The sequence below is a fragment of the Physella acuta genome, unplaced genomic scaffold, assembly GCF_028476545.2.
Source record: "Physella acuta isolate Inbredline_101_S28 unplaced genomic scaffold, ASM2847654v3 ptg000718l, whole genome shotgun sequence".
Lineage (NCBI taxonomy): Eukaryota > Metazoa > Mollusca > Gastropoda > Physidae > Physella > Physella acuta.
In genome coordinates, this window is record NW_026732236.1 from 1 (window position 1) to 114,869 (window position 114,869).

Below are 114,869 nucleotides of genomic sequence, written 5' to 3' on the forward strand. Positions count from 1 at the left end.
GTTGTTTTATTTCCTATTTTTCAGTAATTCGTAATTTGTGAATTCGACACTGCCAATGCTGCGACTGAAAATAGTTTGCTTTAAAATCTCTATCAGTAGCTCATGTAGGACGATTATCCTCACCCTCTCTTTCCAATTTTCTCCGTCCATGAAGAGAATTATATATATATATATATATATATATATATATATATATATATATATATATATATATATATATATATATATATATATATATATATATTTGTTCTATCTTACCCTTTATAAATATAATTATTTGTATTTAGTTTTTATTCCGTGCTTACAAAACCAACGTAGTAATCAACTTGTAGCTCATGTAGGACGATTATCCTCACCCTCTCTTTCCAATTTTCTCCGTCCATGAAGAGAATATATATATATATATATATATATATATATGTATATATATATATATATATATATATATATATATATATATATATATATATATATATATATATATATATATATATATATATATATATATATATTTGTTCTATCTTACCCTTTATAAATATAATTTTTGTATTTAGTTTTTATTCCGTGCTTACAAAACCAACGTAGTAATCAACTTGTTGGAAGGTTTGTTTTTTTATTTGTATTACTATGTTTCAGTTCACTTTAACATTAAGGTTTTCACATTTCAAAATTAAAAACACATTTTTCAAGAAAGTTCAATTACATATCACCCACCTATTTAATCTTAAAATTAATTTTTCTAAGAAAATTATATACATCTTGAGTGATAGATGATGTATTTACAGGAACTGAGTTTAAGTAACCAGCCCAGGTGAGAATGTTTATCCCAAGACCTATATGACAGGTATAGTAGAGTGTACATGTACTGACGACACAATCCACTAATAGATGGATTGAGAATATATCCACGTAAAATATGCCCCCCCCCCCCCCCCCCCCCCCCCGCCATCCTCAACCCACACCCTCCAGATTCACACTAACCCTACGCCAGAAATACTGAACTGCTATCTGTATTTACAACCAATACTAAACTACCACATTTAAAAATGAACTCTTAATATCGCATCATTTAATTAAGTTTCACTAAACTGATCATCCAATACACTTACCCGCTAGTGAATTACTAAGTGGCTCCGCCCCTGTAAGAAAGTCCACATGTAACAATGTCTGGTAACCCGTTTTTATATGGATCAAAAGACTGGTGCCTGAAATATCGGACACTGGAACATCAAACTAGTTCCATGAAACACCAGAAATTTTATCTGGAACATCAAACAAGTTCCCTCAAACACCAGAAATTCTATCTGGAACATCAAACAAGTTCCCTGTAACACCAGTAATTCTATCTGGAAAATCAAACAACCTCTATGAAACACACAAGAAATTTTATCTGGAACATCAAACAAGTTCCCTCAAACACCAGAAATTCTATCTGGAACATCAAACAAGTTCCCTGTAACACCAGTAATTCTATCTGGAAAATCAAACAACCTCTATGAAACACACAAGAAATTCTATCTGGAACATCAAACAAGTTCCCTGAAACACCAGACTGTTGGCTCCTGAGGCTGTTTTCTGGAACATCAGGCTTTGTCCCTGCTAGATCAGATTGATTCATTGCAACATCAGATTGACCAAATGGAATATCAGTTTTGTGCCCTAAGGAACTTCAAAATGGTTCCTAGATACATCAAACATTTTTCCTGGAACATCAAACAAGTTCTCAGATATATCAAACATTTTTTCTGGAACATCAGCGAGCCTTTTCCCCTTTGTTGATTCATCATTTTTCTTCTCTGCGATGCCTTAGGGCATGTTTTTTTTTAAATTATTTCAGAGCAGCTATGAGTACCAAGCCCTAATCCTCACATGAGTTTCTGTTACTATTATTTAACGGCGCCCATTCTAACACCAATGTGATTCACTACACCAATGTGTTCTCTAAATTTTCAACTCCATCTTTACAAACTGTGAAGTATTTCAATATTTTGTTTGTAAATTAAACTTCCTAAAACTTATCTGCTCTAATCCTTTTCATCACAGTCACGTGAGAGATTAAGACATTTTTTTTTTAACTCGGAAATTCAGCCGGAACTGCGACTATAGTGAAGTGGCAGTGGTAACAATGAACGCAGTAATTAAGAAAAAAATGCAGACAGTGCAGTGTTTTTTAATTAGCCTCAGCACTACTTAAAGTGAGATCCGGGAAAATTTAGATGAAGGGAAATCCCCCAACTTTCCGAAAAAACAGTTACAACATCGAGTGGTGGCAAGATCAAGGCTGGTTGATTGATGTGACGTTAATTTAATAAACATAAATCTAACACTAACAAACAAGGTGGTTGACATTTTATATTATTATGTATGCTTAAAACTGAAAGTGAGCTAAATAAGGTTTTGATATGAAGAATTGTAGATCAGTATGGATTCTGATTATTACTAGCTCTGTTGCTTTATATTCCTAAGTTATTGTTCCAGGAAAATTAATTAGATTTTAGTCATAAATGTTCTAAACCTACACAGTAATATAATTAACCCCCTCAACATCCCCACCCCGTTACATATACACGCCATACTTGAAAATATAAATTAAAAAAAAAACATTCACATATAACAGTATATTATTTATTTAGGCATTTTATTTTTGTGATATAATTTATAGCTCTTTCTTTAATTACTTCACACACCCTGCAATCAAGTACAGGGGTGTTTAATTAGATCGGAAACCAAACGCACGTGATTATGTCTTATCCACTTATCAAAAACATATAATGAAAGATATAAAACCGCGACTACACCTAATAATCACACAACAGGATCCGGGTACAAAGGGCGAGAACTTAATTTTCTTGAAAATGACAAGGGAGATAATAATAAAAGGATAGAAACTTGTTTTAAAATAACAAACTACTTGTATATGTGTACTAAATATTACATTCCGATGCACAATTTTATAACATGCCAAGATAAAGTGCTAGTGTGGATGTGAAAAGGAAGCAATTATTTCACAATATCCACATGCGTTTATTTTATTCTATCTGAAACTTTAGAGCTAAAACCATGAACACCATCAAATTTTCTCATAAAGTCTTCCCAGTTAACTGATTGTATTTAGTGTTGATTCAGCCGATCCTACACTATTCTCAACGACAGTGTCGTTGAGTTGCTATTCGACAGTGTCGGTATATAAAAAGCCTATAGATTTTTTCTCATTTGATTCTGTCGTTGAGACTCTAATTATAGTTATAGACTGTAAAAACTAGCTAACGGAATAAAACCATTTCGATTAATTAAACGCTTAAAATATTTAATATGAGAAAAATTAAACAACCATTCATTTTACAGAGCTAATAAATTATTAATAATCATTAATATTAAAAAAATGTATCTTCTGTCTTTAAAATTGAAAATTAAATTATTTTAGCAATATAAATTAATACAGTGGATTGCTGAGTTTAATTGTGATCATAGTTATGATTACTTTAGAGATTGTATGATTAATGTATACAGAATTTAGAAACAGAATATTGATTATTCAGTATAGAAAACATTAGGGCAGAGATTACTAAACGATAAAATATAGGATTGCGGAATATAGATTAAATAAGTATATTATTATAGAATCTAGGCTCTACAGCAAGTAATACATGATATGATTGCAAAATAAAATAAAAAATACATAATATAAAAGCCCATTTTTTAATCGAATTTAAGAATCATTGTGTTTACAATATGTTATTACAAACATAAAATTGCAGAATACGTAATAACTACCTTTATGGAATTTATGCATAGAATGTGCTATATAATCTTAGAACATGAATATGTAGTGGCGTAGGTACAAGGTGTGCCAAGGGGCTATACCCCCCCTTTACTCAAGTAGTATCCCTAAACAGAGGCGTCACAAGGTGGGGGCGGGGCTGCGGACAGTGTTTCTTCCAGACTTTTTTCTCCGGGGGGGGGGGGGGGCACTTGAAATTTTCGGGGGGGGGGCGGTAGACTTTCTTCGGGGGGGGGGGGGGCGGACACTGTTAAAAGTATATATTTTCTATACAAATTATATAAATTTCATTTCGTTCGGGGGGGGGGGGGGGGGCGGTAAGATGCCTGGAAGAAACTCTGGCTGCGGACTGCGCAAGGTGGCAAAATTTCGGGGTGACACCATGGCGAAAAATTGCAAAATATAAAGAAGAAGTATGCATTTTGCCAGTTCAATAAATGACTAATGAGGGTTAACTCAACTAATAACTGACTGCAGATAAAAATATACAATTAACTGTGCACGTTTAAAAACTATCACCCAAGGGTGGGGGGGGGGGGGGGGGAGGGGGGGGGAGGGTGAGGGGAAATGACACAAACTGCAAAATGTACAGATGAATACATGCTTGTTGAGTTTTAGGATAACAGATTTGCTAAGCGACGACCGGAAAGGGGCTGATACCAAAATCTAATAATTTACGATCAAAACAATGCTTTTTTCACATGAATTAATAGGTGGATTATGTGCAAAAATTGACGCCATTGGGCAAAATGGGAAGTCACCAAATGTAGCTATATATATATATATATATATATATATATATATATATATATATATATATATATATATATATATATATATATGCATATGTAGAATTATGTATATTTCTCTCTATGTGTATATATATATATATATATATATATATATATATATATATATATATATATATATATATATATATATATATATATATATATATAATATATATATATATATTATATATATATATATATATATATATATATATATATATATATATATATATATATATATGAAATTTTGCTTGTTTGTTTCTGGGTTTGTTTATGTCCTCTATGGACGGTGCCCCAGAAGGGCGCGATTCGATTCTTCTCTATATAGGGTATATACAAGTAAAAGTAGATTGCGGTTTAATCCCGTTCATCCGCTCGCCATAAAACTTTAGGGGAGGTTACAGTAAGAATTTTATTTTTTATTTTACAAGGGCGGCGCTCCTGGAGGGTGCAATTTTTCTCTACATAATTTGTAAAAAACAAAACGGAAGCTGTTTTACATCGTTCATCTGAGTGCCGATAAACTTTCGAGAGTTAATGAAAAAACTCACGAGAAGGTTTCTGCGAAAACAAAAATTATAATTTATTATGGGCGTTTCCCTGGAGGGTGCGATTTTTGTTAATACAAGGCTTGGCGCCCAAAATTCCAGCGCGGCGATATTAAAACTTGAGCGTTCTGCATGGCGGCTAAGGGGCCTTACCATTGTCAGCGGTAAAAAAGCAGCAGTAGGCGCACCCGTCGGCGCCCCGGATATTACGTAACCCGAAGCGCCCCATGCTACCATGTGAACACTATGACGCCTACGTTCGTGTTTTGTTTTTAAATTTATACACTAAAGACAGGATGGGCAACAATAATCGTTGACTATATGGAATCAGGCGCGTCTGCCGGCGCCCCGGCAGGATGCGATTTGGCGCCCTGGGATATCCTAAGGTTGTGTTAAAGAGCACTCTACAATATTGACTCCGTGGCACACGACATTCGATGACAATTCGTTTGACCCGGTGCGCCCCTGGCTTCCAGAGGAACACTATGAGTTTTAAAGAGCGCCCTACAGTAGGGAAACTTTTGTCTACTGTATTTAATGACAAAATGAAAAAAAGTGTCGTCGTTAGTCGCCCGGGAACAGAATACGATTGGGCATCCTGCACAGGGGTGAAACAACACCACTGGCGTGTGGTCCAGCGCCCCTGTGTGGGTCCCTCATAAACACTATTGCGCCTACGTTCATTTTAAAGAGTGCGATACATTATGGATACAATGGGCTACTGTGTGCGGTAGAATTTGCGCCGCAACGACTATGATGAAAGCAATATAACACCGGCTTTGATTACATTTAAATTTAAATTAGAAATCAAGGTCAAGCGTAAAAAAAATACGTGATTGCTAATGTATTTATGGAATCCTCTTAAAATATTGTGTCAGTCTGTCTTCTGAGACCGCAGCAACGCGCGGGACGGGTACGCTGGTTTAATATATTTCTTATATATATATATATATATATATATATATATATATATATATATATATATATATATATATATATATATATGTATATATATATATATATATATATATATATATATATATATATATATATATATATATATATATATATATATATATATATATATATATATATATATATATATATATATATATATATAAAATTCTCTTCATGGATACCATAGAAAACACCAAGCTGTAAGCGCGCCTAGCAGCTCCCTTTCTTCCTCTCTAGGCATATCCCTACCACCCCCATCCCCACATGGTCTGGTGAGCTGTGGTTTACGCTAAATGTTTACAATCGTAGAGCCGGGTTTAGTGGCGGCTATTAGGGGCAGATAATTTAGTTTGAAACGATTTTAAACTTAGTGGAGGTAACTAAGAGGAGGCTGCTTTCTCGTGGGGGGGGGGTAAGTGTTTGTGGGAAAGGAGGGTGGGGAGGGGTGTTATCGTCCTTAACGAGCTACTGATAGTGTTATAAAGCAAATATTTTCAGTGGCAGCATTGTTACTGTCGAATTCACAAATTATGAATTACTGAAAAGTAGAAAATAAAACAACTAAATAGCGGCGTATGACAAGCCGCGGGTCGGCTCGTAAAATATAAAACACATTGTAAATACCTTATTTATACCTAAGGAAAATAATAATATGTAACATGGATTCCTGAAATTTTGCGCTGTTTTAATTTTTAACGTTGGGATCCTCCATCAACGTCCATACTCTCCTTTAGTATTGAAGGGGGTTCAGACTTTTTTTTTCATTTATGGGAAGGGGTGATCAGAAAGTGTGTGGACACATTTTTGCTTTCATCCGTTATTTCTAGCTTTAAAAGATTGCTTTTGGTATTAATTCATTGATTATTTCAATGTTTATCGAGGTCAGTACATATTTTAGAAAAGAATCTATAAAAACAAAAAATGCAGTTTCAGTGGAATGGCGGAGGAGGTTATGTGTTGAGATGTGATGTTTTTAAAGAGAGTGGAGGGGTGCGAAGATCTGGCTTTTTTGTGAAAATGTGTTACAATTAGAGAAGGGGGGGGGGGGGGGTTGGGTGCAAAATCGTCTGAAGAGTGAGTCGTCGTTAATGGGTGATCACTTTATGATTGTAAATTGACGTCACCATCATTTTGGGCGGTGGCTTTATGTGACGATATGTAACGAGGGGAAAGGGGGTTGAGTTAATGGCGTAGCATTTATTTTGCATTTTTTTAAGGATAGAAATAATAAAACATTGCTTATTTTGTTTTACATGTGTGACTACATTGTGTTAACCAAATGTACTAAATAGTAGAACTTACAGTTTAATAGTTCCCCCCCCCCCTCCCGGAGCAATTACCCCCTGTCATTTACCCCCCGCCAAGGAGGACATCCTCACCCCTCACCCCTACACACACACGGACACAGCTCTTAAGGTACAGCTGGGGTTAGGGTTATGGTTAGGGTTAGGGTTAGCGTTAGAGTTTGGGCTAGGGCTAGCGTTCGGGCTAAGGTTAGGGTTATGGTTACGGTTTGGGTTAGGGTTAGAGTTAGGGTTAGAATTAGGGTTAGCGTTATGGCTAAGGTTAGGGTTAGATTCAGAATTAGAGTTAGTGTTATGGTCAGGGTTAGGATTAGGGCTAGGATTAGGGTTAGTGTTATGGTCAAGGTTAGGCTGAAACCTAAGCCCAAAGTTGGTTTTGGTTATGTGTTAAGTTTTAGGCTGAGGTGAATGCTTAGGGTTTGGTCATTTTTTATCGGTTAGCATTAAGGAAATACATAGGTATAGAGTTTGAGTTAGGATCATAACTTGAGGCCGAGGGGTGGGGGTGGGATTCTCCAAGGGGGTTATTGACAAGGGTAATTGCTCCGGGAGGGTAAATACGAGAGGGGGGGTAATGTCCTGTAGCCAGGTCCACTATAAGAAAGCCAAGATTCCAAACTTTGTAGCCTTATGTAGGTAATCTAAGCTCATGCAAGTTCTTGAAAGCAACATCAAAGACAAGAGAAATAAGAAGAACCATCGTTGCCGGCTTATTTTACAGGGAGGATAGAGCTTTTACCAACTTCTTGGAAGTCTTAGTCTAAATCAATCCACGATAATGTCTTTAAGACAATAAACCTTAACTTTGCTTGAGATAATAATATCGTTGTTCTTCATTCAGTCAAACTCAACATTATGGCTTCACTGAACTTTGTCATTGAAGTGCATGTGTAGTTTGAACTGTGTGTCTGTTAAAATTGTACAGTTGGTACCTAATATATCCAGCCTTTTTCTTCTTCGTTCAGCTGCTTTTCTTTCTGGATTTCTTTTCTTATCCTTTGTCAATCCAAGAACAAGTGATGTATCCCCAAGATGGGTTGCTATCCCCAACTATAGAGCCTCATCTACACGGGAGATTGAATTCAGGACTTCTCGGTTTAGCAACCACGAAATTTACAAGTTCTTGATTGGCGTGTCAGTTTTCTTCTTTATTTAGTCGATATCTAAAGTTAAACAAAACAGTTGCCTACCTCAGCAAAAGTCGATGTAGGCCAATTATGGCCAGTGTAGCAATTAGCAACATCAAAGTTGATTTGAATTCCATGCAACACTCATTCCATACTTCTCTAGTGTGGAGGTCTTGCTTATTAATATTATCCTGTTTGTTTGATACTTTTCTTTAACTTAATATTAACCATAGGCACTTTTTGCCTGGAGTACAAACTGGGTCACAGTATTCTCTGGTAAACAATTAAGTTCTTTTCCAAATATGTGCTCAGCTAATAGAAACAGCATTCCTAGATTATTTTTTTTTTTTTTTAAAGGGCTTCAGCTGTTTTAATGTCAACTTGTGCTGGGAATACTATAAATACACACAACCCTTTTCAGCTTTCAATCACTTGCATCTTATGTACAAAGTAAAAAACCAAATACATCAAATTTTGAGAAATAATTTATTTATGAAACCTGACAATTGCATATAATTATAAAGCCAAACATTAATATATCAAGATTATTGCAATTATCATCATTTGCAGATTCTTGTTTAACTATGGAAGATGGAAGTATTAGTTGCCTTTTACATCACTTTTCACTTCCTGAAACAAAACAAAATGATTTTCTTAATCATCCATCTGAAATAATAAAATTAGCACAAAAAAAAAATCTTTAGTTTAAATTAGTTTAATACATCAAAACAAAACAAGAAAAAAGTGATTGAATGAGATGAATCATGGCATAGATATCTATAAAATTTTGCTTTAGTGATAAAGGGGGAAAAATTTAAGTTATTTTAAGTGAAACATAAGCTAGAGAAATAAACTATTAGGCCTAATTTCAATAATTTAATTCCTTTCTCCCAACACACTACATGTATCCTTAAAAAAAAGAAAACTTAAAATTTATCAATATTTACCTTGTGTAAAAATTCTTCTGTACATCTACTGTATCAGCTTGATGCTCATTAGGTATGCCTAGTTCCTGTTGGGCAGTTAAGACAGATTAAGTAAATAATTCAAATTTGTAAGACAAACCACTAAATGATAATGTTATATATATATATATATATATATATATATATATATATATATATATATATATCCTGCAAATCAGCATATTTTGCAAAACAAATATTTAAAAAAATACATATTGTATCAATCATCACCACTGACTTGGTTTTACTAGGTAAAATATTTTTTAAATACAATATTTATACAAATAAAAATCTATCTCAATCAACATGTGCAAAATAAACCTAAGTAAACTTGTGATAACTTACCTGATTAATGTTTGAGAGGATTCACCCAGTTCTGGCCACTGAAGCAGATTAGATGCTTGTGTTATAACACTTGTGATATACTGATTGCAATTTTTTGCACTTTTAGTCCTGGAGATCTATGTTGTAGGCATAGACTGTTAAACCTGGATAGTAATATTATAGAAAGAAAATTATATCTAGTATAATATAAATATTTTAAAATATAAATGACACTAAACTATATTTATCATCATTGGAAATAAAAATGGTACAATTAAGTTATAAAAAAAACAAATTATAAAATTTAAAGCAGCTTATTAATAATTGTCCTACCTTTTCCTGCTTTTATGTCAAATGTAAGAGGTAATAGAGAAAGAACATCTTGTGTCATTTAGTATGCTGTAGTCTTATTACTGGTAAAAATCAGATCTTCCCTTTTTTTTGGGTGAACCTGTAAAAGAGAAATTACAACATGGATAAACACAATGAATTTCATATCTAATCCTCAACTAGTTATCACCCCAATCCTAACCTCATTTTTTAAAACCAATTTCTAAATATGTTTTCAGAACAAATTTATGTTAAGTCTACCTATTTTAATGTTCAGAATACTAATATTTATCAAAACTACCTCCAGTTGAAATTCAAGATACCTTTATAAAAAGTTATTATGACTTTAACTTTGTGTAGTTGTTATTTAGGCTATTTGTTTATATTATTTAAATTAATATTTCATGCCTTGTTTTAAAAAGATCTACAAGTCTACTTTTGATTTTATGGTATAATCTGATAAAAAATTAGGCTGCTACATCTGAAAACTAAGGTCAATGCAAAGACTCCCAAATTAATGATAAGTAGGCTTGTGGTGTATAGATATTGTATATAATTACTAGCCCAATAGTATTACTCTACGACCAATGTATAGGACTTAATGTATCTAATTATTAAATAATTAATAGATCTAACAGTAGGATAATTACAATTATGGGCCTTAGCTGACATAGAGAGCTGAATACTTAACTAAACATTTTTAAAAATTATGGTAAGCTAAGTGAGTTGAATTATTTTATTTAGATAGGCCTAGGCTATAATATACTCTATAGTAGTCTATAGTGATAGCCGCAGAGTAGGGTATATCATAATAATTTCAAATTAAATCTATAAGCAACATTAAGCCTCTGCCTTGTTGCCTAATTAAAAACTAAAGCCTATTAAGCCTTTTCCTAATAAGCCTTTGGCCTAATTTAATAAACAGCCTATATAATATATAAATAGGCTAAACTACTTGTAAGACCTAATAGACTAATGAATAAGAGAGTGCTAGGCCCCTTTCCGATATTATATAATAAATGCTTGATCGATATCATAATATCTAACACTGATTACATTAATTTACATAAGGCTATACCATCTTAACTCTAATGGCTAATACTTTTTCTACTAATAAAATAGGCTAGGTCTAGTTTAAACTTAGGCCTATTAGTAATTATAATTAAGTAGGCCATTTTATGACATTTATAAAAATTTTAATAGATGGCGGAGCCTTAAATTTAAATACTAAAATAGATTTAGCATACTTATTCTATGCCTATTGTTGGTCTAATTAATAATTTATTTTTCATTTAGAATTTTAGATCTCCAAAACATAGGCCGAGGTCCTAAATAAATTATTTTTATTTTATTGAGCCCGCCTTAATGTATAAGATGTGATCTGTTTTTTTTTAATAAAAATAACCCTACACAATACTAGTGATTTATCTAATATCTAGTACTACTTTAGGCCTATTTAATTATTTATTAGTAGGCTGAATAAAATCTAAAGCTATACTTTATTACTATATTGGCCTATTATTCTATAATTAATTTATGTTTTCTTTCAATACATAGTAGATCCTGTGGTACCTCAACATTCTAGTGCCTCGACATACCAGATTTTTTAAATACGAGCAGTTGAGCGAGTAATATTTCGCTTCGAGTTACGCGCAAAATTTGAGATACCATATTTCACAGTTCATGGAAAAGAAATACCCCCAAAAAGATGCAAATGATTATTTATCGCAGCTATTTAATTATAATAATAAGCGTCTTACTCATATTTGCAGCATTATGAAAGGGAGAAAGAAATAAACTTCCTAAACAAGTTTTATTTTAAGCTACCAGCACATGAAAGTGACTTAAATTAAGCATGGCAAAAAAGAAGAGAAAAGCTGTCACGAAAATTAAGCTAACGTAATAATTTTATTTAGTATTTAGGCCTTACGTTTAAGTCTTAAGTGCAACAATGCTCAGTGAATTTTAGCCATTAATGGCATTAAGTTTAGAAATAATGCGTAGCTTTAGTATATTTTTAGACCTAAGCCTAAGCTTGTAGATATAGATCTACAAACAATTTGAAATAGAAGAGATTTAAAATTGAATAGATCCTAAAGGACAGCTATGCCACGGAAATAATTAATTATCTTTCTATCTAGAATCTAGACTAGTGCTACTAAAAAATTACTAGACAATACTAGATCTAGATCTAGATTCTATCATTTACTTTCGACGCACTAGGCATACTTTTAACTTTTTCTCTCTAGTCAATAATGTAGATTTCTAGATCTAAATGTAAATCTAGATCTTGTAGATTTACGTAGGTTTTACATCAGTGTAAATCGTTGATCAAGTAGATCTAGTCTAGATCTGGACTAGCTCTCGTCAAAACAAAATGGCTGGAATATTAGCTTCAAAACACCTACAGTTTATGCTTTCCTAATTGTGGAGAGCATGTTTAATTATTGTTTTATTTTCAACGACAGTGTTGACTGAGAAACCACCAAAGGATTTTATTCTCAGCGACACAGTCGGAGAGAGGCTCAACGATTCTGTCGTTGAGATGATCCGCATAGGGTGGTTGATTTATCTTCAGTGAATCCAGTATGTTAAACAAATACAGTTATTTTTTTATTTTATTTTTATTTTTTTATTTTTTATTTTTTTTTTTTAAAATAAATTTAAAAAAAACAAAAAAATACAGTTATTTTCTCTACTCTTCAATGTACGCTTTGTATTAGATCTATGTAAAAGTAAACCATCTTAAGTGAAAGAAAGTAGGCTACATGTTATGATTAAGTATTACTATTGTAAATCTGTATCAGTCCTAAAAGATGGAGATGAAAACTGTGATACTAAAGCGAACATGGCAAAGCAAACTGACGCTGTAAATTACACGTCTTAGGGTGAATTTCTTTTTAAAATTAGGTCTTCAAATACTTATTTATTATTTAATCGCTTAAGTTATATCTACAAACAATCACTATCAAATCTATTCTTTTGTCAATCATCATATCACTATTGGGTATTTAGACAATCATCACATCTCAATAGGGCTTGTAAGTCTCGGCCTCTCTCGCTTACAATTCGAAATCTCGTTAGCCAGGGAGAGATGTTTTTGAACTAAATTAATTTTTGTGAACTTGATTTGATAACAAAAACATGGCGGCTTTTTTGTTTTCGTTTCTATACCTCGCTTCAAGATTTTAAAATACTAAGAGTCCTCAAAATACAACAATTATATATTTTTACTACTAATATTATTATTAATATTTTAACTGCATTTAGTACAACTTGTTAAAGATTCTCATAAATAATAACAAACTTTACACTTCTTTAAAAACAAAAATAACAAATCAACGTAGGCTATATTGTTCTTTAAGCAAGCCCTCATCGTGCAGTATATTGATGTATATCATAATCATTGTTTACGGTTTTAAATAACAATAGCGGAAGCTACATTTCTATTTATTTATTTTTTTACCGACTTAATAAAAAAAATTACATTTGGTTTCAAAGTTTTAGCTGGCAAGTACGAAAACGAGAAGCTGGTGACCTACTTACAAGCCCTATTGAGTTTAGGTTTAAGATCTCACTGTTAAAGCAATGGCGATGCTGATGTTACTATTTTTAGACCAACCCTCCAGATTTTCCCTGAAAATTTGATAACGTTAACAATCGAGCGACGGTGTGCCGTATGCGACAGCGTGTATGTACACAGGTGTGTTCCCATGCGCGTGATTTGTGTCATATGTCAGCAAGGATTGTGCCGTGTGTCATCGTGTTTGTCATATGTCAGCAAGGTTTGTGCTATGTGTCAAAATGTTTGTCATATGTCAGCAAGGTTTGTGCTATGTGTCAAAATGTTTGTCATATGTCAGCAATGTTTGTGCCATATGTCAACGTGTTTGTATGTGTTTGTCATATGTGCATCACGGTCAGTGTTTCAGGCACCTTTCCTGGGGGGTGTGGGGGGGGGGGGCACGTCTACTACCCCATAACCCCGAACGAAATAGAATTTATATAGAAAATATATACTTTGACCAGTAACACCCCTCCCCCACCCCCAGTACCGCCCCCTCCCCAACCCCTCAGAAAATTTAGTTGCTAAACCGAAAAGTCTCGAGTTCGAGCCCTCTGACAGATGAAGCCCTTTAGCCGGGGACAGCCACTCTTCTAGGAGAGACAACTCAATAATCAAACAACTGCTGCCTTGTAGTTTGTTCTTGGTTTGACAAATGCTAAAAAAAAAGAAAAACAGGCTGAAATCGCAGTCAACGGCCTATATGGCGCATAATAAGTTGATATTCTTGTGTTGTTTGAAATCTCTTCCAGCACTAAAAGTAAGAATGCAGAAGAAGAAGAACGAGCTAAACCTTACAACGATTATGTTATATTTATATTTTTGTTGTATTTAATTAGGTTAATTAATGTTAATACTTCATGTCAACTCAAATGAAAATCCTCAAGGGTCACCTACTTTTACGAAATAGGTCATTTTTTATTTGTAGATCATAAGGTTATCAAGTCTCTCCCTATTCAATATTGAACACAAACTTTATTGAACGGTGTGGTGGATAGGAGAGAGAGAGAGAGGGGGGGGGGGGAGCGCCATCATCTTATTGTAACTAAGCCGCTTAGCTATTGTATAAAAACGACAGGTAAATCCACAGATGATGTCATGTCGGCCTGTGTGTTCGATCAGTGAGTAACACTGATCACACACAAGTCCAGGTGCAACCTTATTATACTGTCTTACCAAAGGTTCGAACACTACTATCGATCTATTGGACTCAGATCATGACCTTCGATCTGTTTGATCGCGATCGACTTGTGACAATTTTTGTATCAGGTTGTCATGACCCAGGGTTGTGATAAAATCGATCAGGATTTGAACTGTAGATCGATATTTGCATGCTGAAGACCTATGTTTGCGTAGTACTCACACACCCCTAGTGTCATAATCACGTGATTATATCTCAATATGTAATATTCTTCTAATTAGGTTAGTGGTGGGTAGTACGATAGCCGAGAGGGAACGTGGCGGTGTTGAAGGTCAGCATAGTGTCCAGAGCAGTGGCGTAGCGAGGTCGGGTGTCACCCGGTGCGGCACTTAATGGTGTCCCCCCCCCCCAGAGGCGTAGCGACCCTTCCCGGGGACAAACTTTCAATTTTCGATTTGCACCCTTACCCCCCCCCCCCCCCCCTCAAACTTTCAATTTGCACCCCCCTCTCAAACTTTCGATTTGCACCCCCTCAAATTTTTCTCTATATATTTTGCTATTTTTGCCTTGGTGTCACCCCCCTAAATGGTGTCACCCGGTGCGTTCCGCACCCCCCCCCCCTCTCTACGCCTCTGGTTCAGAGTGTTCCTTTCAGGCATCTCTTCGTCTACCACCCCTGTCCCCCATCCCCCATCCCCCACCCTCCGAAACGAAATAGCATTTTATAATTAAAAATATATACTTTTAGTAGTTCCCCCCCCAGAACTTCCCCTCCCCCAGAACTCCCCCCCCCCCCACCCCCTAAGGAGAAAAAGTTCTGAAAAACTTAAAGTGCCACACCCTAAAAGGACCCGGTGTCTCATGGTAAAGAGGAGGGAGATGTTAACAAGGTGGTTGAACTTAAAGCACACGAGTCCTATCGCGAAGAAGGCCTTGAGCTCGATTCCCTAACATCCCCGGGCTGATGAGACTCGTTAACTGGGGGGGGGGGGGGGGGGGGCAGAGAACATTTCATGCTTGTTTATAAAGTTTTCAATCTTCCTAATTGAAAAATGACAAGTGCACTTTAATATTGATAGCGATTTTTTTCTAATGAAAAGCAATTATTTCATTAATTGATTTCTTTTAAATGCTAAATTTATTGTATACTATTTTTTTTTTTACTTATTATTCATGATTACTAACAATCTTTACTTATTTTCATGCAGTTTTTTTTTTTCATCTTCGCATCAGCACTTTAGCGCTAAAAAAACAAGGACCTACGATTTTTAATTTATTTTTTCGAAAGCTTAACGATTGTTGACATTTCATTTTTTTTTTCCTTGCTAAATCTCTCTCACTCACTGTAGTTAACATTTTTTTCCCCAGCGGTAGAAAAGTTAACAAAACTGTTAACTTTTAGTGCTAATGGTTAGTTAAGTGACTGTTGTGATCGCACAAAGATTTTAGACCTGGTTAGAATTTTTTTTTTTAACAACATAAAAAAATTTCAATCATGTTGTTTAAAAAAAAAGTAGAGAGTGAATTCAACTGTGACCTAGTTCATGTCTACCACTAGGTCGGTCTTTGCCTCGCTTGGTGTGACCCACGACGCATGCGCACATCCGCCTCCTACACAAAAAAGGTAAACAGTATTGACGCTATGTTTTAAGCTGTTAAAATCTAGAGGATGGGGTCACCCTATAGGGGGAGAGGGGACATCCGGTTTTTAGAGAGAGAGTAGCTATAGCCTTTAGCCATAGAACGAAATGGGAAAATCGGGCTTAACTATTTTTTGGAAAAACCCTGAAGTCTAGTTGAGGCTATTTATAGATGGCGGATTGTTTTGACCGACCCCGCAATTGAAATGAAGTATAAATTGGGCGGCTAAGCTAATGTAAAGCCAATCGAGCAGCTTAAGCAAGTTGAATCAACATCTCTAGAGCAGAAAACTTATCTAAGTTACAACTTAAAACTATATTTTAACTGGAACTTTTCAAGCGCCGTAAGACTTTAATCTACTCAGAAGTTTTTTTATTAGATTCGACGTGAATTGCTTTTAATCTTCAAAGCCTGAAGAATTAAAAAAAAAAATAAACCAAAGCTTAAATCAAACATTTAAGAAAACACCTCGTTAAAGAATACTTTGACACTATCCAAGACACCAGGCCGTGAAGTATAACTTAGACAACAGCCTGTCAAAGATAACTTAGACAGCATCTTGTCAACAGTACCCAAGACACAAGTAACGATAACTCTAGACACACAGCCTGTGGAAGAGAACTTAGACAGCAGCCATTGGTAAGGGAGATCACCATGTCCAAGCTAGTGAAACTCAACACCTTAGGCTCCCGTCAGTCAGCCGGCTCTGCAATCAGACAATTCCAGACAGTCACTAATGTGAGTATCAAATATAACATGGCTAGTTTTAGAGGGGTTTTTTTTGTGTGTAAAAAAATACAATATGTCTAGTTCTAGCGGGTTTTTTTTCTGTGTAAAATCTCCAAACGCTCGCTAATGTAAGTATCGAATATAACATGGCTAGTTTTAACTTCCTTTTTCTGAGTTTAATTCCAGACGCTCGCTAAAGTAAGTACCGAATACACCATGGCTAGTTTTAACTTCCTTTTCTGTCGAATTCCCCGAGTTCGCTAAAGTAAGTACCGAATACACCATGGCTAGCTTTAACTTGTTTTCTGTGTAAAATTCTAGACGCTCGCTAATGTATTAGTGTCTAATACAACTTGGCTAGCTTTTACTTATGTTGTCTGTGTGTTTAATTCTCCCTTGGGGCGATACTTTTAAAAGAGGGGATTTTAAAGTGTAGAGGGACGTGTCTGACAACCCATATCGTGAATTCTTTTACTTGAAGGCTATGTTGCCATGTGTCGCCATGTGAAACAATTTGCTTAGCAACGGTTGATAAGTACAACAACAGTTGGCACAGGCCCATCCCCCCCCCCCCCCCAATGTTAACAAATGTTAAACAGGGGAGATAAATAAGTGTACTTAATAATCTTTTTTTTTTAATTTTTTTTTTTAAACTTCAAATGTATTTATTGGTGGACCGATCCATGGTTTATCATTCATTAACTATTTCGACAACTAAAAATGCATTAAAAAAAAAGTATTTCTCCACACTAATGTTTTAAATAATGTATCATCTTATTGAGATAGTTTCTTAGAGTTTGTTACATAACTTACTAAGTGTTGTTATTTTTTTACGGTAAGGGTGGGGTTGGGGGGGGGGGGGGGGGGGGGAAGAATGGTAGTTGTTTAGGTTGTAAAAAAAAAGCCTGAAACACAAAGTCAAACAACTTGAACCACATCACGTGATCAGGCCATTCACATGTAAACACAGTTCAACAGAAGCGGCCAGTCGGACAAACGAACACTCGCACGAATACGTACTTGTTTCGCTTTAACAGTACTGTCTTCTCTCCCTTTGACCCAGCGCTGTGAATCTCGTGCTTACCTCCCTTGTCACGAGCCATTGTTTTCGCTCAACAAAATCATGTCCAATGATTCGTTTCTTCTTCTTTCTCATTCATTGTGATGGTAGACCTTACACAGCCGAGTTCGCCGGGTACAATTCAAAGTTTCCCCTTAACAATTAAGTAAAAAAAAAATATCATTATTTTAATAAAGGAACGATTTCATTGATACAATACGACAAAAAATTTAGATTTTACATTTTTTAAAATTGTTTTACTATTTAGAAAAAAAATATTATATTGTAGATGGAAAATAAAACCCGTTAAAACCGGAACAGAAATTTTTCTCACACTTGAAAATTTTTACGCCGCAACGCATTAGACCAAAGTTGGTCCACGACTCGAAGAGTTAGACCAGAGTTGGCCCACGACTTAAAACTTTACACTTGAGTTGGCCCACGACGCAAAGAGTTAGTCTAGAGCTGGCCCACGACTCAAAGAGTTAGTTTAGAGTTGGCCCACGACTTAAAACGCTACACTTGAGTTGGCCCACGACGCCAAGAGTTAGACCAGAGTTGGCCCACGACTCAAAACTTTACACTCAAGTTGGCCCACCGGACAGTTCGATGGCCAACTTCTGCCCCAAGTTGGGTCAGTGCTTCGGCGAGGTAAGGATCACGGTGCTGAACAGCGGCGTCAATGTCTCCTCTTACCTCTCACAGAGATCCCAGAGCCACAAGGAGGAGAGGACGACCCTGGTGGGGTACGAGGACTTCTCCCAGGCCGGGAGGAAGGACTACTCATCCAGTACTGAGGACAGACCCCTGAGCGCTTCGGAGAGAAGATTCGCTCACACGGCCTCTGCACGTGAGTTCAATGTTAAATTAAACCAACTGTTCTTACTAATACGTATTTTATTTTTAGAAAATGTAAAAATTATTTTAAAAATTATGTGTTCTAATTTTAATAAAAGAAAATAGAATTTAGTTTACAAATATGCGCTGTGATGTAATATATAAAACAGATTAGTTTTCATTTTTTACAATTTTTTTTACAAATATGTGCTGTTATATATAAAATAAGTTTATGGTTAGTAAAATAAACCAATAAGAACGATCTAGATTCCTTTATAGGTTTTGTATTAGTCAGGCACTTGATAAGCTCAACTACACTTGGCCTAGTAGACATTTAGTGTTACTTTTGCCAATGCTTACATTCCCCAAAGTCTTAAGTTATCTGAGTTCATTAGAGAAAATCATTTATTCCCGCCTCAGACATGTAATTGACAGCGTCAGTTTGCCTAGCATGTTCGCTTTAGTATTACAGTTTTCATCATCGGCTTGTGAGGACTGATACAGAGTTACAATATAAATACTACTTTCTTAAATGTAGCCTACTTTCATTCATTTAAGATGGTTTACTTATACATAGATCAAATACACAGCGTCTAATTAATTATTTTTTTAAACCTGAAAATGCAAATGTGTAATTAAATGATGATTCAAGGAATTTTTTTTTCCATCGGCGTGGTGAGCTGATTGTGTTTTGGGATATTAAATAGAGCTGAAAATATTAGGGATTACAGTAACATAAATTATACACATTTTATTGGCAACCAGAATTTTATGTTGAGTACAATTAGATTAGACACATATTAATATTTTTATTTTTTTTCTTATTAAAATAATTAAGGCTCAAGCAGGTAGGATTATATTGACTTTGAAAATAGAAATGCGCGTTATTAATTGTCTGTGAGATAAGAATTAAGTACGGTTTAATAAAATTGTTTACAATAAATTTAAAAATATATGAAAGTACTAGTAAGCTAATTTTTACAAAATATTTGCTACACTTATATTCAGCAATTTTTATGCTGTATTACACTTCTATTATTACGACCACTGTAAAACAAATTTAACATATGTATGTCTAAAAGTTCTTGTTTTTTCCTTTGTTTGAGTTTCTCTCCCTTAGTCTGGGCGATACTTCCCCCTTAATACATATTCAATATTTCTTTATAAAAACAATGCTACCTAGTACGAACTTCCGTGTTTCAACTTTGATTGATAGGAGCACCAACAACTACTCGAACTACTTCAACTTGAAAACCTCATTCATATGAACATAATACTTGAAAACCTCATTCATATGAACATAATACTTGAACTAATAATTAACTCGAGCACCAACAACAACTTGAACATAAAGCTTGAACATTATATGAACTTAATACTGAAAGTAAAGTTAAACTTGAGCTTGACAATCACATAATTTTTCTTCTGTTTTTTTTTAACAGCTCTGCCAATGAACCTGCCCGCGACCTCTGTGACGTCATGGATGTCCGACCTAGTGGCCAACACCAGCCTGAAGCAGCTGTCCGAGAAAACCATCCACCGCAGCAAGAGGATGCTGCTGGACACGCTGGGGGTCGGGATCCTGGGATTCCAGACGGACATCGCCCAGACGATCGCCAAGACGTGCGTGGGGCTGGAGCACTCGGTGGTGACGTCAGGGAGGAACAGTCTGTCGGGGTCGGTGCTGTGGGGGTCAAAGAACACGAGGGCGTCACCTGCTACAGGTACGTTTCGTGTAACATTATATTTTTAATTAATTATCTTTTAATTAGTTTTCTTAATTTTTTTTTGGAGTTTTCTGTAAAATTAAGTGACTTTTACTTCTCTCCACCAGCTGCCTACGTCAATGGCGTCAGCATACACTCCATGGACTTTGACGACACCTGGCATCCTGCCACCCACCCAAGTGGACCCACCCTCCCCGCCATCATCGCATTGGCCGAGTCCATGACGGGTGACATGCGTCCGTCTTTAGAACAGGTCCTAGTCGCCTACAACGTAGGGATCCAAGTTCAAGGTCTTCTGCTGAGGTCATCGTCCTCGGCGAAAAGTATTCCATGCAGGTATAGCAGCAAAGTATTTTTAACACAGTTCAACAACTCTAAAACTAACTTCACATCGTATTACATATAAGTTCATCCGCTTCTCCTATACAAGTAGGTAGCCTATATTTCTATTTTATATTCTAATCTTCGTTGTCTGCAGGTTCCACCCCCCTGCCGTTGTTGGCGTCATGGGTAGCGCCGCCGCCTGTTCAAACCTTCTTGGGTTCGGTCCTGAGAAAAGCAGAAACGCCCTGGGCATCGCGGCGTCGTTTGCTGGTGCCCCGATGGCCAATGCCGGAACAACAACAAAACCGTTGCATGCTGGGAAAGCTGCCAGGTAAAATTCGTTGTTTAAAAATAGAGTATCGTTAGTTAGGTAGAAAACTGGTTATCTCAGTTATGGATAATGATGAAACGAACATTGAGAAATGATTTGTATAAAAAAGTGGATGCTTATATTTATTTCGTATGTTTTAGGTTTGGTCTGGAAGCGGCACTTCTGGCTGACCAAGGTATTGAAGGCAACAGCAACATCCTAGACATGCCCTCAGGGTTTGGGGCTTTCTACGACGACTTTGATCCGGAGAATTTACTCGCAGGTAACACTTTACTTATACTTATCACAAAACAAATACTGCGTGCAACATAAACACGTCTGTGATTGTGTGCATCTAGCAATTGTGCAACTTGTGTCGTTCTTGTTTTCTCTGAACACAACAGTATCAGTTATTCTCTAACTCTAATGTCTGTGTTCTATAAATAACTCTTATGTTTATGTTCTATAAATAACTCTAATGTCTGTGTTCTACGAATAACTCTAGTGTCCTTGTTCTATAAATAACTCTAATGTCTGTGTTCTATAAATAACTCTAATGTCTGTATTCTATAAATAACTCTAATGTCTGTGTTTTATAAATAACTCTGTGTTCTATAAATAACTGTAATGTATGTGTTCTATAAATAACTCTTATGTCCGTGTTCTATAAATAACCCTAATGTCTGTGTTCTATAAATAACTCTAATGTCTGTGTTTGACAGAGAACTACGGCAACCCCGAGTTCCTGCTCCACACACAAGACATCGCGCTCAAGAGATTCCCCGCCCACCTCGGCATGCACTGGACAATTGATGCCGCCTTGGCCGTCCGCGCCAACATCACGGATCAGCTCGAGTCGTTCAGTGCTCAGAACATCAAGAGTGTTCTCATCAGGGCTCCACAGTAAGTAAAAGTAGGGCTCCTTAAGAAGTTTTAATAGGACTCTCAATAAGTTTTAGTAGGGCTCTTCAGTAAGTTTTAGTAGGGTTCCTCCTTACGTAGGTTCAGTAGGGCTCCACAGTAAGTCTTAGTAGGGATCCTTATGTAGGTTTTAGTAGGGTTCTCAGTTAGGTTTAGTAGGGCTCCTTAAGTAGGTTTTAGTAGGACTCTCAATAAGTTTTAGTAGGGCCCTTCAATAAGTTTTAATAGGGCTCCTTGCGTAGGTTTAGTAGGGCTCCACTGTAAGTCTTAGGGCTCTTCAGTTTTTTTAGTAGGGCTCCAAAGTTTTAGTAAGGTTTCTCAGTACGTTTAAGCAGGGCTCCAAAGTACGTTTTAGTAGGACTCTACAGTAAGTTTTAGTTGGGCCCTTCAGTACGTTTTACTTGGGCTCTTCTGTAGTAGGGTTCATTAGTCATTAGAGGGCTAATTTGTCTTAGAAGTGCTTTTCGGTCAGATTTAGCAAGGCTCTTCTGTTTATTCATATATAAATTTACATAATTGCACGTCGAAGAAGATTTATATCACATGTTACCCGGCATAAGTTAAGCATCTTTAAGGCTCCCTAATTAGATTTATATCTTATGGGGGATTTGTATCCAATTACGTGATATATTAATTACAACCATGTGGTAAGTTTGATATCAGAAGGCTGCCTACCATGCACACTAAGGTTTTCCAAGTATTTTTTTCAGAGAATGAATAATTATTAAATTAAATTATTGTTATCTTTAGATTACTTTTAGAAAAATAACATATTTTACTTAATATTTAACAGCCCCAAATACATCAAAATTATTGAATTAAAGAGTTGCTAATTACCTTTGGAAATGCAACATTTTTTTGTTTACTATTTAACAGCTCCAAATACATCAACCGCCCGCTCCCCTCCACCATGCACGAGGCCCGCCACTCGTTCCAATTTAACGCCTGCACGGCCCTGCTGGACGGTCACGTGACCCCACAGTCCTACCACAACAGCAACAGGTCACGTGAGCTGCTCGCGGAGCTGCTGAGGAAGACGCAGGTGGAGAGTCCTGAGGACAACAAGCCATCTTTCAACGAGATGTATGTCGAGGTGCAGGTCAAGCTCCTGGTGAGTTACTTCCCCTTTCAGCAATAGAGGTGGTGGATTACTTCCCCTTTTTAATTCAACACGTTCTTTATGTAAAAAAAAAAACACTTTGTTTAGTGTTCTGCACCGAACCGCTTCAGTTAAAGCAAACACGACCTTCTTTTAAAATGAATGTGTTTAGACCTAACACGGACTACTAAAGCTGACACATCTTATATTTGAAGTAAACGGTACCTACAAAAAAAAAACTTAACAAATAACGTTTGTTTTTTACTAAACCACAGGACGGGTCTGAGATCACAGGTCGCTGTGACACGCCTTACGGCCACTGGCGAAACCCGTTAAGCGACGCTGACGTCATCAACAAATTCAACGCCAACACCAGCACGATGACGCACGGCAACAAGGAGCAGATCATCCGCACGGTCAGACACATGGCGCCAACAGAGAAGGCTTCAGACTTGGCCAAGCTGCTCTACTCTTATTAATTCCTCCACGGGTTGTCGGGTTGTACATAGGGTTGATGCCGGGGTGTAAATATGATTTGAACGGGTTGTACATTAAATAATATACATGTTTTATCACAAATTTGTGTACATAAGATTTTCGCTTTATACTCACATTTGGTTTATTTTTTAATTTCGTTTTCTGTCGTTAAATTGCGTGCTCGGTGCTTGCTTTAAATGTGGCATAAGACTACAGATATATATTTCATTATGTAATGTAGTCTATAACTACAACTTGCGCTAAATTACAGACATATACTTCATTATATAAGTAGGTTCTGTTAAACACATAAGCTTTTGTTTGAAACAATTTGTTCTGATCTCAAGAAACTTTTCATGGAGTAGCCTGTACATTATTTTATTTTAAAAGCATTTTTTATGATAATTGTGTGATAGATAGATACATCAGCGAGGAGTGAGTTTGTGGGGAGATACATAAGTGTGGTAGCATACCATTGTGATGTATCTCCTATTAGTTCATGCGATGCTCAGATTCACATTTTGTATTAATTTGTCCCCATTATCAACAAATCATTTTGTTTTAAATTTTGCGTGTGACCAAACACATTTTCTATTTTTATAATCTTTTTCAGTTGTAATAATATGTGCGTGATTGCTGATATAAAAATGTATTTTTATGTGAATAAAACCAAATCTAAAATTTATTAACCCAAAGATTAATTGTGTACTCGATTAAAATGAATTAATTTATATGAATTGATTTCATTTGACGAGTCTCAGTGTGATTAAAGCATTATTGTACTATTTGTGTAATTACATGATTGTTTATTTGTGAAATTGTGACATATATTTCAATATTTCTTGATACGTTATAAATAAACAATTATTATTTTTAAAAATAACTTGGCTTTTAGTTGTCTCTTCTTGTTTGGTTGTAAGCATTTAATACAGCTATTTATAAAGGATGGGATATATATATATATATATATATATATATATATATATATATATATATATATATATATATATATATATATATATATATATATATATAATATGATGGAGGAAATTCTCTCGGCTTTTACAATTAAGAATAAAGAATAAGATAGAAATCCTCCCATTGCAATTATTTTATAAACCAGTCTTTATAACCTGCATGCATTAATTACATACAAGAATTAATACACAACTGTTAAGTATGAATTTACTCCTAATTGTTTAATTAAGTTTCAGCATTTGATTATATTAATACAGATTTTTATGAAAATAATTGCTTTAAAAAAAGGCTGAGCTGTGATTTTTTTTGCAATGAAAGCAAAAATGGTTATGTGACATAGTTTGGATTCTAAAAACTAAAATATATACTATGCTTTTTTTTCGTTTTTTTTTATATAATGAATTCAGACAAATTATCACAGGCAAAATATCTCAAGAGCATAATCTACAATCAGGTATTATGTCTTTGATATTTTATCAGACATGTTTTTTTTTCCATTATATAATTTTTCCTGATATATTTTTTCCAGATATATTTTGTTCGAGAGATCATTTGTCCCGTTATATTTTGTCTTGGATATTTTGCCTGGGATATTATATCTGGGATATTATTTGGATATAATTTGTCCTGTGATCATTGGTCTTAGATCCCTATGGCGATACAATACGATACAATACGATACGATAAGATAAGATAAGATAAGATAAGATAAGATAAGATAAGATAAGATAAGATAAGATAAGATACGATAAGATACGATAAGATACGATACGATACGATACGATACGATACGATACGATACGATACGATACGATACGATACGATACGATACGATACGATACGATACGGTACGATACGGTACGGTACGGTACGATACGATACGATACGATACGATACGATACGATACGATACGATACGATACGATACGATACGATACGATACGATACGATACGATACCACTACACACCACACCGTACCGTATCATACGAAACGACATAATACAATACTATACGATACGATACCATACCATACGATACCATTTGACACAATACAATACTACTGACCTTATTACACTGAACACGATCGCTAAAAATCTTAATACAAGGAACGGAATAATTCTAACGCGACATTAATAACGCTATTTATCCAGCTAGACGTAGATTTAATACATAAGCTATTTTTTATGACAATCTAGCCATGCATCTACATAGCAACACAGCTATACAACAGCGATAAATCTGCCTATCTTTACAGCTTCATATATCTACATTGCTCTACAGCATTATATCTATCTGCTCCTACAACCGTACATCTATGATTGCCATACATCTATAAAAGCTATACATTTATAACAGCCATACTATTATGATAACCATCTATAAAAGCCATACATCTATAAAAGCCATAAATCTATAAAAGCCATATAGCTACGATAGTCAAACATCTATAATAGCCATACGACAGTCCTTTATCTCTGACAACCATTATACTATACACTCTTACAGCCATACACCTACGACAGCCAAATATCCAATTAGTTATAAATAAATCCAGTCACCAAAGCCTGCCACAGGCCTCAGTATCACATAACAAAACCAAATATACCCATTAGCATTTGGACTTAACAAATATCATTCTTAGTCCACCATCCCCTCTAAACCCCGATAACTCAGCTAGTATATTCCTTTATTAACCCCCAACCTCCCACCCCCAATAACTCAGCTAGTATATTCCTTTCTTAACCCCACCCTCCCATCCCCAATAACTCAGCTCATATCTTCCTTTCTAACCCCCAAACAACCACAATCCCCCCTACCCACAACCCCCCCCCCCCACCCACAACCCCCCACCCACATCCACCTCCACCCCAATAACCCAGCTCGTTCCTTTCTTTCTTATTCCCCTACCCCTTCCCACCAACCTTAACCCCCACCCCCGATAACCCCCCAGCCTTCTGTAACCCATCTTTCAGCAGTTGTTACCTGCCTTCATCAGTTCAGCCAATAGAATCTCTCGACTCTCAAACTTACGCTAATTAGTGGAGCTCTTCAAGTAGTATATTAGGTCACTTTTGGGTCGCATGGGTGAGCAGGAGCAGGAGCAGGAGCAGGAACAAAGGCTATATAGGAAAATACTCCCCCAGCCTGGGACAATGACATATAGCAAAATACTCACCCACCTGGGTGAGCAGGATGGTGAGCCTGGGACAACGAGATATAGTAAAATACTCCCTGGGTGAGCAGGAGGTACACCGACATATAGCAAAATACTCACCCACCTGGGTGAGGGTGGGTGAGCAGGTGGCGCAGCCTGGGACAATGACATATAGGAAAATACTCACCCACCTGGGTGAAGGTGGGTGAGGGTGGGTGAGCAGCCTGGGACAATGAGATATAGTAAAATACTCACCCACCCTAGGGTGGGTGAGCAGGTGGGGGAGTAGGTCAGTAGGTCACCACCGGTGACCTTGTGACGTAATTAGTAACATTATGACGTAATCATTGACCTAGTTACGTAATTTTAATGCGTTTTTTAATTAGTTTTAATGAGTTTTTTAAATTTTAATTAATTTTTGACCTAGTTACGTAATTTTATTGTTTTTTAATTAATTTGATTTTAATTACTTTGTTTGTGTTTTGTTTGTTTATTTTTAATAAGTTTAATTAATTCGATTTTTTATTTATTTTGTATTTGTTTGATTTTAACTTTTTAATTATTTTTATTTTGTTTATTTTTAATTTAATTATTTTTATTTTTAATAAGTTTAATTAATTTGATTTTTATTTATTTTGTATCTAGTTACGTAATTTTAATTTTATTTTATAATTAGTTTGAATTTTTATTGACTAGTTATGTAATTTAATTACTTTGATTGTTTAATTAGTTTGTTTACTTGTTGTTTAATTTAATTACTTTGTTTATATTGTGTAATTTTTATTAACGAGTTACGTAATTTGCTTATTTGTTTGAAATTCATTTTATTTCTTTGATTTCAATTACTTTGTTTAATTTAATTACTTTGATATATTTCTTTTCTTTGTTGTTTAATTTGTTGGTTTGTTTGAATGTATGTATGTTTTAAATAAAAGACTAACACTAGCCGTGTACTTTGTGAATAACATCCATTAAAGATAACGATCAGCCACAGCTGTTACGTATCGACCCGCCCGCGAAGTTTTCTCACCGCTGCCCGTTTTAATGGGAATGTATTGATCGCAGCCGCTGGCCCATCACAGCATGATGTCCCACCTAATTAAATTTTTTTGTTATGCTTCACCGAGTTACCCCCGCTCGGTTGACGGGTTATGGTAATTAACGACATACATTAAGTAGCGTTCCGCGAAGCACTTAGGTCATTATGCAACAGCTGTTGTGCGACAGCTGGTGCTGTAATTAGGCCGTTCAACCGGATAAATGACCGCGAAAATTGTGTTCTAATCACTTCAACTTCGGACTTCAAATCAAGCGTCACCGCGACTTATCCAGCCTGCGACCTCTGTTGACTCCTGAGACTAAACCCACGCCAGCTTTACCAACCATCACATCCACCTAACCCTATACGGACCACATCTTTTGTGCGTGTTTATTCTATTAAAGGTAAGGTTAATATTACTTTTTGTTTTAAGGGAGCTAACCCCATTAAAATACCCTTTAAATAAATAAGTATCTAAATAAGTATTCATATGTATTCCTTTTAGTGTACAACCGACCCTACGAGACAGACTAACCATCGACCGAACCTATTGAGCTACCTACCCATCCCCGAGGCACCCACTGAACCAAACGTTTCAGCTACATCCAACTACACCATTTCGGATCTCCACACACAGCTAACTTCACGTTCAGCTTACGCGTTCAAACCCATAGGTACGTTCATTTTTAATTTTGTTTTAAGTATGATTTTTGTTTCATGCATTTTATTTTATGTATTTATTTTTATTCTACAGCCAGTGACCTACCCAGTCATCCAACTACTAGACACTTCGTCAATAATGCAAACCGCCCAGTCTACCACCCATCCAGCCATGAGCCGTAACAAGTGTGACATATGCAACCGTGTGTTCACCCGCAAAGACGGTTTGACAAGACATCACGACTCTGTTCACCGCCGACAAGGACATCTCTGTACAACATGCGGGAATCTATTTACACGACTTGACAATTTAACAAGACATTGTAAAACAACACACACCAACCAAACATCACCGACCGACACCCCATCAGCAACCGATAGACAAACTCCACAACCACTATACGTGACCGACAGACAAACCATGCAACCCCTAGCAGCGATCCAAACAACTCGTACCATGACCAACACTATTCCATTAAAGCGACATACGATGTATGACGACATAGCAAACAACAAACGCGTAAAGACTAACAACGACAGTAACGTTAATTCACACACCACTATTTTTCCTGTAGACGACCTACCCATGATACGTTATACATGTGACATATGTGAGCATGCATTCACCTGCAAACATGGTTTGAAACGACATCACGATACGGCACACAGACGACGAAGACATACATGTAGAGAATGTTTGCAAGAATTTACAAGAAAATATAATTTAACGAACCACTATAAAATACCACACACCATCAAAACATCACCAGACGACACATCAGCGACCGACACGAATATCCCATAGGATGACTTCTCACAGACATCTCCTTACACCCAACACAGAAACTCACTTTCTTACTTTTATATTAAAAGACAAGTAGACACAATGTGACATCTCCCCTAGACTGTAGACCGATGGGGTTGTTTTTATTCAATAAAAATTTATTATATATGGTCTTTTGTGATTTTTTAATGTGTTATTGTTTTGTTACTTGTCCCTGAAAGTTATGTAACTCGGTATCCTGTATAAGAGGTATGACTGGAATCAAAATCACGGGAGAGAACGTGACGTACATCGCGATATTTGAAAACAGGGCGATGTTTAACCTCAACCAAAAAAGACAATGAACCTAGAAGGAAGACGAATATATATCTTAGTCTTGCAGCAGATTACCTTCCCATGTTCACTTTAGTATTACAGTTTTCATCAAACTTCTTTTTGACTTGAACTTCGTTAATTTTTAAGAAAGTTTACTTATACATAATACATTACGTCTAATGACAATTTTTTATTTTTACCACTCAATGTATTTTCTTTTTCTATATCTTACATTGTCATCTTAATTTTTGATCACCTTAGTAAAAATTTGCTTAAGATTATAAACTTCAAGTTTTAAAAAACAACAACGTTATAGTACGTCGTGTCAAATGACACACCGTTTAAAATGTCTACATTTAAAGTTCACCAAAATAATGACGTAAAATCTAAATATGATATGACGTTAGCATACATATCATTCAACCTAATCACTCTAAAGTACAAATCAATAATTTTTATTGATTAAGGGGCTGGGTGAGTTATTTTTATTCGGGTGCCCAGGGAAGGTTTGGAGTTGGTTGGGACAGATTTTATACACGAGTCGGTGACGTTTTCACCGAGGCAGGGTTCGAATCTAGACCATGCATGTTTTGGAATTGTTAGGGAGAGTTAAACTAAGGTTGGTGAAGTTTTCACCGAGGTTGGTTTTGAACTCGGAACATTCATGTTTTGGAATCGGTAGGTGTAGAGTCCATACTAGGGTCGGGGAGTTTTGCTAACACTGAGGCAGGTTGCAAAGTTGGCACATGCATGTTTAGGAATTGATGGTAGTCGAGTTCATACTAGTGTCGGTGAAGGTTGGTTTTGATCTCGGAACATGTATGTTTTGAAATTGTTGGTAACCGAGTTCATACTAGGGTCAGAGGAGTTTTTGTTAACACCGAGGCAGGTTGCAAAGTTGGTACATGCATGTTTAGGAATTGTTGGTAGCCGAGTTCATACTAGTGTCGGTGAAGGTTGGTTTTGAACTCGGAGCATGCATGTTTTGAAATTGTTGGTAACCGAGTTCAGACTAGGGACGGGGGTGTTTTCACCGAGGCAGGTTCGTATATGCATCATTGGAATTGTTAGGTAGAGTTAAACTAAGGTCGGTGAAGTTTTCACCGATGTAGGTTACAAAGTTGGTACATGGATGTTTAGGAATTGATGGCAGTCGAGTTCATACTAGGGTCGGGGAATTTTGTTAGCACTGAGGCAGGTTGGAAAGTTGTTACATGCATGTTTGGGAATTGTTGGTAGCCGAGTTCATACTAGTGTCGGTGAAGGTTGGTTTTGAACTCGGAACATGCATGTTTGGGAATTGTTGGTAGCCGAGTTCATACTAGTGTCGGTGAAGGTTGGTTTTGAACTCGGAACATGCATGTTTTGGAATTGTTGGTAGCCGAGTTCATACTAGTGTCGGTGAAGGTTGGTTTTGAACTCGGAACATGCATGTTTTGGAATCGGTAGGTGTAGAGTCCATACTAAGGTCGGTGAAGTTTTCACCGATGGTGGTTTCAAAGTTAGTACAGGCATGTTTTGGAAGTGTTAGGGGCCGAGTTCATAGTAGTGTCGGTGAAGGTTGGTTTTGAACTCGGAACATGCATGTTTTGAAATTGTTGGTAACCGAGTTCATACTAGGGACGGGGGCGAGGGCGGCGGACAAAGTTGTCGATGTAGGTAGGGTGCAAGAGATATTCAACGAGGAGTGGTGTCTACAAGTTATGTATCCCAGTCTGTTGGAGTGGTTTCTAGGGGGTTGTGATATTAGTTGAATAAATATTTGTCTGTAGGATTGTCATACAGCCTTTGTCTCTTAAATGGAATAGGTATAGTGCGGGTAGTAGTAGTAGTACGGTCTGTTTATCTAACGGTTGGTATTGAGGTTAGTGTGATGACGCAAGGTTGGATGGGAGAAGGGGAACGGGGTTGCGGACAAAGGGAAGGGGAAGGGCGAATAGTGATAAAAATAACTCACCCAGCCCCTTAATCAATAAAAATTATTGATTTGTACTTTAGAGTGATTAGGTTGAATGATATGTATGCTAACGTCATATCATATTTAGATTTTACGTCATTATTTTGGTGAACTTTAAATGTAGACATTTTAAACGGTGTGTCATTTGACACGACGTACTATAACGTTGTTGTTTTTTAAAACTTGAAGTTTATAATCTTAAGCAAATTTTTACTAAGGTGATCAAAAATTAAGATGACAATGTAAGATATAGAAAAAGAAAATACATTGAGTGGTAAAAATAAAAAATTGTCATTAGACGTAATGTATTATGTATAAGTAAACTTTCTTAAAAATTAACGAAGTTCAAGTCAAAAAGAAGTTTGATGAAAACTGTAATACTAAAGTGAACATGGGAAGGTAATCTGCTGCAAGACTAAGATATATATTCGTCTTCCTTCTAGGTTCATTGTCTTTTTTGGTTGAGTTTAAACATCGCCCTGTTTTCAAATATCGCGATGTACGTCACGTTCTCTCCCGTGATTTTGATTCCAGTCATACCTCTTATACAGGATACCGAGTTACATAACTTTCAGGGACAAGTAACAAAACAATAACACATTAAAAAATCACAAAAGACCATATATAATAAATTTTTATTGAATAAAAACAACCCCATCGGTCTACAGTCTAGGGGAGATGTCACATTGTGTCTACTTGTCTTTTAATATAAAAGTAAGAAAGTGAGTTTCTGTGTTGGGTGTAAGGAGATGTCTGTGAGAAGTCATCCTATGGGATATTCGTGTCGGTCGCTGATGTGTCGTCTGGTGATGTTTTGATGGTGTGTGGTATTTTATAGTGGTTCGTTAAATTATATTTTCTTGTAAATTCTTGCAAACATTCTCTACATGTATGTCTTCGTCGTCTGTGTGCCGTATCGTGATGTCGTTTCAAACCATGTTTGCAGGTGAATGCATGCTCACATATGTCACATGTATAACGTATCATGGGTAGGTCGTCTACAGGAAAAATAGTGGTGTGTGAATTAACGTTACTGTCGTTGTTAGTCTTTACGCGTTTGTTGTTTGCTATGTCGTCATACATCGTATGTCGCTTTAATGGAATAGTGTTGGTCATGGTACGAGTTGTTTGGATCGCTGCTAGGGGTTGCATGGTTTGTCTGTCGGTCACGTATAGTGGTTGTGGAGTTTGTCTATCGGTTGCTGATGGGGTGTCGGTCGGTGATGTTTGGTTGGTGTGTGTTGTTTTACAATGTCTTGTTAAATTGTCAAGTCGTGTAAATAGATTCCCGCATGTTGTACAGAGATGTCCTTGTCGGCGGTGAACAGAGTCGTGATGTCTTGTCAAACCGTCTTTGCGGGTGAACACACGGTTGCATATGTCACACTTGTTACGGCTCATGGCTGGATGGGTGGTAGACTGGGCGGTTTGCATTATTGACGAAGTGTCTAGTAGTTGGATGACTGGGTAGGTCACTGGCTGTAGAATAAAAATAAATACATAAAATAAAATGCATGAAACAAAAATCATACTTAAAACAAAATTAAAAATGAACGTACCTATGGGTTTGAACGCGTAAGCTGAACGTGAAGTTAGCTGTGTGTGGAGATCCGAAATGGTGTAGTTGGATGTAGCTGAAACGTTTGGTTCAGTGGGTGCCTCGGGGATGGGTAGGTAGCTCAATAGGTTCGGTCGATGGTTAGTCTGTCTCGTAGGGTCGGTTGTACACTAAAAGGAATACATATGAATACTTATTTAGATACTTATTTATTTAAAGGGTATTTTAATGGGGTTAGCTCCCTTAAAACAAAAAGTAATATTAACCTTACCTTTAATAGAATAAACACGCACAAAAGATGTGGTCCGTATAGGGTTAGGTGGATGTGATGGTTGGTAAAGCTGGCGTGGGTTTAGTCTCAGGAGTCAACAGAGGTCGCAGGCTGGATAAGTCGCGGTGACGCTTGATTTGAAGTCCGAAGTTGAAGTGATTAGAACACAATTTTCGCGGTCATTTATCCGGTTGAACGGCCTAATTACAGCACCAGCTGTCGCACAACAGCTGTTGCATAATGACCTAAGTGCTTCGCGGAAAGCTACTTAATGTATGTCGTTAATTACCATAACCCGTCAACCGAGCGGGGGTAACTCGGTGAAGCATAACAAAAAAATTTAATTAGGTGGGACATCATGCTGTGATGGGCCAGCGGCTGCGATCAATACATTCCCATTAAAACGGGCAGCGGTGAGAAAACTTCGCGGGCGGGTCGATACGTAACAGCTGTGGCTGATCGTTATCTTTAATGGATGTTATTCACAAAGTACACGGCTAGTGTTAGTCTTTTATTTAAAACATACATACATTCAAACAAACCAACAAATTAAACAACAAAGAAAAGAAATATATCAAAGTAATTAAATTAAACAAAGTAATTGAAATCAAAGAAATAAAATGAATTTCAAACAAATAAGCAAATTACGTAACTCGTTAATAAAAATTACACAATATAAACAAAGTAATTAAATTAAACAACAAGTAAACAAACTAATTAAACAATCAAAGTAATTAAATTACATAACTAGTCAATAAAAATTCAAACTAATTATAAAATAAAATTAAAATTACGTAACTAGATACAAAATAAATAAAAATCAAATTAATTAAACTTATTAAAAATAAAAATAATTAAATTAAAAATAAACAAAATAAAAATAATTAAAAAGTTAAAATCAAACAAATACAAAATAAATAAAAAATCGAATTAATTAAACTTATTAAAAATAAACAAACAAAACACAAACAAAGTAATTAAAATCAAATTAATTAAAAAACAATAAAATTACGTAACTAGGTCAAAAATTAATTAAAATTTAAAAAACTCATTAAAACTAATTAAAAAACGCATTAAAATTACGTAACTAGGTCAATGATTACGTCATAATGTTACTAATTACGTCACAAGGTCACCGGTGGTGACCTACTGACCTACTCCCCCACCTGCTCACCCACCCTAGGGTGGGTGAGTATTTTACTATATCTCATTGTCCCAGGCTGCTCACCCACCCTCACCCACCTTCACCCAGGTGGGTGAGTATTTTCCTATATGTCATTGTCCCAGGCTGCGCCACCTGCTCACCCACCCTCACCCAGGTGGGTGAGTATTTTGCTATATGTCGGTGTACCTCCTGCTCACCCAGGGAGTATTTTACTATATCTCGTTGTCCCAGGCTCACCATCCTGCTCACCCAGGTGGGTGAGTATTTTGCTATATGTCATTGTCCCAGGCTGGGGGAGTATTTTCCTATATAGCCTTTGTTCCTGCTCCTGCTCCTGCTCCTGCTCACCCATGCGACCCAAAAGTGACCTAATATACTACTTCTTCATACTTTGCGAAAAATACATCAAAGTTCTCAACAAGAACAAGCTGCTCATTTTATTTTAAATTATGGATATATTGGAGGAGATAAACATGGGTTGGGGGAGGGTTAGTGGGGCGGGGTATTTGATACGTTAATGTGGTGTAAACAATATAATAATTGATCATTGGGATATCGAGATCGGGTCATATTGTGTCATGTCATTATCGTATATTTTAGCCGTTAATTAATAACACTTCTACGTTGTTGATACTCCAGCCATTCATATGCATATTAAAGGAATATTTTAACCTTACGCAATACATACACATATAATTATAATCAAATTTACGTGTACACTCGTATACACTTATAAATATAAGTATACATACATAGATGTACAAGTATCATATAAACAAATATACACGTATATACAAAGTATATAAGTACAAATAATCATTCACATACAGAAAAGCTTATAAAATAATACACATGTACATACATGTCTACATATACAATTATACACATTGAAATATATGAACATATTAATATTAGCGCCTAAAAATATACACATATATAAATTATAATATATATATATACAGATGCACATACATATAATAATATATTTATAAATGCATACAATACACACACACACACACACATATATATATACTAGGCATACTGCCTAGCTTCGCTTAGGTTTTTAAATAACATTTGAGAATTTGAATACTTAATTATTTAGCGATGGATTTGGTGTTGAGTGCTTTAATTTAAACAGTAATGCTAACTTTAGAAAAAAAAATGTTTTAGTTTGTCATTTAAATACCGTTCGCAGAGAAATATCGGAAAGTACGCAATGTATAAGTAAAATGGAATTAGAACTACACAGCTTCCATGAACAGTACATCTCATAGTTTTTACTACATTGCCTTTTGAAATTTATTTATTTATTTAATTGGGATACGTAACTAAATTAACAACTTAATTTTGTACTAAAACAAATGCTATACTTCGTCATTTTCTGTTTCTGTTTAAAATAGTATACAATTATTTGAAAAATAATAATTTAAAAAACGTTACCTCCCTTGAAAACTGAACGTATGACGTATGTCTTTGTTTTTTTTTTACAAACAGTTGCTATGCTTATATAAGAAATTACGGTATATGAACATATTTAACAACTATAATGGCTGTTTCCGACGGGAATAAAGTTTTTTTGTTAGCCTCCAGGGTCGGTCTACGACGTCACATAATATTAGGGGATCGTTCGTCAATTTATTTATATATATATATCTCATATAAGGAGAATTTCACTCAAGATCATCTTTTAGCCCTCGTCGAGGGCTTTGAGTCTGACCAACAGTTTTTCCATACGGCCTAGTCATCTATAGTAGTGTATGCAAAAAATTAGCCAGATATACTGAGCTTAAGTACCCTAAAGTCTGCGTTGAAATGACCCTCTGTTTTTCCCATAAAATACAAAGATTATATAGGGAAATACAACTGGTCAGTTTTGACCGCTTTACAAAGTTTTCCCAGATATGCCGAGTTTTTTGTGACACCCCTAGGTGTTCTTCTACCACCTCACAAAATATCAAGGGGGGTCGTCGGAGGAAAAATTTTTTCGTAATAGAGCTCATATAAAGAGAATTTCACTCGCGGTCACTTTTTAGCCCTCGTCGAGGGCTTTGAGTGTAACCGACAGTTTTCCCTAAAGGTCAAGCCATTGTCCTAGGAGCATGCAAAAAATTAGCCAGATATACTGAGTTTAAGTACCCTAAAGTCTGCGTTGAAATGACCCTCTGTTTTTCCCATAAAATACAAAGATTATATAGGGAAATACGACTGGTCAGTTTTGACCCATTTCCCGATTTTTCCCGGACATGGCGAGTTTTTTGTGACACCCCAAGGCGTTCTCCTACCACCTCACAAAATATCAAGGGGGGTCGTCGGAGGAATTTTTTTTTCGTAATAGAGCTCATATAAAGAGAATTTCACTCGCGGTCACTTTTTAGCCCTCGTCGAGGGCTTTGAGTGTAACCGACAGATTTCCCCAAAGGTCAAGCCATTTACCTATAAGCATGCCAAAACTTAGCCAGATGGAAAGAAGGTAAGTGCCCTAAAATCCGTTTTGAAATGACCCTCTGTTTTCCCCATAAAATACAAAGATTATATAGGGAAATACGACTGGTCAGTTTTGACCCCTTTACGAAGTTTTCCCAGATATGCCGAGTTTTTTGTGACACCCCCAGGCGTTCTCCTACCACCTCACAAAATATCAAGGGGGGTCGTCGGAGGAAATTTTTTTCCGTAATAGAGCTCATATAAAGAGAATTTCACTCGCGGTCACTTTTTAGCCCTCGTCGAGGGCTTTGAGTGAAACGGACATGTCTGCCCTACGGCCAAGCCATTTACCTATAAGCATGCCAAAACTTAGCCAGATGGAAAGAAGGTAAGTGCCCTAAAATCCGTTTTGAAATGACCCTCTGTTTTCCCCATAAAATACAAAGATTATATAGGGAAATACGACTGGTCAGTTTTGACCCCTTTACGAAGTTTTCCCAGATATGCCGAGTTTTTTGTGACACCCCCAGGCGTTCTCCTACCACCTCACAAAATATCAAGGGGGGTCGTCGGAGGAAATTTTTTTCCGTAATAGAGCTCATATAAAGAGAATTTCACTCGCGGTCACTTTTTAGCCCTCGTCGAGGGCTTTGAGTGAAACGGACATGTCTGCCCTACGGCCAAGCCATTTACCTATAAGCATGCCAAAACTTAGCCAGATGGAAAGAGGGTAAGTGCCCTAAAATCCGTTTTGAAATGACCCTCTGTTTTCCCCATAAAATACGAAGATTATATAGGGAAATACGACTGGTCAGTTTTGACCCCTTTACGAAGTTTTCCCAGATATGCCGAGTTTTTTGTGACACCCCAAGGGGTTCTCCTACCACCTCACAAAATTTCAAGGGGGGTCGTCGGAGGAATTTTTTTTTCTTAATATAGCCCATATAAGGCGCCGGTCAGTCGAGGTCAGTTTTGACCCCCTCTCCGTAGACTTTTCGGCCAACCGTCACCGGCCCTCGTGTTCTATCGCCCCAAGGCACCATCGTGCCAAATTTGACGCGCCTGCGGCGCCGGGAAGTGCCCTATCGGGCACCCGACCACTTTGCTTTATATATATATATATATATATATATATATATATATATATATATATATATATATATATATATGTATGTATGTATGTATATATATATACATGTGTGATTTTGTGTATAAGTACGTATGAGTGTACATAGATTGTGTGAGTGTGTCTATAAATGTGCATGAGTGTGTACAAGTGCGTGTTTGTATCAGTTTGTCTGAGTGCATGTTTGAGTGTATATGTGAATGAGTGGTTGTAAAAGTGGTTGCGTGTGTGTATGTGTATAAATGTGTTTATGAGTGTGTGAGTGAGTGATTGTGTGTGTGAGTGAGTGTGTGTGAGGGCGTGAGTGTGTAAATGTGTGTTTGCATGAATGTGTGTATAGAAAGTGTGTATTAGTAAGTGAGTTAGTGAGTGAGCGAATGAGTTTGTGTGTGTGTGTGTATGTGTGACACGGATGGAAAAATAGCTGTAGAGAAAGTATAAAAATATTTTTAAAAATAAAATAAAAATACCAAAGTACAAATAAATGCGAAAGTACAAAAAAAATGAAAGTACAAAATTATAAGAATTACAAAAAATACGAAAGTACAAAAGTATAAAAAAAATACAAAAAATACGATAGTATAAAAATATACAAAACTACGACAAAAAATACGAAAGTACAGAAATATCACCAAGGATCAATGTCATGATGACATACGGATATCTTAAATCTGCTCTTATCTATGACTGCCATGCTTCTAAGGGCAGCCATACATCTATAAAAGCCATATATATATATATATATATATATATATATATATATATATATATATATATATATATATATGTATATGTATATATAAATATATATATATATATATATATATATATATATATATATATATATATATATATATATATCCTGACAGTTTGCAGATAGAGTTTTATCAAGGGAAATAACTTTGTCTAGGCTGAATAATTGTATAAAACGGATATCAGCCTAATGTAAACCAACCCTAGATGAAAGAATTTATTCTAATCCTGCCACGGCCTGCATATTGTTGCACATGTCTGTTGTCTGCTTCCTACATGAACAACATCTGCTGACCACAGCAGATTGCAGTAGAGCAGGTCGCAATGATCCACCGAGCGCCGTTGCTGAATTCATTAAGAATTAATGGAGAGTTCAGCCGTTCTAAGATGTCACGTGATCACCGTATAATAATAAAACCCCACGCAGACGTGATGGTGCAGACGATTGAACTTTTGCGCTGGTCAAATAATTTTTGTTCATATCTGGACATCTGGCAAGCATGGTGATATTATTTACCGCAAAAAAACTGTCAAAAACTCAAATATGTGGGACGAATCCAATTAAGGTGACGTATTATTCATTAACTCTCACTGTCTCACATTTTAGAAGTATGTGCCAAGTGACTATAATATTAGAGTTAGTTTCTTGCTAAAGTAAAATTATTAGATTTTAAATAACTTAGAGTGATGTCACTGAGCCCACCCAGCTCTGATGGGTACCTAACTCATATTGGGGAAAGCAAAGCCAGCTGAGCATAGTGTTCACCACATTATCTCTTCATATAACGAGGTCTCTAAAACAGATGAACTCTACTTCAGCTGCCCAGTGTGTCTTGGGCACGAACGGGAAAAGATGATGATGAAGTTATTCAATAAACTTAATTAAACAGATGAATAAAAAAATGACCAATTTAAAGATTGCCATCAATATAATTCGTCATGTCTGACCCATCGTTATGAATTACTCTAATTTTTTATGATGTGATTCAGACTATTCACCTTATGCAAGGGACACAAACCCTCCTTGTTTCGAACGTATATCGAGTCAATTTAAAAGCTCAAGGGACGTAACTATCAAATAAAACATAATTGTTTCAATATTTATTTTAAATTTCAGTTTTTGTCCAGTTATAACACACAGAAGGATCTCGCCTTGATGACGTCACAGCAAGATACACAAGACAGGTGTAACAGATCAAGTAAGTAATACATTAATTACACCATCATTGGGCAGTGTGGTCAGATGGTAATACATTAATTACACCATCATTAGGCAGTGTGGTCAGATGGTAATACATTAATTACACCATCATTGGGCAGTGTGATCAGATGGTAGAATCTACAACCCTATGATCGTATGCCTCGAGTTAAGATCATCTGTTATGGTCACACTATTTTCTTTATTCGTATATGAGTAGGTAAAATCTACAAAGAACATTCTTTTCAGTGTTTTCAGAGATGATGTTTAAGTTTTTTTGTAAATGCCCAAATACATTCGCTGCATCAAACCATATTTTATAACAGAAATGTAAAAGCATCATTGTCATATTTATTAATCAATATAGAATTTATTACATCGTTGTTCAACAAAGAAACAATATAATGCTGAATGAATATTTAGAACTTTTTTTTATTACCTCTCATGATGAAAAAAAGGGAAACAACTAACAAGTATTATCATCAGAAGTCGTTACAAATTGCTAGAAATTCAGTAGTATAATTCAGTAGTATAAAAATAAGTAAAATTTAAATTATTAAACTGAAATATTTTATGCTTTTTAACTTTGTTGTGTTAGTTAATATATTACATAGCATTATTTATTATTTGACTTTTATTTAATTTAAAAACTATTAAATATATTAAACTCTAAATGTAATAAGATTTGAAATAGCTAATTAAAGGCGCTACCTCATTCTTAATGTACCTCTTCCAAAGCTTAAAAACATTTTTAAAAAAATAATAATTAACCAGTACTTTCTTTCATCCACAAATTACATTTTACTCAACAAATTGAACATATTGTAAGCAAATGATTCGAGCAAATTATTTTTAAAAAATTACCTAACTTACTTAGCTTGCTTTCTGTAACTTTGTAATTTCCTCACATATAATACATATTTTTTATTATTGTAAACAAATGTCACAAAGAGCACATTGACTTATATTTGGTTACAATTGTAAGCCCCTTCGCTTTTTCCCCACTTTAATCCTTGTAATTATCGAAATATTTTTGATGTTATTATAAGTTGTTTCATCATTGAAAACAAAAGTATTTTTAAAAAAAGTTAAAAGATATTACAACTATTATAAAGCTTCACTGCCCCATAGTCTCTGCCCAACCATCCCCCTCCCCTTCAACAACTTCATTCCAATCCTCACCAGAATTCCAACCCTTTTATTTTTCCTTTACCCCTTTACTGTTTAAACTTGTATATGTTGCACATATCAAACCTAGTATAACCACATATATACCATGGCATTATGTAGAATTGTAAAATCCTTCAGTTTTATTTGATGTTTGATGTTTGAAATTGTGTAAATGATGCTGATGTACTTGTTTTAAATTAAAAATAAAAGTATTTACAAAAAAATATAAATAAATAAATAAATTTTAAAAATTAAAAAAAAAAATAAGTATTAATATTAATTAAGACAGTCTCAAGCCAAACATCACTCGATCAGCCCTCTAGCAAATTAACGGTAGAACAGTCCATAAAGCACAATCTGAATGGTAGAAAGAGATACACACCTCTCAACCCCCTCCAACTCACCCCCCCCCCCACTCAACCGGACTGGCGGATAAATCAAGGGCAGCTAACGCTTATAGCCAGGGGTCAATTTTGTGTCTTGGAAAATTTTGGAATGATTGATCAGTGTAAGTACTACAGAGACCCTTTTCCCATGGTCGTTTTTGTTTCTGGCCATGGGTAGCTGAGGATGGAGCACAGTAAACTAAGCAGTCAAAAGAAACCGAGTTGCACACCCTATTTTAGTCTAGTTCTTATGCCATGTTCTTATTGATGTTTATGTCTTTGAAACTGTGTAAAACTAGCAAATAAACTACTATTTTAAATGTTTAAAAATATATTTAAAAAAAAATAAATGCTATAGATATATATATCTAAAATGGAAGAATGTTTGATTTGATGTGTCTCATTGTATTCAACATAACATTCCGTTTGCTTAATTTTATAATTTTATTTTTTCTTTAATCCCAAATTTATTTCAGCTCTACTTAAAAGCCCAAACCCCCTCAGCCCACCACGCCGATGGAAAAAATAAATCCATTGAATCATCATTTAATTACACATTTTTATTTTTAGTTTTCTTATTTGTTTTAATAAAATTGTAATTATATGTTTTGTATTAGATCTATGTATAAGTAAACCATCTTAAATGAATGAAAGTAGGCTACATCTAAGAAAGAATTATTACTCTTAAAAATCTATATCAGTCCTCACAAGCCGATGATAAAAACTGTAATACTAAAGCGAACATGCAAGGCGAACGCTGTAAATAACAAGCTTAAGGTGGGGGAAAAAATAGCCTTTGTCCAACTACAAGGCAGCATTTGTTTGATTTTGTAGTTGTCTCTCCTAGACCTAGAAGATTGGCTGTCCTCAAATGACCAGAACAGCGTGACCACGGTCTACTATTCATGTACAGTCATTGTACAGCCTCACATCTTCAGTAGAAAAACTTTTTAGTCTGCCAAAACATTTCGCTTTTCTATTTCACTGGGCCTACACATCTTCTAAAATCTTTCTTCATTTGTGTAATATGGGCGCGATCAGATCAGACTGAAGATAAGCTAGGACCCTTATGGTGAATACTTTGGAGGCAAAGTGCTTATAATGGGCGGGGAATGGTTTATAAATGGTGGTGAATGGTTTTCTCGGCCTAAACTAAACAAAATTAGTTTTAAAAACAACATAACTACCATTGAACCGCCGGGTTTTTAACGAAATCATTTAAGACTCTTAATGTTATGTCTCTGAATCAGCGTTTGCATTTAATCTGGTGTTGTGTTGACTAATAATGTATATGATTTGATTTTAATTTTTCTAATAAATATTGGTAGTCTATGTTATTTTAAATGTGTCGGATTTTTAGCTATTTAGTTATTTCTTTGCTTTGTCCCTAATATCGTTCAACGTGTAGTAAAGCACATTGCGTTTTCACCAATAACTATTTTATCAAATATTTTTCTCAAGCAAGTATATCATTAAACTATATAGGCCGATAATTCACGTGTAACGGGTACCGACGGCTAGTGTTGTATAACCCTCGTACCTCGGTTTAAGCAAAAGATTTTGCCGACTTATATCAGAGTGTACACTTTGTTCTTAACAGCTCTGCCAATGAACCTGCCCGCGACCTCTTGTGAGGACTGATACAGAGTTACAATATAAATACTACTTTCTTAAATGTAGCCTACTTTCATTCATTTAAGTGGCTTACTTATACATAGATCAAATACAAAGTGTCTAATTAATTTTTTTTTAAACCTGAAAGTGCAAATGTGTAATTAAATGATGATTCAATGAATTTTTTTCCGTCGGCGTGGTGAGCTGATTGGGTTTGGGATATTAAATAGAGCTGAAAAGCATTAGGGATTACAGTAACATAAAATTATACACATTTTATTGGCAACCAGGATGATACACATTTTATTGACAACCAGAATGTTATGTTGAGACACATTAATATTTCTATTTTTTTTTTCTTATTAGAAAAATCAAAGCTTAGTTAGGAATGACAATCGAGCACTTCTAAATTGGAAATGCGCGTTATTTATTGTCTGTGAGATATGAATTAAGTATGGTTTAATAAAATTGTTTACAATAAATTTAAAAATATATGAAAGTATTAGTAAGCTAATTTTTACAAAATATTTGCTACACTTATATTCAACAATTTATATGCTGTATTATACTTCTATTATTACGACCACTGTAAAACAAATTTAACACAAGAATGTCTAAAAGTTCTTGTTTTGTCTTTTTTTTTGTGTTTCTCTCCCTTAGTCTGGGCGATACTGCCCCCTTAAGGGAGATAATGTTACATATTCAATATTTCTTTATAAAAATAATGCTATCTAATACGAACTTCCGTGTTTCAACTTTGTTTGATAGGAGCACCAACAACTACTTGAACTACTTAAACTTGAAAACCTCTTTCATATAAACATAATACTTGAAAACCTCATTCATATGAACATAATACTTGATCTAATGATTAACTCGAGCACCAACAACAACTTGAACATAAAGCTTGAACATTATATGAACTTAATACTGAAAGTAAGGTTAAACTTGAGCTTGACAACCACATAACTTTTCTTCTGTTTTCCTTTCATCAGCTCTGCCAATGAACCTGCCCGCGACCTCCGTGACGTCATGGATGTCCGACCTAGTGGCCAACACCAGCCTGAAGCAGCTGTCCGAGAAAACCATCCACCGCAGCAAGAGGATGCTGCTGGACACGCTGGGGGTCGGGATCCTGGGATTCCAGACGGACATCGCCCAGACGATCGCCAAGACGTGCGTGGGTCTGGAGCACTCGGTGGTGACGTCAGGGAGGAACAGTCTGTCGGGTTCGGTGCTGTGGGGGTCAAAGAACATGAGGGCGTCACCTGCTACAGGTACGTTTCGTGTAACATTATGTTTTTAATTAATTATCTTTTAATTAGTTTTCTTTAAAAATTTTGGAGTTTTCTGGAAATTTAACTGACTCATTCTTCTCTTCATCAGCTGCCTACGTCAATGGCGTCAGCATACACTCCATGGACTTTGACGACACCTGGCATCCTGCCACCCACCCAAGTGGACCCACCCTCCCCGCCATCATCGCATTGGCCGAGTCCATGACGGGTGACATGCGTCCGTCTTTAGAACAGGTCCTGGTCGCCTACAACGTAGGGATCCAAGTTCAAGGTCTTCTGCTGAGGTCATCGTCCTCGGCGAAAAGTATTCCATGCAGGTATAGCAGCAAAGTATTTTTAACACAGTTCAACAACTCTAAAACTAACTTCACATCGTATTACATATAAGTTCATCCGCTTGTCCTATACAAGTAGATAGCCTATATATCTATTTTATATTCTAATTTTTCGTTGTCTGCAGGTTCCACCCACATGCCGTTGTTGGCGTGATGGGTAGCGCCGCCGCCTGTTCAAACCTTCTTGGGTTCGGTCCTGAGAAAAGCAGAAACGCCCTGGGCATCGCGGCGTCGTTTGCTGGTGCCCCGATGGCCAATGCCGGAACAACAACAAAACCGCTGCATGCTGGGAAAGCTGCCAGGTAAAATTTGTTATTTGAAAATAGAGTAACATCAGTTAGGTAGAAAACTAGTTATCTCAATTATGGAATATGATGAAACGAACATTGAAAAATGATTTGTATAAACAAGTAGATGGTTATATTTATTTCGTATGATTTAGGTTTGGTCTGGAAGCGGCACTTCTGGCTGACCAAGGTATTGAAGGCAACAGCAACATCCTAGACATGCCCTCAGGGTTTGGGGCTTTCTACGACGACTTCGATCCGGAGAATTTACTCGCAGGTAACACTTTACTTATACTTATCACACAACAAACACTGCGTACAACATAGACACGTCTGTGATTGTGTGCATCTAGCATTTGGGCAACTTTTGTTTTCTCTGGACAAAACATTATCAGTAACTCTAATGTCTGTGTTCTACAAATAACTCTAATGCCTGTGTTATGTATATAATTCTGATGTCTGTGTTCTTTAAATAGCTCTTATGTCTGTGTTCTATAAATAACTATAATGTCTGTGTTCTATAAATAGCTCTAATGTCTGTGTTCTATAAATAGCTCTAATTTCTGTGTTTTATAAATACCTCTAATGTCTGTGTTCTATAAATGAGTCAATGTCTGTAATCTGTAAATAACTCTGTGTGTGTTCTATAAATAGCTCTAATGTCCATGTTCTATAAATAACTCAAATGTCTGTGTTCTGTAAGTAACTCTAATGTCTGTGTTCTATAAATAACTCTAATGTCTGTGTTCTATAAATAACTCTAGTGTCTGTGTTCTATAAATAGCTCTAATGTCTGTGTTCTATAAATAACTCTAATGTCTGTGTTCTATAAATAACTCTCATGTTTATGTTCTATAAATAGCTTTAATGTCTGTGTTCTATAAATAACTCTCATGTTTATGTTCTATAAATAACTCTAATGTCTGTGTTCTATAAATAACTCTAATGTCTGTGTTCTATAAATAACTCTAATGTCTGTGTTCTATAAATAACTCTAATGTCTGTGTTCTATAAATAACTCTAATGTCTGTGTTCTATAAATAGCTCTAATGTCTGTGTTCTATAAATAACTCTAATGTCTGTGTTCTATAAATAACTCTAATGTTTCTATAAATAACTCTAATGTCTGTGTTCTATAACTAACTCTAATGTCTGTGTTCTATAAATAGCTCTAATGTCTGTGTTCTATAAATAACTCTAATGTCTGTGTCTCACAGAGAACTACGGCAACCCCGAGTTTCTGCTCCACACACAAGACATCGCCCTCAAGAGATTCCCCGCCCACCTCGGCATGCACTGGACAATTGATGCCGCCTTGGCAGTCCGCGCCAACATCACGGATCAGCTCGAGTCGTTCAGTGCTCAGAACATCAAGAGTGTTCTCATCAGGGCTCCACAGTAAGTCTAATTAGGGCTCCACAGTAAGTCTTAGTTGGGCCCCAGAGTTAGTAAAAGTAGGCTCCACAGTAAGTCTCATCAGGGCTCCACAGTAAGTTGTAGTAGGGCTTAGTATGGTATGTAGGGCTCCACAGTAAGTAAAAGTAGGGCTCCTTAGGTAAGTTTTAGTAAGGTTCTCAGTAAGTTTTAGTAGGGCTCCTTAGGTAGGTTTTAATAGTCTTTGGGCTCTTCAGTACGTATTAGTAGGGCTCCAAAGTAAGTTTTAGTAAGGCTCCTCAGTACGTTTAAGTAGGGCTCCAAAGTAAGTTTTAGTAGGGTTCTACAGTAAGTTTTAGTTGGGCCCTTCAGTACGTTTTAGTTGGGCTCTTCTGTAGTAGGGCTCATTAGGCATTAGAGGGCTACTTTGTCTTAGAAGTGCTTTTCGGTCAGATTTAGCAAGGCTCTTCTGTTTATTTATATACAAATTTACATAATTGCACGTCGAAGAAGATTCATATCACATGTTACCCGGCCTAAGTTAAGCATCTTTAAGGCTCCCTAACTAGCTTTGCATATTATGAGGGATTTGTATTCAATTACGTGATATAATAATTACAACCATGTGGTAAGTTTGATATCGGAAGGCTGCCTACAAGAACACGAAGGTTTTTCAAAGTATTCTTTTCATGGAAAGAATAATTATTAAATTAAATCATTGTTATCTTTAGGTTACTTTTAGAAAAATAAAAATTTTTGCATAATATTTAAAAGCCCTAAATACATCAACATTATTAAATTAAGTAATTGCCAATTACTTTTGGAAATGTAATTGCCAATTACTTTTGGAAATGCAACATTTTTTTGTTTACAATCTAACAGCTCCAAATACATCAACCGCCCACTCCCCTCCACCATGCACGAGGCCCGCCACTCGTTCCAATTTAACGCCTGCACGGCCCTGCTGGACGGTCACGTGACCCCACAGTCCTACCACAACAGCAACAGGTCACGTGAGCTGCTCGCGGAGCTGCTGAGGAAGACGCAGGTGGAGAGTCCCGAGGACAACAAGCCATCTTTCAACGAGATGTATGTCGAGGTGCAGGTCAAGCTCCTGGTGAGTTACTTCCCCTTTCAGCATTAGAGGTGGTGAATTACTTCCCCTTTTTAATTCACCTCGTTCCTTATGTTAAAAAAAAACACTTTGTTTAATGTTCTTAACCGAACCGCTTCAGTTAAAACAAACACGACCTTCTTTTAAAATAAATTTGTTTAGACCTAACACGGACTACTAACAGCTGACACAGCTTATGTTTGAAGTGAACTGTACCTACAAAAAAATTAACAAATAACGTTTGTTTTTACCAAACCACAGGACGGGTCTGAGATCACAGGTCGCTGTGACACGCCTTACGGCCACTGGCGAAACCCGTTAAGCGACGCTGACGTCATCAACAAATTCAACGCCAACACCAGCACGATGACGCACGGCAACAAGGAGCAGATCATCCGCACGGTCAGACACATGGCGCCAACAGAGAAGGCTTCAGACTTGGCCAAGCTGCTCTACTCTTATTAATTCCTCCACGGGTTGTCGGGTTGTACATAGGGTTGATGCCGGGGTGTATATATGATTTGAACGGGTTGTACATTAAATAATATACATGTTATATCGCGATTTTTGTACATAAGATTTTCGCTTTATACTCACATTGGGTTTATTTTTTTATTTCGTTTTCTTTCGTTAAATCGCGTGCTGGGTGCTTGCTTTAAATGTGGCATAAGACTACAGATATATATTTCATTATGTAATGTAGCCTATAACTACAACTTGCGCTAAATTACAGACATATACTTCATTATATTATAAGTAGGTTCTGTTAAACACATAAGCTCTTGTTCGAAACATTTTGTTCTGATCTCAAGAAATTTTTCATGGCGTAGCCTGTACATTATTTTATCAGATGCATTTTTATCTTATAATTGTGTGTGAGAGATATATCACCGAAGAGTGAGTTTGTGGAGTTTATATAAGTGTGGTAGCATACCATTGTGATGTATCTCCTATTAATTCATGCGATGCTAAGATTAACATTTTGTATTGATTTGTCCCCATTAACAACAAATTATTTTGTTTTAAATTTTGCGTGTGACCAAACATATTTTCTATTTGTTTATAATATTTCACAGTTGTAAAAATATGTGCGTGATTGTTGATGTAAAAATGTATTTTTATGTGAATAATACCAAATCTAAAATGTATTAGCCCAAAGATTAATTGTGTACTCTATTAAAGTGAATTAATTTAAATGAATTGATTTCATTTGATTTTCGATGTGATTAAAGAATTATTGTACTACATGATTGTTTGTGCTGCTATCAGATAGATTAATTGTGTAATTACATGATTGATTATTTGTGAAATTGTGACATATATTTAAATATTTCTTGAAACGTTGTAAATAAACAAATATTATTTTTAAAAATAACTTGGCTCGAAATTTTTATTTTAGTTGTCTCTTCTTGTTTGGTTGTAAGCATTTAATATAGCTATTTATAGAGGATGGGATGGCGTGGTCAAACGGTAGAGAGCTCATAGCTAGACTGAGAAAAACTAGGGAAAACTTGAGGCGGCCAAACTGACGCTTGACCGTTTCATTCCGAGCAATTCAAAGGGAGGCAACTGCCTAAAATGATCACTTCTTTTTAGTGTTTTATTCGATAGTGCGTCCAAAAAAAATGCTTCTTATTTGTTTTGAAAAATAATCATTTTTGTGATGCCTTTTGAACTAAACACTTGTTATAAACTTAAGAAATTAATTAAAATAATTTAATCCAAATGAATTTTTAACTACCGTATCGACACATTACGGGATTATGTTAGTTTTTTATTTTTTAATTTTTTTTTTCAGTTTCGCGTCTTTGGTCGGCGCGTATGTTGCTAATTTCTCTGTTTCATAAAAAATATATAAATTTAAAATATGGAACTAAACTTATCTAGTGCAATCATACCGTCCTGTTCAGGGTGGTGACAAAAACCAATTTTTATTTAAGTGTCTGACATTTGAATAGGCCAACATTCAATATTTCCTAATTCTGTTTAAATCTGTTTAGGTGAGCGATACATTAGAAAAGTAGGCCTATTTACAAGATCTTGATCAATCAAAGTTGTCATCAAATCTTTTTAAGATGAATGCATAAAGTAAAACAAAGTTCAGACCTATTGTTTCAGGTGTATAACAGGGGACATAAATAAGCATAAAAAATATTTTTTTTAATTACATGTTTATTTCACATTGAGAAATTTAAAATACAAACATTATTTTAACATTTATTTTTAAATCAGTTAACTTAAATAATTTTACCTTAACAAACAGAAACTGTGAATTTTATTGACTGAAATATAAATTGAAGATTAAAAGCTTGCTGTTTTAATTAACAGTAGGGTAAATGCTACAAGTTATAGATTATATACAACGTTTTTCAAAATAACCATTGCAGCTTGAACTCGCGCGGATTATGTCTATGTAAGAAAAAGCAACTATCAAATCAGTCCATTCAGACACATCCAGCCCCTCCCCCTCTGTCCACCTCAACCTCACACATGATAACCCCACATCCCCTTCAACTGTTCCAACGACCCCACCACTCACCCCAACATCAATTTCGAATATCTATTCATTTACTTATTTAAAGTTCTAAATCTTGCTTCTTTCCGCTCATCTTTCACACAGCAACCTTTTGAAAACTCAATATATAAACACTCTTTCAACTGGTCAACATATTTTGTTTCCCTACATAGAAAATGCTTCACTGTCTCATTGACCCCCCCCCCCCAACCCTCTCCCCCCCCCCCCCTTTCCTCGTTCCTCGTTGAACAATTTCCTTTCCACTCCCCACCCGGAGTCTTGACACTTTCATTTGACCTTCACTCCTTTTACTGTTATCCCTTTCAATTTTTTATAATCACATTATGTAAATATTTATTATGTACATTGGCAAAACCTTTCGCTTTCATTTGATGTTCGAAATTATGTAAAGAATTTGATGATGATATACTTGTTTTAATTACAAATAAAAGTATTATAAAAAAAAATTAAAAAATCAAATCAGTTTTCACAAGCCGATGATGAAACTGTAATACTAAAGCTAACATGCTAGACAAACTGATGCTGTAAATTGCATGTCTGAGGTGGGTAGGGGGGGAGCAACAATCAAAGGACCAAATGGCGCGTAACATGTTCACACGTTATATATAATAAAATATATAATAAAATATACAATTATATATATATATATATATATATATATATATATATATATATATATATATATATATATATATATATATATATATATATATATATGTTGGAGGAAATCCTCTCTGTTTTTCCAATTAAGAACGAAGAATAACAAAGAGGACCTCCCATAGCAATTATTTTTATAAACCAGTCTCTATAACCTGAATGCATTAATTACATACAATAATTTATTCACCTCTTAAGTATGAATTTGCTCCTAATTGTTTTATTAAGTTTCAGCATATGATTATATTAATACAGATTTTTATGAATTGCTTTAAAAAAAGGCTGAGGTGTGATTTTTCTTGCAATGAAAGCAAAAATGGTTATGTGATATAGTTTGGATTCTAAAAAATAAAAAATATTATTATACTATGCATTTTTTTTTTCGCTTCTTGTTTTTTTAAAATTTAATCTCAAGGGGATAATCTACAATCAGGGATTATGTAATTTATATTTTGTCAGACATGTTTTTTCCATTTTATAATTTTTCCTGATATATTTTTTCCTGATATATTTTGTTCGAGAGATTATTTGTCTCGATATATTTTGTCTGGGATATTTTTCCTGGGATATTTTATCTGGGATATTATTTGGACTGAGATAATTTGTCCTGTGATCATTTGTCTTAGATCCCTATGGCGATACGATACGATACGATACGATACGATACGATACGATACGGTACTATACGATACGATACGATACGATACGATACGATACGATACGATACGATACGATACGATACGATACGATACGATACGATACGATACGATACGATACGATACGATACGATACGATACGATACGATACGATACGATACGATACGATACGATACGATACGATACGATACGATACGATACGATACGATACGATACGATACGATACGATACGATACGATACGATACGATACGATACGATACGATACGATACGATGCGATGCGATACGATACGATGCGATACCTCGACACACCACACAGTACCGTACCGTACGACACGATGCAATACAAAACTATACGATACGATACCATACCATACGATACCATTCGATACCATACGATACTACTGACCTTATTACACTGAACAAGATCGCTAAAAATCTGAATGAGAGGAACAGAACATTTTTAAAGCGACAACAAATACGCTAGTTACCCAGCTAGACAGATTTAATACATAAGCTATTTTTATGACAATCTAGCCATGCATCTACATAGCAACACAGCTATACATCTTCGACAGGGGTTCCCAACCTTTTTTTACTCTAGAGCACATTCTAAAATATCGGTAGGGTGGCGGGCACCACCTATTTTAAATCGACAAACTCCTTCCAGAGGCGTAGCGACCCTTCCCGTCACCCGGGGACAAAATTTTCGATTTGCACCCCCCCCCCCCACCTCAAACTTTCGATTTGCACCCCCCACCCCCCCCCCCCCCCCCCCAAACTTTCGATTTCCATCCCCTTCAACCTTTCAATAATGTTTATGAAAAAAATTCTGATCTACGACAGCCATACATCTTAGTTATAAATAAATCCAGTCACCTAGGCCTGCCACAGGCATCAGTATCACATAACAAAACCAAATATACTCATTAGCAGATGGACCCAATTTTCAACTCAGTAACTTTCTTTCGCACATATCCACTCCCTCTCACCCACCCACCCTCCAGCTCATATCTTCCTTTCATACCCACTTCCCATTCTGTAACCCCCTTTCCGATAACCCCCCACCCCTCCCCCTTCTGTAACCCATATTGCAGCAGCTGTTAACTGCCCTCATCAGCCAATAGAATCTCTCGCTTCTTCTATTCCAACTTAATTAATAAAGCTAATTAGTGCAGCTCTTCATACTTTGCGAAAAATACATCAAAGTTTTGAAGAAGAACAGGCTTCTAATTTTATTTTAATATATGGATACATTGGAGAAGATAGACATGGGTTGGGAGAGGGTTAGAGGGGAGGGTATTTGATACGTTAATGTGGGGTAAACAATTTATATATCGAGTCATATTGTGTCATGTCATTATCGTATATTTGAGCCATTAATTAATAACACTTCGACGTTGTTGATTCTCCAGCCATGCATATGCATATTAAAGGAATATTTTAATCTTACGCAATACATACATATATAACTATAAACAAATTTACATGCACAGTCGTATACACTTACAGTGGCGTAGCGAGGTCGGGTGTGACCCGGTGCGGCACTTAATGGTGTCACCCCCAGTAGCATTGCGAGGGGAGGGAGGGGGCGGGGGGACATATGTCCCCGGGCGCCGACCTTAGGGGGCGCAAAAATGGGTTGGAAAAATAAATTGAAAGGTTGAGGGGGGTTCAAATCGAAATCTCGACGGGGGGTGCAAATAGAAAAGTTTGTCTCCGGGCGCGGGGAAGGGTCGCTACGCCTATGGTCACCCACCAGAGGCTTAGCGACCCTTCCCGGGGACAAATTTTCGATTAACACACCCCCCTCCCTCAAATTTTTCTCTATATATTTTGCTATTTTTTGCCTTGGTGTCACCCCCCTAAATGGTGTCACCCAGGTGCAGTCTGCACCCCCCTCCCCCCCCTCGCTACGCCTCTGTACACATATGTATACATACATAGATGTACAAGTATCATGTATACATTTATACACGTATAATCAAAGTGTATACAGCATAAATACTCAAATTCACAAACAAATAAGCTTAAAAAATCATACACATGTATATACATGTCTACATATACAATTATACACATTGGCATATATGCACATATTAATATTAGCGCCTAAAAATACACATATATAAATTATAATAAATACATACACATGCACATACATATTATATATTTATAAATGCGCACAACACACACACGCATATATATATATATATATATATATATATATATATATATATATATATATATATATATATATATATATATATATATATATATATATATATATATATATATATATATATATATATATATATGTGTGTGTGTGTGTGTAAATGTGTGTATGCATGTTTGCATGAGTGTGTGTATAGAATGTATGTATTAGTAAGTGTTTGTGTGTTTGTGTATTTGTGTGTGTATTTGTGTGTGTATGTGTATGTGTGTGTGTGTGTGTGACACAGATGGGAAAAGAGCTGTAGAGAAAGTACAAAAATATAAAAAATACAAAAAAAAATTACGAAAGTACAAAAATATTAAAAAATCCAAAAAATACGAAAGTATAAAAATACACAAAAGTACAAAAAATGCGAAAGTACAGAAATATCATCAAGGATCAATGTCATGATGACATACGGATATCCTAAATCTGCTCTTGATCCTGTAGTGGCCGACTTCGGGCTTTGACCATAACACACACACACACACACACACACACGCACATACATACATATATATATATATATATATATATATATATATATATATATATATATATATATATATATATATATATATATATATATATATATATATATATATATATATATATATATATATATATATATATATATTTATATATATATATATATATATATATATCCTGACAGAAACCTTTTTTAGTGCAGAAGTTAGCAGATGGAGTTTTATCAAGGGAAGTAACTTTTCCATGCTGAATAATAGCATGTAGCTTATATCAGCCTAATGTAAACCACCCCTTGATGAAAGAATATATTCTAATCCTGCCACGGCCTGCATTGTGTTGCCCATGTCTGTCTGTTACTTCCTACATGAACAACATCTGCTGAGCACTGCAGTAGAGCAGGTCGCAATGATCCACCGAGCGCTATTGCTGAATTCATTAAGACTTAATGGAAAGTTTAGCCGTTCTAAGATGTCACGTGATCACCGTATAATAATAAAACCCCACGCAGACGTGATGGTGCAGACGATCGAACTGTTGCGCTGGTCAAATAAATTTTGTTCCTGTCTAGACATCTGGCAAACATGGTGATTTTATTTACCGCAAAAAAACTGTCAACAACTCAAATATGTGGGACGAATCCAACTAAGGTGACGTATTACTCGTGAACTCACATTGACTCACATTTTTAGAAGTATGTGCTAAGTGACTATAATATTAGAATTAGTTTTTGGCTAAAGTAAAATTATTAGATTTTGAATAACTTAGAATGATGTCCCTGAGACCACCCAGCTCTTATGGGTACCTAACTCATATTGGGGAAAGCAAAGCCGGCTGAGCATAGTGTTCACCACTTTATTCTCTTCATATAACGAGGTCTCTATAACAGATGAACTCTACTTCAGCTGCCCCATTTGTCTTGGGCACGAACGGGAAAACGGATGAAATTATTCAAAAAACGTAATTAAACAGATGAATAAAAAAAATGACCAATTTCAAGATTGCCATCAATATAATTCGTCATGTCTGATCCATCGTTATGAATTACTCTGATGTTTTATGATGTGATTCAGACTATTCACCGTATGCAAGGGAAACTAAACTTCCTTTTTTCGAACGAATAACGAATATATTTAAAAGCTCAAGGGATGTAACCGTCAAATAAAAAATAATTGTTTCAATATTTTTTTAAATTTCAGTTTTTATCCAGTTATAACACACAGAAGGATCTCGCCTTAATGACGGCACAGCAAGATACACAAGACAAGTGTAACGGATCAAGTAAGTAATACATTAATTACACCATCATTGGGCAGTGTGGTAAGATGGTAATACATCAATTACACCATCATTGGACAGTGCGGTAAGATGGTAATACATTAATTACACCATCATTGGACAGTGTGGTAAGATGGTAATACATTAATTACACCATCATTGGGCAGTGTGGTAAGATGGTAATATATTAATTACACCATCATTGGACAGTGCGGTAAGATGGTAATACATTAATTACACCATCATTGGACAGTGTGGTAAGATGGTAATACATTAATTACACCATCATTGGGCAGTGTGGTAAGATGGTAATACATTAATTACACCATCATTGGACAGTGTGGTAAGATGGTAATACATTAATTACACCATCATTGGGCAGTGTGGTAAGATGGTAATACATTAATTACACCATCATTGGGCAGTGTGGTAAGATGGTAATACATCAATTACACCATCATTGGGCAGTGTGGTAAGATGGTAATATATTAATTACACCATCATTGGAAAGTGCGGTAAGATGGTAATACATCAATTACACCATCATTGGGCAGTGAGGTAAGATGGTAATACATCAATTACACCATCATTGGGCAGTGTGGTAAGATGGTAATACATTAATTACACCATCATTGGGCAGTGTGGTCAGATGGTAATACATTAATTACACCATCATTGGGCAGTGTGGTCAGATGGTAGAGTCTACAACCCTATGATCGTAAGCCTCGAGTTAAGATCATCTGTTATGGTCACACTATTTTCTTTATTCGTATATGAGTAGGTAAAATCTTCAAAGAACATTCTTTTCAGTGTTTTCAGAGATGATGTTTAAGTTTTTTTGTAAATGCCCAAATACATTCGATGCATCTAACCTTAACAGAAATGTAAAAGCATCATTGTCATATTTAATAATCAATATAGAATTTATTACATCGTTGTTCAACATAGAAACAATATAATGCTGAATGAATATGAAAATAAGGGAAACAACTAACAAGTATTATCATCAGAAGTCGTTACAAATTGCTAGAAATTCAGTAGTATAAAAATAAGTAATTAAAATTTGAATTATTACATTGAAATATTTTATGCTTTTTAACTTTGTTGTGTTAGTTAATATATTACAGAGCATTATTTATTATTTGACTTTTATTTAATTTAAAAACTATTAAATATATTAAACTCTAAATGTAATAAGATTTGAAATAGCTAATTATAAGCAATATCTCGTTTTTAATGTACCTCTTCCAACGCTTAAAAACATTTTTTTTAAAAAATAATAATTAACCAGCACTTTCTTTCATCCACATTGTACATTTTACTCAACAAATTGAACATATTGTAAGCAAATGATTCAAGCAAATTATTAAAAAAAAATTACCTAACTTACTTAGCTTGCTTTCTGTAACTTTGTAATTTCCTCACATATAATGCATATTTTTTATTATTGTAAACAAATATCACAAAGGGCACATTGACTCATATTTGGTTACAATTGTAAACCCCTTCGCTTTTTTCCCCACTTTAATCCTTGTAATTATCGAAATATTTTTGATGTTATTATAATTTGTTTCATCATTGAAAACAAAAGTATTTAGAAAAAAGTTAAAAGATAGCACAACTATTACAACGCTTCACTGCCCTATAGTCTCTGCCCGACCATCCCCCTCTCCTTCAACAACTTCTTTCCCACTCCCCCACCAGGATTCCAACCCTTTTATTTTTCCTTTACCCCTTTTACTGTTTAAACTTGTATATTTTTTACATATCAAACCTAGTATAACCACATTTATACCATGGCATTATTATGTAGAGTTGTAAAATCCTTCAGTTTTGTTCGATGTTTGAAATTATGTAAATGATGCTGATGTACTTGTTTTAAATTAAAAATAAAAGTATTTACAAAAAAATATAAATAAATAAATAAATTTTAAAAATTAAAAAAAAATTAAGTATTAATATTAATTAAGACAGTCTCAAGCCAAACATCACTCGATCAGCCTTCTAGCAAATTAACGGTAGAACAGTCCATAAAGCACAATCTGAATTGTAGAAAGAGATACACACCTCTCAACCCCCTCCAACTCCCCCCCCCCCCCATTCCCCCCCCCCCCCCCCCACTCAACCGGACTGGCGGATAAATCAAGGGCAGCGTACGCTTATCGCCAGGGGTCAATTTTGTGTCTTGGAAAATTTTGGAATGATAGATCAGTGTAAGTATTACAGAGACCCTCATTGTAATCAACATAACATTCCGTTTGCTTAATTGTATAATTTTATTTTTTCTTTAATCCCAAATTTATTGCAGCTCTACTTAAAAGCCCAAACCCCATCAGCCCATCATTATTTAATTACACATTTGCATTTTCAGTTTTTTTATTTGTTTTAAAAGATTGTAATTAGATATTTTGTATCAGATCTATGTATAAGTTAACCATCTTAAATGAATGAAAGTAGGCGACTCTAAGAAAGAAGTAAATCTGTATCAGTCCTCACAAGTCGATGATCAAAACTGTAATACTAAACCGAACACACAAGGCAAACTGACGATGTAAATAACAAGCCTGAGTCGGGGGAAGAAAATAGCCTTTGTCCACCCAAGAACAAACTACAAGACGGCAGTTGTTTGATTTTGTAGTTGTCTCTCCTAGACCTAGAAGAGTGGCTGTCCTCAAATGACCAGAACAGCGTGACCACGGTCTACTATTCATGTACAGCCTCACATCTTCAGTAGAAAAACTGTTTAGTCTGCCAAAACATTTCACTTTTCTATTTCACTGGGCCTACACATCTTCTAAAATCTCCCTTCGTTTATGTAATATGGGCTCGATCAGATCAGACTGAAGATAAGCTAGGACCCTTAGGGTGAATACTTGGGAGGCAAAGTGCTTATAATGGGCGGTGAATGGTTTATAATGGGTGGTGAATGGTTTTCTCGGCCTAAACTAGCAAAAAATTACTTTTAAAAACAACATAACTACCATTGAACCGCCGGGTTTTTAACGAAATCATTTAAGACTCTTAATGTCAAGTCTCTGAATTAGCGTATGCATTTACTCTGGTGTTCTTTTAACTAATAATTTATATGATTTGGTTTTTATTTTTCTAATAGGTATTGGTAGTCTATGTTATTTTAAATGTGTCGGATTTTTAGCTATTTGGTTATTTCTTTGCTTTGTCCCTAATATCGTTCAACGTGTAGTAAAGCACATTGCGTTTTGACCAATAACTATTTTATCAAATATCTTTCTCAAGCAAGTATATCATTAAAATATATAGGCTGATAATTCACGTCTAATGGGTACCGACGGCTAGTGTTGTATAACCCTCGTACCTCGGTTTAAGCAAAAGATTTTGCCGACTTATATCAGAGTGTACACTTTGTTCTGAACAGCTCTGCCAATGAACCTGCCCGCGACCTCTTGTGAAGACTGATACAGAGTTACAATATAAATACTACTTTCTTAAATGTAGCCTACTTTCATTCTTTTAAGATGGCTTACTTATACATAGATCAAATACAAAGCGTCTAATTAATTTTTTTTAGACTGAAAATGCAAATGTGTAATTAAATGATGATTCAAGGAATTTTTTTCCATCGGCGTGGTGAACTGATTTGGTTTGGGATATTAAATAGAGCTGAAAAGCATTAGGGATTACAGTAACATAAAATTATACACATTTTATTGGCAACCAGAATGTTATGTTGAATACAATTAGACATATATTATTATTTTAATTTTTTTTTTTCCGTTGGCGTTTAATATTGATCCTCTCTTGCTGCTTTCCCTTCCCAAGGGTTGGCAGCAAGAGTAGGTTTGCATAAAATAATAATCATTAAAAAAGTTTTAAAAAACCCACGTTTTCTGATTGAACTAAAAAGTAGAAAATAAATGCTATAGGCCCTACATCACAATAATGCAAGCGATCACTCTACTATAAGCGAGCAAAAACGTGGGGCGCCGTGATTTTCTTACAGTTTCTAATACTGTTGACTCTCTACAAGCTCCCTAATAAAAGTCAATAGTATTATCTAATCAATAGTAATATAACTTTTACTTCGGCGCCCCACGTTTTTGCTCGCTTATAGTAGAGTGATCGCTTGCATTATTGTGATGTAGGGCCTATAGCATTTATTTTCTACTTTTTAGTTCAATCAGAAAACGTGGGTTTTTTAAAACTTTTTTAATGATTATTATTTTCTACTTTTTAGTCTTTGTCTGTTTGTTTGCATTAAAATCTTGCTATCGATTTTATCTTTTCACTTTTTTTGGGTAAACGAAGACAACTCGTAAAAAGACAACTCGTAAAAAGACAACTCGTAAAAAGACAACTCGTAAAAAGACAACTCGTAAAAAACACGTTGTTTGAATACGTTACTGACTAGAACACATAGATTTGAACCCGTGTCGAGTGGGATAGCAATCGTGTGCCCAACCACTCGACCATATCGTCTCCCCCAAACTGGCCTACCTCCTGTAAGTTTAAACTCGGTTCAAGCTAAATTCTCTGCCCCTAAGCCTGTGGCGACATGTGATCGTTCGCTTCACTGCGCGCGAGGTACGCGTCGCTGGTTTTTTTTCTAATGGCTAGCAGAGGAGAATTATATATATAGATTATATAGCGGTCTAAAATGCTCAATAAAATGTTTCCATTGATCAATTTAGTAATAATAACAATTGAAAATTCAATGGTCATCCAAAAGAAAGCTTCCCTGAAAATTTCAGCGCGCTAGCTAACTGGGAAGTGCCAGAAATTTCGATCGCAAGATTTGATTGGAAAGACAAACAAATAAACACACAGAGAAAGCAAGTTAAAGAAAACGTGGGAAAATATATACATATAATACAAGTTGCAACATGTGTAATACAAAACGTCTATAAAGTTAACAGAGTTCTATGTTAAAAGAGCCTACTCTAAAAAATGTGAAACGTTTCTTATATCATCTTTCTGCTCCTGGGTCAAGAGATCAGAATGGTGTGCTTCCATATGCTGAAGAAAACTTCATTCTTGCAGGAGTACATCACAAAAGCAACAACTTGTTAAAATTTCATTATGTTTTACCTGACAGTGTTTTGCTATGTTATTGTGCACAATTGTATCCTTACATGTGTTGCACTGTTTCAATTTAACGTGTTCTGCATTTTCATGCTCTCTAGCTTCCTTGATTGTTTGGTATGACTTAGGGCAGAAAAGGCAGGTTCGACGATTATATTTTTGTTTCGTGAATTCTTGAGGGCTTGTTACTTCCCCTTGTACCAACTTTTCGGTTTTTTTACTCTTCGATTTTAGCTCTGCCTCTGTAGTTTTTAGAATTTTAACTGTTTTTGTGTATGGGGGGCTATCTTCCTTTTTCCTTTTTGATTGTGTGCTGTCACTCATTTCTACACTTAGGCTAGGGTCGTTAGTTTTATAGGTTGGCGTCGCCGTAAACGTAAAAGTGTTCGGGCTCAGTGCGAGTGGTGAAGCAAAATTTGGTATGGGTACTTTTGATGCAGTTGAAATGATGGTTGAAGATTCCGTTGTGCTTGTACTTGAGGTTGTTGGTTCATTAGCTGTATTTGCTTGTACTTGAGGTTGTTGGTTCATTAGCTGTATTTGCTTGTACTTGAGGTTGTTGGTTCATTAGCTGTATTTGCTTGTACTTGAGGTTGTTGGTTCATTAGCTGTATTTGCTTGTTGGCTGCTTGGTGTTGTTGCTGGCTGGGCGGGTGGCGCTGGGTTTTGTGCTGGAGGCTGTTGTTTGGGCGGTGTTTTTGGGTTCGATTCTGCATCTTTGATTGAGGGGTATTGGTGGTTGCTTGGCATAGAGGCTTGTGGAGCGGGTGCAGCTGCATTATTTGCTGGTGTTTGATCACTGGCCATTGATTCTGGGTTGATAGCTTGACAGCGGTTGGTCCAGTGTGAAGTTGACGAGCAGGTTTGGCAGGCTTGCTTTCTATCGTTGATGGCTATTAGCATGTTGAGTGATTTGTTTTTGTAGTTTATTTGAATGTAGTGGGGGATGGTAGCTGGGTTGTCAGTGTATATGGAGAAGCTACGGTTGGTGGTGTGAGGGATGGTGGTTATGGAAGGTTCTTTGTTGCTGTAGGGTTGTAGTGCTTGTATGAGTGTGCGATCGTTGAGTGTGGGTGGGACCCATCTAAGGGTTCCGTTTATTCTGTCCTTTTCGTGTAAAGTGAAGTGTAGCGTATATGGGCCGTATGTTTTTTGTGTATTGTGTAGAGTGGTGACGTCGAAGGCAGTTGATGAAAAGAACCAAGTGTCTGCACGACCGTAGTTGAGGAGGAAGATCTGTTGATTGCTTATTAGTTGGCGGAGGATATGACCTCTCAGATTGGGTTGACCTCTTGAGTCGATTGTGACCTGGATAATGGGTGAGTCAGCAGGGAAAGGTTCCGGACAGTCTTCTTCAGGTAGATCCAATATGGCGGTTGTGGCTGAAAAGGGTTGGACCCTGGATTTCATTAAACCCCCCGGACCGTAGTCCGGGTGGCTCCTCCCCAAGTGTCTCGACCCAAGGGGAACATCCAAGGGCGCAACCCCTTTGCTGGCGTAGACTATATTTGCATATGTCGTCGAGCTAGGCTGTGACATTGTTGGATGAGTATAGGTTATCACTTGATCTTGCCAAAAGGCCGAGAAGCGATTAATTTTTTATGCTTCAAATCTAATATATAAAAAAAATTTCTTAGTAGAAAATAAAAGCTCAAGTAGGGAGAATAATTGAACATAAATAAATAGAAATGCACGTTATTAATTGTCTGTGAGATATAAATTAAGCATGGTTTAATAAAATTGTTTACAATAAATTTAGAAATATATGAAAGTATTAGTAAGCTAATTTTTACAAAATATTTGCTACACTTATATTCAACAATTAACATGCTGTATTACACTTCTATTATTACGACTATTGTAAAACAAATTTAACATATGTATGTCTAAAAGTTCTTGTTTTGTATTTTTTTTTGTTTCTCTCCCTTAGTCTGGGCGATACAGCCCCCTTAAGGGAGATAATGTTACATATTCAATGTTTTTCTTTATAAAAATGCTACCTAATACAAACTTCCGTATTTCAACTTTGTTTGATAGGAGCACCAACAACTACTTGAACTACTTAAACTTGAAAACCTCATTCATATGAACATAATACTTGAAAACCTCATTCACATGAACATAATACTTGAACTAATGATTAACTCGAGCACCAACAACAACTTGAACATAAAGCTTAACTACTTAAACTTGAAAACCTCATTCATATGAACATAATACTTGAACTAATGATTAACTCAAGCACCAACAACAAATAGAACATAAAAATTGAACATTATATGAACTTAATACTGAAAGTAAAGTTAAACTTGAGCTTGTCAATCACATAACTTTTCTTCTGTTTTTTTTTTTTTTATCAGCTCTACCTATGAACCTGCCCGCGACCTCCGTGACGTCATGGATGTCCGACCTAGTGGCCAACACCAGCCTGAAGCAGCTGTCCGAGAAAACCATCCACCGCAGCAAGAAGATGCTGCTGGACACGCTGGGGGTCGGGATCCTGGGATTCCAGACGGACATCGCCCAGACGATCGCCAAGACGTGCGTGGGGCTGGAGCACTCGGTGGTGACGTCAGGGAGGAACAGTCTGTCGGGGTCGGTGCTGTGGGGGTCAAAGAACATGAGGGCGTCACCTGCTACAGGTACGTTTCGTGTGACATTATATTTTTAATTAATTATCTTTTAATTAATTTTCTTAAAATTTTTGTGGAGTTTTCTGAAAATTTAAATAACTCCGTCTTCTCTTTATCAGCTGCCTACGTCAATGGCGTCAGCATACACTCCATGGACTTTGACGACACCTGGCATCCTGCCACCCACCCAAGTGGACCCACCCTCCCCGCCATCATCGCATTGGCCGAGTCCATGACGGGTGACATGCGTCCGTCTTTAGAACAGGTCCTGGTCGCCTACAATGTAGGAATCCAAGTTCAAGGTCTTCTGCTGAGGTCATCGTCCTCGGCGAAAAGTATCCCCTACAGGTTAGGGAGATAGTGGGGAATTTTTTAACTGTCAGATCAATACGCAGTTCAACAGCATTAATTATGCTAATTATTTAACGAGATTAAGGATTTATCGGTTGTGTTTTATTAACGCCGGGTTGTTTTGTTTTTCTAATTTTTTTAAAATGTAACCTACCTACTCTTTAATATTTTTCTCCTTACATTCGGGGATGGGAGCGGGCGAGGTTGCAATAGGACTTGGGATTTGGATATGGACTAGAGTTAAGGTTAAGGTTTTGGTTAGAATTTATTTTTTTAGGTTTTTTATGCTTTTGGTTAGGGCTTCTTTTTGCGACATATTATTATTTTCTAAAATAAGTTCTTGGTGTAGTTGTCAGTTGTTGATTTTTTTTTTTTTTGGATTGGCTGTTATTACAATAAATTATCCATTATTTTATACTTTACTTATATTTCAAAACGTCATATTAAAGGTATTTTAAAAATCAATTTAGAACGTACGCTAAACACTCAATAAGTAAGTAAACTCTACAATTGCAGTGTTCTAAACCTACATTAAAAATCATTCACTTAATAATATAATTGACATCCGTATTTATATACTACTTAGACTAATAAAAAGCAATTAAATGTGTTTGAATCAATCCAAAACTCAATAGTACAAAAGCTTTTAAAATTAGTCTAATTTGTTTTTTTTAAATTAAGAAAAGAAAACAAAGTTAAATTTTTGGTCATAACTTTTTTGCAAATATATATAACGTTGTAACATACGATGGTCAGTTGTGGTTTTTTTTTTCATGAAAGGTTTCACCCCCCTGCCGTTGTTGGCGTGATGGGTAGCGCCGCCGCCTGTTCAAACCTTCTTGGGTTCGGTCCTGAGAAAAGCAGAAACGCCCTGGGCATCGCGGCGTCGTTTGCTGGTGCCCCGATGGCCAATGCCGGAACAACAACAAAACCGCTGCATGCCGGGAAAGCTGCCAGGTAAAGTAGAATCTATCACGTGTTACAAAATTAAATTTTTAAAAATTACTGGGACGTTTAAAAGTAAGTTATTTTAATAGGGCAGTGGCGTAGCGAGGTCGGGTGTCACCCGGTGCGGCACTTAATGGTGTCACCCCCCCCCCAGAGGCATAGAGACCCTTACCAGGGACAAACTTTCAAACTTTCGATTTGCACCCCCCCCCCCTCAAACTTTCGCTTTGCACCCCCCCCCCCCCCTCGAGTTTTCGATTTGCAACCCCCCCCCCTCAAACTTTCGATTTGCACCCCCCCTCGAGTTTTTCTCTATATATTTTGCTATTTTTTGCCTTGGTGTCACCCCCCTAAATGGTGTCACCCGGTGCGGTCCGCACCCCCCGCCCCCCCTCCCCCCTCGCTACGCCCCTGTAATAGGGTAATCTTTATTCGAGGACGAAAATCTAATTTATTTAGTAACTCTACATTTTTAATGACTATGGGACTTCCCTGAGTCCACTCAGCTCTGATGGATACTTCACATACGTTGGAGAAAGTAAAAGCGACTGAGCATAGTGCTGACCCTTCATATGCCAAGTTCAAGAAACCTATGAACTCTACTTCATCTGCCCAACAAATCGATATTTCTAATAAGGAATCGTTACTTGTTTATATTTAATATATGTGTTATTTTCTTAAAACCTTTCCCCCATTTTGTCTCCATTACCTCAAGGTTTGGCCTGGAAGCGGCACTTCTGGCTGACCAAGGTATTGAAGGCAACAGCAACATCCTAGACATGCCCTCAGGGTTTGGGGCTTTCTACGACGACTTCGATCCTGAGGCGTTGCTTGAGGGTGAAGAATTTATCCATTTTAACCCAAAATTACCTCAAAACAAACCTTTTAAAAAAAATATAAATTTTTTTTTTTTTAAAACTCACTTCAGACAATAAGTTATAATTATAATATGTGTATCTGACAGAGAACTATTGCAACATCGAGTTCCATAAATAACTCTGTGTTCTATAAATAACTCTAATGTCTTAGTTCTATAAATAGCTCTAATGTCTGTGTTCTATAAATAACTCTAATGTCTGTGTTCTATAAATAACTCTAATGTTTGTGTTCGATAAATAAACCTAATGTCTGTGTTCGATAAATAACTCTAATGTATGTATGCTATAAATAGCTCTAATGTCTGTGTTCTATAAATAAACCTAATGTCTGTGTTCGATAAATAACTCTAATGTCTGTGACTCCAAAATCAAACAACTGCTGTCTTGTAGTTTGTTCTTGGTTGGACAATGGCTATGGAAGCAAATCCAAAAAGAAAAGCAGGCTGAAATCGGAGTCAATGGCCTTAATGGCGCATAACTAGTTGACACGTATCCTTAATTGTGATGGAGGCATGGTCAAGTCGGCAAACCTCATGGTTGTTAAATTCGAAAAAGTCTCGAGTTCAAACCCTCTGACAGATAAGACTTAATCCCTTCCAACACTAAAAAATTAAGAACGAAGAAGAAGAAGAAGAATGTCTGTGTTCTATAAATAACTAATGTTTCTATAAATAACTCTAATGTCTGTGTTTTATAAATAACTCTAATGTCTGTGTTCTATAAATACCTCTAATGTCTGTGTTCTATAAATAACTCTAATGTCTGTGTTCTATAAATAACTCTAATGTCTGTGTTCTATAAATAACCCTAATGTCTGTGTTCTATAAATAACTCTAATGGCTGTGTCCAAGAACACTGTGTTCTATAAATAACTCTAATGTCTGTGTTCTATAAATAACTCTCATGTTTATGTTCTATAAATAGCTCTAATGTCTGTGTTCTATAAATAACCCTAATGTCTGTGTTCTATAAATAACCCTAATGTCTGTGTCTGACAGAGAACTACGGCAACCCCGAGTTCCTGCTCCACACACAAGACATCGCCCTCAAGAGATTCCCCGCCCACCTCGGCATGCACTGGACAATTGATGCCGCCTTGGCAGTCCGCGCCAACATCACGGATCAGCTCGAGTCGTTCAGTGCTCAGAACATCAAGAGTGTTCTCATCAGGGCTCCACAGTAAGTCTAATTAGGGCTACACAGAAAGTCTTAGTAGGGCTCCACAGTAAGTAAAGTAGGGCTCCTTAAGTAAGTTTTAGTAGGGCTCCACAGTAAGTCTCATCAGGGCTTCACTCTAAGTCTTAGAAAGGATCCACAGTAAGTTTTAGTAGGACTCTCAATAAGTTTTAGTAGGGCTCCTTAAGTAAGTTTTAGTAGGGCTCCACATTAAGCTTTAGTAGGGCCCCACTGTAAGTTTTAGTAGGGCCCCACAGTAAGTCTCATCAGGGCTCCACTATAAGTATTAGAAAGGATCCACAGTAAGTTTTAGTAGGACTCTCAATAAGTTTTAGTAGGGCTCCTTAAGTAAGTTTTAGTAGGGCTCCACAGTAAGTTTTAGTAGGGCTCCTAAGTAAGTCTTATTAGTACTCATCAATAAGTTTTAGTATGGTTCCTTAAGTAAGTTTTACAAGGGCTCCTTGGTAAAGCTCATTAGGGCTCCACAGTAAATCTTAGTAGGGCTCCTCAATAGATTTCGTTGGGCTACACAGTAGGTATTAGTAGGGCTCCACAGAAATACATTTAAATTTGAAAACCATTTATCTTCGGTGAAATTAACAATAGCAGTAAGTATCTCAAGAGTCAATATTAAAAGAAAATTGATTTTTTTTAAACGACAGCTCCAAATACATCAACCGCCCGCTCCCCTCCACCATGCACGAGGCCCGCCACTCGTTCCAATTTAACGCCTGCACGGCCCTGCTGGACGGTCACGTGACCCCACAGTCCTACCACAACAGCAACAGGTCACGTGAGCTGCTCGCGGAGCTGCTGAGGAAGACGCAGGTGGAGAGTCCCGAGGACAACAAGCCATCTTTCAACGAGATGTACGTCGAGGTGCAGGTCAAGCTCTTGGTGAGTTACTTCCCCTTTCAGCAATAGAGGTGGTAGATTACTTCCCCTTTCAGCAATAGAGGCGCCCGCATCTGACGAGTTGGGTTTCAACCATTATTGTTGTTGACATGGATAAATTTTTTAAATGTGTTGTTGCATTTTATATTTAGCCATCAAAATGGCAGTTAAAAAAAATTAAGCTTGAAAATAATTCAGAAATTTAATTTTTTTTTTTTTTAAATTAATGAAAAAACAAGCTGCAAAGCCAGAGAACTTTAGAATAAGTTTTTGAGTTTAATATATATTTTCATCACGCCTAAGTTATAACCCGAAGTTTCACTTTCATAAATTAAAAAAAAAGACTGGCTGTAAAGAACGCTGTGATAGGTATTCTAAAACGCTACTTCATAGAAAACATTCCGTAATTTGTTCTCAAAACTTTGCCGATGCAATTTTAAAAAACAATTCAGCCATGAATATTGTCATTTTGAGGATAAAATATGTAAACAACTGTAGACCAGTGTTTTAAGGCTATTTTTTTCTTATGTGGTCATTTGAAACCACCAGGGTGTGGGGGGGGGGGGCGACTAAATTTTACAGAGGATAGAGATCATACTGTTGATGTATATATTTGTTATAAAAGTTGTATTTCTTTCGGAGGGGGGGGGGCGGTAGACGTGCTTCGGGTTGGGATCACTGACCCCCCAACCCCCACCCAAAAAGATGCCTGAAAGAAACCCTGCTGTGGACTTCATTCAAGCGCTTACACAGAATCTTTTTGGTTTTTATTCCATTTTTAGAATAAAACCAAAAACATTCCTGTTTCTGAACAATGGTTTATCAAAATCACTATTGCGAACAAAATCTCTATACTCTATACAGATAGAATATAGTTTGAAATTTTTTTTTTTTTATAACTTTACAACTTTGCAAATTTTATATTGATTGATTGATTTTAAACCCCAGGACGGGTCAGAGATCACAGGTCGCTGTGACACGCCTTACGGCCACTGGCGAAACCCGTTAAGCGACGCTGACGTCATCAACAAATTCAACGCCAACACCAGCACGATGACGCACGGCAACAAGGAGCAGATCATCCGCACGGTCAGACACATGGCGCCAACAGAGAAGGCTTCAGACTTGGCCAAGCTGCTCTACTCTTATTAATTCCTCTACGGGTTGTCGGGTTGTACATAGGGTTGATGCCGGGGTGTATATATTATTTGAACGGGTTGTACATTAGGTATTCTATATTTATGATATTTCGAATTTATGTAAAGAAGATTTTCGCTATGTTGATTTACATATATTTTTATTGGGTATACATTTTTGTTTTTATTTTGTTTTATTTCGTTAAATCTCGTGCTCAATGCTATCTTTACATGTAGCCTGTGACTACAAATATATATACTTCATTATGTAATGTAGCCTATGACTGGCACCATACTACATACTTACAATTCATTTTTTGACGATTTTTACTTCCCCCCCCCTTCCATCCGTCACACATCGTCACAAAAAGCCTGAACCCCCCCCCCCCCTAAAATGACGCCACACCCCAGCCCACACCCCCCCCCCCCCCTTGAAAATAGTTGAATTTAATTTTTTTTCTTTTTCTCTCTTTTTACTTTCTCGTATATACGAAGTATAGAGAAAGTATTGTAATCGTGCAAAAAAAAAATCGAGATTTTTACAGATCTCGACGTTTTACACCTCACTGATACGAAAAAACATAATTTTGCAATCTTGTCCGTATGTCTGTGTGTGTGTCTGTGTGTCTGTGTGTCTGTGTGTCCGTGTGTAAACACGATAATTTGAGTACCGTTACAGCTAGGTTGATGAAATTTCATATATAAGTATTTTATCAAAATCGTAGATCCATATCAACTTTTGAGCGATTTCCGATAACCGGAAGTGGTACTTTTCCTACTTTGAATTTTTCAAAAGCCTATAACTTGAGTACTATTTCAGATAGATAAATGAAATTTCACATGTAAGTAAAAGATCTAATTCTCTACCTTCTGTAAAATTTTGAGTAATTTCCGTTGACTGGAAGTAGTAATTCACGCTACTTCTGATTTCTCAAAAAAACTAATGTAAATTTTAAAAGTACTAATAATATTGCGCACTATTTTTAAAACTTAAGTATTTAAAATGGATTAAAAATCATGTCTATAGCCCGAGTTCCCATCCCCTGTTATTTTATATAAGAATATTCGAGAAAGTTTAGGGGAGATCACTCCCGGTTTATTTTTTTTTGTCTCAGACATGTAATTTATGTAATTTACAGCGTCAGTTGTGTGTGTTCGCTTTAGTATTACAGTTGTCAACGTCGTCTTGTGAGGACTGATACAGATTTACAATAGTAATATTTCTTTCTTACTTGTAGCCTACTTTCATTCATTTAAGATGGTTTACTTATACATAGATCTAATTTCTGATACAAACGTCTAAATATAAAAAAAAATCAAAAATTTAAAAAAAACCAACCTGAAAATGCAAATGTGTAATTAAATGATGATTCGAGGGATTTTTTTTTCCCTCGGCGTGGTGGGTGATTTAAGTATTTTTTTTTTTTTTGCCGTCTGGCGTTTAATAGATTTCCTTACTCACTGTCTATCCTTTTCGCGCAGGGAGGCAGTAAGAGAAGGTTGCATGATTATATACATGAAATATTAAAATAGTTCAATACATGGCATTGCATTCAATTATACATAAGCGTTTACAAAACGTCTATTTTTTTCTATGGTGTACACTTGTATGTGCCCTCATGCTCTCTAGTGGGAGGGATAAGTTACAATCTCGACAGTCATACATCGTTTCTTCCCGATTATTTTCTGCATAGTGTGTACGTATATCTGTGTAGTGCCCTTTGTCTGCACAAAGATGACACTGTAAGAGTCCGTAGTGGGTACCTCGTTCGTGCTTTTCCCTTTCCCTGGTTGTTCTATATTGTTCTAAGCAGAACCTGCAGTGTTTGAAGTCATGAAATAATTTTTTACTTTTTGTTATTTTCTTTTCTTCTGTGGGGCTATCTTCCTTCTTCCTTTTGAAGGTTGTAGTAATGTCCATATCTGAGAACGAGAGCAGAGTGTTCGTTTTTAGGGTTGAAGATGCAGATGGTTTGTCTGATTCCGACCTTGCTGCGCCTGTTTGTTTGCTAGGTGTTGTTGGTATACTTGGCGGCTTGGATGGGTTGATCGGTATCTTGAGCGATGTTTATTGGTTGCTTGTTGTTGGAGGTGGCTTGGCGATTGGTGCTGTTTGTTGGCTGCTTGGTGCTGGTGCTGGCTGGGCGGGTGACGTTGGTTTTTGTGCTGGTGGCTGTTTTTTGGGCGGTGTTTTGGGGTTTGATGGTATGTCCTTGATGGGAGAATTTTGGTGACTGCCTGGCATGGGAGGTTGTGGAGTAGGTGGTGCCGCTGTTTGTGTTGATGGTTGATTCCTGGGCATTGTCTCTGGGTTGAGGATATGGCATTGATTGGTCCAGTGCGAGGTAGATGCGCAGGTTTGGCAGGCTTGCTTTCTGTCTTTGATGGCTATTAGAATGTTGAGTGATTTGTTTTTGTAGTTTATTTGTATGTAGTGGTGGATGGTTGCTGGACTGTCAGTGTATATGGAAAAACTGCGGTTATTAGTGTGAGGAATTGTGTTTATGACTGGTTGTTTGTTGCTGTAAGGCTGTAGTGCTTGTATGAGTGTGAGATCGTTGAGTGTGGGGGGTACCCATCTAAGGGTACCGTTTATTTTGTCTTTTTCGTGTAGAGAGAAATTTAGTGTGTAGGGGCCGTGTATTTTTTGGGTGTTGTGAAGCGTGGTGACATCAAAGGTGGTTGAAGAGAAATACCACGTATCTGCTCTTCCATAATTGAGGAGCAGTATTTGTTGGTCGCTGATGAGATGTCGTAGGATATGTCCTCTCGGGGGATTGGGGTGTCCTTTTGAGTGGATAGTTACTTGGATGGTGGGCGAGTCAGCAGGGTAGAGTTCCGGGCATTCTTGTTCAGGCAGATTCAGGATCGCAGTTGTGGCTGAAAAGGGTTGGGCCCTGGATTTCATTAAGCCACCCGAACCGTAGTCCGGGTGGCTCCTCCCCAAGTCTCTCGACCCAGGGGGAACATCCGAGGGCGCAACCCCTTTGGTGATGTTGACTATATTTGCATAGGTCAGTTCTCTAGGAGATGACATGATTGGATGCGTTTAGGTCAGGGGTCGGCAACCTTTTGAAGCGGAAGAGCCAAAAGTTACAATTTTCAAAATTTCCCTGGTTTTAAAGAGCCACTAACATTTTTTTTATATCAAATATATTTTTTTTTTATTAAGATTATTAGTATTTGTGCAAGGAGCTGGAGAGCCGCATCTTGACATCAAAAGAGCCGCATGCGGCTCGCGAGCCGCAGTTTGCCGACCCCTGGTTTAGGTTTATCGCTTTGATCGTGCCAAAAGGCAAAAGATGATTCAAGTATTTTTTTTTTTTTTTTTTTTTTTTTTTTTTTTTTTTTTTTTTTTTTAAATACTTTTATTTTCAATTAAAACAAGTACATCAACATCAAATTTTTAAATATAATTTTGAACACCAAATGAAAACGAAAGGTTTTGCAAATGTACATAATGAATATTTACATAATGTCATGTATTTGATTATAAAAATAAATTGCAAAGGATGACAGTAAAAGGGGTGAAGGTCAAATGAAAGTGTCAGAAGTCTGGGTGGGGAGAGGAAAGGAAATTTTTCAGAGAGGGTCAATGGGACAGTGAAACATTTTCTATGTAGGGAAACAACTTAAGTTGACTAGTTGAAAGGGTGTTGTACTGGTCGCATTTAGTTTTCAAAAGGTTAAAATATATGATCTGAACTAAAAGACGGAAATTAGTTAAATGTAGGCTTTTATTCCGAATGTTTTAAGATGATTCAAGTATAACAAGTGATTTGAGTAGACCGAGGAGTGGGAAAAAATTACATTATATGTAATTTAGTTTAAATGAATAACATTTCATTTTACGAGTCTCAATGTGATCAAACCGCTGAATCGTTAACATACTATATTTTTTTCTTTGCGCTTCTTTCCTAATGAGACAACCAAACAACATAATAATATTTTTTATTATTATTGTGACATACATAACCCGCAAATATTGTAATAAACAATTAATATTTAACAATAACTATTGACTCGATATATTTTTTGAGTGATCTCCCCTTATTTATGGTTTACCATTCACTTTCTCTGGGATCTGCGAACTTTCAGTTCTCACAATTAGTTAACATGGAAAATTATCGGCCTGCTTCTGCGAGCTCAATGGTGGACTGACCGTTGGTGAGTGACGCGTTATATAACTTGGTCAAGTTATCAAATGCACTTCCGGAAATAAATAGTAGTCGGTACGGAATTTTTTTTTTAAAGGAATTCAAAAGTGAATAAAGGCTGTATTTTCCTGAAAAACGGATAGAAAATATACATAAGTTGTTAATGATACACAGACTTTGCACATACAAAGATAGTTAAATCACACCTCAAGGGATAATATAGATCACCTTTATGGATTTGATTAGGTGTTGAAAACTGACCTGAACGCGGGTCACCACATATTTTTGTTAACAATGCATTTTTTAATAAAAGGCTTGGGGGGTGTCCATAAATGACGTTACACTCGTAGGGGAGAGGGGGGTCCGTAATTTTGTCACGGTGTGTGATGAGGAGGAGGGAGGGGGGGGGGTTCAGATGATGTGACGAAACACTTTTCCGTTATAAAAAAGCAATGTTAGAAAACGATTTTTAGCCGTTATTTCGCGTTTTAGAAAAAAATTCTAGTAAATTGTAATAGGAATTTATTGAAATATTCCATGTTGACAGAGTTCAGACAAGATTTGGAAAAATATCGATGTTTTAAGAAAATTTCAACAGCAATTTTTAGGGGTGGGGATTGTATGCTGGGGTGTGACGTCATTTTAGGAGGGGGGTCTGGCTTTTTGTGACGATGTGTGACGGATGGGAGGGGGAGGTAAGAATAGTAAAAAAAAAGCGTGACGTTATTTATGGATGACCCCTAGCCACAACACCACATGTAAAAAAAAAGAGCACTGAAAATAAAACAAACTTGCTTTCTTTAATAAAAATAATTAGTCGCTCATGTTTTTGTCACTTGTTGTAAAAGAAAAATATTTGCGTTAAAATCCTATCAGTAGCTTGCTGTCTCTAAAAGACAGTTATCTGCTCCTTCTTAGGCACGAAATCAGCCAATCGTGAAAAACAGTTCACAATAGGGCTGGTAAGTAGGTCACCAACCAGTTCTACGGTTCAATAAAACCTGCATGAGCCATAGAACTGGTTAATGACCTACTTACCAGCCCTATTTTAAACAGGCTGATAAAGTTATCGCTTGAGATTCGTAACAAAATTTGAACATTTAATGTAATTAGCCCCTAATGACTAATTATCTAATTAGAATAAAAACTAGACATTCTTGCATTGTCATCGAGGAAGAATGCATCTCTAATTAAAGCTTGAAAGAAATTTAATGGGCCTTTGGCTTATTTTTGAGGCTATTCTCGGTTGTGTCAATTAAGTTGGAAGAAATATTTTTACTGATATTACATTCAATCAGAAAGAAGAAGGAAGATCTCATACACTAATTTTCTCCCCTTGGTTTAATTAGGTTACAGCGTATATTTTTAAATAATTCGTACTTTAATGGCGCTAATTTTTTTTAAAGTAACGCTGATGTAACATTTTTTGTTTCAGTGGTATGGGTTAATAGGTAAAGTGATAGTTTGGATAAAAATGTAAGAAAAAGGCTTACATGTTGGCTTCCTTTTATTACCATATGTAAGGTATAGACAAACTATAACGGTACGGTGAGGTACGGTAAGGTACGGTTTTGTAAAGACTGTCATGCTGAGACTTTCAATTAGCCCGACAACGATACCGCTGTTTAGCTAGTCTAACAACTACACAAGTCTGTCAGCTATACATGTATGACAACCATACATCTACCTAGCTCTACAGCTATACAAGTATGCCAGCCTTACATATATCTAGCTCTTAAGCCATACAAGTATGTCAGCCATACATGTATGTCAGTCATACATCTACCTAGTTCTACAGCCATACAATATGTCAGCCATACATGTATGTCAGCCATACATCTACCTAGCTCTACAGCCATACAATATGTCAGCCATACATGTATGTCAGCCATACATCTATCTAGCTCTACAGCCATACAATATGTCAGCCATACATTTATGTCAGTCATACATCTACCTAGCTCTACAGCCATACAATATGTCAGCCATACATGTATGTCAGCCATACATATATCTAGCTCTAAAGCCATTCAAGTATGTCAGCCATGCATTTACCATATCCTACAGTCATACAGCAATCCCACCACCAAAGTAACCACGTCATTGTTGCATAACATAATCACGTCTATAGGTCAACAGCTAAATCAATAAAACCACATCAGTACCTATACCACCCCCACACTCCCCCATTCACCTCCCCCCTCCCCTTTATCTAAGATAACCCATCTTGCAGGTTTAAGCTTTCCTCAACAGATAATTTCAAGCTTACCTTCTCTACACTGCTAGATCTAGATGACGCTGTTCATTGTAGCTTTTACCGGTTATAAGAAAAAGGGTGAAAAACTACCTAATTAAACAATGCTAATTTCCTAATGAGTTATGGTTCTTTTAGAGGGGATTAGTGGACGGGGTCAATTGTGAGGTGTATGCGAACTTAGTTGGGTCGTATCATTTTACACATTGGTATAGTTGGTGGATAATTGCATTCCTCAATATTGTCTAATGACTTAGTCATTCGTGAATATCTGAATAAACTCAGAAACTTCTAATATTAATTTTAATAATCCAAATGTTAAAGCGACGCTACATTTATCCTTAGGTTTGCATATGCATATACATATATATATATATATATATATATATATATATATATATGTGACCTAGGCTACTCGCAGCGCCAAATGTGACCCTGCTCGCAGCGCCAATTGTGACGAGCGAACATTTATCCTGCCGACAACGCCAATTGTAACGAGCCAACAGTTACCATGCTCGCAACGCCACATGTAATGAGACCTAATTGCCTGTAGTGCCACGTGTTAACGAGTTTAACCACTCATTCTAGACAACATTGACCACAGTATAGATACTCAAGATGCAGGTTCGCTATTGATCCTTTATTACATGAATCAAGAAATGCTTCATAATAACACAATAAATCAACAGGAATGCTTCTCAATAATAGTCTGAATCAACTGACCCCTAACAGTCCTTCACTAGGCTTTATATAACTGAATCCACATGTCTATAATCCTTCTTAACACAATACGGCTAACCCGTTCTATAACCGACTTGACAGAGTCACACAGACTGACTGATCTAAGCGAGCGATGAAGATGGAAGAGAGCTCGCTGAAACGGGAAGAGAGAGAACGAGTCCTGCCGTGCCCTCCTATTTATGCCTTGTATCCGTACTCGTCCCCGTACTTGTATTCCTCCGTAATCGATACTTGTACTCGATCTCCGACCACCAGTTGCGTAGTTCAAACGTACAGACCGTAAAATAACATCTGCGTCCTATCCATCAAAGTTGACAGGCCGTCTGAATACCGTTTCCCAAAATAGCACGCGTTGGCTTTGAGGTTGTTATCAGCCCGACCCAATAAGCCACCTGTTATCGGTTGCATCAGACCAACACTGTGTCTCGGCTTCTCGTTCGTTATCATTTGTAACTGGTAGTTAGGCCTACCCCAGTTACATCCACCCCTGCTTTTTTTGTGTGTTTTCAACCACAAACAACGCCTGGCAGGTGCACTCCTCCAAAGTCAATCGCACAGTCGTAAAAAAAAAATCTATTGTTCCACTCACTGTCCACGACGTTCCATTCGTATACGATTGACAGTTCTACCTATTTCACATATCAACTGTGTCTACATCATCTTTCTGAGACACAAAACAGTTCTAGAATTCACATCCACCCTTTCCATTTGGTGCCTTCACCAGTTCACTTCTATAGCTCTTTGAACAGTCTGTTTTCATACCAGCGCGACCATGAAAGAATTGATGGTTGCTGACAAAAAATTTCGTATTCCTTCTGTTCCTTAAACTTCTCCGCGGACCACTTATCTGATGGTCTACTGTCTCTCTGCTTCTGGAGGGACCGGGATCCTCATTGTTGCCGGTATCCTCCCCTTGCGTATCGCTGTTGTTCTGTTGATGGTGATATGGTTCCGGAATGGGTATGTGAATTTCCGTTATAACTTCCGGTTCCCTAATTGTCTTGGGTTTCTCTGTGTGTAACAGCTCTTCTTGCCTATTCCAATATTTCTTTAATTGAGCAATATTCGCCCACCGATCCGGTTTGGCGTGATCGATGGGTCTTATCTTAAAGGGGCCACCTGCTACTTTAGGCATCTCCACGACTTGCCATATCTCCTGTCCCCAGAGATCGTGGATTTTGTTTCTGCCTAACGGGTGGCTACGCAGTAATACCCTGTCATTCAGTTTGAGTGGCGGGTCCTTCGTCTGTATCGGCGGTTCCCTTCGCCGAGATTCATGTTCTAGTCTTTCCTGTACTACCCTGTACATTTCTCTAATTCTTCTCATATGTTCATTCACATATTCCAGTGCGGTGTATGAGCCAGTCATACTCTCCCTTTTTCCTAGGAACAAATCAAGAGGGAGTCGAGCCTCTCGTCCGAACAGCAACATGTATGGCGAAAAGCCGGTTGTGGCATGTGGTGTGCAGTTGTATAGATATACCAACTCTGGGAGAAAATCAGGCCAACGTTTTTTCTGTTCAGGTTCTAGCGTACGCAGCAAATCATGCATGCTGCGGTTGAACCGTTCACACTGTCCGTTTCCTTTCGGATTAAATGTGGTTGTTCTAGATTTGTTGATCCCGTAGTGGTTGCACAGTTGGTTAATTACTTCTGACTCAAAGGCCCTTCCTTGGTCAGAGTGTAATTGTCTTGGTATGCCATATTTGATGAACCAATGTTGTAATAAGACCTTTGCCACTGTTTTGGCAGTCTGATCTCGTGTGGGCACCGCCACAGTCCATTTGGTGAATACATCAGTCATTACCAACACATGTTCCGTCCCATCCGATGATTGCTCCAACGACGTAAAGTCCATAGCCACAATCTCTAGTGGTTTTGTCGCTAGTAGGTGTCCTGATGGCTGTCTCATTTTGACAACTGGCATTTTCGCATGCTGACACCTCACACAAGCCTCACAATGGCGTTTGACCTCCATTTCCATATTGGGCCAGTAACACCTCCGTCGTAATATTTTGTGGGTTCTGTCCTGACCCTGGTGTCCTGCCCTGTCATGTGCCAACCTTAGCACTTCTCCTCGTAATTGTCCCGGCACCACCACCTGGTGTATTGTGCCATCAATTTGGTCATGAATTCTCCGCATGAGAACACCATCCTTTATACTGAGACGGTTCCACTGACTCAGTATTTTCTTTGTTTCTCGACCAAATTGTTCTCTTTCCCTTCTTCCTGGGAATTTTTGTTCCTGGACGTATTTCAATAGCGGTTGTAAGCCACTATCCGTTCTCTGGGCATTTCTTATCTCTTTGTGATTAAGGCAACTAAAATCACCAATGTCCATAAGTCCGGGCTCTGTGGATATGTGCTCCACCCCGGTCTGCCCGTTTTGCATCACTTGTACCCCATGAGGGATATCTGTTGACGCTCTGACCTCACATATTCCTGTCAGTGTTTCTTCCTCATCACCCGGTCTCTCGTAAGGATTCCTTGATAAGGCGTCCGCATTGACCTTGGACCGCCCTGGGCGATGTTTTCTCTCTAGGTCAACGAGTGCCAATTCTGCTGCCCATCGCTGTTCGATGGATCCCAGCCTTGCTGTACTTTGAAGTTCTTTTTCAATATCGGATAATTTCTCTTCAAGTCTTGTTTGAGACTCTTTCATTTCTTCTAGTTTGCCAACACTGTTCTGTTGTCTACTATTTTTATTTACTTCTTCCGATAACAGACACTTTAAAGATGAACATTTCTCCTGTGCTTTTAATTTGCATGAACTTTCCCTATCCAGTTTCCTGGTTAGACTTTGAATTCCTTTATTAAGTCTACCAATTTTCTTCTTATCATCATTTTTCTCTACCAACAAATTGTTCACTTGAAACTGTTCAACATTCAAGTTCATTTCACAGTTCATTTTTTTCATTAGTTGTGTTTTGCCTTTCTTTTTCTCCTTACTGTGTTTCTTTGTCATTTTGTTTACTAAGTCATTACCTCGCCGCTCTGTAGCCTTGACCTGCCGTACAGAGGGCGATCGTTTCACCGGACAGTACCGTGCCATATGTCCGGGTTGTGAACAAGACAAACAAATTGGTCGACCGTCTGCCGTCCATTGGAGTGATGGCTTGGCAGGACGCGGCCGTCCAACCCGTCCCTGTTTTGTACCGTTCTTTTCCTGATTCTCAGCTGTTGACCTGCTTTCCAACCACTTCAAGCGTTGGTCAACCTTCTCTAGGTGGGCCAACAGTTGAGCCATCATGGTCTCCATCGTGTCGGCCCCTGTGGGTGGGGATTGTCTCTGTTCAGGCACAGAGACTTTGTCCACCGAACAGTTCGATTGGTCCTCATCCTCGGACCTGCGGATCGCTGAGTTCCTGACCTGAAGGAAGGTCAACTGCTGGTCTCTGTGGACCTCCTCTTTCAACTCTCTCCTTAAGATCGGGGTTGCTAGCCCCTCGATGAAATGGTCCCTCAGTAGGCGTACATCAATGTCCGGTGATTTGCCCTTTACCAAATCAAAGGCCCTGTTCATCCTGTGTGAGTACTCCATCACACTCTCCGCCATTCTCTGCTTTAAGCCCACGAATCCCGATAGCAGTTGCACTCCCGACCGTCTCTCCCCAAAGGTCTCCATAATCAGATCCAGCACCTTATCTGGATCTGATTGGACGGTCCTATCGTGGCACTTAACCTCTGCCCTAACCGTTTCACCTATACTGCCCATCAGCAGTCTTAATCTTTCCTCTGGTGACATATGTCTCGAGGCCCAGGCCGCTTTGACCTCTTCACTGAACCTGTTGGTTAAAGTTGGGTCTCCGTCCCCGTAAAATTTGTTAATATGGGACTCTCTGGGTAGGACCACTATATGGGTCTGCTTTTCGTCCAGAGTAGACATTTTGTTCCTTAAGTACTAAAAAAAAAGAGTTCTTTCTTACCGTGTGTGTATGAAAAATTTTTTCCTCGTTCCTCAATTTTCACAGTTCCTGAATGTCCGAATTCACACACACACTAAACACAGTTATGCACAAGGTTGACTATAGGTGCCTTAAACGGCAAGTCTAGTTGAATTCATCCTGTCCGACGACGCCAAATGTGACCTAGGCTACTCGCAGCGCCAAATGTGACCCTGCTCGCAGCGCCAATTGTGACGAGCGAACATTTATCCTGCCGACAACGCCAATTGTAACGAGCCAACAGTTACCATGCTCGCAACGCCACATGTAATGAGACCTAATTGCCTGTAGTGCCACGTGTTAACGAGTTTAACCACTCATTCTAGACAACATTGACCACAGTATAGATACTCAAGATGCAGGTTCGCTATTGATCCTTTATTACATGAATCAAGAAATGCTTCATAATAACACAATAAATCAACAGGAATGCTTCTCAATAATAGTCTGAATCAACTGACCCCTAACAGTCCTTCACTAGGCTTTATATAACTGAATCCACATGTCTATAATCCTTCTTAACACAATACGGCTAACCCGTTCTATAACCGACTTGACAGAGTCACACAGACTGACTGATCTAAGCGAGCGATGAAGATGGAAGAGAGCTCGCTGAAACGGGAAGAGAGAGAACGAGTCCTGCCGTGCCCTCCTATTTATGCCTTGTATCCGTACTCGTCCCCGTACTTGTATTCCTCCGTAATCGATACTTGTACTCGATCTCCGACCACCAGTTGCGTAGTTCAAACGTACAGACCGTAAAATAACATCTGCGTCCTATCCATCAAAGTTGACAGGCCGTCTGAATACCGTTTCCCAAAATAGCACGCGTTGGCTTTGAGGTTGTTATCAGCCCGACCCAATAAGCCACCTGTTATCGGTTGCATCAGACCAACACTGTGTCTCGGCTTCTCGTTCGTTATCATTTGTAACTGGTAGTTAGGCCTACCCCAGTTACATATATATATATATATATATATATATATATGTATATATATTTATATATGTATATGTATATATATATGTGTATATATAAATATATATATATATATATATATATATATATATATATATATATATATATATATATATATATATATATAAAAATAAATATATATATATATATACATATATACATATATATAATTATATATACACACATTTATATATATATATACATTTATGTATTTTGATTATATATATATATATATATATATATATATATATATATATATATATATATATATATATATATATATATATATATATATATATATATATATATATATATATAAATATATATATACATATATACATATATATAATTATATATACACACATTTATATATATATATACATTTATGTATTTTGATTATATATATATATATATATATATATATATATATATATATATATATATATATAATATAGCGTAATATAAACATGCTACCTTAAACACATTTTGAGAACAATAGTCCTTAGAATAATTATCGAAGGGTCCCTGGTCCAAATAATTAATTACATGTAATTGATATCAAGCAGATAAGGCACCACCCGGTGATGGAATTTATTCACATCTAACCTCGACCTGCATTAAATTGCTAAATGATATGCAGGTCGCTTCCTGCTAGAGACATACCTGTGCACCACTGATTTTAACAGTGGCAGGTCATGATGACTAGACGATATTGCTGAGGTAAAGGTACAGGTCAGCCGGCGTGAGAGTGTCACGTGATTGCCGTATTGCAATAAAAACCCTCGGAGATATACCGGAGAAGATTGTTAGACCGCAGCATTTGGTACAATACATTTTCGCGACGACTCCAGTCAAGCATGCTAACATTATTAACGGCAAAGAAAATGGCGAAAGTTTTATTTTGCAGGCCAAAGCCCCAGCTGACCAGGGTGAAGTATTAATTAATTTACTCACATACGGGTGTCTTAAGATATCCAAAGTCTTAGAAAAAAAATTGTTGGATTTATTTTAAAATATACAGTACAAATTGATTACACATTAAAAGATATGAAAAAGGGGGGTGGGTTAAAAGCTGTGTTTGTAGAAGATATTATTTACCACATTTTTCTTGTACTAAAATAACTTTCGAGGGTTTTTTGTGTAATGAAAATTAGAGCAGGTACTACAAAAAAGAAAACCAATTAGTTTAGTATGGTGGTGGTTGTGGAGGGGGGGGGGGTGGGGATTATTACATACCTTCCAATGTAAATGCCAGCCAAACTGTTTGTACTTTTTGTACTTTTTTGTTAGTTTATGATCAATTTCGATTTTTTAAAATTATTTTGCTACTTTTAAATTTAGCTCTTGTCTAGTTACAAGACACACAAGAACCTCAACCTAATGACGTCAACAGTAGGCACCAACACAGTTGTGAATGATAAAGTATGTATGATATAACGATATAAAGTTTTAATTTTATAATGTGTTTTTTTTTGTTGTTGTTGTTGTTGTTCTAGATAAATGAGCGTTAGATGCTTAACACACGATTAATTTAATTAATTAATTTTTTAAAAAGATTAAACACTATTCGTATTACTATAAATTATCTCTAATGATTGGGCGTCAAAATTAGAAAATCGCTCTAGTGTTTACGTCAGCTGTCGTCGCTTCCTGTCTAGACCGTGTTTTATTTAAAGCGAACACTCCCAAAATGAAAACCCCCTTTCAATGTTTACACATGTACACTTTTCCGAAAAATGATAATGAATTATCCCGCTTACATAAAAAAAACACCCACTCTTTTGTGTTTTCAATCTATAACAATTAAAAACGAATTGTAAAGCACAATTATGAGCGAGAAATATTTTTACTTTTTTAATCAGCTCTCTATTAATAGAATAGAAAATACCCTTGTAAGTTAACTATAAGAACGTCTTTTTCTCATATGCCCTCATTACCGGCTCAAGTACTGCTCATTAGCTAGGCTAATTGGACAGGATTTTAAAACAAAACAGTGACCTCTCACCTTTGTTGTTCGACAAGTGATTTTCGATGAGAGGAGCGGGGTCGGCGTGGTCGAGTCGGTAAAGCTCATGGTTGCTAAAAACAAAAAGTCTCGAGTTCGAACCCTCGGGCAGATGAGGCTCGTTAGCTGGGGTCAGACACTCTTCTAGGAGAGACAACTCCAAAATCAAACAACTGCTGTCTTGTAGTTTGTTCTTGGTTGGACAAAGGCTATGGAAGCAAATCCAAAAAGAAAAGCAGGCTGAAATTGGAGTCAATGGCCTCAATGGCGCATAACCAGTTGACACGTAACTTAATTGTGTCGGAGGCGTGGTCGAGTCAGCAATAGCTCATGGTTGATAAATTCGAAAAAGTCTCGAATTCAAACCCTCTGGCAGATAAGGCTCTATTCCTCCCAATACTAAAAATTAAGAACGAAGAAGAAGAAGATGATGAGAGGCGCAGTTCGTTAAGTCCACGTAAAAAAATACTTAACCAACTTAAAAATGATCGCAACTTTTTTTGTCTGAAAATAATATAAGGCTGAAATGGTTATTTAGTTATTGTTTATTAACTCTAACGACACAGCAAGCCACATGAAGATGAACTGGGGGGGGGGGGGGGGGCTCTCACCATCAAAGAGCATGTGATAGGGAATTAACCAATACAACCTATGATATATTGTAAACATTAGTGATCAGTTTCTCAACATTTTAGCATTAGTATTCACCTTTATTTTTAATTATATTTTGCAAGTATTAATGCCATTAAATACAATACATGTATGCGAATATATTCTTTCTTGTTATAGTTTCGAATGAAACATTTATACTACCTAGAAAATAGTTGCGATAAGTGGGTTTTTTTTTTTCACTGACACTGCAAAAAAAAAAAAAAACAAGCCCACTACACTAAAGCATATTTTAAAATATTCCCTTTCAAACATGACGGACCATGGGGCAAATGAAGTAGAGTTCATCTGTTTCTGTGGCCTCTATTTTCCCGAAATTGAGTCAGGTACCCATTAGAGCTGGGTGGGCTGAGGGACTTTCAACGGACCTGAACCCGGATTACAACTCGAGACTTTCGGGTAAGCAATTGAATACACTACCATTCGACCACGCCGTTCCATTTTACAATGTGAATGTACATTTATGATTTTTTTTTAAATTAATTAATCATTATAGAATTTATAACGTTTGTGTTTTATATTGTTAAAATCATTGTCATGTTAAACAAGGTTTAGAATTGGTTATTATAGAATATCGATTAGTGGTAGTGACGTCCCATGTAAAAATTTGATAATACTAAGGGAAACAACCATAAATAATCTTCCTAAAAATTAAGAATATCGGCAAATTTAATAGTAATAAAAAAACATAATTGTTAACTATGTCATTTTACATAACTATTTAACAAATATGTATAAATATTGTCTTTATTTTATATTTTTTATATTTTTAAATTATAAATAGACTCCTGCCTAAATAGAAAACGATTAGCTCCTTTAAATGCACTATTATTACAAGGATGAATTTTCTCTAAAGTCTTATTTTGTCTTACCAAGTAACGTTTGGTTATCAAAATATTTTTTTAAAGATCTGGTAAATAAAATTTCAGCACTGAAATCCCAAAAACCAGCAAGGAAATAAAAATTGTGATGAGTATATTATAGAGGTTGTAATTGGTAGATATAAACAGAAGGTAAATCGGAGGGCATACTGTATAGTTAGGGTGAGACTATATAGTGAGACTGTAATTAAGGGGCAAAATGAGAGTTATATATATATATATATATATATATATATATATATATATATATATATATATATATATATATATATATATATATATATATATATATATATATATATATATATATATATATATATGTGTGTGTGTGTGTGTGTGTGGATAGATATATTAATATTAATCCTCATGATTATCAAATTATAATTGTAGATATACCGTACAATAGTATGTTAGCCTACGACTACAAAGACAAAGGAAACGTCATCATTTTAGACGAAGTTGCAGTCTTAGCTCACTGTGTGATTACATTATCACACCTATAACCTTTAAGTTCTGATTAGTAACACACTTAAGACCAACATAGGTGTACCTCTTAACACTACCTAAACTGCAAACACGATGTTGACGGTATAGGATACATTAACCTCCCCTTAACACCACACCCCCACCCATGTCCCTGCCACACTAGCATCGGTGTACGTAGTCAATTCAACCCATAAATTATCCAGGACAATGACCCTTATCCAACGCCCACACTTTCGCTGACATCGTTTGTACATCGTCACCTGGCGAACGACAAGTTAATTAAATTAATTTCCTTAGATCTAGCTGTCAGGTACTAAAATATTAATTTACTACTAACGCTATAACTGTGGAAAATTTAAAAAAAATAATAACAAGCTGTTTTTGTCAGATTAAGTCCATAACTAATAACTATAAACCTGATAGGCCTAAAACGTGTCTATAAATAGATTCAGTCATAAAATAGGGCTCTAAAGTAGGTCACCAACTTCTTGTTTTCGTACTTGCAAGCGAGCAATTTTCAAACCAAGTGTAAATATTGTTATTAAATCGGTTAAAAAAATAGAAACGTTACTTCGACTATTGTTATTTAAAATGGTAAACAACGACAGAGTATAAGATGTAGGCTAGCTTAAAAAAATATAGTCTACGTTAAATTGTGACTTTTTTAAGAAGAGTACAGTTTTTTTTTAAATTATAATTCGAATCAATACCACGTTGTTTTAAACGTAGTTACGCTATTAATATAATATTGTTAATAACCTACGGTGCTTATTTTAACTCTCTTGGTATTTTACAATCTTGAAGAGACGTTTAGAAACAAATAGTTTTTCTAGTGATTTTTTTTTTGTTGTTTGTTTTAAATGAGAATCATGTTCACAACAAATAATTTAATTCGAAGATGTATATCTTTCCTGGCTAACGAGATTTCAAAGTTTTAAGTGAGAGAGAACGAGGCTTACAAGCCATACTCTAATCGAAATGTGAAGCCGCTATGTGGAGATAAACTTAGCCGTGCAAATAGCTTTTGTCTCTTCTAATCCCCAACTTGACCTACTTTCGTGATGAAAATTCATTATTCAAATTAAACCAGTTGGTAACTTGTGGTAAATGATAATATTGTCGATCATACACTTTGTGTTCGCGTGATTAGCAGCACATACTAATGACGAGATGTACCTTATATAAGTGGTCAGTAGACTAGCGATGCCGCTAACAGTAGCAGCGACCTAATACAAGAGAAAATGAGCATTTCTACTACAGCAAGGCCTATAGTCCAGGTTCCAGGCAGGCTGCTTGGCAGTAATTTTGTCAGGACTGTCTATACACAGGACAATGTAAATCAGTGTTGTTGATAATTGATTGTTTAGATAATTGTATCAGTCTAATAAGGGTAGCAGAATTGTGTATAGGAAACTGGCGTGTGTTGCAAATAATGATGTTCTGGGCATAAAGATGATGTGGACTTCAAACTGGACAACCAGAAGGTCTGGAATTAAGATGTTCTGGACATTAAAAGGATCCGGACATCACAAAGTTCTGGACATTATAAGAGGGTCTAGACATCAAGATGTTCTGAACATAAAAAGGGTCTGCACATCAAGATGTTTTTGACATCAAGATGTTCTGGACATTTAAGATGTTATGGGCATCACGATAAGCTAGATATTAAGATGACCTCGATATGAAGATAAGCTACACATCAAGATGCCTAGAGATATTGAAAAACTTCAAGCATTCAAGATTTAACGCGTCTAATAAATGTCAAAACACTTTTCAATTCTTATTTTTAACAATTCCTTTTTTTAGGTCAGTGTTCGACAAGAACAGCCAATCGCCACGTTTCAACACAAGACTTTTGCTGACAACGCGCATGTCCCTCTCCAAATAGAAACGCCCACTAGTAAGTGTTTGTAAACAAAACAGCTCGATTCATGTTCTATTTTTAGCTACCACGTGAACGTTGTGTTTTTAGTTATTATTTTTCTATTTTTAGCGCAATTTCCTTACAGGTATTGCGATTATTAACTCGTCATTTCTGGATGGATGTGTGTCCGCAGCTTTAAGTCGTATCTCCTCCTCAACGAAGCAATATCGAGGACTAGTTCCAAATCAAATATTTTAAGCAAGTTCCGGGGATGATTGTGGGCCAAAAAAAATTCCGGAATTCCTTCCTGGATTTCCCGGAAAAGCCAAAAAACCTCGAAAAAAATGCAGTTTTCGGCCCATATCTCGGCAACCAGACCACTTAGCGACTTGAAACATTTACCAGTCGATTCCTGCCATAATTTAGAACAATATTGCCGAAGAAAGTTTTCAAAAATATCCTTTCGTTCGGTCACAAAAAATTAATTAAAGAAATTGCGCTTAAATTGTCACTAGACTTTTTATTAACTTGTTTTAACGAATGCTCAGCACTTGGAGTCAACCTGCCCGCGACCTCCGTGACGTCATGGATGTCCGACCTAGTGGCCAACACCAGCCTAATGCAGCTGTCCGAGAAAACCATCCACCGCAGCAAGAGGATGCTGCTGGACACGCTGGGGGTCGGGATCCTGGGATTCCAGACTGACATCGCCCAGAGCGTGACGAAGATGTACGCGGGGCTGGGGAAACCCTGTCGGGACTCGTCGGGGTCGGCGGTGTGGGGGTCCCGGGATCTGAGGACGTCACCGGATATTGGTAAGTTGTTGGGGGGTTTTAGTCTGAGGCAGAGAGATGAGGCTGAGGACGGTAAGGTTCCTTGTTCCTTGTTATAATAATAGTCATCAGATACATTACACCCATATTCTGCTAGCGTCCCACTTATGGGACGCTAGTAAAAAAAATTGCTAAAATTTATTAAAAACTAGTTAAAACTCAAATTATGTTTCATTGTATTTGAAAATGGTTAGACTATTGAATTTGTGGGTTTTTGTGAAAAAATTAATTTAGAAAAATTTTGTAGAGCCGGCTTTGCAGGAATTGTCAAAATGGCGGAAAAAAAGAAAATATGCGCGCAGGAAAATGCATATCTTCTAAAATATTAATATTTTAAGTGAAAAATACATTTGAAACTTATAGCAGTACCATATTTTTATCTGATAAAAATTTAAGAGTAACAATTTTTTTTTACTACTTTGTTATATCAAGTGTACAACAAGCGTCCCATAAGTGGGACGCTAGCAACGAATGGCCCCATGTAGATTGTTACACAAACGTCACATTTATTGGACACTAGCGAGAAACACAGATGCAAATATTTATGTTAAATGGTTATTTATGGTGAAACAATTGTTGACTTTGTTATTTGTTGATTTTGGAGTGTTAAGTAGCATTTATAGATATTTAATTATGACCTTGACCTATATTTACTTATATATTATTGTATAAAAAATTGAAAATATTGAAAAACTTACTGTTTATTTTTAAGTTTTCAGAATTACACTTACTGAAGTAGGCTCCTATTTAATACCATTGAATATAAACTAATTTAGTATTGCTGTAAATTTACTAGCGCGTAATATTAAAATTATAAAAAAAAACCATAATAATAACAATGGTCACAATTTAGGTGAAATGATTCAGTCATGGGGGTTGGTTAACACTCTTCATGTAAGAGAGCTCAAGCTACATATAGCAGAAATGTGAATTTGCTGTCTACTGTTGTCATGCCTCAATGATATTCCCCTCTAAGGTTCCCGATACCAGTTTTACTTTTTAACTTTTTACGAGGCTTTGTAAGGGGATTGCTGGTGCTAGATTGGGAGCTGTTCGCATAGTGAGGTGCATACACGGATGAGAGCAATGAACACTCAATACAGGCCCCCAGAGACGGATCCGGGCCCTAGTAATAAGATGTCTGATGTCCTAATGTACGCCTAATAGGGGGGGGGGGGGATAGCGAGGGTAACAAAAGAGAAGATGGCTGGATGACATCTGGGACTTAACGGGATCGTTTTTTGCAAATTCACTGAGTCTCTTCCAGGCATCATTTTGGAGCAGGGGAGGTGGGTCTCTGCCCACAGAACAAAATGAAATTTACATAGAAAACATACTTCTATCAGTGTCCACCCTCCCCCGGAAATTTAAGCCCCCCCCCCCTGAAAATTTCAAGTTCGCCCGCCAAAAAATCAATTATTTATATTTAATTATGTTACATTTTCGATGAATAATAGCATTATTTGTGATCATGTGTGTATAATTAGATGTATCAGTCACAGCTTTACTTATTTCCAAGTGTTATTCACTTTGATGGATACTAGATTGAAAGAAAACTGGACATTTGAACATAATTTCTGCATTTTAGACCATGGTATGGCTAACCCAATTGAACGTTGTCAGTATTTTTAGCTGTCCTAAACAATGTAATCATTGGTCTAACAATACAAAATCAGTATACAGCTTAATTTTCGCGTGATTAGCCATATTTCCTGATAAATGATTTTTTGTTCAATAAATGTACATGGGGCCGTTCGTTGCTAGCGTCCCATTTATGGGACGTTTTTTTAAAAAAATCGATATTTTTTAAAAAAGTATTGATTTTAAAAAAAAAACTATAGTCATTCCTTCATTCAGTGCCTAAAAGCTAAACCATATCAAAAAATTATAAAAATTTGAGACATTGGGATAATAATTTAATATGGGCTAATGTTTTTTTTCCCTTTGTAACCAATTACATCATGAAATCGCATTGCGCCAGCAAGCAAACTAACATTATCCAATCTTTAAAAAATCCTATAATTCCAGCCACAAAATCATATTACTCAATCCACAAAATCCCTTTATCTTAGCCACAAAAAATCATTATATCAGCCACAAAATCCCATTTAACCAAGCCATATAATCTTATTATTTCAGCCACTAAATAGCATTATCCAAGTTTTAAAAATCCAATACTCCCTAACATATAATCATGTTATCCCAACCACTGAACACCATCATCCAAGCTTTAAAAAGTGCACCATTCCATCCACAAAATCCCATTATCCCATCTAGAATTTCCCATTATCCCATCCAGAAAATCCCACTATCTCAGCCAGAATATCACATTATCCCATCAACAAAATCTCATTATCACAACCACAAAATTCCATTATCCCATCTACAAAATCACACCAACCCATCCACAAAATCTCATTATCCTATCCAAATAATCCCATTACCATTTTATTATCCCATCCACAAAATCCCATTATCCCATCCACATAATCCCATTATCATTTCATTATCCCATCCACACATTCCCATTATCCCACCCACAAAACCCCATTATCCCATCCACAAAATCCCATTCACCCATCCACAAAATCCCGTGACCTCACCTCTAACCTCTCTCCCCACGTCCCTCCCAGCCGCCTTCATCAACGGCACCAGCGTCCACACAATGGACTTCGACGACACCTGGCACCCCGCCACCCACCCCAGCGGCGCCACCCTCCCGGCACTGCTGGCCCTGGCCCAGTTCCTGCCCGCCCCCCTCAGCCCCTCCCTAGAGGATGTGCTGCTGGCGTACAACGTGGGGATACAGGTGCAAGGCATGCTGTTAAGGACATCGAAGTCTGCGAGAAATCTACCTTGCAGGTGAGGATTATTTCCAGCCAAAAGATAAGGGAGATGAAGGGGGGGGGGGTGTTTTATTTTTAAAAACGGGTAATTAAGAATTATAAATAGATGAATAGGAACATATTATACAAGGGAGATAATGCAAACAAAAATTGGTTGTTGTTCTTGTTTCTAAAAATAAATTGCCTTTACACAAATGAGTCTCTGAGACTTAGATTAACATAAATAAGTAAAGTTACATTTCGGATCTGACGGTCCATAGGGCAAGTAAAGTTCACCTGTTTCTGTGACCTTTCCTATTAAGGGATAGTGTGGTCAGCACTATGCCCAGCCGCCTTTACTTTCCCTAACGTGAGTTAGGTAGCCATCAGAGCTGGGTGGACTCAGGGACGTGTTTCGTACTTGAACCCGGATTGGAACTCGAAAATTTCTGGTTAATAGTTGTATGCTCTACCTTTTGACAATTAGATTACCACACCTGTACCTAAACACCTGCTCAATTCCCTGTATTGTTCTCACAGGTTTCACCCTCCCTCCGTTGTTGGCGTCATGGGTAGCGCCGCCGCCTGTTCAAACCTTCTTGGGTTCGGTCTTAAGAAAAGCAGAAACGCCCTGGGCATCGCGGCGTCGTTTGCTGGTGCCCCGATGGCCAACGTTGGGACGACAACAAAACCGTTGCATGCTGGGAAAGCGGCCAGGTATTTTAACGATGTGTTTGTGGCAGAGGCGTAGCGACCCCTCCCGGCGCCGGGGGACAAACTTTCAATTTGGCGCCCCCCCCCCCCCGTATAATTTTTATATTCATAATTGAAAATAGCAGCTAAAATGAGCTTATTTTAGGGCCCCTAGGGTCGGCGCCCGGGGACATATGTACTCCGCACCCCCCCCCCCCCCCCCCCCATCGCTACGCCTCTGGTTTGTAGTGTTCTCTGATAGTGGACTCTTTAAGAGGTAGTTTAGATTTAACTGAGACCAATGTATAGTTTAGAGGAAGGATTGGGTTCAGAAAATGTGGTTGCAAAACCTTATATTAAATTAAGAACGACGATCTTCTGTTTTAAATTATCATTGTGAATTATGTTCTGCATTTATTGTTAACTATCTTCAGTCTGTTTTTATTGTGACATATTTTCTTCTTGCTTTATTGTAAAATATTTTACTTCCGTTTTCATTCTGAGCTATTTTCCGTCTATTGTTGATCGCGAACTACTTTGAAATGTGGTAGTAGATTTTTTGTTTCAGTTCTAAACTATTTTCTCTCGGTTTTTACAATAAACAATTCTCTCTCTCTCTCTCTCTCTCTCTCTCTCTCTCTCTCTCTCTCTCTCTCTCTCTCTCTCTCTCTCTCTCTCTCTCTCTCTCTCTCTGTTTTATTACGAGCAATCTTCTGTGTTTTAGGTTTGGTCTGGAAGCGGCACTTCTGGCTGACCAAGGTATTGAAGGCAACAGCAACATCCTAGACATGCCTTCAGGGTTTGGGGCTTTCTACGACGACTTTGATCCCGAGGCGTTGCTTGCAGGTATTGGGCTTGTAAGTTGTTAAAGTAGCTTACCAAGTTCTCGCTCCGGTAGTTGCCAGCTGGCGTTTTTTTGTTTTTTCAAACCAAATGAGAATATTTTTTATTTTTTTTTTTTAAAGTTATGAAATCTACTTTCGATTTTGGAATAAAAAAAAACTCCGACAATAAGTTGTTTTAATTAAATTAAGTTTAAAATAACACACACACACAAATATATTATATTTTATATAGATCTAGATAGATCTAGAATACAACCTGTATAATAATAATACATCTATAATCTATATAAAATATGATATTTATAGGCCTAAAAGATTTCAATCGTAAATCTGAAATCAAACCTAATTTAATTAATAAATATATATAGCCTAGATCTAGAGTCTAGATTTCTAGATCTAGAATTCTATATCTAGATCTATGACTTAAAAAAAAACGACATACAGGATTTATTTTTAATTTATTATAGACTCAAGAGTAGTCTAGAGATCTAGATTCTAGATCTAGTTTCTTTTATTTTAAGTGTAGTTGAGTGGAATTAATTACTAAATTACTAAATAGGCTATTTACTTTAAGACAGGTAGACTAGAATATGTTCAATATCAATTTATATATAGAATCTAGATTATTCTAGATCTAGCGAAGTTTAGTGTAGTCTTGTTGTAGAACTTAAGAACTAAATCTAGAGTGTAGGCAACTGTAGTAATTTAGATCTAGAATCTAGTACTGTGTGACGTCATTTTAGGGGGTGGGGGTCTGGCTTTTTGTGACGATGTGTAGGGGGAGGGGGGGGGGGAGGTAAAAATCGTCAAAAAAATGCGTGACGTCATTTATGGATGACCCCCATGGAGAAGATCCACACAGAAACAGTTGAAGGAAAGGGGCCTAACATTCAAACAGGTAGAGGTACCAACATGATTTTAGAGATTATGTAGATATACATATATATATATATATATATATAGGGGGAGGGGTAGAGAGAGAGAGGGTTCATCTGTAAATTGCATCACACATTTTATGATGATTTTTACCTCCCCCTCATAAAAAAGGGCAGTAAAAAGAAGAATGTATGATAGCTGGGTAATCCTAATTTATATAATCAGATTATTGTGGTAAATAAAAGTCAACATATCTAGCCTAACAAAATGCCATGAATTTAAAATATATATTATGACTTAGAGAAAGTTTGGTGAAATGGAAATATCTGCAAATTTGATTTATTGATGATGTGTAACTTGTTTATATTATTCCTTTGGAGCTGATATTAATAAAAAGTTAATGAAATTATAGAGTTTTATCCAATTGATGTTTCTAAAGCCTTGCATGAACTTAATTTAAATATATTTAGCTGCCCAGGCAAAGAACCCAATGAATTTTCCAGAATTGGCTTGTCGTTTGACCGATGGTAACAAAGAGAATCACCCAGGATCTTCGCTGATAAGAAAATCTGAAGACATACCTTATTCTTCTATATCTAAATGTGATTTGTCTAATGAAAATATTTATTCAGTGACAATTGCTAAAGATATTTTACCATTATTTCAAACATCATCTTTTGAAATGTTGTTTTCTATCTCTAAACCTTCCACAATTTCTTCAAGTTTCAAGAGATATTTTAACATCATTGCCTACTTCCCACAGTTCTTATGTTCAAAATTTGCAATTTTCTGAGAAACAAAGTAATAATATATTTGTACCCAGTGTTTTAGTTTCAGCTCCATTAAAATTTAATAAACCAATCAATTTCAAAATTAAATGTTTCTTATCCCATATGAAAGTAGTCTGTTTTATTTAAGAAAAATCACCTTTAAAAAAATTTAATGTTTGAATGTCAATAAATTGTTGACATGGACTGGTTTGCGGGTAAGCTTTTATACTTAATGTACAATAAAGATTCAGTTTTGATGTCAATATAGTTGCTTCTGAAAGAATTAAACTATAAACAATAGCATTTATATTAATATCTCAATGGCAGTTCAGTATACTTTCATCATTGTTTTCAAATAACAAAACAGAACTACAGTTTTAAAATTGAAAAAAAAAATGAAAAGAATTTCATAAATGGATGGTTTTTTAATTACTTAAAACAGAAGATGCATCAATACAGCATTACAATGTATATGATTAATATTTCTTTTCATGGACAATCATCATTTAAATTCTTCATTAAAAGTTAAATTCAGCTTCCTTGTGTCTAAAAATCCACATCCATGCTGTTCCATTTACCTAGAAATTAAATAAATAATATTTTTAACAACTTTCTGTAATATGAAAAAATTAATCATTGATTAAAACAGACAGCCAATATAGCCGTTGAATTAAAATTCACCTGTTTCTGTGACATTTGCATGTAAAATTAGAGTATTCAGAGGTATATACCCAGCCACCTTTAATTTCCCTATCTTGAGCCAGGTACTCATGAGAGCTGGTACTCATGAGACTTAGGACATCATACCAGGACTAAAACCAGGGATCTGAACTCTTATCTTTTAGGATAGAAATGTGAAATCTACTGTCTGACAGTCCCACTATCAAGCCATACATATTAATACTTACAGTATATAATCTTAGTAGCAACATATTCTTTAAGAATTAGAACACTGAATCAATTTCAAACTTGGGCTTAAGCTGAAAAATGGCTTATTATAAAAAAAAAATTCAGCTCACCTTTAGTTCAAGATCAGCACCAATAGCCACAGTAAAGTGTGAGAAAATTGCTTGCCAAGTACCTAGGGAATTTAAATATAATAAATTATTAAGTTTATCCATATATTATATTAAAATAATTATTTAACTAATATGAGATATTAATATATATATATATATATATATATATATATATATATATATATATATATATATATATATATATATATATATATATGTACATATATAATTCTCTTCTGGGATCAGTTAGAAAACAAGCTGCAAGCGCGCCTTTGCAGTCCCCTCTCTTCCTCTCTATCACAATCACTATCACTACCACCCCCACCCCACCCCCACATGATCTGGTGAGCGGTGTTCACTCTGTTTACATTTTACAATCACAGAGACGGGTTTGGTGACGGCTATTAGGGGCAGATAATTTAATTTGAAACGATTTTAAACTTAGAGGAGGTAACTAAGAGGAGGCTGCTTTCACATGGGGGGGGGGGTAGTGTTTTTAAGCAAATATTTTCAATGGCAGCATTGGTACTGTCGAATTCACAAATTTTATATTACTGAAAAGTAGAAAAAAAAAAAACAACTAAATAGCGGCGTATGATATGCAGCGGGTCGGCTCGTATATTTATATTTATAAAAGGTTTAATTTATTGTAAAGGTTCAGTTTTCTATCTACTTAGCTTGTCTTAAAAACTAAAATATCTGGTTTACAGTTAACCATATCTTAACTATTACAAAACTATTAGTTTCATTTTCATTACTTGTAACTAAAAATTGTAGTCAATAGATCTAAAACTTAATTCTATTAACAGCTAACTGTAACCATACTGACTCTGACCAATTTATTAATTTTTGTACCCTGTAATTCATTAATAATTAGGCTTATACTAAAAGGCCGAAAGTTATCAATTGTAGATTTTATAGTCCCTGGTCTAGACTAACAAGACTAGCCTACAAGTCTAATAGCACTAATACACATGATCTAGTTTATAAGTTTACTACTAGGCAACTTGCTAGAAGACTAGTACTTAACCAAACTTTAACTTGCTAAAAATAAAAGGACCTAATACAATAGTAGATGGCCTAGTAATACTTTTTTTTACTGTGCTACTTACACTGCTTTTGGTACTATTACTATGACTAACTAACTACTAACTAAACTCTATTGTAGCTTGATGGAGATCTATCATCTTGCTCTTCTAGTAGTCTACACTACTTACTACTTAGAAAAGTAGTAGCACTACTTTAACAATTTCAAACTAAATTTAATCTATATATTACTAGATCTACTCATTGCAACACTGTAGTCTGATAAGTCTGTAAGCCATAAATGTATCTAGACCTAGATTCTAGTCTAATTTAGTTTCAGTCTAGTTATTAGTACCTACACTCTACAATAGTGTAACAATAGTCTACAGTACTCTACACTACACTCTACTACTACTCTAATCACTCTACTGGCTACTGATCTAGATCTAGTAAATAGCTAGAGTAGATCTAGTCTAGATTCTTGATATAAAAAAATTGATTTAAAATTAAAAACAGGTTAGCCTTACTAGGCATTACTAGCTCTTACTAAACTTAACTAGGGTAGGTTTACCTAAACTAGATCTAATCTAGATCTAGATTAGAATCTATCTCATCTAGATCTACTAGATTCTCTAGATCTAGATTTTAGATCTAGGGCCTACCATACTAGTCTGCTACTAGAATCTAGATCTAGATCTATTCTACTATCTCTATCTAGATCTAGTAATACTATCTAGATCTATCTAGCCATCTATCTACAAGCTACTTCTAATAACTAATAGCCAGTAATAGGCCTACTTCTAAAATATTAAACACTAAACAGTAATCACTGAGTAATCAGTACTAGAGTCTAGTTCAGTAATCTAGCTAGATCTAGAATCTAGATCTAGGTCTATTAACATTAAAATTGTTGTCTAAGTTCTAGATATCTAGATCTAATATCTAGATCTAGAATCTAGATTCGATTAATAAGTAAGTCGTAGGCTGAGTGAGACTGGAAGTCATCCTCATTTTCCTGTTGTTTTAGTTTTTACCGTCATCCTTTTCTTAATATTTTTAATATTTTATCTAGATCACTAAAATACTAGATCTAGAATCTAGATCTAATATATTCTAATTCATGAACTTATACTCTTAGAACTAGATTAAAGCAATGTAGATCTTAGTTGGTAGATTCTAGGATCTAGATCTAGTCTAGGTCTGGGAATCTTAAGTCTCGTAGCAAAGACTGAGTAGAATCAGAGTAATGTCCCCTAGCCTTGGACAAACTATCAACAAAAGAAATAAAATCAATATACTTACCGCCACAAAACTTTTATATTCAAAAATGCATACACATGTGTTTGTTCCAATCCATATGAACAAAACAGCGTTGAAAGTTTTTACAGTTGTTGCATTTCTGGAACGTTTGATGATTTTGAAATCTTGAAGCGGGACCTACTAACAAATAGCCGCCATGTTTTTTGTTATCAATGGGAAACCCCGTTCACAACAATTGATTTAGTTCGAAAACTTTTATCTCTCCCTGGCTAACCAGACACGAATTAACGCGAGAAAGAACGATAAACTTACAAGTTCTATAGATAAGGGATGGGATGGCGTGGTCTAGTTGTAATGTACACATTTTTTAGCCCGAAAGTTTCGAATTTAGTTCAAGCGCTAGGTTTCATAGAGGTTGTTTAGCGTGTTCAAGAATAAAACCATTGTACTATACATTGTTATTGGGCGGCGTGGTCGAATGGTAGAGCATACGACTGTTAAGTAGGCAGTCTAAAATTCGAATCCGGGTTTACGTCCGTGAGTCCACCAAGCTCCGATGGGTACCTCACTCGCATTAGGGAAAATAAAGGCGGCTGGGCGCTCTATATCACAATATGACAGTCAGGTCTGAATTATTTTTGTATCTTTACTTCTTTCTATTGAATAAATAATTTTTTCTTGCATTTAGATTGTACCAAATATTTAATGAAAATCTATTTTCTTCATTTATTTATACTGTATCGAACATCTATTGAATATCTAATCTCCTCGTATAATTAGACATTATTAAACATCTATTGAAAAATTATTTTCTTCATTTGCTAAGACAAAGTGAAACAGTTATTTAATATTTACTTTTTTCCTTTATTTAGATTATATCATTTTTTATTGTCTACTTTATTCATCTATTCATACACGATGAAACATGTTCTGAATATCTACTTTCTTCCTTTATTTAGATTAAATCCTTTGTTAATTGTCTACTCTATTCATCTATTCAGACAAGATGAAACATGCATTGACTATTTACTCTGTTCAGCAGAATTCACCAAGCATGACCACTTCTACTTCCACACACAAGACATCGCCCTAAAGCGCTACCCCGCCCACCTGGGCATGCACTGGACCATAGACGCCGCCCTGGAGGTCCACAAGAAACTGGCGGAAAATGTCAAGCCAGACGACATCAAACACGTGACCATTTCAGCGCCATAGTAAGTTATCATCTGCAGAATTTCTTCTAGGCATCTCTTCGGAGCCGCACCCCCCCCCCCCACCCCCGCCGAAGAAAGTCTACCACTCCCCCGAACGTAATGGAATTTATATCGAAAACATATACTTTTACCAGCGTCCACCCCCCAGGAAAATGTTATCGCCCCCCCCCCCCCGAGAAAAAAGTCTGGAAGAAATACTGATCTATAATCATGTTTAACTTAAATTTTAAAAAGTAAAGTATCCTTTCTAACCTGACTGTAATTGGAACAAGTGGCGACGATCTCATATATCTTGTATATACAAAAATATGGTGTGGTCAGCAAACTATGTCCAGCCGCCTTTACTTTCCCTAATGTGTGGCAGGTACCCATTAGAGCTGAATGGACTCCGGGACGTTCTACTAACTCCCCCCCCCCCCCCCCGTCAATGCCGAGCCATATAGTACTCTTTAGTCAACCATTGGTAATCGACAGTAATTATTGTCGTTTACGCTGCTGTAAACAGAAAAGTGGTCTAATCGACAGTACTCCCACACTATACACACATGTATCACACAAATACACACTCGTCACATACACACTCACTCACCACACACATATACACTCACCACACAAATATACACTTATCATACACTTATACACTCATTACACACATATTTATTACATACATTCATCACACACGTTCATTTATGAACACAAACACTCATCATACACATCAACATTATACACACATACACTCATCACACACACACACACATATACACTCATCACACTCTTATTACACACATCCTTATCACATACACTTATCATACACACTCATCATACTCATCCTCATGACACACACACAGACTGCTCATACACACATCCTCACCTGACACTCGTCTGTTTCAGCGCCAGGTACGTCGACCGCCCGCTCCCCTCCACCATGCACGAGGCCCGCCACTCGTTCCATTTTAACGCCTGCACGGCCCTGCTGGACGGTCACGTGACACCCTGCAGCTACCACGACGAGCAGAGATCACGTCCACAGCTGCGTGATCTGATGACGAAAACGTTGATGAAACACGCCGACGACAACAGGCCGTGTTTCAATGAGATGTACGTGGAGGTCAAGGCCGAGCTGGTGGTAAGTACTCACCTGTCATTGTCCCATCGACTCAACTGTCGCCTCACCATTCTAGTCCGGTACAGTAACACCGTACCCTCCCCATCCAAGTACGGTACAGTAAAACTAACTTCTCTATCCTAGTACGGTACAGTAACACCGTACCCTCCCGAGCCTAGTACAATACAGTTAAACTGTACCTTCCACATCCTAGTCCGGTACAGTAACACCGTACCCTCCCCATCCTAGTCCGGTACAATAACACCGTACCCTCCCCATCCTAGTCCGGTACAGTAACACCGTACCTTCCACATCCTAGTCCGGTACAGTAACACCGTACCTTCCACATCCTAGTCCGGTACAATAACACCGTACCCTCCCCATCCTAGCCCGGTACAATAACACCGTACCCTCCCACCCCCCAGGACGGTACGGAGATCCAGGCCCGCTGCCTCAAGCCGTACGGCCACTGGGACAACCCGCTGAGTGACGTAGACGTGGTCAACAAATTCCTGCAGAACACCTCATGTCTGGACCAGCAGAGGACTCAGGACATTGTCCTCATGGTCAAGGACATGGACGCGGAGGTCAAGGCCGCAGAACTGGCGAAACTTCTGCATTGCTCTTAAAGACTTCAACAGACTATTTAAAGAACTATGTGCTCCTCAAATATAATTAAATATTGTTTATATTCTATACAACTTACTCTTCAGCTAAATGATACATGTTTGTTATATAACGTATATTACACTTTATTCTATCTGTAAATACTAGATCTAGGCGATAGTTTTCATCTTTAAAAATTTTACTTGCTAAAGGCACTCAAGACATGAGAATATTGACTATTGAAGCCGATAGCGTGATACACTTTTCACTTTTAAGTATAGATACTGCATAGACTTCTAAACAAGATGTTTTCTAATTTCACACTTTCGCCATCTTGTATTTAATTTTACATTACCAATAAAAATTTCAAACAAAGTAAATATAATATCGAAGTTGTTTTTTTAATTGATTTATTTTTTAGTCAAAATTAATAAGTCATATAATGTAATCAAGAGTTTATTTTATCAACATACATTCAAATAGTGTTGTACATATTTTTATTAATACCCCATCTGGGTTACACATTTTCTTGAAAAGATGAGGCGTATCTTACGATACTAAATTAAGATCGTCATTGAAATAAGCTGAGTTTGGCTCAAAGCGTGATAAAGCAGACCGCAAATGATGAAATTATGCTTAACCCCTCAACACCATGGAATGTTCCAGAATTGGAAATGTCTATAAAATGTTGAAACTGATGATATTCTGTACATTTTTTTCTTACTTTTGTTGTCCTCATTCGAAAAAGGACGTAATAGGCCTACTCTTTGTGCTATGCGTTCCTTGTGCATAGTTTCATATAGTTTCTACAACAGTTTTTAATTTTACGTTTCATGTTTTTAAATTACCGCTTCCCAGCTAAGACAGATCGCTCCATCGTTGCAGTGACCTTTCGCATGACCTTTCACGTGACCTCTCACCCCGATACATGCGATTGTTGTTTTTGTCCTCAAGTTTTTTGGCACCAAACCCGGACGTGTCTGAAGCTGGATGCTGGTCGGCAGACGACTGAGCGGGACTGTTGTCCGTGTAGTGATAGCGACTCTCGTCAGACGTCAGATACGCTTCAAGATCCACGTACGAGGTCTCGTGATCTTCTGGATCTTGTAGTAGAACGGGCGTGTTGATCTTTGACCTTGACCCCCCGTCCAACAAATGTTGTAAAGAATCCTGCCGGTAAAACTTGCCCGGGGACGGGTTGACCACGAACCCGTGGGACCCGCTGGCCTTGATGAACCCGAACTCGCTCAGCCTCTGCTCGGCGGTCACGTGACCACGCCCGGGACCCGCCATTTTTTTAACCAACGGGTTGACCTTTGACCCGGATGTGGAGCTGTCGCCCTTGCCGCACGTCCCCTGCGCGAGAGCCGTCTGCTGATCCAGCAGAAGGCTGGCCGTCTGGCTGTAGCTGCCGACCTGCGCGAACAAAGACGTCGCCTCGGTGCAGACGTCGTCCGATGGTCCGCTGGATGACGTCACATCCTCGAGGATGGTGCTGCTGAAAGGGTAGCACGAGGTAGGGAGCGCCTCGGATCGAGTTCTGCTGGCATGGAACCTGCAACGTAAAGAAATAGCTATGTTAAAATTTTATCACATAGGTGAGTAATGTCTTGATTTCATGATACATTATTTTGAGTAATTAAAATGACATTTAATTAAATACTTGGGCCAATAACAGAATGTATAAAGAACAACTAATCTACAATAGAAATGGTGTTTAGTAGCGAATAAGAAACGAAGGATTGCTTTGATAAGCAAGAGTAGCTAATTATAATGGTTTTGTAACCAGAGCTTCTTCCAGGCATCTCTTCAAAAAAGTCTAACCCCCCCCCCCTCCCCCCGCCCCCGAACGAAATGGAATTATCATACCAGTGTCCGCCCCCCCCCCCCGGAAAAATTTAGTTCGCCCCCCCCCCCCCACCCCGAAAATATCAAGTGCTCCCCCCCCCCCTCTCCTCCGGAGAAAAAAGTCTGAAAGAAACACTAACCAAGGTTTCTTAACAAATTCAAAGGAATGCTTTTTTAAAATCTAAGCAAAGATCTTATACATTAACTTGTGAAATTAGATTTGTTAGCCAAGAACCATTTGATATAACATTGTTTTCGTGAACTAGTAATTCACTTAGAATACCACTTTTGGCCTATGAGTTACCTTACAATACTGATGTAGCAATTCATTAACCAATTACCTTAGGATACTGAAGTAGCCATTCATTAACCAATTACCTTAGGATACTGATGTAGCTATTCATTAACCAATTACCTTACAATACTGATGTAGCAATTCATTAACCAATTACCTTAGGATACTGATGTAGCTATTCATTAACCAATTACCTTACAATACTGATGTAGCTACTCATTAAGAAAATTACCTTAGAAAACTTCTGGGCCGATTACCTTACAATTCAGATGTAGCCATACATTAACCAATTACCTTAGGATACTGATGTAGCCATACATTAACCAATTACCTTAGGATACTGATGTAGCCATACATCAACCAATTACCTTAGGATACTGATGTAGCCATACATCAACCAATTACCTTAGGATACTACTGGGCAGACTAATGGAACTACTGAAACAAGAGCTGGCGTCGGTCGATCCGCTGTGCTCCAGCTGCTCCACGGCGTCGACGCAGTAGCTGTTGGTCGTACCGGAAGTCGACGTCATCTCCTGGCTGGTCTCCTGAGTCGGCTGGAACCACAGCTGTGAGTCATCAATCTCCCACACCCCGCAACAGTTGGGCTCGCCTGGACACTCGTCTCCGTGGGATTCGTTCCCGGATAGCCGAGGTTCGACGTGTAGTGGAGGAAACAGTTGACTTCTTGTGCGGGATGTAAATAGGCCTTTACCCGACTTGGTTGGTTTGGATGTTCTATTTTTAGCTGCGTGTTTTTTCTCTATTGGAGTGCTGGATACCGACGGCTGATCATTGCAGCAAGGGAAGTTACTCTTGGTTATACTGAGAGTTTTCTCGAAACACGAACTTTTAGGGTTTCCTACAGATTTCAGATGAAAAAAATCGGTCTCGTATTCTTGAGACGAGACGTCGTTTTCCATCTCGCTGGAGAAAACGGGATTCTCGTAAAATTTGTTCGGTCTGTAGGACGCGTCACTCGTGTTGTGATTGGTGTTGTCCTTGTTAATCACGTGACACGATTCTTGTCCTGTCTGCTGTTGACTTGACGTGTTGAAGTCGTCATCCCCGGACAACCAGACCAGCCGGTAGCACATGTCTGCCCTAATGGCGTTACCGGAAGTGCTTTCATCTTGAATACCCATCGACGCTGATTTCGCTCCGGAACTTTTCAATTTTTGCATCTCGTGTCTAGCCGAGTACAATTCCTCCCGGCTCGTTGATAAATACTTCATCCCCTTCACAACTCCAGGAGTTGTTGGACTAGTATTTAAACCGTCCGCGTCTACGCGCCTGAAATCTACCATCTCTCCAAACGACATTGTCGAACTTGACGCAGACGACGAATTTTTCGACAGCTGAGCCCCGCGTTCGTTTTTAACGTAAGTCCGGCCGAGAATAACCGGAAGTGGCGTCGCGGCGTCGACATTTCTATTCAAAGTGTTGCTGATGAGATCCAACTGCCGGGAAGACGATTCCAGACTTTGGCCAGATTCGGCGCCATTTGTGTCGGTGTGCTTGAAGTAGAGAAATACCAAGACTAAGACGAGGCCTATTGTGAGGAAATAGAGTACCGGGGGTAGGATGACGCACTCGATGCCTGTGACGGTGTTCTTGGGGAGGAGGTGGGCGGGGTTGGGCAGACGTGACACGGGGCTCAGGTTCCGGACCAGGCTGGACAGGTACTCGTGGACGGAGGAGTTGAGGTAGTTCTCCAGCCGCTTGACCACAACGTCCAGTTCCGGTTGTCGCGGCGGGGTCATCACCTGCTGAGAGATTTACCCAAGGGAAATAAGTCTGGTTACTTGTGGGGGTGGGAGGAGGGAAAAGGTGTTAGTGGCGATGGCGGGGGTTTGTAACTCTAACATTAACAACAAGCTGACCTGCGACGTAGCAAACGCCGCCATCTAGTTGTTTTATTTTCTGCTTATCAGCAATTCATAATTTGTGAATTCATCACTATCCCCCCCCCCCCCCCCACCCGCCCAGTGAAAGCAGCCGCTTACAGACAAAGAAAAGATCAATCAGAAATTGTTACCTCCCCTTTCGTTTCAAATCGTTTAATACTAAATTATCTGCCCCTAATAGCCGTCACTAACCCGGCTCTACGATTGTAAGCATTCGCGGTGAACCACAGATCACCTGACAGGTGGGGATGAGGGTGGTGGCTAAGCTGCGTGGTGTTTTCTATGGTCTTTGTGAAGAGAATCTATATATATATATATATATATATATATATATATAATTCTCTTCAGGGAGACGTTAGAAAACAAGCTGCAAGCGCGCCTTGCAGTCCCCTCTCTTTCTCTCTATCACTATCTCTATCACTATCACTACCACCCCCACCCCACCCCCACATGGTCTGGTGAGCTAAATGTTTACAAATCGTAGAGCCGGGCTTAGTGACGGCTATTATGGGCAGATAATTTAGTTTGAAACGATTTTAAACTTACAGGAGGTAACTAAGATGGGGCTGCTTTCACGGGGGGGGGGGGGGTAAGGGTAGGGGTTGGGGGAAAGGAGGGGGGGGTTAGTGTTTTAAAGAAAAAAATTTCAGTGGCAGCATTGGTACTGTCGAATTCACAAATTATGAATTACTGAAAAGTAGAAAACAACTAAATAGCGGCGTATGATACGCCGCGGGTCGGCTCGTTAATTATATTAACAAGAATGCTCAGATGATTATTGTATGCTAAGTGAAAAATTACCACTATATTGTTTATATTTATAAGGGATGTGTAGGAGTGTAAGTAATAGCCGATGGTAAATTTTCTAAAACATAGGTGCAGTATGTAGTCAGTGGTATCATTAAATGTATAATTAGGGTCAAAATTAGGTTTAGGGCCATGGTAAGACTTGAATAAGGGAGAGGGTTAGCTAATTTTGACATTAGTTAGTTATTAGAAATGTGTACATTATCAATCACCTAAAATTCCCATTTAAAGTTGTTTTGTTGTTGTTTGTTTTTTTTTTTTTTTTTTTTTTTTTTTTTTTGCATTACTGGCTTGGGTACTACACATATCCCTAGTTATATGCCACAATTAAGGTTGCAGTTAAAGTTATAGTTATGACAAGTGTTGAAGTTGTTGCTTTGCCGTAGTTTTAAGAACCAGATTTTGGTAGCTACCAATATTTAAAAAAAACAAGAATGTAAGAGATAAGTTGTTTGATAGTGTGAACATATGCGTGTAGCACTGGGAACATACAGTGCCGGCGCCAGGATATTTAGACAAAACTTATTTAAACGCCCCCTTTCACACAAATTAATTACTAAAACATATGTGTAAGAAAAAAATTAATTAAAAGTGACATATTAATTTATTATCAATTGCATAAACGGTATACGTAGATTCAAAATCAAATTTTACTTGCCTCCTGCGTTGCAAAAGTTTGTACTAATTCCTTCAATTCCAGTGTGGAAGCGTAATCACATTTTATTGAAATTGTAGCTAGGTGCACGAGCCTCCTTCCCCCCCCCCCCCTCCCCCTCCCTAGAAAATTTCAAGTGCCTTCCTTACCACTTTCCCGGGAGAAAAAAAGAACGGGAAAAAACACAGGGAAATAAAAAAAACCAGTTCTTGAAAAACGAAACTTACCTGTTTTAAGCTTGACTGTCTTTAGTTATAATTATAAAATCTCTAAAATGATTTCTTTGTTTTTGAAAAATAAAAAGGTATAAATGTTATAGATTCCAGCCTACAATAGTTATTTATGAATCCTTAAGAGATGGTGAAAAATATAAAACAGACAATTAAGTAGATGCTTAATTTGCGACTAAGACGATTTTAGACGCATTTGTTGCACTGTAGCATAATGTAAGTCTACTAACATTAAGTATTGCAATCTACAACGGCTACTGATGTATTTGTTTTTAAACTTAATGCTAAAAAAGCCTACCAAACTATTTTGTTTAGAACTTCTACTCTGTATAATTTTTACAATAGCAAATAACTTCAAGTTGTATTTATAAGTAAGCGGCCAACCTCAGGTATAGGAATTTGAAATTAATGTAAAGATAAGCAACGACTTCTCTCCCATTAAATAATAATAATACCAGAATTTTATTCAAGGGAATTAACTTTCACAAAAATATCTTAATTAAACAAGTGTAGCTCAGACATGCTTGAAAAAAAATCTAAATTCATTAAGTGACAATCATATAACATCTTTTATATTAGCTATGTAACCGTGTCAAATAATTATTTTTACTCATTGGCTACTTAACTGTTGGTTTTGTTTGAAAGGTTAAACACCGTAGCTTTTTATAACACACTTCTAGTCAATTTTGATGACGTGCCTCTACCGCGATGCAATTATCAAGGATTTTTTAAAAATTTTGGAATCCCTAAATAATGGGACGCCTTTCAAATACATCAATTACGGGAAATTTTGTTAGATGTTGCTATGATTGATTAAATAAAAAAAACAAAGTTTACGGTTGGTTATACATTCCAGCCTATATAATAATATATATTAATACTTTAATAGCGGTCATTTAGATTCCCAAAAAAAAAAAGATTTTTCAGCTAGAGAACGCCTACCCTTCTGTGTAGTGTGTTCTGTCCTGAATTGAAATCATCTACCTTATGATAAATTCGACTACTCGATATACTCTACTACATTCATAACATATCAAACTTCAATACCTAAACATAGCTAGACTTGATGCTCCAAATTCGCTTAACTTTACCAAGCTCTACAAACGATACTCTCAATCAACGATTTCACTGGACCTTCTACTACACATTAACAGTCAACACAATTCGATACCTGAATACAACCATACTCGACACTCCCGAACTCCAGAACTACGATACCTCATCACCTACATTATCATTTCTCTACTACCAATTAGATTCCACTAGACCTTCAACTACACGACAACAGCCAAATAAAAAATACGACACTTTAACACTTCGTTACTTTAAACCTACGAAACCATATCAGCAACAGCTTTCCGCCGTTACTCCCAAATCTAAGCGATCCATTAAAACTTACCAAAAAAGTACAATACTTTAAACACCCCGTCATTACAAAACACTATACACCAGGACAGTTTTCTAATTCAAAGTTAGAGAAAACGAGACTTACAAGCCCTATTAAAAACAAAATGGCACGTGCTTTGGAACGCCCATCATGTGTTGGAGCAATCACTAATCAACATTCAAATTAGATAACCCTCTGAAATGTTCAAAATTTAAATTACGAACTTATTTAATAGTTTTCTTTATTAATTATGTGACACCAAAATAAAAAGGCAAAGTGACTGGTAAAATGCACCCCGACCTTTCCAGATTAGGAAGGAGGTTTGAATGTTTAGCATCGCGAATAAATATATGCGGTTCAATGACAAATGATCTCATGGACAAATGATCTCACGGACAAAAGATACCAGGACAAAATATATCAGGACTAATGATATCATGGACAAATGATCTCAGACAAAATAATCTCATTGCAAAATTTTAGTATATAAGATCATTTGTCCGTGAGATATTTTGTCTGAGATAATTTGTCCTGGGATCCTTTGTCCAGTCACCATATATGCCAATATAGACCTAATTTTAAGGTAGACGTGCAAAATTGATAGTTTGTTCTGGGCGCCAAAATAGAGCGCTACTCTTTTCTATATCACCATCTATAGCTTATAAAAGATAATCAAAGTTATTATTTATTAGATACTTTTTGAGAATAGCGATTATACCTTTTTGCGCCCCCCCCCCCTTAGGGATACGCCATAGGCGACCACCTAGTTCGCCTTATAGGTAGCGCCGGCCCTGGGCACATATAACAAACAATGACATGACGTAACAATGATATGACCTAACAATTACACGATTTAACAATGACACGATGTAACAATGATATGATGTAACAATGACATGATGTAACAATGACATGATGTAACAATGACATGATGTAACAATGACATGACGTAATAATGAAATGATGTAACAATGACATGATGTAACAATGGCATTTTGTAACAATGACATGACAAAAACCATTACACATGCAAAAAACCATTACACATGCAAAAAACCATTACACATCACAAAAACCATTACACATCACAAAAACCATTACACATCACAAAAACCAGTACACATCACAAATACTTACCATAGAAGACTGTCGCGATGTTTGTATGATGGATTGTACGGATGATTGGTGGCGAAACCTTAAGATTGGTGACGAAACACGTTCACCATAGATAACTAACACTTAAGAAAAACTGTATAATGATTGAAGAGATAATTAGTGACCGAACACATCAAAGATGGTATCCACTTTATGTTGAGCTACTTATGTGAAGTTTTCCAAATTTGTTGTAATACAGCTTAAAGAATGTACTAAATTTCAGATCAATGTTTTAGAGAAAAAAAAACATAATTTTAAAACGTTTCTAATTTTCTTCTAGTTAGACACAGCTGCTTAGGTTAAAAAAAATTGCTAACTGGTAAAATCTACAAGTGAGTAGATTTCATAAACATTCTATTTTTTTCTTCGTGTGTTTTAGACGTGTGTGTTTGTGTGTCAATGTTGACGTCATGGTGTGTTCACAGTTAGCTAGAGTTGTGGATTGAACAACAAAGTGAATCACTTACAGGACGGAGGGTAGGTTGATTAGACTTACACGGTGATTCAGTGAGAGGTACTCACTGTTGCCTTGGTGGTTGTGTACTTGAAAACACTTGAACGTAATGAATCACTGGCCTAGACAAGGGGTTTTATGTTGGAGAGGGGCTAAATTGGCTACAATGTAATATAAAAACGTTTACGTCATAAAAATAGTTATGATATATATATATATATATATATATATATATATATATATATATATATATATATATATATATATATATATATATATATATATATATATATATATATATATAGATTCATACCAATTGTTATTCTTACACACTTGGGGTGGGGAGGGGCCGGGGGAAGAGTGAGATGCTTTGAAAAGAATTGTAAAATAAAACAAGTTAATAAAAAGTCTAGTGACAATTTAAGCGCAATTTCCTTATGTTATCTATAACAATTTTAAATCGAGATAAATCATATATTCAGCAAATAAATAATGCAACACAAGTAGTTTTAATAATTCAAAACAAAATAGAAACCAGTATGGAAATTGCGCTAAAAAAAGACAACTATATTAACCTATATCAACGGAAATAGTTTTATTTTAACGAGTAGGCCTACACGATGCTCAGTTTAAACATCATCCTAGGCCTACAAGATGCTCGGTTTAAAATATATTAAAGAATTTTTTGTGACCGAACGAAAGGATATTTTTGAAAACTTTCTTCGGCAATATTGTTCTAAATTATGACAGGAATCGATTGGTAAATGTTTCATGTCGCTAAGTGGTCTGGTTGCCGAGAAATGGACCAAAAACTGCATTTGTTCGAGGTTTTTTGGCTTTTCCGGGAAATCCAGGAAGGAATTCCGGGAATTTTTTTGGCCCACAATCATCCTCGGAACTTGCTTAACATATTTGCTTTGGAACTAGTCCTCGATATTGCTTTGTTGAGAAGGAGATACGACTTAAAGGCTGGGGACACACATCCATCCAGAAATGACGAGTTAATAATCGCAATTGTCCGTATGGAAATTGCGCTTAAAGGGGTTGGGACGATTGAATTATAAGGGGAGAGAAGAGCGTATAAGCTGTTGATTTGTTTGAGTTATATCCCTTGCTGCGTACCTTGCTCCAGTGGCTGCGAGATGTGCTTAGTGTTTTGTTGGGTTTTTTTAACGGGGGTAAGGGGGGGGGGGGGGGGGGTAAGGGGGGGGGGGGGCAAGGGTAACACCATTGATAGAAAAGTATGCATTTGGTTAGTGGCATAAGTATAGAATTAAGTATATGTTGTACGAGGAAATACTACTGTGTTATCTTTATAAATGACGGGCCGTTCACAATACACACATCTTTGTTGTTGTTTTTTAATGGGGGTAATGTGGGGGGGGGGGGGGGGGGCGCAAGGTCAAGGGTAACACCATTGATAGAAAAATATGTATTTGGTTGGTGGCATAAGTATAGAATTAAGTGTATGTTGTACGAGGAAATACTACTGTGTTATCTTTAACAATGACGGGCTGTTCTCAATACACAAATGTAAGGAGGCAGGCGAATTTGTACTCAATATCCTAATCGAAGTGGGACAAGCGGGGACAAGTAGGAGGATCGTGGAAAAGGACACATTGTGACCACACAAGATTTCCGTTTCAAAACAAATCAGGAGAAATGGAAATTCTTTCATTTTGTAATAGGCCTAGCATTTATTTAATTCATTTAATAAAAGTCGGCGAAAATTTATTTTACAAAATGAACAAAACAAAAACCCTTTAATTTTTGTTGGTTTAGTAGTCCCTGGGGTTCTGTGATGCGACAAAAGTACCGAGATTTGCTCCTCAGATAGGTTGAACTTCATTCATAAAGTGTCTTACAATTATTAAGTTAAGTTTCCCTTTCAAACCTGACGGTCTATGGGGCAAGTGAAGTAGACTTCCCTTGTTTCTGTGACCTCGGCATATGAAGAGACAGTGTGGTCAGCACTATGCCCAGCCGCCTTTACTTTCCCTAACGTGAGTTAGGTACCCATCACAGTTGGGTGAACTCAAGGACGGGCTACTGACTTGAACCCGGATTCGAACTCGAGACTTACGGGTTAGCAGTCCAGCTCTCTACCGCTAGACCACTCCGTCCCATAATTTACAATTATTACTCATCTGGTATTTTCAAGGCCACTTCATAATCCTCCGCATCTGTTTATCTCACTCAACATGCACCACATCATAAGAAACTTTCATGCTTACAGGTTAGCAGTCCAGCTCTCTACCGCTAGACCACACCGTCCCATAATTTACAATTTTTACACTTCTTGTATTTTCAAGGCCACTTCATAATCCTCCGCATCTGTTAATCTCACTCAACAAGCACCACAACATAAGAAACTTTCATGCTTTTTATCTCAAAGTTCCATTCGCTTTGCTTTCTGTCGTTTCCCCATGTCAGAGGGATTCTCGTGGTTTTTTTTTTAATTTATTGCCATCCTGTATGGTTGGCGTCTTGTGGTTTCAGCGGTTAGATTGTACAATCTGGTAAAGTAATTGGTCATAAAGCCAGCTCAGATTCTTATTGAGGCGTGTAGACGATTGACTGTTAATAGTTGAGTCCACGCCTTTTGTCCACGCCTAGCAACTAAGCAATGCAACGCCTCAAACTTTATTCTATCAAAACTCTCTGAAGAATGTCAAAGATAGCTCCTTAGTTCGCATAGGGCGTTAATGTTTTTCATACGTATTTGCGACCCATGTTTATTTGTTGTTGTTTTTTGGTGGGTTTTTTTTTTGGGGGGGGGGGGGGGGTTGGGGGGGGGGGTTGGGTTTTGTTTTTTTTTTGTGGGGAACGGGAAGGGTATAATTGCGTTATATCCGTTATATAATGTTTATTTTTCTAGTAATTTAGTAAAAACAATTAACGGATAGATTTTTAAAATAATTAAGGTATATGATAACTCCTTGACCGAAAAGAAACTATTCCATTAAATTAATAACTTAATGTAGCAACTGAACTTGGGAAAATTAATTTATGTTAGCTACTCTCCGCTTTTAGATCACTTAATGTAAGGGAAACAACTTGTAACTATTTTAGCAAAATACACAGATTCTAAAAATCATTACCGAGGTGGGAAAAAATCGTTTTTGTTGACCAGGTAATTATTAACAATATTTTTTATGAGTAAATTGTACTCTGAATCATTGATTTTATTGATAATAGAATTATCATTTTAAACTACTTTAAATTGAAAAACATTAGCTTTATTACAAACTAGAATTGAAAAGATGTCAGAGTGCCTTTAGTAATTCGGTTGGTACTGCTTTCATATTTTTGTCGTCCCAATTATACTTTTCTTTCTCGGAGGAAATAAACTTGCACGATATACAGACCAAAATCAATACATTCAGACTAACACACATTAGCAGAATAATTAGCCAACCAAACTTTCACCCTCTAGCTCACTACTATATAGGCATTCAGCTAAACAAACTTACAAAAATCAATAATACAACTCCACATTACATAGGAGGAAAACTCAGTCCCTTTTACACAGAATGTTTACAAATATTAAAAAAAACGAAAAACTTGTTAGCAAAAAGTCACAAAACATTTACAAAAAGTTAGTGCAAAAGCTCTCAACTCCACTATACAACAGAATTCAATGGTGTAGGAAATACGCTCTAACAGACACAATGGACACCTTCAGAAACCTACACCTCAAAACCATCACACCCAAAGCCAGGGAAATAACTTACAGACTCATCTACAATTCAACCCCCCTAGCAAAACAACAGAAACCATTTTGCCCACTATGCAGACAAAAACACACCCGAAACCGAAACGCACATCTATTTAGAATGCCCCACCATACAAAACATGAAAAAGACGCTAGAAAAAAAAATAATAAAAAACGAGACCTACAATATCGATATAGTCATAACTCTAAACAAAATCCCAATACAAAGAGATAGGACGGACCTAGAGCAAAAAGCAAGGACGGTAGCTATATATAGACAGACTATTTGGAACAGCAGAATAAAAGCAAAACACGACAAGGTACAGTTCACGGGACACGTACTAGACTTGATTTATCGTAGACGACTCGACAATGACAGCACTCAAACACATATATATAATTAACAACACCAAAACGTAAAGAACATATTACACTGCTTTTGCCACCTGGAACGCCTAATCGAACTGACACATCCCCCTTTCATCACACCCTCTCCGCCCCCCCGCCCCTAAACCTCATGATCCCAATATCAAATTTCCCCTCAAAACTGCATCCCCTCGTCCCCATCACCACCACCCCTGTAATGAAGTACTATGTTAAACAGTGACAATGATGTATTATCCAAATACATTTCTAACAACATCAATGTAACTCCCACCCCTCAACCCCCATGTCCCCACTCTGTGTCGCATCATTTATCATTTGGCATTTCATTTTCCTATTGTTGCTTTTTGTGTATTGTTTAATTTATAAAGCTTACAAACATTGTAAAGCTATCATTTGTTACTATATTACTATTATCATATATGTAAGGTACTTTGGTCCACAACGTACAAATGACCCCAATGACCCGTACTCCTTTTGTATTCATTGTATTATCACCAAATTAACACTTACATTTGTTTCGTTAACTTTACTAACTCTTTTATGTGAACACCAATTTTTTTTATCTATAAAACTCCACTGCATCCCTACACGTGATAGCTACACCGCCTACCCACCCCTAACCTGTCGGTACTTAACATTCATCTAAACATAAACACCGACTTGAACATACCAACCTTTCACCCTCCCACTAATTCGCTCACACAGCAATCTGTTCGTCAAACCCTCCCCCCCCCCCCACCCACACACACACTACAAATGGTAACACATCAGCAGTCAGATAACACAGCACAAAATTTGACGCTTGGCTTGCCTTAAAACACGCAGTCACCCTCTCCACGCCTCGTCAGACACAGCTACCCACCAGAGGCGTAGCGACCCTTCCCGGCGCCCGGGGCGAACTTTCAAGTTGGCGCCCCCCCCCCCCCCCGCTTATATATATATTATATATATATATATATATATATATATATATATATATATATATATATATATATATATATATATATATATACATGTGTGTGTGTGTATAATTATGTGTGTGTGATAGTGTGTTTATATATAAGCTTGTGTGTGGGTAAGAGTGTATTTGTGTGTGTGTAAGCGTGTGTGCTACAGTCCGGACAAGGTTTAATAATTACATTGTATGATTTTCATTTCTTAAAACTTTACGACAATTTAATTCCCATTAAGATGCGTTTTAACTTTTCTTGCGAAAGATTAGTAATGTCAGTAAAAAAAATAAGCCTGATCTGTGTTAGAGGGGTAGTTTGTAGCTAACGCTAATATGTTTAGACCAGCCTTTTATGTTCTAGTTTTGGGAACGATCTCTGTTGTGATATGGTACATAGTTGGATTCGAAGTTTGTTAGAGTAAGGACACACAAGTGACATACAAGAAGAAGTTATCAGAAATATTTCTTGTTCACATTGGAATACGACATGGGTATTTCGTTGATTGGTTAATGGTATGACAAAACAAGCTAGAGAAAACAAACTGGAATCCAACGGATGTTAACAGCTCGTAGTCTTGGATTTCGCAGATTTGCCCTGCCTTCTCGCACACAGAGTTACTTCCAGGCATCTCTTCGGGGGGGGGGGGGGCGAAGCCCCCCGAAAAAATTGTTACCGCCCCCCTTGAACGAAATGAAATTTATATAATTTATATATAGAAAATATATACTTTAAAAAGTGTCCGCCCCCCCCCGAAGAAAGTCTACCGCCCCCCCCCCCCCCCCCGATAATTTCAAGTGCCCCCCCGGAGAAAAAAGTCTGGAAGAAACACTGCTCGCACAACGTTAACAACAAATTAATGCAGAACTAATTGTATTGATTGAAGAAGCAGTAACAATCAATTTAATGATAGCCCATGACGTTCTGATTATAATCAGCAGCAATAAAACGCGTTTTAACACTCTAAGAAAATATGGAATTCAAATGCATTGTCAAAAAAATTCAATCAGGATCTATAACTAAATGTGGTCCCCTTTACTGTATGGCTTGGAGCTAGATTACAGACAGTGGAGAATGAAATAAGAGCATGGAAAAAAGTGGTGGTTAGTGGCTTAGGGATTCAAGAATCCGTGATATTTAGTTCTCTTTAATATAGTTCAGTGATCCAGGTAAGATGTAATGCAATCAATCAAAAGTATCTGATCTGAACT

At 36.8% G+C, this 114,869-nt stretch overlaps 4 protein-coding genes and 2 long non-coding RNA genes across 13 annotated transcripts; 3 read left to right on the forward strand and 3 right to left on the reverse strand.

Annotated features, from left to right (window-relative positions):
* Positions 1-9,006: 9,006 nt before the first annotated feature.
* Positions 9,007-12,618, reverse strand: LOC131949907 (uncharacterized). 6 transcript variants are annotated; one of them, XR_009388252.1, is made up of 5 exons: positions 12,536-12,618; positions 10,131-10,248; positions 9,819-9,961; positions 9,456-9,520; positions 9,007-9,138 (listed from the first exon to the last, which is right to left on the reverse strand). It is a non-coding gene; the product is annotated as an uncharacterized LOC131949907 (long non-coding RNA). The 6 variants fall into 6 exon arrangements; XR_009388248.1 differs by lacking the exon at positions 12,536-12,618 and adding an exon at positions 12,357-12,524; XR_009388251.1 differs by lacking the exon at positions 12,536-12,618 and adding an exon at positions 12,348-12,524.
* Positions 12,619-16,723: 4,105 nt separating this feature from the next.
* Positions 16,724-48,663, forward strand: LOC131949904 (cis-aconitate decarboxylase-like). Of its 2 annotated transcripts, none has more exons than XM_059311871.1 (9): positions 16,724-17,212; positions 18,969-19,113; positions 44,506-44,787; positions 44,897-45,125; positions 45,269-45,445; positions 45,586-45,707; positions 46,648-46,828; positions 47,687-47,921; positions 48,180-48,663. In XM_059311871.1, the coding sequence occupies exons 1-9, from the start codon at positions 17,129-17,131 to the stop codon at positions 48,381-48,383; spliced, it is 1,659 nt and encodes a 552-aa protein (XP_059167854.1). In that variant the 5' UTR covers positions 16,724-17,128; the 3' UTR covers positions 48,384-48,663. The 2 variants fall into 2 exon arrangements, with proteins under 2 accessions (XP_059167854.1, XP_059167852.1); XM_059311869.1 differs by lacking the exons at positions 44,506-44,787; positions 44,897-45,125; positions 45,269-45,445; ... (2 more) ...; positions 47,687-47,921; positions 48,180-48,663 and adding exons at positions 20,543-20,824; positions 20,935-21,163; positions 21,306-21,482; ... (2 more) ...; positions 23,259-23,493; positions 23,757-24,841.
* A 14,508-nt stretch (positions 48,664-63,171) lies between these two features.
* LOC131949905 (cis-aconitate decarboxylase-like) lies at positions 63,172-68,835 on the forward strand. The gene is made up of 7 exons (XM_059311872.1): positions 63,172-63,445; positions 63,556-63,784; positions 64,568-64,744; positions 65,451-65,572; positions 66,612-66,792; positions 67,452-67,686; positions 68,632-68,835. Exons 1-7 carry the CDS (start codon positions 63,172-63,174, stop codon positions 68,833-68,835), a joined length of 1,422 nt encoding a protein of 473 aa, XP_059167855.1.
* A 17,338-nt stretch (positions 68,836-86,173) lies between these two features.
* Positions 86,174-99,891, forward strand: LOC131949906 (cis-aconitate decarboxylase-like). The gene is made up of 9 exons (XM_059311873.1): positions 86,174-86,266; positions 86,739-86,832; positions 87,345-87,611; positions 90,263-90,491; positions 90,995-91,171; positions 91,872-91,993; positions 97,986-98,157; positions 99,049-99,283; positions 99,688-99,891. Exons 1-9 carry the CDS (start codon positions 86,174-86,176, stop codon positions 99,889-99,891), a joined length of 1,593 nt encoding a protein of 530 aa, XP_059167856.1.
* On the reverse strand, positions 93,987-97,261 carry LOC131949902 (uncharacterized). The gene is made up of 3 exons (XR_009388246.1): positions 96,986-97,261; positions 94,658-94,719; positions 93,987-94,216 (listed from the first exon to the last, which is right to left on the reverse strand). It is a non-coding gene; the product is annotated as an uncharacterized LOC131949902 (long non-coding RNA).
* Positions 99,892-100,300: 409 nt separating the features above from the next.
* Positions 100,301-108,456, reverse strand: LOC131949903 (uncharacterized). 2 transcript variants are annotated; one of them, XM_059311868.1, is made up of 3 exons: positions 108,135-108,456; positions 102,417-103,777; positions 100,301-101,423 (listed from the first exon to the last, which is right to left on the reverse strand). In XM_059311868.1, exons 1-3 carry the CDS (start codon positions 108,135-108,137, stop codon positions 100,727-100,729), a joined length of 2,061 nt encoding a protein of 686 aa, XP_059167851.1. In that variant the 5' UTR covers positions 108,138-108,456; the 3' UTR covers positions 100,301-100,726. The 2 variants fall into 2 exon arrangements, with proteins under 2 accessions (XP_059167851.1, XP_059167850.1); XM_059311867.1 differs by having other exon boundaries at positions 102,417-103,780.
* Between the last annotated feature and the right edge of the window lie 6,413 nt (positions 108,457-114,869).

Bases quoted from the DNA above. Each gene is read 5' to 3' on its own strand.
- LOC131949904 (XM_059311871.1), top strand. From the start codon at position 17,129: ATGTCCAAGCTAGTGAAACTCAACACCTTAGGCTCCCGTCAGTCAGCC. The intron at 17,213-18,968 runs GTGAGTATCAAA...TACCTCTCACAG, and splicing joins AATTCCAGACAGTCACTAAT to AGATCCCAGAGCCACAAGGA. The intron at 45,708-46,647 runs GTAACACTTTAC...TGTGTCTCACAG, and splicing joins TCCGGAGAATTTACTCGCAG to AGAACTACGGCAACCCCGAG.
- LOC131949905 (XM_059311872.1), top strand. From the start codon at position 63,172: ATGAACCTGCCCGCGACCTCCGTGACGTCATGGATGTCCGACCTAGTG. The intron at 63,785-64,567 runs GTTAGGGAGATA...TTTTCATGAAAG, and splicing joins GCGAAAAGTATCCCCTACAG to GTTTCACCCCCCTGCCGTTG. The intron at 66,793-67,451 runs GTAAGTCTAATT...TTTAAACGACAG, and splicing joins GTTCTCATCAGGGCTCCACA to CTCCAAATACATCAACCGCC.
- LOC131949906 (XM_059311873.1), top strand. From the start codon at position 86,174: ATGAGCATTTCTACTACAGCAAGGCCTATAGTCCAGGTTCCAGGCAGG. The intron at 86,833-87,344 runs GTAAGTGTTTGT...ACGAATGCTCAG, and splicing joins CCAAATAGAAACGCCCACTA to CACTTGGAGTCAACCTGCCC. The intron at 87,612-90,262 runs GTAAGTTGTTGG...CGTCCCTCCCAG, and splicing joins GAGGACGTCACCGGATATTG to CCGCCTTCATCAACGGCACC.
- LOC131949903 (XM_059311867.1), bottom strand. The intron at 101,424-102,416 runs GTAATTGGTTGA...TTTACGTTGCAG, and splicing joins CTGCCCAGTAGTATCCTAAG to GTTCCATGCCAGCAGAACTC.